This window comes from Lithobates pipiens, unplaced genomic scaffold, assembly GCF_037356315.1.
Source record: "Lithobates pipiens isolate NorthernLeopardFrog02 unplaced genomic scaffold, aLitPip1_a1.2 Scaffold_8, whole genome shotgun sequence".
Lineage (NCBI taxonomy): Eukaryota > Metazoa > Chordata > Amphibia > Anura > Ranidae > Lithobates > Lithobates pipiens.
In genome coordinates this window covers 85078257-85222435 of record NW_027507903.1, presented here as the reverse complement: position 1 = coordinate 85222435, position 144179 = coordinate 85078257, and the positions used below count along the sequence as shown (strand labels likewise).

Genomic DNA, 144179 nt, shown 5'->3' with positions numbered 1-144179 from the left:
GCCGATATGTATTCTTCTACATATTCTTGGTAACAAAAAATCGCAATAAGCGTATATTGACTGGTTTGCCCAAAAGTTATAGCGTCTACAAAATAGGGGATAGTTTTATGGCATTTTTATTAATAATTATTTTTTTTTACTAGAAATGGCGGCGATCAGCAATTTTTATCATGACTGCGACATTATGGGGGACACGTCGGACAATTTTGACACATTTTGTGGACCATTGGCATTAATACAGCGATCAGTGCAATTAAAAATGCATTGATTACTGTAAAAATGTCACTGATAGTGAAGAGGTTAACACTAGGGGGCAGTGAAGGGGTCAATGTGGGTCCTAGTATGTGTTCTAACTGAAGGGGGATGGGAACTGTGCAGGAAAATGCTGTTCATACTCTGCATGAACAGACGATCTGTCAGTTTTCCCCTCAGAGAACCGGAAACTGTGTTTACACACACAGTTCCGGGTTCTCCATGTGCCCCGAACGATCGCGGGAACCCGGCGGTGATCGAGACCACCAGACACTCGCATCAGCTGGGGGAGCACGCACGCACCCCCTAGTGGCCACAGGGTGAAGCAAGTGGCCACAGGGCGAAGTGACATTACATAATGTTATTTCGCCCAGGCGTGCCATTCTGTCGCAGTACAACTGCGGTGACTGGTCGGTATGTGGTTAAAATAAACTGGTGCTAAAAAGAAATCCATAAGGACTGTAATATAGGAACAGCCATTGCTTTCTCATTCTCCATCTTTATTTCTTTCGCTACTTGGTGAGTCTTTGATCTCAAATGATCATGTGCATATCAGGTGCCCAAACACTTGATATCTACATGCTTCAGCCAAAAATAAATGTTCACTAGGGATGAGCCAACTGGCTTTGGTGGGTTGTGGAACAAGACAAAACAAATGGCCAGGATTTCCTTTATCTAGTCCTGACTCTTGTCCAAGATAAGGTTCTGATATAGATGTTAATGGGGAATCTCCAGACAAAGACACAAGCATTGTTTTTTTGTTTTTTTTTCATTAAAGGCCTTGTCAAAAACTAAATATAGGGGGCCTATTTATTGTTAAATGAGAATTGCAGATTCAAAAAGCCTTTCACCTGCAGAGTACTTCCACCATTGATCAAGGGTTCTGGGGAAGAGGCCCTGGCCCTCATCAACATAGGGACAAGGTGCTTTTCCAGGGGTATCCCCCCTGGCAAGGTACTCCCCTACTTGATGGCATGTGGCTTGGTATGGTTCAGGAAGGGCCTGCACACTCATCTTTCCTTGCCTGGCCTGCCAGGCTTCATGCCTTGCAATTCTTCCCTTTTTTCTGTGTGGAATTTGGAGGAGGAACCTAACACATTTTTTTTTGCACAGTCCCCACCCTTTTATTCACCCTCTGCTGCCAGCCGGGAATCCCCGGCTTACTGCTCAATGAGGCGGACAGGAAGCTCTCACATTTGGTAACACTCTGCTTTCCATGAGGTTGAACACAAATATAGTTTGCTGAGCTTTTGATTTAGCAAAATTTGGTCTGATTCTTGCTTTGAGCAATCATGCCATCTCATTCCTATTCATCATGCAGGTGGGATATCTACTGATCAGGGTAATCTTTAGAAAATGTTTGTTGAGTGACGGATGGTCATTATGGAATTTGGCTCATCTATCTCCACCTATGCAGATCTCCATGTTGTCATGGAGAGCTTTCTTTAATCTAAAACGTGAAGAGAAGCAAAAAATACCTTACCAGATCCCTGTGACTATACTTGAAAAGAAAATACCTCTGTTATCAGTTAAATCTCTCATTAGATACGGTATAAAGTCCCTGTCTGATATGTATGTAGGACACCAACTTAAAAATGTAGAGCAAATATCTACACAATATAATCTACCGCATTCAGAATTGTTCACCTGCTTACGCATTATTAGTTTCCTTAAATTGCTTCCTTACCCAGAAATTTATGTTCCCAGATTATTGTGGCGTTTCTACTCCAGTCAGGATGAACGCCCCAAGGGTATTTCGTTCTGCTATACGCAATTACAAGATAAACTTATTTTCAAGCGGACGAAAGCTATGACCAGCTGGGAGGGGGACTTGCAGGTTGTCTTCTCTGATACTCAGTGGAGGACGGCCTTCAGGTCCATCCATTCAGCAACACATTGCATTAAACACTGGGAGATGACTTTAAAAATTGTGAATAGGTGGCAATATACCGTATATACTCGAGTATAGGCCGACCCGAATATAAGCCGAGGCCCCCAATTTACCCCCAAAAAACTGGAAAACTTATTGACTCGTGTATAAGCCGAGGGTGAGACATGGCTGTCCATCCCTGTGTGTCCGTCCATCCCTGTGTGTGTGTCCGTCCATCCATCCCTGTGTGTGTGTCCATCCATCCATCCATCCATCCATCCCTGTGTGTGTGTCCGTCCATCCATCCCTGTGTGTGTATCCATCCATCCATCCATCCCTCTGTGTGTGTGTGTGTGTGTGTGTGTGTGTGTGTATTCATCCATCCATCCATCCATCCCTGTGTGTGTGTGTGTGTGTGTGTGTGTGTATCCATCCATCCATCCATCCATCCCTGTGTGTGTGTGTGTGTGTGTGTGTATCCATCCATCCATCCCTGTGTGTGTGTGTGTGTGTGTGTGTGTGTGTGTGTGTGTGTGTCCGTGCAGCCTTGTGTGTGTGTCCAGCCTACCTGTGTCCCAAGCCTCCGTCCCGAGCCGCCGTCGTCCCGAGCCTCCTCTGTCCCGTGCCTCCTCTGTCCCGTGCCTCCTCTGTCCCGTGCCTCCTCTGTCCCGTGCCTCCTCCGTTCCGTGCCTCCTCCGTCCCGTGTCGTGCCGATGGATCGCCGCTCTTCTCGGCGGCCATTCTACAATTCAAAAGCCGCGCCTCCGTCCTCCGCCTGTGATAGGCAGAACACTCAATTTCCCAGCAGCCTGTGTTCCGCCTATCACGGACATCCTCTCATACTCGTCCGTAGTATGAGAATGAACGGATGTCCGTGATAGGCGGAACACTGACTGCTGGGAAATTCAGTGTTCCGCCTATCACAGGCGGAGGCGGAGAAGGAGGCGCGGCTTTTGAATATTAATGTCCGCCGTCTGTCTGCTCGATACGCTGATCGAGCAGTCAGACAGCGGTGACTCGAGTATAAGCCGAGGGGGCACTTTCAGCCTCAAAAAAGAGGCTGAAAATCTCGGCTTATACTCGAGTATATACGGTACTCCCTACAGACTGTCTAAATTCTCCTTAGGAGCGTCTTCACAATGCTGGAGACACTGCGGAGGAGTAGGTAATTTGTTACACATGTTCTGGAATTGTCCCAACGTCAGAAGTCTCTGGAACCAGGTATTCCAGCTAATTTCCTCTCTCACAGTGAATTGCTGTACCCCTTCACCGCAACTGGCGTTACTACACATTGGAATAGAAAACTTTCCTACCAAATACAGACAAATGGTTAGCCACATTTTATTGGAAACCAGAGCACTACTATTACGCCATTGGAAATCTGATACAGTAATAAATCTTTCCGATGTTATCAGGATGGTGCATAGAAACTACACATTTGAGCGTCTCATTGCGCTCAATGCTATGCAAGGCCAAAAATTTGATAAACACTGGGAAAATTGGGTTAGATATAATTCTCACTGATATCGGTATTTGAAGATATTTTAAGTTACGTCTACTTGTTCTTTCTAATCAACAACTCACTTTGGACCTTATCTCAAGCATTCATATTGTGTATATCGAAAATTAGTAGATTTTTTATTACTGTTTTTTCTTTTTTTCTTATAATTTTTTTTTTAATTTTTAATTTCTGCTTCCTCATATTTTGCTTTGTTCAATGTCACTAACTACGTGTACTCATGATATTGACTATATATTGAACTTTACTTATTGTAAAATTGTTCTTTTCAATAAAAACATATTGAAACAAAAAGAAAATGTTTGATACAGCTCCTTGTGACCTCTCTGCTGTCATAGAATTTAATATACTGTATGTTTATGAGCTGTTGACAGATAGATGGAGATTTACTTAAACTGGTGCACTCAGAATCTGGTGCATTAGTGCATGGTAGCCAGGGCCGCTGATAGGCCAGTACAACTGGCCCTGTTGTACCGGGCCTGGCCAGCAGGGGGGCCTGGGAAACCTGTCCACAGAACTAATTAATGTGAAAAAAAAAAACCTCCAGTCACCATGACCAAACATTGTCTTTCGGAGTCATCCTCCCCTTCCCCCCAGTTACTTTTTGAGGTTTTTTTTTTAGCTCAATATCTGCAGGTGGCGACAGGGGGAGGGACTATTTTTTCTATTTCGGGCGCGGAAGAATGTCTCTTCCGCGCCCGCTCCTCATGCTGGCTCAAGTCCCAGCCAGCATGTCGTTTCCTGGCGCCACGGAGTGATTCCTCTCCCTCTGCTCTGAAGCAGTGAAGTGAGCGGGGCCGCCAGTGGCAGAAGTAAAAAAAGAAGCAGCTGGCATCTGACTGGAGTAGTTTATGGACACTGGCACTCTAGGCAGCAGCAGGATCAGGGAAGAAGTGACTCCTGGGGCCAGGCTAACACAGGTGTGTGCTTGCTTGGGGGGGGGGGGTGAATTTGAGATGTTTATTTTTTTTTTTTCAAAATAGTTTTTATTTTATTTTTATTTTTTAAAAGTAAAAAAACGCAGAGGTGACCAAATACCACCACAAGAAAATAAATATCACTTGTAGACAAGCCTGCACTTTTTTTCAAGGCGAGGTCTGGGGAGGGGCCAGGGGTGGGGCTAAAGGAGGGACCAGGGGCAGGGCCAAGGGTGGAACTGAAGGGGGCCCCGTCAGGTAGGCTGTACGGGGCCCCATGATTTCTATCAGCGGCCCTGATGGTAGCCAATCAGCTTAGAACTTCAACATGTTCAATTAAGCTTTGGCAACAAAACCTGGAAGCCGATTGGTTTCTGCGCAGAGTTGCACCAGAGTGTGCACCCTCCAGTTTTGGTAAATAACCCCCTTAGTGTCAGGAAAAGGGGGGGGGGGGCATCAGTTTATGGAATTGCCCTTTACCTTAGCTTTCCAGCAAGCTTCTCTGTCCTCAGTAGCTCAACAGTCATTTTCAGCATCTGAAATCTCAGGACCCTAAAATAAATGTAAAATTTTGTGTGAATTCAGCACTTCCACTGCCACAGCAAGCAGGTGCTGAAAAAAACAAGTATAGTAACAATAATAATGACCCTCACAATATTTTAAATTATGACATAAATGTTAGTACTGTAGAGAATCAGAGTCTGTACACATCTGTGTGTTGAAAAATGTGATATGCTTTTTTTTTTTAAATACATATTGCGCTTTCAGTGCAACTTGAATGCATTTGTTAAAATTTAAAGCAATGCATAATTCATTTTTCATGCATTTTGCTTGCGTTTTGCATGTGTTTCCTCCCTGGGCACCTGGAAAAATGAACATGTGACTAAAAAGATGCAGTTAAAAAAAAGTGTCTTGCGTTTTTGGTGCTTTACTATTAACTATAATAGAAGGTGCATCTTTGGTGTGTTTTTCACAAAATGCAATGCAGCAAGCAGGACTTTTCAAAATCACAGCACACTGCAGCACTTAAATATAAACAGTTACATAGCATTTAAAGGGAACGCTTTTAGATTCACTTTTGACACACTGGGAAGATACGTTTTAGAGCATCAAAAGTGCACAGATGTGAACATGCCCTTACAATTCTAATACAAGCGTCTGTGGCTGTGGCTTTTATTTTTGGCAGCTATCTTGTTAGTTTTTTTGAAAGACAAGAGTTTTTTCAACCTCAGGAAAACTGAGTTACACATACAGGTTTGAAATCAGAGCTGACCGGGATGGTCAGAAGCTCTAAGGGCAGAAATTCTACACTGAAAATTAGTAATAAACTGTTCTGCGCAAAAAATAAATAAATAGATACACACCATCAGAAACATTCAATTCCTATATGCGCAAAATGAAAAATGGATATGAAACACAACTACCATTTCTTATTAAATCCTCTAACATAATTATTATTTGCAATGCAAAAATATGATTAATTCCATATGTGCTCCTATATTTTCAGACATGCCAAGTCTACCCCCAGTCGCGTGAGTCTCCCGCATTTGGATGCGAGCTCCCGGACACCTGCGAGCGCCGGGTGATCTACGGGCTCTGTCCTGCCCCCTCCCCTGGCCACAGACCGAAGACAGAGCAGCCCGAGCAGGTCGAATGGGGTACATCCACTATGGCTGCTCAGGCTGCTCTGTCTTCTGTCTGTGGCTCGGTGGTGGACACTGATGAGGGGGCACTGAAGGACACTGATGAGCTGCACTGAGCTGCACTGGTGGGCACTGATGGGCTGTACTGATGGGCTGCACTGGTGGTCACTGATGAGGTGGCACTGATGGACACTGATGGGCTGCACTGATGGGCACTGATGAGGTCGCACTGATGGACACTGATGGGCTGCATTGGTGGGCACTGATGAGGTGGCACTGATGGGCTGCACTGGTGGGCATTGGTGAGGTGGCACTAATGGACACTGATAGGCTATACTTATGAGCACTGATAAGGTGGCACTGAAGGACATTGATTTACACTGATGGACACTGATGGGCTGCACTGATGAGCACTGATGAGGTGGCACTGATGGACACTGATGGGCTGCACTGGTGGACACTGATGAGGTGGTACTGAAGGACACTGATGGGCTGCACTGGTGGGCACTAATGAGGTGGCACGAATGGGCACCGATGGTCACTGATAGGCTGCACTGATGGACATTGATGGGCTGTGCTTGTAGGCACTGATGAGGTGGCATGGATGGACACTGATAGGCTGCATTTAATTAGCACTTGTAAGGCTGCATTTCATTGGGGGTGGAGGGGTCAGGGTCGTCACGGCACAAAGTGTCACCTCCCTGAAATTAGTTTTTGCAGGTTGGGATGTCTGTATTTTATGTGCAAATATCATATAATCAATTAAGTGCAATATGTGCAAATCAATAAACAATATATGTACAAAATAAAAAAATATATAAAACATTTTGAATCTTTTGTTACATGTTCTAAGATTGGGGTGCTCAGACTCAGGCGGTAGGTGCGTTTTCAAAGAGTGCTCAGCCCAAAACTGTATTTTTAAGGGACTGGTAGACCACTTTTATTTAAAATAATGGAATGTAATGGAAGTTCACAAAAGACATCAGTAGCCCACGCAGGGGGTTCCACCATTACTGTATCTTGCACAATCAGAATATTTCAGACTCCTGGCTTACTCTCTTACCACACGGCCGCTTCAGGCCTCAAGTTTAGACCTTAGATCTGCTCCCTACACCAAAAGAGTTCCTTATGCCATGTACACACGGCCGGACTTTTTTACAGCAAAGGTCCAACGGAACAAATCCATCAGGAAAGTCGACCGTGTGTGGGCTTCATCGGACCTTTTTTGTTGAAAAATCAGACGGACTTTAGATTTAGAACATGTTTTTAAATCTTTCCAACGGACTCAAGTCCGGTCAAAAAATCAGTTTGTCTGTATGCTAGTCCGACGGACGAAAACCGACGCTAGGGCAGCTATTGGCTACTGGCTATGAACTTCCTCATTCTAGTCCGGCCATACGTCATTACATTCAAATCCATCGGAATTTGGTGTGATTGTGTGTGGCCAAGTCCGTTTGTTCGGAAAGTCAGTCGGAAGTCCACTGAAAGTCCATCGGGAAGACTGACAGACCTAGTATGCCGGAAAGTCCGGTTGTGTGTACACGGCATTAGAGTCAAGCTCTCGTATAGCTTACTCACAATCAGCTCCTTGCTGCTCTGTCACAGACTACATCTGCCTCCTGCATAAATGCACACACTGGCTTCCCCCATGCAGCCTCTGAATCCTGCAGAGGAATGGGAGTCCACCTGAATCCTATGCACAGACCTCCTGTCTGTTGGGTGGGGCTCTGAGCCATAGTCGGGTCACAACTGAATACCCCATCACACAGCTGTGCAATCAGCATGCCTGTCTCTCCAAAATCTGGAATAAACCAGCAATCTTCCAGGTAGCAGAGGGTCCCACTGCCAAAATGTCCATTCAATATACACATGTACTAGTTAGATCCTATTTTCATTTGGAAAATAGTCCTTTTCACCAGTGAGAATTACATTTCCTATGTATTATGGAATTATTTGTGCATGTAGTTCTTCTAACCCACCACCAGTAATCATACCGCTCTCACCTCTTAGTACGGTCCCAATATACTGTATATGGGGTCAATCACACTTTTTTCCTTTTTTGTTATAGGGTTTCAATATTCCTCTGTATGTCTCCTTCATTAACAGTCTGGGTGTTAGGCAGTTAATCCATTGACATCATGGGTCATCTTCATATATCTTTGCAAATTAACCCAGAAAAGAATAATACTAATAGTGCTCACTGCATATAATGCTATATTTTTAGTAAAATGTAAGAAATCCACTCACATAAGGCATAAATAAAAAATGCCTGTATGTGCCCTTAAGGATACAGCCTTTGTGTACCTCCAACAAAATGGCGTATCGCGTAATCTTCCTACTTTCCCTACAAGTTACGTCATCGCATCACATGACTTCGTCAGTTGCAAAAAATTCTACAGCTAAACAGATTCTCCTTACTGTACAGCCTGCAAAAGAGAATTTGTGAATAGCAACAACAATTCTGAAGTCTTCCTCTGTGCATCTGACAACAATTCTGCAATCTCCTCCTGTACACCTGACACAGCTGTTTTTGGTTGGAAATGTCTTACAAGGGTTTCAGTGTCAGTGTCAAGAGCAAATTGTGCAATCCTTAATGATACAGTACTGGATTTGTGTTATCTCTACATGCATACATATTTTCTTTACCTAATTTGCCTCAAGAACACCCTGAATGGGGTCCCCTTTCACCCCCTGGCCCCATAGCAACTATATGGTCTACTATGGATATTGTTGCACTACTACTGGTATCACCAATTAATGAAACCGTGGTAAGAATGTTGCCCTAGAACCTCTTTAAAAGACCTGTTTTAAAAGATTCGGTTCAGAAAATATTACCTGCTGGAAGCTGCAATTTTATTTTAGAACAGAATATTTCAATATTTATGTTTTATACACAATCTCAGCCTCTGCAACTCAACAGCGAGCAGTGGACATGAAGGTAATGTCCAGGATAATTCTTTTTTTCTTTTGGACCCCTGTGTGTATGTACTTTTAGGCTTAAAATTAAACGGACAATTTTATATCCCTAGCTACAGAGGTATAACAGAGCTCTTGTTACCTACCAATCACCTCATTTACAAAACAATAGTGTACATGTTTTTAAAGTGAATTTGTATGGGTAGAAATATGGGAGATGCAATTGCTATCCTCTTCTTTTGAGAATATTAGTTCTCTTGCTGTCAAGCTAATAATACACTGACTTCAATGCATTCTAAGGCTGCATTCACACTTCAGGGTTTTAAATTGCGGGTAGATTTGTGGCAAATCGAAATTGCTAATGGAAAGAATGGTAAATCGCGGGACTCACATTTGAGATGCCATTCATTTGAATGACACCTCAAACATCGACGTGGGTCTGCTCCGATTGTCACACGATAAATCGTACTGCAATTGCGGCAGCACACATTTTGGGAAGCATGTCGCCCAAAAGTAGTTCCTGAACTTTTTTTGGGTAACATGCTTCCCGCATTGCGTGTTGCCGTGATTGCAGCACGATTTATCGTGTGACAATGGCGGCAGACCCGCACTGCAATTTGAGGTGCCATTCAAACGAATGGCATCTCAAATGCGAGTCCCGCGATTCGCCATTCCTACCTCAGTGCTTTCAAATCGTGGGCAGAATCGTGGGAAATGTGCCCGCGATTCAAAACGATAAAGTGTGAATGCAGCCTAAGTCTCTGATTTAAAAAAAATTAGCAATCAGGAATTATAACACTTTGCTTGGTCTGTAAAGTTTAAACCTAACTCAACCAAAACTGAGGTTTAAATTATGTGTAGGCGTTGATGGGTTAAGTAAAACACAAATCCATCAGGAAGAGCGCTACTTCCTGGTAATAGCTACGGTAGGTATGCAGACGACAGATTATGGAGGTTTTTTTTTACCAGAACATATATAAGAGATTGTGGGTTGAATAATTTCATCTATATTGACCCAAATTTGAAATATTATATTTGGATGGACATGCACTGTAATAAATCACAGACATTTTTAATCTACAAAGAAATATAACGTCTATTGTACTGTACCCTTTTGGCTGTTCAGTTATTCTATTGCGGCCTATATCAGTGACTAGTGACCAATAGTGCATGCGCTGTCTAATCTTGAAGCTTTTCCAAATGTAAGCAACACATTTTAGACTTAAGCCTAGTACACACTATTAGTTTTTTTTAATTCAACCCAGGAGGGCTGAACGAAAAAAAAAAAAATCTGACTGTTTAGAAGGGACCACTGTACTAACTTTCCAATGTTAGTACAGCGATCTCCCCTGCTGATCTATTGTGTTTTAACCAGGATACGGGCCCCATGCCAGAACACTCCAGTCAGCGCTCTCTACCATTGGCTGAGAGCACTGATTGGGAGCTGATTGGCAGACCTTTTTCGGTCATGGCCCTTTAACAATGTCGGACTGACTGCAGTACACATGGGCCAAATGTTGGACGGTTTCTCTTGAAGCAGTCGATGCTGGCCAACATTCAGCCCATGTGTACTAGGCTTTAGCAGCTTCATGTTTTAATGCACTAAGTATTTCTTCCTGAAAACAACAAGCCTAGAACAAATATAGTACAATAGCTACTAGCTAGTGTCAGTACCAGGACTCAGGCTGTCACTTTAAGGCTGAGCAAATCTCATCTAAAATAGCTCTTACCTGAAAATGACAGTGATTGGCCAGCTCCTTGCTGTCCATGCTTAAAGCACCTGTTATGCAGACCACCAGTGCTCGTAAAGCGAATGCTACCTTATGTGCTCTTGCTTGACCCAGCTTGTATCTGCTCTGTGTATTACCATGTGTGACCCAGCTTGCTCTGACCCTGCTTGCTCTTCACTGTGATTGTCTACCATTTGGACTCTACACGTGTGTGACCGGGCTTCTTTAGACTACGCTTCTGCCTAACCATCCTCTGCTATCAGACTGTCTGCTGTTACACTATTACTTGGCCTGCTCTGACCCGCTTCTCGTATGCACCAGTGTTTGCTGTCCTCAGTGGCATCGCTAGGGGGTGGCTACTGGGGCTGTAAATCTGAATGTGGGGCCCATAGCCCTGAGTCTCTTACCTAGGGTTGTCTCTGGGCTCCATCTGCTCAGCTGGTGGCCGGGGGAGGAACATGACTAGTTAATGTTATCAGGCACAATTTAATATCTATATTCAGCAGTTCTGACAATTTAATCATTGTCCCGATGTCCACTTCTATATCAATCTGCTGGGCAATGTAATTGTCGGGAATCGTAGCACAAGGATTACTCTGCCAGGACTATTTGTTGATTTTTGGGCTCAGCCAGAGTAATCCCTGTGCCTCGGTTCTTGGCAATGGACGATGGACATGTACCATCAAATCTTGGGTGAGAACCTTCTTTCCCTCAGCCAGGGCATTGAAAATGAGACATGGATGGGTATTCCAGCATGACAATGACCCAAAACACATGCCCAAGGCAACAAAGGAGCGGCTCTAGAAGAAGCGCATTAAGGTCCTGGAGTGGCCTAGCCAGTCTCCAAACTTTAATCCCATAGAAAATATGTGGAGGGAGCTGAAGGTTTGAGTTACCAAACACCAGCCTCGAAACCTTAATGACTTAGAGAGGATCTGCAACAAGGAGTGGGACAAAATCCCTCCTGAGATGTGTGCAAACCTGGTGGCCAACTACAAGAAACGTCTGACCTCTGTGAGTGCCAACCAGGATTTTGCCACCAATTACTAAGACATGTTTTGCGAAGGGGCCAAATATTTTTTCACTCATTAAAATGCAAATCAATTTATAACTTTCTTGAAATGACTTTTTCTGGATTTTCACTCTAATGCCCTGTACACGTGGTCAGACTTTCCTGCAGAAAAGGTCAGACGGAATCATTTCATCAGATATTCCGATCGTGTGTGGACTTCAGCTGACTTTTTTTTTTTCGAAAATTCTGACGGACCTAAAAATAGAACATGTTTTAAATGTTTCTGACTGAGTCAATTCCTATTGGACCAAAAATGATGCAAGGACAGCTATTGGCTAATGGCTATTGAACTTCCTTTTTCTAGTCCCGTCGTACATGTTGTACATCACTTCATTCTAAACTATCGGACTTTGCTGTGATCATATGTAGGCAAGTCAGCGGAACTTCAGTGGAACTCCGTCGGAAAAAACGTCAGAGTTTATTCTGATGGAAAAACCTGTTGTGTGTATGCGGCATTCAAATAAACCTGCCATTAAAATTATAGGCTGATCATTTCTTTGTCAGTGGGAAAACATACAAAAGCAGCAGAGGATCAAATACTTTTTTCCCTCACTGTACTCCTGTCCTGACAGCCAGCTAGCTAAATCAAAAAAGTTAACATGTCCTTTACATCAGCAAACTATATATACAGTATGTGCTATTTTCTATCAGGTTCAATCAACAGCTGTCAACCCAGGTGGTGCCAAAAGGGCCAACTGCAGCTAAAGTAGAATCCAGTTTAGCAAAGGCTTCTCTTCTGGGAGAGCATGTGATGGGGTAAATTACAGGCAGGAGATTGTGGGAGACATGGGCAAAGCATTGTCACCCCATGACACAAAGTGCCCAAACAATGACTTTTATATCAGCATTTGCTTATATGATATTTTAGTGGTTAGGTTTACACTTACGTTAACAAACTATGCTTAAGTTCCTTGAATTGCAGTGCAGGGGTACATATGGCATTACACAGAGAAGCCCCAATCCTCCTCTTCTGGAGTCCCCCACCAGTGCTCTTGGCTCCTCCTCTTCTCCATGTACCAGCATAGGAAGCCGCTTCCTATGGGGGTGAAAGCACAGGTTTACTCCCAAGCTGGGCCATGTGCATCTAGTGAAACACACAGCGTGGCTCAGCACTGCCCCTGCGCTCTTTTTGCCTTTACAACCACTTTAAATTTTGTGGTAAAACCCATACCTGTGCTTTTTATCTGAAGTAAGTTTGGGCCTCAAAATTGCTATGTAAATTTGTGCCATCCTTCTGGCTCTAACTACTGTATTATCTGCTGTCTCTTAATTCCTATAGTAAAACACTTGCTTGTAATTTGTCTTTAGTATATTGCAGACAATTCTATTTATTTTTTAGATTATAACTTTTCTCTTTGTGTGATTAGAGTGCATAGGCAGTTGTTGTTGACAGTCTGTTTAAGAGCTGCCTTTTTTTCCCAGCACCTCACTGCGTAAAAAGAAAATGTAAGAATACTGCGGTTCAGTGGCTTACCTAGCATATCTGGCACCCAGACACACATATCAGTACAGACTCTCCAGCACAGAATCGCCTAATACAAGCCCAGCCCAGTCCAGACCCCTCCTTACCCTAACCACTCAGTATAGACCCCCCCCCCCCCCCCCCCACAGCATGACCCCTCAATATAACCCCCTTCAGTACAGACCCCTTCATCCAGTCTAATACCTTAATACAGACCCCTCCTCTTATCCTAAAACCTCAATACAGACCCCCCAGTACAGTCCCTCCTTCCATCCGAATGCCGCAGTGCAGACTCCCCAACCAGCCTAACCCCTTAGTATAGACCCCCAGTACAGACCCCTCCTTTCCAACCCAATCCCTCAGTAAAGACCCTCTCCCATCCTAACCCCTCATTACAGGCCCCCAGTACAGAATCCCCCAGTATAAACCTTCCTCCCAGTATAGCCCCTCAAATATAGACCCCCAGTACAGACACCCCACCCCCCCCACACACACACACACAGTACAGACCTCCTCAACACCCAGCATAGCCGCTCATTACAATCTTCCCAGTGTCGACACCCCCAGTACAGATCCCCCTTCCAGCTTAACTTCTCAGTACAGACCATCCTCTGTACAGGCCACCCCCTAGTACAGATACCCCTCAGTACAGACTATCTTAGGGCAGATCTCCCTACCCATTAGTGGTGGTTCAGAATGAAGGAAATCCTCCCCTCAGCTGTGTCAAGTGGCCAGAGCTGAGGAGGAGCCTTCCCTTGCCACTGTTAGACAAGCAGAAGTGGTACTGCAATATACCATCGCTTCTACCAGTCTGACAGAAATACAAAAAAAAAAAATATGCCTGGTGGCCAGCCAGCACCCCCAAAGTTCTGGTCTGCAGACCGTACAACTCTAAATACACTGCTGCCTTGGCCATATCAGTTTAGCAGCAGGAGCTGGGGATAGAGAGGGGACTAGTTACTAATTTTCAGAATCAGGCAGAGTAATTTTCCATTCTGCAGCTCCTGAAAATTAAATGAAAATTCTGGGCTGCAACAGCAGATTGATATAGAAGAAGCCAGAACATAAAATTATTTTATTGCCGGAGGCACAGCATGGATGATTACTCTGCCTTCTCCTGAAAATGAGTAAATAGTTCTCTCTCTGTCCCTGCCCCCTGCTGCTTAACTGAAGGGGCTAGGGAACTTATTTAATCACTGGGAATGATGGCCCCTGGAATTACTGTGCATGCACCCAAAGATATTTGATGAGTCCCCTTTCTGCTCCCCAGGGTCCATACAGGAGGTCTATCTCTACCCCCTAGGTAAGGTCCTGTCCAAAAGATAAACCAAAATACTAAATTAGAATTGTTATTTTTTGTACAGCTAATATGATGTTAATTCCTCTTTACAAAACTAAATTTACTACCTTTCAGACAGAAGAAAAATACTTAAGCACTGGACAGCAGTATTAGCAAATATCAAAAATCAGCAACCTTTTCCCCAATATTAAGTACACTAAGTATTCTTTTTATCCGTGGCAATAGTTTAAAGTTGATCTAAATCCAAACACTAACATTTAATTTAAGATTTAATATATTAATCTAATTTCAAAAGTTATTTCCAATCTTTTAAATATTCATCTTTCGTTAAAATAATCCTTGGTGGTCCTGCCATGAAGATCCTTGTTCTGCTTCTTTCTGTTATGGGACGACAACTGTCTTCCAATTCTGCTCCTGAATTGTCATCTTGTCACGTGTGCCCCTGATACAGACTACAACAAACACAAATTACACTTACTACATGTTTTACCTTTGTGCAGGTAACATTTGAGTGAATTAAAAATAAAATAAAGGTGTGTTGTGCTACAGTGATTGATCTTAAAAATCCTATTATTTATAAATAAATAAACAGTCCAGAAAAATCAGTCTTTCAAATGGACCATAATGGTCAAATAGCAAAGTTCATTATTCAACTGTGGGTAAGGTTATCCAATCCCTTTGCCAAGTATCTCTCAAAAGGGAGTACACCCCTCACATATTTGTAAATATTTTATTATATCTTTTCATGTGGCCAAGACCATTCAGCGGTTTAACAGGACAGGTTCCATTCAGAACAGGCCTCGCCATGGTCGACCAAAGAAGTTGAGTGCACGTGCTCATCATCCAGGGGCGTAACTAGAAATCACAGGGCCCCATAGCAAAATGTTGTACGGGCCCCCCCCCCACAAAAAAATAATTAACTAATGCCATTGAACAACAGACTATCACATCCATGTGGCACAGTACCCAGGCAATGGCTTATATAAATTTTTAACAACAAAGTATGCAGTATACTGTATGCAGCCCCTTGCCACATCCCGGGTTGTCACTTGCCACGTCACCTGCCACACATTACGGATTGTCACTTGCCACGTCACCTGCCACACATTACGGATTGTCACTTGCCACGTTACGGAGTTTCACTTGCCACGTCACCTGCCACACGTTACGGATTGTCACTTGCCACGTCATGGATTTTCACTTGCCACGTTACCTGCCACACATTACAGATTGTCACTTGCCATGTCCCGGGTTGTCACTTACCACGTCGCCTGCCACACATTATGGATTGTCACTTGCTCTGTCACTTTCCTGCTGTGTCACAGAGTCAGGCAGCAGATAGTCAGGCAGCAGAGAGATAATGTCATCTCTCTGCTTCCTGGCTGCCTGCACAGTGAGGGGGAAACTGCACTGCAGGAATGCAGGGCGGGCGCCGGGTAGTGAAAGATGATGTCATCTCTATGGTCCCCCGCCCGTCAGCTCCCTGATTGGCCAGCCCGCTCATGCTCACTCTCTCACCCACGGAGCCGCCCGCTCCTGCCCGCGGACCACCCACTCTCACCCGCGGAGCCGTCCGCTCTCGCCCGCGGACCATCTGCGGAGCCGCGGATGGTGCAGGACGCCCGCTATCACCCACGGAGCCACACCGCCTGTCCTCACCGGGCCCCACTTGACTGCAGGCCCCATAGCGCCCGCATGTGTTGCTATGGCGGTAGTTCCGCCACTGTCAGCATCATATCCAGAGGTTGTCTTGGGAAAATAGATGTACGATTACTGCCAGCATTGCTGCAGAGGTTGAAGTGGGTTGCATCAAATTGGTCTACATGGCTATTGTCCCAGGAGGAAGCCTCTTTTAAAGATGATGCACAAGAAAGCCCACAAACAGTTTGCTGAAGACAAGCAGACTAAGATTACAGGAACCATATCCTGTGGTCTGATGAGACCAAGATAAACTTATTTGGTTCAGATGATGTCAAGCGTGTGTGGCAGCAACCAGGTGAGGAGTACAAAGACAAGTGTGTCTTGCCTACAGACGAGCAGGTTGGTGGGAGTGTCATGGTCTGGGGCTGCATGAATGCTGCCGGCACTGGGGAGCTACAGTTCATTGAGGGAACCATGAACGCCAACATGTCTGTGACATACTGAAGCAGTGCATGATCCCCTCCCTTTGGAGACTGGGCCACAGGGCAGTATTCCAACATTATAACGACCACAAACACACTTCCAAAATGACCACTGCCTTGCTAAAGAAGATGAGGTTAAAGGTGATGGACTGGCTAAGCATGTCTCCAGACCTAAACCCTATTGAGCATCTGTGGGGTATCCTCAAACAGAAGGTGGAGGAGAGCAAGGTCTCTAACATCCACTAGCTCCATGATGTCATCATGGAGGAGTGGAAGAGGACTCAAGTGGCAACGTGTGAAGCTCTGGTGAACTTCATGCCCAAAGGTGACACTTTGCGCACAATTTGGATAATTTCACTTAGGGGTGTACTCACTTTTGTTCCAGAGGTATAGACATTAATGGCTGTGTGTTGAGTTATTTTTAAGGGACAGCAAATTTACACTATTATTCAAGCTGTACACTCACTACTTTACAGTGTAGCCAAGCGTCTTCAGTGTTGTCACTAGGGATGAGCTTCGTGTTCGAGTCGAACATACGTTCGACTTGAACATCGGCTGTTCACCCGTTCGGCGAAGTCCGAACGTTTTGGTCCGTTTGCGCCAAATTCGTGTGGGGCTCATGGCCCACAATGCACTGCGATGGCGCAGTGCATTGCTGGCTCATGATTGGCCAATCGCAGCGCCAGCAGCGAGGGGAGCCATGATTGGCCACAGGCAGGATGCCTGTGGCCAATCATAGCTCAGGCTGTGTAGTGCATGCCCCACACTATATAAGGCCGCCAGCGCGGCGGCCTTGTGTAGTGTGTTGGCGTCTGAAGCAGTGGGTGTTCTGTGTACCTTCAACACAGTACACACCGATCGTTTTCGGCCGATTTTCGATCTTGCTGTTGTGTAGTGGTTGTTGTCTGCGTGCCCTGACCGCAGTATACACCGCTATATTCACCTCACCTATATAGCTAGTGATCTATCTTTTATAATAGAGCTTGCAGTCAGTAGTGTTAGGAGCTTGTGCGTGCTGTCTGCGTGCTCTGTACCCAGTACATACCGCTATATCCACCTACATAGCTCTTCTCTATTTGAGCCCACATGCCATCTGCAGGAGTTATTGGAAGTTGTGTGTGCCTCCAGCACAGCACAGTATACATCTGTATATACCCCTTTATCTCTGGTGTTCTATAATAAAGGCATCTGCAGGAGTTAGTGGGTGTTGTGTGCCTCTAGCACAATATACACTACCCAACTGCTTTTTACCCAACTCCTTTCAGGCCATTACCATGTCTGGAAGGCCAGCAAGGAGAGGCAGACAGGCGCGAGCCGATAAAAGAGGGCAAGCAGGCTCTGTGTCTAGAGACAACAGTGCTGGTCGTGGACGCTGTGCATTGTCATCAGCACGTGGCCATGGGACACACTTGTCCTTCTTTTCGGCAGCTGGACATGTTGAGCCGCAACATGCCAACGACTTGGTAGAGTGGATGACCAAGCCCTCTTCATCCTCCTCATCCTCTCTCACCCAGTCTCAGGGTACTAGCAAAGCAGCTGCCAACGCATCATCTTCCCTCCTCTCAATGTCATCATCAGTGACTCCTTCCCTAGACCCACCACGTCCTCCTGAGGAGTCTCCTGCACTCTTTGAGCACAGTGTTGGGTACATGCTCCAGGAGGATGCCCAGTGTTTTGTAGCCTCTGATGATGACACTCAGCTAGAGGAAGGCAGTAGCGTGAGCGCAGAGAGAGGGAATGCTCAAGAAGGACAGCAATCTGGCAGTCATGTTCCACAAGCTGCAGCATACTGCCAGGTTTGCTACAGCGATGAAGAGGGAGGGGATGATGAGGGCACTGACTCCACGTGGGTGCCTGGTAGGAGAGAGGAGGAGGAGGAGGCACATGTCCAACGAGGCAGGATGCCCTCCAGGGACCAACTTAGGGGCAGCACACCGACTGAATCACACCGCAGAGCTCCGCCTGTGCAGGGCGCTGCCTCTGTGCGTTATTCTAAAAGTTCTTTGGTGTGGGCCTTTTTTGAGACGAGTGCATCAGATCGCACCGCTGCTATTTGCAACATATGTCTCAAGCGGATCTCGCGTGGCCAAAACATCAGCCGCTTGGGCACCACATGCTTGACCAGACATATGTTGACCTGCCATGCAGCTCGTTGGCAAGCGTACCTCAAAGACCCACACCAAAGAACAAAGCGGCCCTCTGCTTGCTCCTCATCAGCTGGCATCTCCAACCCCACTAGACCTTCAGTCCTCTCTGAAACCTGCTCTGAGAGGAATGAAGGTGTAGAATTAGGTGTGTCACAGCCAAGTGCTTCCGGGCACTCTGCTAGCAGTACACCCACGTTCGATTATAGCAGGCAAATGTCCCTGCCCCAGCTGGACCGGCGAAAGAAGTTCAATCCCAGCCATCCACATGCCCAGCGGTTGAATGCTAGCTTGGCTAAATTGCTAGCACTTCAACTGCTGCCTTTTCAGTTGGTAGACTCGGCCCCCTTCCGTGAGTTTGTACAATGTGCGGTTCCTCAGTGGCAGGTCCCCAAACGCCACTTTTTCTCACGGAAGGCGATTCCGGCTCTCTACCGGCATGTGGAAGGCAATGTCCTTGCCTCGCTGGACAGGGCGGTCAGCGATAAGGTGCATATTACCGCTGACTCATGGTCCAGCAGGCATGGACAGGGACGTTACCTGTCTTTCACGGCCCATTGGGTCACTCTTCTGGCAGCTGGGAAGGATGCAGGACAAGGTGCAGTAGTGTTGGAGGTTGTTCCGCCACCACGCCTCCAAAATGCTACTATTGGTTGTGACACACCTCTCTCCTCCACCCCCTCCTCTTCTTCTTCCTCCATGGCCTCTTCCAGTGCTCTGTCCTCAGAACCAGCGGTGCTCCGTAGGCGTTCCAGGGGCTACGCAAGTACGCAGGCAAAACGATGCTATGCCGTGCTTGCGCTGGTTTGTTTGGGGGACAGGAGCCACACTGGGGCGGATGTTTTGTCAGCTCTGCAGGGGCAGGCCGAGAGGTGGTTGACGCCACACCAGCTTAAGCCAGGAATGGTGGTTTGCGACAATGGCACCAACCTCCTCTCCGCCCTCCGACAGGGACAACTGACCCATGTGCCCTGTGTAGCTCACGTCCTTAACCTGGTGGTGCAGCGGTTCTTGGGCAGGTACCCCGGCATACAGGATGTCCTGAAGCAGGCCAGGAAAGTCTGTGTGCATTTCCGCCGATCATTTAATGCCTGTGCTCGGCTGGCTGAGCTCCAAAAGGAGTTGAACCTGCCCAAGAACCGCCTTATATGTGACATGCCCACCAGGTGGAACTCAACGTGCAGCGGCTGCACACGCAGAAGAGGGCCATCAATGAGTACCTGTGCGACTACGGCACCAGGACAGGGTCAGGGGAGCTCGGTTTATTTTCACCACGCCAGTGGGGCATGATCAGGGATGCATGCACTGTCCTGTTACCGTTTGAGGAGGCCACAAGGATGGTGAGCAGTGACAGTGCATGCATCAGTGACACTGTACCTCTTGTCCACCTCTTGGAGCATACGCTGCATGGAATAATGGACAGGGCACTTGAGGCAGAACAGAGGCAGGAAGAGGAGGACTTCCTTGCCTCTCAAGGCCCCCTTTATCCAGACAGTGTTCCTGCTGTGCCACCCATCACACAGGAAGAGGATGAGGAGGAGGAAGAGGAGGAGGAGGATGATTGTGTCAGCATGGAGGTGGAGGCTGGCACTCAGCATCAGCAGCAGCAGTCTTGTAGGGATGATTTACAGTCCCAAGAAACACGTGGACTTGTACGTGGCTGGGAGGAGGTAGCTGCGGATCATGTTGTCCTTAGTGACCCAGAGGACTCCGGACCGAATCCCTTAGCTAACCTACGCTGCATGGCCTCCCTGATCCTGCAAAGCCTGCGGAAGGATCCTCGTATTCTTCGGATCAAGGAGAGGGACCATTACTGGCTGACCACTCTCCTTGATCCACGGTACAAGGGTAAGGTTGCCGACCTTATCTTGCCATCGCAGAGGGAGCAGAGGATGAGACATCTCCGGGAGGCCTTGCAGAAAGGTCTGTGCAACGCGTTCCCAGAGACTGGGAGGTTACAAACTCCTGGTCCTGGACAACGTGTTGCTGAGGCATCGGTCAGAAGGAGCGGTGGAGAAGGTGGCCGTCTGACTGATGCTTTCAGACAATTTTTTAGTCCGCAGCCCCAAGGTATGATCGGTTCCAGCAACCATCGCCAGCGTCTGATTTACATGGTGCAGGAATACCTAGGGGCAAGGTCAGACTTGGACACCTTTCCCACCGAAAATCCTCTGGCTTACTGGGTCTTGAGGATGGATCACTGGCCAGAGCTTGCACAGTATGCAATTGAGCTACTGGCCTGTCCTGCATCCAGCGTTCTTTCGGAATGCACCTTCAGTGCTGCTGGTGGCTTTTTTACCGATCACAGGGTGCGGCTGTCTACCGAATCAGTTGATCGACTGACCTTCATCAAGATGAATCAGTCTTGGATCACCCACAGCTACCAAGCACCTGTAGCTGATGTAACCTAATCATTTTTTTTGAAATATCACATCCCTTCAAGACTGCCTATGCTGATGCTGAGTGACTGTCCTGTTATGTTGATTGTCTATCCTCTTCCTCCTCCGATGATATGTTGGAAGAACATTTCTGTTTCTGGGTGATGCCATCAGCCCAATTTTTCTGCCCCTGTTTAACAGGGGCGTTTAAGTACAATTTTTGATGCAATGCTTTGCAGCAGGGCTAATTCCTGCAATAAAACAAGAGTATATGGGAGAGGTTGCAGTGTCGTGGCACCAGTGCCTAAGGCCCAATTTTTCTGTCCCTGTTTAACAGGGGCGTTTAAGTACAATTTTTGATGCAATGCTTTGCAGCAGGGCTAATTCCTGCAATAAAACAAGAGTATATGGGAGAGGTTGCAGTGTCGTGGCACTAGCACCAGTGCCTAAGGCACAATTTTTCTGCCCCTGTTTAACAGGGGCGTTTAATTAAAATTTTGATGCAATGCTTTGCAGCAAGGCTAATTCCTGCAATAAAACTAGAGTATTTGGGAGAGGTTGCAGTGTCGTGGCACCAGCACCAGTGCCTAAAGCCCAATTTTTCTGCCCCTGTTTAACAGGGGCGCTTAATTACAATTTTTGATGCAATGCTTTGCAGCAGGGCTAATTCCTGCAATAAAACTAGAGTATATGGGAGAGGTTGCAGTGTCGTGGCACCGGCACCAGTGCCTAAGGCCCAATTTTTCTGCCCCTGTTTAACAGGGGCATTTAAGTACAATTTTTGATGCAATGCTTTGCAGCAGGGCTAATTCCTGCAATAAAAGAAAAGTATATGGGAGAGGTTGCAGTGTGGTGGCACCAGCACCAGTGCCTAAGGCCCAATTTTTCTGCCCCTGTTTAACAGGGGCGTTTAATTACAATATTTGATGCAATGCTTTGCAGCAGGGCTAATTCCTGCAATAAAACAAGAGTATATGGGAGAGGTTGCAGTGTCGTGGCACCGGCACCAGTGCCTAAGGCCCAATTTTTCTGCCCCTGTTTAACAGGGGCATTTAATTACAATATTTGCTGCAATGCTTTGCAGCAGGGCTAATTCCTGCATTAAAACTAGAGTATATGGGAGAGGTTGCAGTGTCGTGGCACCAGTGCCTAAGGCCCAATTTTTCTGTCCCTGTTTAACAGGGGCGTTTAAGTACAATTTTTGATGCAATGCTTGCAGCAGGGCTAATTCCTGCAATAAAACAAGAGTATATGGGAGAGGTTGCAGTGTCGTGGCACCAGCACCAGTGCCTAAGGCCCAATTTTTCTGCCCCTGTTTAACAGGGGCGTTTAAGTACAATTTTTGATGCAATGCTTTGCAGCAGGGCTAATTCCTGCAATAAAACAAGAGTATATGGGAGAGGTTGCAGTGTCGTGGCACCAGCACCAGTGCCTAAGGCAACAATTTTTCTGCCCCTGTTTAACAGGGGCGTTTAATTAAAATTTTTGATGCAATGCTTTGCAGCAAGGCTAATTTCTACAATAAAACTAGAGTATATGGGAGAGGTTGCAGTGTTGTGGCACCAGCACCAGTGCCTAAAGCCCAATTTTTCTGCCCCTGTTTAACAGGGGCGTTTAATTACAATTTTTGATGCAATGCTTTGCAGCAGGGCTAATTCCTGCAATAAAACTAGAGTATATGGGAGAGGTTGCAGTGTCGTGGCACCGGCACCAGTGCCTAAGGCCCAATTTTTCTGCCCCTGTTTAACAGGGGCGTTTAAGTACAATTTTTGATGCAATGCTTTGCAGCAGGGCTAATTCCTGCAATAAAACAAGAGTATATGGGAGAGGTTGCAGTGTCGTGGCACCAGTGCCTAAGGCCCAATTTTTCTGTCCCTGTTTAACAGGGGCGTTTAAGTACAATTTTTGATGCAATGCTTTGCAGCAGGGCTAATTCCTGCAATAAAACAAGAGTATATGGGAGAGGTTGCAGTGTCGTGGCACCAGCACCAGTGCCTAAGGCCCAATTTTTCTGCCCCTGTTTTACAGGGGCGTTTAAGTACAATTTTTGATGCAATGCTTTGCAGCAGGGCTAATTCCTGCAATAAAACAAGAGTATATGGGAGAGGTTGCAGTGTCGTGGCACCAGCACCAGTGCCTAAGGCACAATTTTTCTGCCCCTGTTTAACAGGGGCGTTTAATAAAAATTTTTGATGCAATGCTTTGCAGCAAGGCTGATTCCTGCAATAAAACTAGAGTATATGGGAGAGGTTGCAGTGTCGTGGCACCAGCACCAGTGCCTAAAGCCCAATTTTTCTGCCCCTGTTTAACAGGGGCGTTTAATTACAATTTTTGATGCAATGCTTTGCAGCAGGGCTAATTCCTGCAATAAAACTAGAGTATATGGGAGAGGTTGCAGTGTCGTGGCACCGGCACCAGTGCCTAAGGCCCAATTTTTCTGCCCCTGTTTAACAGGGGCATTTAATTACAATATTTGCTGCAATGCTTTGCAGCAGGGCTAATTCCTGCATTAAAACTAGAGTATATGGGAGAGGTTGCAGTGTCGGGGCACCAGCACCAGTGCCTAAGGCCCAATTTTTCTGCCCCTGTTTAACAGGGGCGCTTAATTACAATTTTTGATGCAATGCTTTGCAGCAGGGCTAATTCCTGCAATAAAACTAGAGTATATAGGAGAGGTTGCAGTGTCGTGGCACCAGCACCAGTGCCTAAGGCCCAATTTTTCTGCCCCTGTTTAACAGGGACATGTAATTACAATTCTTGATATAATATTTCACAGGAGGGTCCGTTCCTGTGCCCACCCAGAGTAACTGTGAGGACTTATAGTGTTGTGGCACCAGCACCACAACCACCAAAGGTCAATTTTTCTACCACTGTTCAACAATGGCATGTAATTACAATTCTTGATATAATCGTTCACAGCAGGGCGCTCCAGCGCCCACCAAGAGTCACTTTGAGGGCTTACAATGTTGTGGCAAAACCAACACCTTGTTCCGCCATTTCTGCAGAGCATATAGGGCAGGCCCCTACTTTCAAACATCCAACTTACAAACATCTCCTACTTGCAAACGGAAGGAGACAACAGCAAGTGAGATGAAAAAAGATGGACGACAAAACAAATTATACAGGGGTGATAACCCTTCCCTATGTTTTCCAAAAAGCTTAAAAAAATTTTTTTTGACTGGAGCTACACTTTAAAAATGTACCAGTTGAAAATTACAAACAGATTCAACTTAACACAACAAACCTACACAGTCCCTGTCTTGTTTGCACCACCTGTATACTGCTGTTCTGAGTATATAGGGCCTGGGGGCCACACGCATTTCCTTTTTTTAATATGGGTACGGGGTTCCCCTTAATATGCGTACAAGACCCAAAGGGGCTGGTAATGGGCAGGGAGGGCTACCCATGCCATTTTTCTCAATGATTTTTAACCATATTGCAGGAACCAGATATAACATTAAAACCGCAAGCAGCTTTAAATGACGTTATTTCCGTTAAATGTCATTTTGTGCAGGGACTGTTCTAAACACGGGAAACTCGTGGCACTTCACAGGCATATTACAGACACCCCCCAGGCACCATATTTAAAGGAATATTTCACTTTTTTTTCCACTTTAATCGTCATTAAAATCAGTGCTCCCGCCAAAACTGACGTTTTTAAAACTTTTTTTTGCATTGACCCATGTCCCCTGGGGCAGGAGCCAGGTCCCCAAACCCTTTTTAGGACAGTATCTTGCATATTAGCCATTAAAATTAGCACTTTTAATTTCGAACGTTCGAGTCCCATAGACTTCAATGGGGTTCTAACGTTCGTACGAATTTGGGGTCTGTTCGAAAGTTCTGGTGCAAACCGAACCGGGTGGTGTTCGGCTCATCCCTAGTTGTCACATAAAAAGATATAATAAAATATTTACAAAAATGTGAGGGGTGTACTCATTTTTGTGAGATACTGTATCCATAGTAAAAACAGCATCGCATGGCAAAAAGGAAGGTGGCCACCACAGAACATCCAAACATGTAAAATGCACGATAACAGGAACATACAGCTCAGCCCAACAGGTTTCATCGTCAAAAGGACTTCTTCTGGGGCATCAAAATTTGAGTGAATGCCTGTAGACAGAAACCTGCTGAGAGAGGCTGGAACAGCCTGCAGCATTGGGATAAAAGAAATTGCATAAAAAAATAAAATGTCTTAAAAATACACAGTTCTTTCATTAATTCAGTTAAAGTTTGGATCTATCAAACAGAAGAAAAGGTGCACCAACCCAGTGCATTAGTATGTAGATAAATGTGGCCTCGGTCAGCGCCGCTCCAGCCACGCCCCCTGACATTTTTCGCTCTGCTCACCAAGGCTTGGTCACAGAGGTGGCAACCACCTCCTTGACCAAGCTCCAGAGAGTGGGGGAAACATGTGAGGGGACGTGGCTGGAGCGGCACTGACTGAGGCCACATTTATCTACATACTAATGCACTGGGTTGGTGAGCCACACCTTTTCTTCTCTTCGATAATGCCCTTACACCTCTGAATAATGCACTGATGCCAGCTCCTTTCACTGTAACCGGTGGGGAGATATCTGTCTGAGCTTAGAGCAGCACTGCACGTTTCATTTGGATCTACTTGAAAAGTCCACCTTTCAGAACATATTTAATGCTACAACAATATTTAGGATGCAACATGAAATATGGTCACATTATGTAACACCCTATCCCCAAACCTTCCCGCTACCCTCCTCAATAATTGGGTTATTCTCCCTGCCAGCTCCTGTCAAAATTTGACTTCAGAATGGCTGCGCGTGGCTTCAACAGCTTTGTCATTTCATTTACAGAGACCTGTGAACAAAAAAAACTACAAGTCCCATCTACCATAGTTCTCAATGGATTACAGGTGTGATGATGTCACTGTATACTTCCTCCAACCTCATCACTGAAGGTCCATACTGCAGGTTTATAGTCTGCAGGAGCCAGAGCATTGCACTCACAATCCACAGATTGTGGTTGCAATGTTTGTGGGCTCCAATGCAAAAACATACATGCATTTTTTTATTAATCAATATTGGTGCATTTATTGTTTTTCTGCAAAAGGTTGATTTAGTGTTTAAATGTGGGGAAATAAGTGAATAAAGGGACTGATTTCCACAACAACAAATCAGTATATGTCATATTTTCTAAATAGTACTAGAAAATAATATAATATCAAAATTGACTGATTACAATGAGAAACACCAGCTATTTTTTTTTCTGCAGTTTTTATATATTAACCCCAGTAGCAAGCTGTATAGGTTTGCAATTAAAGATTTGCATTATTTCAAAGGAAAGAATGGGTGTTGTTTCAAAATGCTTTGTAGCAGAGAGAATCCTTAGCTGGCGCTTCAGTAATTTATTCAAGACTTGGCCTGCATGATAATGTTAATTGACCGGCTATCGCCCATTTGGTCACTCTGTAAACAAGCCATGTGGTGGCAGAGCTGTACAAGAGCTTAATTCTATTGTCTATGGACAAATATATATATATATACATTTAGGACCATAAAATATAAACATACACAAACCTGGTAGAAAACTTTTATTAAAAAGATGTGATTCTTTCTTTCTCCCTTGCTATAATTTAGAGTTGGGATTTATGAAAGCACTGGGATTATGAAGACAATTCCCATGGATCTCTCAGTCTTTGAAGATTTTTTGTATGTGAATGCTATTTTTATTTGTAGTGTGTTATGCCAAAGAAAGGATATAAGGTTATAAAATTGTCTCCATTTTTTTTAGAAACAGTTAAGATAGTATATATTGCTGAGCCAACAAATAATTGCCAATACTTCAGAAATGCTAAGCCCATTTTGGCTGATTTACTAAAGTGCGAGTGAATGAAATCCCCCTCCCCTCTCAGTGCTGGTCATTGCAGTACCCCCTTTCCAGTGTAAAAGAGATCCCTTACATTGGATGCAAGTGTAAAATTGCCTTCCTAAATTGGTGGTCATTGCAGAACGGAGATGAATCTACCAATACTCAAGGAACCCCAAGCAACCTCTGCAGGAACCTTAAGGTTTTAGTGATCCCTGCTGATAAGGTCTGCTTCACACAATAAATTGCTGTAGATGAAATATGTAAATAGGAATTTTCTTTTCACATTATTGGATGTTTGAACTGAATAATTAAACAATGCACTGTGTTAAAAAATCTCAACTCTTTAGTAAATGTAATTATTTATCATTTTATATTTATTTCATATTCTATCATTTTAACAAGTTATGATGCAGTGCTTTACGCGTCTTGCACATTAATATCATTAAAAAAGTTCCTACTTTACATACATACATACACATACAAGGGCCAATTGACCTACCAGTATTTCTTTGGAGTGTGGGAGGAAACAGGAATACTGTACCCAGAGGAAAACCTGGCAAGCACAGGGAGAACATGCAAGCTCTATGCAGGTTGTAAATCAGCCTCACTATGTTAGCGCAGGCTGTCTAATAATCTATAAAATTATATATAGAACCTTGTTTTATAGTGTCATCCAAGTATGTCAGTATATTCATAAATATATACAGTATAATATATACTGTATACCGTTCATTTTTCTAAAACCAAAAACCATCCATAAAAATTTGTAAAAGAGAAGAAGTATAATGGAGGATATTTCAAAAGAACATCCACATTTACATATGGTCATATGGTTTGTGAAAGGGCTCTTGGTGTGTTAAAATTCTCAGCTTCTTTAGTAAATTAATAATGAAGCAGATTTCAAAGGGACATTCACATATACAAATTATCAAGTGTGTTGCTGTACAGAATTTACTGACTGCTCAGCAGACAGCCTACAACCTGCAAGCCCATACTGGATCTGAATGGAAGCTCAATGTTATGTCAATGTCTATGGGCAGTCAGTTGTAAAAGGATGAGTGTCCATTTACATCTGACTACTTCTAATGCCCTGTACACACAGTCAGAAATTCCTATGGAAAGGTTTTATTGTTGGAAAATCCGATCATGTGTGGGCTCTATCGGGCTTTTTCCATCAGAAATTCAGACAAAAAAATTTGAGAGCAGGATCTAAAATTTTCCGCCAAAAAAATCCAATCTGACTTTTTCCGATCGTTTGTAGAGAATTCCGATCGGACAAAGTGACACGCATGCTCAGATTAAATTACGAGACCAAAGCTATTAGCTACTAGCCTCTACGTAGTCCCGTTGTACACAACAAACATCAATGCGTTCCAAATAATCGGATTTTGCGACAACTTTGTCTGACCGTGTGTATGCAACAACAGTTTCGAACAAAATTTGTCAGAAAAAATCAGATGGATTTTGTAGTCGGAATGTCCGACCATGTGTACAAGGCATAATTCTGTCTAGGTCTGAAAAAAAAAAAAAAAAAGTTTAAAAGTTCTACAACCTTTTCTATTTTTTCAAACCTAAACATGACAGATCTAAGGTAACAGGATGTAGACAGACGCACATTAATTTACATCTGCCTGCCCACAGACCTAATGTGGGTCCATTCCAAGATGCAGGGGAAAATAATCAATGGATACAGATGTCACAAAGTGACATCCTTTTCGTTCTGCTTCAAATCAGCAGGGGATCACTGATGCCATGCTGATCGGAACAGACGCCGCCCATGTGCAAGGGCTCTTATTGTGTGAAGATTCCTAAAGCTTAGGAAAGCTTAGGTGATGCATTTTTTTTTCTTGCAACCCAAAGAAAATTGCATGATTCCCCCTTCAACACAGTCAGTGTTTATGGGGGGATCCCTTCCATGGAACTATGATGTTCTCCCAGTGGGGAGGGAGGGGGGATGCGGGGAGCTATCCCTGCCGGGAAACCACAGTGATTATTGCTAGTGGTTATAGCCTCTGCCAATAATAGCATGTAAAAATCAGACATGCTGGTTGTACCCAAGTTGATTGATGGATTGATTTGGGTGCAATCAGCCTGCCCATAGATATGGTTTGAATCTCGACCGGTTTAGTAGAAAATTCAAACCATCTATGGCTAACTTAACTCCTGGAAATTATGACAATACTCCCTTGCAGTGGGGCTGCACCCACACTGCAAGAGTTAACTGCTCATTTATTCTAAGGGAGAGCAAAAGCACTTGTACTTCCCTGATCCTCCATCCCCCCAGCAGACAGTACTCCCCTATGCTTCAACAGTACACTGCCCAGAGCATCATCACTTCCATTGCATGACTATGGAGCCTAAATTAGTCTTGATAACAGCAGGACCTTAGACCACTGGAGCATGGGGGAGAAGATGCTGTGGGGACTGGTCTAGCAGTTTTAAGGAGCAGAGGGTCAGGTAAGTAAATATTCTTTTAAATGCCCCCTGAGACTTAAACAAGCAGTTAAAGTGTTTGTAAGGCTGAAGGTTTTTTACTTTTATGCATTTTGCTCCCCCCCCCCTCCACAGCACCCCTAATACTCACCTAAGCTCTCTCCTGATCCAACAATGTGCACAAGAGCCTCAGCTGCCTGACTCCCTCTCCTCATTGGCTGAGAAAGCAGGGAGTTAGCATGCAGCTGTTCCCCCCATACCAAGTGACTTGCTACTGGGGGCACTGGTCAAGGAGGAGGAGCCAGGAGTGCCTGCAGGAGACCCAAGAAGAAGAGGATTGGGACTGTTCTGTGCAAAACCACTCCACAGAGCAGGTAAGTATGACCTGTTTGTTATTTATTTTTATTTTTTTAAGCTGAACCTTTAATACTACTTTTAACTCTTGATGTGCGGGTCCCGGGAACATTTTCAAGTTTCTTAGAGTTGGGCTTTAACTCCTATAGTACACCAGACTCATTACATTGATGCACATGGTCTAATAATAATCTAAAGACTATTTATTTAGCATCTTTTTTTTTCTTATTCATAAATATATAATATATATACTGTACCTGTTATAAAACAAAAAAAAGAAGAGGAGCAGAAGCACAGTGACACAGTGGTTGGCATTGCAGCACTAATGTCATTGGTTTGAATCTCAAATGTGACATTACCTGCATGGAGTTTACATTTTCTCCCAGTTATGGTACTCTGGTTTCCTCTTACACTCCAAGGACACGTTGAACAGGAAATTGGTCCTTAAATGTGAGGTAGGGACAGGGGCTTATCTGCCACAAGGCAAACAAGGCAGCTACATCATGGTCTACCAGTTCTTCGGAGGGCGTCAATTGATGCCTGTTAGTGCTGCCAATCAGTGCCCATCAGGGCTGCTGATCAGTGCTGCCAATCAGTGTCTCCTTATCAGTGTGCATCAGTGACACGTAGTGCCCTTCAGAGCCGCCCATCAGTTCTGCCTATCAGTGCAGCTTCATCAGTGCCTCCTTATCAGTGCCCATCAGTGCTGCCACATGCTCTGCCCTTCTGACCCTGTCCTATGCCCCACTGACCCCACCCTCTGCTCCACTGACCACATATGTGGCACTTGTACAAATCATGTCTCAGGGTCTGATGAGGAAGCCACAGTTGTTCAATGTGTGCCCGGTTTTAGCCTTGCCTAGGGCAGCACAAAACCAAAATACACCACTGGGTAGGGATATTAGATTGTAAGCTTATTGAGGGCAGGGGCGTATGTAAATGAACAATAAATGTAAAGCTATATTTAAATTATCGATGTAATATAAATAACTATAATAGGTAATAAAGCAGATTTTAAAAGGACCATCCACCCATACAGTCACACTTCCTACTGTATAGACTTTACTGACTACCTGCAAATCCATCCCACAAACTGTACAGCTGTAAAAAGCAAGCAAGTCTGGAAAAGTTTGCTAAGCAGAGCACAGAGTAATCAGCAAGGATTAGGAACACAAATGGAATCACTTGTTCACAGTCATGCATTGCAGAGCATCCAGAGGTCCTGTTTTACAGATTGTATCTAATTAGGTTCTGAGCTGCTAGTATGTAATGGGCAGTGAGTGTGTGACACTCTCTGATTGTCTAAACCCTTTTGGTTGTTTTCCGATGAGCTGAACACAACACAGAGGTGCTAATTCGTTTTTAATTAGTGCCAAGTAATCCCCTGCCAGGTCTCTCCAAACGTGGATGGAGCTGTGTGCAAGCCAAGGAGGGCTTCATCACACTACTGAGTGGAGGTGTTAGGAGAGCCCCAATCACATTCTTCAGCACTGAACGTGTTAAAAGGAAGGGAAGTCCCATTGACTGGCGATGGGACTGAATAGGCTTGTGCTGAGTGGTTTATGTAAATAGACGTTTGTAATTATATCATCATAGGATGAACCAGCCCCCCCTGCTTCTCCCATGATGTCCAATAAGAAGAGACCCAGCTTGACACCTGCCTATATACAGAGGAAGAGAGCTAATATCCAGAACACTCATCTCTTCCCCTACTACAAACAAATATTAGGTCAGCTGAAAAGATCCAGAGAGGGAGAAGGCTATAGTCTATCCACATCCCAGCTATGACTTCTAGTAAAATAGAGATGCCTGGAGAAGTGAAGACAGACCCTGCTGCCCTGATGGCCTCTTTGCATCTGCTGCCCTCACCCACCCCAAACCTGGAGGTCAAGCATACCAAGGTAAGAGGAGTCACCAGGCTGGATGTGCTGCCTGCACCCAGCACAGGGTAGATCAGTCCTAATGGAAGTTATCAGGCTGCGCTGGAAGTCAGTAATCTGATCCACATTCCCTATAGCCCAGCGCAGGAATTCACAGATTCCTCCAGCTCTGCTGTCCTGCAATTGTCGGACTTTGTGCCCATTCAGGGACCTTGGCAAGGACAGGGACTTGGAATCCTATGCTAGAGGTAGAACAGATTCTAGGCAGCAAAGTAACTTCGTTCAATATATTACTAAACACATCTTATGTTTATCGGATGTTTATATATTTATGCTTTAACATTAGCTACTTTGTATTGTGCAGAATAACATTGTATTATATTATGTATCACCTACTATTATCTCATAGACATAGAGGATACAATAGGGAACACTAAAAAGTCTCTCAACATTGTCAATTAATTCAGTTATAACTTAATTATAACTCATTACTATCCAATGAAGGGCACAATAGGGGACGCTAAAAAGTCTCTCATTATTATAAATTAATTCACGAATAACTCAATAATAATTCATTACTATCCAATGAAGGATACAATAGGGGATACTAAAAGGGCTCTCGTTATTATTAATTCACTCGATTATAACGCAATCATTATTTCATAAAGGGTACAATAGGGGGCATTAAACATACTTTCACCATTATTATATTATTAATTAACTCGATAATAAAAACTCAAAGATAAGTCATTATTATCTCAGGAAGCATACAAGGGGGACACTAAAACACGTCCACTATTATTAATTAACGAAATAATAACAAAAATAACGTATTAGGATAGGAGACACTAAAATGGATAACTCGACAATAACTCAGTAATAACTTAATTCATGAAAGTTATAATAGGGGACACTAAAAACATGTGTATAGTCTAGTATCTGAAGGCATTAATCGATTATTTTCCTTTCCTAGTAAGGATCAATAGTTTTAGTAAGTTGCTGTAACTATTGATTTGAGTTATATGTTAATACGTAACAGTCTGCCTTTACAAGGACTGATTTCGTTTTTCGACCAGACTAGCTACATAACTATAAAACTTTTCACTAAGTGCATAAGGTGAAATTGTGTTCACTGTTAACACACAATCATGTGCAAGAAAAAATTATCTTTTTTTTTTTTCTGTGCACATGATTGTTAAAAATACTTAAAATGCTTCTGTTGACGTGTAACAGTATGCTTTTTAGGGGTTGATTTATTAAAGAATATAGACTTTTCACTAAGTACATAAGGTGAAGCTGCTTCCACTGTTAACACCCAATCATGTGCAAGAAAATCTTTTTTTTTTTTCTCTCTCTGCACATGAATGGATATTTCAAGTGAACAGACTTTAATAAACCTGCACAATATCAGCAGATAGACATAGTATTAGTGGGGGTGGTAGCCAAAGACGAATGTAGAAAGTGTGGGGTAAGGTATACCCTTTATTGACTAATGTATAAAGCCCGACAAAGGGATCTGAGTTCTCCCGAAAGCTGGCATCTTTTATAACTCAACTCCAATAAAGAACATCACTAAACTCCAAACTTTCAGCAGATAGAAATGTATGCAAACTTGAGAGCTGAAGCTATTTAAGTGGTGACACTTAATATTTCCTCCACTGAGAATTGATCCAACCTCTGCCTTCTTTACAACCCTATAATTTAAACGTTATGTATAAAGGAAATAGATCTACTTACATCAATATATATATATATATATATATATATATATATATATATATATATATATATATATATATATATGTAGATAGATAGATAGATATATCTCTATGTTTATTATATATAAATAAACCTATGTTTTTTGAATGCTGCATGCAATAGTGTATATGTGCGATCTATATCTAGTGAGCGATCCTACTATATCTTCTGCATGCAATCAACCTGCATTAGGTTTTCAAACCTGTCAAAAATGTTTGCTTTTTTTTTATTTATTTTTTTAGATGATTTCATTTTTTTTAGGCATGAGTAAATCACATATGTGTTAGACCCAGTTCTTTCTTTTTTTTTTTTTTTTTTATAAAATCACCATCACTTATATAAATAGTGCAATCTTTGCTATGTACTAATACACCATTGTATTTTCCTCTCTTCCCTTCATTCCTCCTATGTTTTCAACCACATATAAGTAAAATTGAGGAAGGTCTAACTCAGCATTCTGTACTGTTTTGATACCATATTTGACCTGTGCATCAATAAAAAGGTGGTATCTATTAAAGCTAAAGATTACACATCTAACCTGTTGCCAGATTTTTATTAGGCAGCCTAGAAGGTCCTGAGAAAGTGACCTGATTTAATCCATATCTGTATGTAGACAGCAGTGGATGTTTAAACAAAAATACCAAGTTTCAATGACCATGTAACTATAGCTCTGCCAAAGCAGGACATCATGGACTGCAAGTTCATTCATTTATTTATTAAACCTATCTTGGAAATTAGCTTTTAAGATATAATTATGCAGGTAAAGTAATACTTGCTATGTCTCTGTTGCAAAAGATGTACAGTTTAAGGTTTGTATGGACTGTATTGCATAATAGGAGAATCTTCATATTATTTACTAAGAAGTGACATGTAATTATTATTTATATATATATATATATATATATATATATATATATATATATATATATATATATATATATATATATATATATATATATATATATATATATATAAAATATAATATAATATAATATATAAATATTATCAATTAATGAGTTGCAATGCACAATCATCTTATAATAAATGCAATAACTAGGAGCAGCTAGATGACACACTTTCATCAGTTTAACATATATTAATTAAAATAAATAGATTTGTTTCCAGGGGTTATTGAAAAGGTTCACACACTCGCTATTAAAAATGTTTTCTAAACCCTCTCTCTTAATAAATTATTCTGATGTAAAATTAGCTTTCAGTCATACATTCTAATATTAAAACCCATGTTATTTAGAAATATATTCCCAAAACCTCCAAAAGCATATTGCAAATGACTGTAGGTAAACCTCTAAAGAGGAAAGAAAGGTATAATATAATAAATATATGGCAAATATTACATGTGGCAATTGTGGTCCTACCATAAAGTGATAGCGCTAAATCTATTGCGTAGGGCCACTCTCTATAACAGATTTTGAAGCATATCATTAAAAAAAAAAAAAAACTAGCATAGTGTGGAGTTCCTACAAAAAATATATTTTTACAGACCTACATTTTATCTGTTACTGTATTAGGGAGGCTATTTTTTTTTTAACTCTGTTATATATTACATTAATGAGAAAAACTTAATTATATTCTCAGTGTCTACAATTTATGAGTTTACTACAGGCATACCCCACTTTTAAGTACACAATGGGGTTTATTTACTAAAGCTGGAAAGTACAAAATCAGGCTCACTTCTACATAGAAACCAATGAGCTTCCAGGTTTTATTACCAAAGCTTAATTGAACAAGCGGGGATTAGAAGCTCATTGGTTTCTATGCAGAAGTGAGCCTGATTTTGCACTTTCCAGCTTTAGTAAATAAACCCCATTGTGTACTTAAAAGTGGGGTATGCCTGTATACAGGATTTATATAGTGCCAACAGTTTCCACAGAACTTTAGTGTCTACATATACTTTTACACTTTGTGCAGTAATTTACAAAGGAAAGGGAGACAGTACTGTTACAACACTATTCAATACAGGAAGACTCAGAGGGCCTTGTCCGTGAGAGCTTACACTCTAAAATGTAAAATATTTATTCTCATTTAAATAGTGTGGCAGTTGACAAACTGATATATAAAAAGGTATCTGCAATAGTGTCACTGTCGATGATGGTGTACAAAGAATTACACTAAAATAATGCTATTACATTCTAATCACAAAAATTTGTACAAACCACTATGGGAATTGATCGTAAAGCTCAACATACAAAAATAGGGTAATACAAATATGACCTACAATAACCATTAATTTGTTACTTGGGTCATCCATACCTGCAGGTTGACTGTCAATATCAACAATTTAAATGCCTTTTCTTTATGGTGGGAAGTGTGTGATGTGTGGATGAGCAGATCACCTTTGGCTCAAGACCAGGTGTAAATTTTCAAATAGTTTTCTATTATCCTCTACTGTGTCTGTAAATATACATTGGTACTGTGACTTGTAACATATAGAAAATGTGTAGCACATACTCTGTGTATACATACAAGTATATGTATACACAGAGGCATGGGTTACCATTGTGACCACGGCCCACCCTCACCAAAACATGGGGGTTATTTACTAAAGGAAACTCCACTTTGCACTGTAAGTGCACTTGAAAGTAAAGTCGCTGTAGATCCGAGGTGAAAATGCAAGGAAAATAAAAAACAGTATTTTAGCTTGCACATGATTGGATGATAAAATCAGCAGAGCTTCCACTCATTTCAGATCTACCCCTTAGATTTAGAGCGACTGCACTTTCAAGTACACTTGCAGTGCAAAGTGGATTTACCTTTCGTAAATAACCCCCATGGTGTTGGTTTACTAAAGGAGTAGAATATAAAACAAAGCTTTGAACTATGAACTATGAATACCCAATCAAATGGAAGATAATTAAAAAAAATGATTGTACATGATTGAACAAGCTTGCATTGTGAACAAAGCTTACCCTTTTATTTTCAGTAAGCTAATCGAATATTCTCTTTGTAACTTCTCTGCTACTCTTCCAGCAAATCAACCACACTATCTGCATGGAGTCTGTAGGCTATATATGTGTTTTTTGATGTTTTCCCTCATATTCTTCAGTTTTACAAGTTAACTGGCTTCCACCAAAAGCAAAATAATGTTTGAATGTGTGCAAGGACTGCCCTTTGTTAAGGAAGTGGTAAACTTTCTATTATACTCTACAAAGTAATGAGAAATACTACTATCTGATAAAGGCAAAAAAAATGTACATGGCCTGTGAAAACAAGAATAAATTGTGTTCCGCTTCTATGCTTCATACACAGATAAGCAAAGACCCGCATAGCTTTGGGTGCCATTTGAAAAGTATATTGTGAAGGTTAAACCCAATGATATGGGGGATAAAGAATAATAATATTGTTCCCCATTGTGTACAAGACTGAAAAGATGGCACACAGCAAAATTCGGGTTATCCAATCTAAACAAAAGGCCATCATAGAAGAAATGTTCACACTACATGACTGTAGACTGGTACATGAAGAAGAAAATAAAATAGGAATGATTTGTAGATTAGTACACTCCAGTTTACCAGTCTTTAGGGACTGTAAAGGCTGTGAACCTCGAATAGCAGTGTGTGACTTTAGCTGGCCCTCTAGAGAATTTACTACTTGATTAATAGATGAAATTGGCGACATATATAGTACAAGATAACTGCATTAAATTAACCTTCACAAATGGATATTTATTGGTGTACTTTTAAAGAATGTTATGTGGCTGCATGGGGTAGCGTAATTAATACAGCCATTCATGCCTTTACATGCTGATAGCCATTTCTACCATCTGGGTGATTAATGCTACAATGGTGGTTTTACCTCTTCAGTAATTATGTGTCATTGTGTTTGCAACACTGGACATAATTCTGTCACATAAACAGCAGGGAGGCCAGGGTGCATTTAACAAAAGGATTTTTTTTTATCTCTTTTTATCTGCACGCTATCCTTGTGCAATGATATTGTATCTAAAGTGGCATACTTTAGCTATTATGTTTAAATGTGTTACTCTCCACTTTTTTATTGTTCATGGGATAAAACACACTGTGCAGTCCACGGGGTTCCGCAGAAATCCTTTCAGATACAGTAATGGCTGAGTATAGCTGAAATATCCATTAAGTTTAAAGTGTTAAAAAAAACCTTAACTATAACTATTCTTAAAAAAAAAATTCTCTCCCCCTCCCCTCCTCCTACCTATCACACCCAAACTTTATAGAACAGATCTGTGTACTTACCTATTTTCAATCCATTCTGGTCCAGTCATGTGATCCTGCATTTGTTTAAGAGAGAACTTGGCAATGACTGTGAATTTTGGGAGTGTGACATCACCCATGGGGGAGATTTACTAAAACTGGAGCACATTGGATATGGTGAATCTATGCATTAAGCTTAATTGTACAAGCTGTAGTTAGAAACTGATTGGTTACTCTGCACAGCTGCACCAGATGCTTTGTGCTCCAGTTTTAGTAAATCCCCTCTATAGACTCTCATTACCCAGCCATTGTTGGTGCTTCCTCCTCTCCCCTGCAGAGGCTGCTCACTAACACAGGGTTGCTGGAGCTGCCGGATTATGTGACTGGACAGTATACAAATGGGCAAGTACATACATTTTTTTTAAATAACATTTTTAACATTTTGAGGAATAGTTGTAGTCAGGGCTGCTCTTAGAAATCATGGGGCCTCTTCCAGCTTTTCTGATGGGACCCCCCAGACCAGCCCCCCCCCCAACATGCAGCAGAAAGGCAGCACTGACTTTATCCAAACAGCCCAAAAATGAAACAAAGTTGACCCGATGGGGCCCAGGAAAATGTAATTTAAGCCCTGGTAAGCATGTAGAAGCAGGGGTGTGATCTAGTAAAATCTATGTATTTGTTTAGGCAGAAATTAACAATAAAACGGCCCTGGGCCCCTCTATTTAACTGATGAAGCCTGGGCCCAGTGCAACAGGACCAGTTGTACTGCCTTATCAGCAGCCCTGGTTATAGTTAGGCTTTTTTCCACATTGGAATGTAAGGTAGATCTTATGGTATGCATTTTTCTTTCCTTTAACCATGCAATTAAGGAAAGAAAATTGCTTGATCCCTCCATCAACACTGACTGTGTTGATGGGAGAATCCCTGCTTCTGCGCCATTGTATTCTGACAGCCAGAGGTTTCCCAGCCAGCAGGGATCGAACAAAAAAAAAACAGCCAGACTGGTTGTACTGAAGTCAATTGATAGATCAACTTCAGTACAACCACCCTGCCCATAGGTGAATTGAAATGCATCCAGTTCCTGTTCAACTGGCCGAATTTCGATCCATCTATGGCCAGCTGAAGTAACCTCAAAATCTACTTTTCAGTATGTTTAGTATCATGGCTAATTGTACACTGTTTTCTTTAGCAAATAATTTTTTGTGAATCTGTTGCAAATTTTCATACCTGAAGATTCTGCCAGTAACAGCACTTCTGTTGCATGCTGACAACACTAACCAACTGCCTCACAATTGGCAGAAGCATTGTCAACTGGCTGTAAGAGCTTCTTCAGTTGACCGGTTAGGCTGCCCACCAGATAAGCAGCCCGACAGGCTAACAGATGGAGCTCCCACTGCAGGGTGCAAGGAAGTGGCTTAGCATTGTCAGCCTGCTGCAAAGAAGTGCTGTTACTGTCAGAATCTTCAGATAAGAAACTTTGCAGCAAATTCCTAAAAATGATCTGCGTAACAAAGCTGTATATGGTGAGGCATGGTGCCAAAGATGCTGCAAAATAGATTTGGGGTTTATTGCATAATTTGTGATTAGGTTTTCTTTACACAATTTTGCTAATGCATAGTCAAATAATATAGGTGTCTTAAAGTGTTACTAAACCCACACCAGTAAAACCAGTCTTTATATGCAGTAAAGCATGCTTGTTATACTAACTGTAGAACCTAAGAGGTTAATCCTCTGCATTGTGTAAAAAGGCTGTTTGATTCTGTCTTCACTGATCCTCCCCTCCTTCCATTGACTCCTAATAATTTCCTGATTACACAGAGTCTATGGAGTCAGGCTGCACATGCTCAGTTTTGTGTGTTTTGCTAGAGAGGTATTTTTTTTTATCTTGGGAGGGTGCATGTGATCAGCACAGGGCCAATCAGTACTGTCCAAGCAAAGAGAGTCAGGGGTCTTGCAGTCTCACAGGTCAGTCATAAAACTCAACCTACAAGCTTTAACCAGTGATTGGCTGGACACAAGACTGCTCTAACTGATGAGAAAAGGTAATTAGCAGCTTATATTTTCTAAAAAAAAATGCATTTCCATGTTCTGTGTCCTGTGGGAGACCAGATATAGTGAATGCAGGATCCTGGGTTTAGTAACACTTTAAGGGTGAATGATGGGAAAACCTGCCTCATGCAGTGCTGCCAGCACTCATTAAGCATTACCAAAACTTTTTCTACAGCCCTTTACAGGGAAAATTGAACCCCTGACCAGGGCTTGCCCCCAAAGAAGCTTACTAGCTAGTGTGCCTATGTAATATTACAGCATGCTACAGTGATATGCACACAGCAATGACATTGTTTCATGGAAGCCAGCTAACTGGTATATTTTGCCAAGCAACCATGGAAAGGATGTGAAAACCACATGCAGATGGTGTCCTTAATGACAAACCCAGGAGGCAAGAGTATCAAGGCAACTGCTAGCCATATAGCTACCTTGCTACTTATTTTAGAAAGTTGATAATGAAAAATGATTAACAAATCCAAGACACCATAGAATATGATAGCACTGTATATTAGCATGGTTCTGTGATAGTAAATAAGAAGTTTAAATTGATTCATGTATCTGATGAGAACTGTGATAAAGATGATGTGTGAGTTTTAAAAACTCTCAATGAAAGTATATCCACACTATCAAATAAGCAAAGGCTGTTCTTTTTTTGCTCAAATAATCCTGGTAGCAAGCCAGAATTTAGGAATGTTTTCAATTAAATTGCTTGTTTGTGCAGCTTAGCCTAATGTAAATTAATCTGTCCTTAATTTAGATACTTTCACCAGAAACAACAAACTTAAAAAACTGTATAGCAAATACAAAATGTGCTGATGGTATATTGTACCCTTTGGTCTTTTTGCTATGCGATCTAATGACCTTTAGCAGTGACATCCTGCAAGATGTGTATGTTGCGGAAAGACTTCTAATGATGAGGCTTTCTGCATAATACTACTCTTCTTTAGGCAAAAGCATTTTGATATACAAATATGCAATATGTTAGGTTATATAGCAATGTGGTATATAGATAAAAATATAAACAGTAAAATACTCTTAAATCAGATATAAACCCAATCATAAACTTCTCATATAATCTTGTTGCATGTTTATGTAATCTTTTAATGTACAGCGTTCATTAAATATTTGGTATTCCTGCTTTAAAAGCCTTTAATAAACTCTGCCTATTACAGGGTGACAACCTTCTTTCACTTTCTCCCATTTATTTTTATTTTATTTATTTCAGTTACTTATATAGCACCATCAATTTATGCAGCGCTTTACATATACATTGAACATTCACATCAGTCCCTACCCCTCAAGGAGCTTACAATCTAAGATCCCTAACCTGCATTCATACATACTAGGGACAATTTAGACAGGATCCAATTATCCTACTGGCATGTCTTTGGAGTGTGGGAGGAAACTGGAGTGCCCGGAGGAAACCCACACAGGCACAGGGAGAACATGCAAACTCCAGGCAGGTAGTGTCGTGGTTGGGATTCGAACCAGCAACACTCCTTACTGCTAGGTGTAAGTGCTACCCACTACACCACTGTGCTGCCCTTATTTATGCTCCTGTGTTGTCATCCTGTCACACTATAGGGAAAATACCACTGAAAACTTTGGGCTTGATGTAAACAAATAGGTTATTCAATTTGGAAGGGAATTTTCACTTTGCTATTTTTTTCCCTTTCCCTTGTGAAAGAGATGAAGCTCTGCTGATTTCCATCTTCCAATTATGTGCAAGCAAAAATAATTTTCTACCATAATTACTGAACAACGTGAAAATTCACATAATGAATTCACATATAAAGTGAACAGCCTATTTACTTTTAGTAAACCAACACCTAAAATTGGCTATGCCAATGCTGCTTTCTCTCCCTATCTTAATGCATGTTTATCAACGAGTGAATAAAGCCACCCATATATACGAGATGACAGTTATCTGATCAGTTATACAATGGGAGGGTTCTAGGAAGATCCACTGGACAGGCTAGAAACTCAATTTAAATTGTACCCACTTTGACATTAGCATTGTGTACAGTGTGTGGCCTCACTCCTCCAGCCCCTCTTCTTAAGATCGTTGTGTATGCTTGGCAAAATATTTAGGGCTGTGTAGCACTCTGCAAAGTGTTTGTCTTTTGGACAGTTGGATTATTACATTTTCTGGTCTTATTTATTGTTATCGGTATTGGTGTCGCTATTTATTGTTAATGGTAACAAAAGACTGGCCTGTTTCAGTCTAAGAAACTGTGATGGTCATTCAATCCCTCCTGCTGCATTTTTCACAACAGAAAAGAAATCTAAAGGGGATGGGAGGAATCCCTTAGCCATAGCAGGTCTGCAATTCTTGGAACTCATTAGCAGAGGTCTCACAAAATGAGTCACTATAAGATATAAAAAAATGTCAGGTGCTTACACTCTCCATTATCTACCAAAACTATCAGTATCATTTTTGGGTGGATCGACCCTGTAAACCCCCTACTGTTTATAGGGTAAAAAAAATGCATCACTCCAACTTTCCAAGCACTCGCTCTCGTAGTCTGGAATCAAGTGGTTGCTTAGAGTCTATCACTTCTCCACACCTAGCTCAGTACAATCTAACGGTAAAGCAACACACTGGAGATGTCTTCACAGGCAAAATTTGTCGAAATCAGCAAAAAAGTTTCAGCACATGGTCCCACCTCCATGTCCACACCTCTTATATGTTCACCCAATGGACTTCATCATAGAGGATTAAGCCCATTGAGTAAAGCTGTTAAATAAGTTTTGGTTGTGAAGATATCATCAGTTTGCCTCTCGTCCTTTGGATTATACTGACCTCTGAACCACCTAGCATTTTTATTCCAATTGAGAAGCTTTGGTATCATAATCTGAGACTCCACTGAGTTATTGGCCTTTATAACAAGTAAGGAATATGGTCAGCATGGATGATGTCTCTTCCTGGTTCTAGAAGCTGGCCCCTGTGCGCATGCACAGTGTGGCAAAAGTGGCCCCAAAGCTCCTTGGGATGCATGATCTGTATAGCCCAAGGCAATAATTATGGAAGCCCTAGCCAGCAATACAAAAAAAGAGTTAAAAAAATAAAAATCAGCCTGTGATTGTGTGAAAGAGGTTCTTGGGTGAACAACAATTTGTAAAGTAGAAAAACTGAGCGAAGATCTGCTTTAAGCTCCATTATTATTTAGACTAAAAAATAAAAAATAAATGTCCATCAAGTTCAGCCTCTCCTATGCTCTAGAGGTTTTGGTCCAGAGCAACTCCTGAGCAGTTTGATTAAACAATCCATCTGATTTTAACTTATACTAAAACATTTGTGTACTATGCTGTTTTTCAACGGTTGCCCCCTGTGGCTTGGAAAACAAACAGTACTGACCTCCTGGCATGTACAAACTGCACCAAATGTCTTCCCAACTTCACTTGGACAACCAAGTTTGTCCTTTGTTACAATGTTACAATAAGCAGGAGGTTTTTTTCTTGGAGAAAGTCATCAAAATGTCTGTGTACATTGATCATTTGTAAAACTTAAAGATAAAGGCAGCCCTTTTTTTTATCTGTAAAACATCTATAAAGAAACATTTCCTGTTCAGATTTATACACAGGTGCCCATTATCTTAGCTATGGACATACTTTTATATGCCCAATAAAGCTGTTTATAAAACAAAATTTTGCTTAGGGGGGAACAGATGTGATTCTGTATTTGCATAGAACAATGTATGGTTCTACTTGTTTTATTTCAAACCTATTAAAAAATATGAAAAAAAGATAATCATCTTGATAGTTAAAGGTCCCTGTTACCATTCCTGGTTTGAAATCCTCCCTACTTTAGCTATTAGAATGAAGCCAGATTTTCTGTCATAGAAAATAAATGGAGATTCCATTGAGAAGAGTTTGATAGCATTATAATGGCATTAGTCATAGGGTCTTTGGATGGGAGATATTCTAGCTATATAAAACATGTAGGTAATCTAAAGCCTAAACTTTTTTATTTTTTATTGTTTAGTTCTTCATTTTGAGTGGGGGAGGATTTTTATTTCTGTCTATGTCCTTCCTAGGAAATTCTCCTTTTTTTTTTCTTGGTGACCATTGTCACTGGGCAGAAAATAAGGGAAAATACATAATTTCAAGTTGTCACCAGAACTGGATTCAGAACAGGAAAGAAAGAGAAATCTCAAAAATTGAAAGCAGTTTGCAAATATATTTGGCAGGGGTATTAACACATCCATACTCTTTTTATATGTAAATAAAAATGTTGGTTTTAAAGTATAAGTCAGGGCAAATTTAGAAAAAAAAAAGGTTCTTTGTTAGGGTCTACATATACTTTTATGCTTTATGCAGCACTTTACAAAGTAAAGGTAGACAATACAGTTACAATACAATTGCATACAAGTGAATTACATTAACGATAGGTGAAGCTTCCAGGTGTATGTGTTTTAAATTAGAGTGATTGTTCACCGCCAGTGAATGTTTAATAAATGTCCCTTTATAGTGGAAGAAAATCCTAACATTAACTATTCTTAAAAAATCTCTCCCCCTCTTCCTACCTATCCTGCATACCCTGCCCATAAAAGATCTGTGTACTTTTTTTTAGTCCAGACCAGTCATGTGATTCAGCAGCACTGGCTTCCCAGTGTATTTACAACAGCTGGGAATTCCAGGGGCCACAACATCACCCATAGGCACCCATGGCCCAGCCATTGTCAACTCTCCCTTCTCTTCCCCATAGCAGCAACTTTGTGAAACAGGGAGCCAGAGCTGAAGCTGGAGGATTACATGACCGGACCAGAGCAGATTAAAAAAACAAAAGCTTTCAGATCTTTTTTACACAGGGTATGCAGGTTACCTAGGAGGAGGAAGGAATTTTTTAAGAATAGTGTAAGGCTTCATGTACATGGGATGTTGGTCAACCTCTCCTGAATAATTTAACTTGACAGCTAGAAACCGGCATCTAAAAATGTCTGCTTAGCCGTGTTTATATGCCGCATTTAGTTGCATTTAGCCACGTTTGCGTCTAGAAGCATTTGAAACATTATTTCTTTTTTTTTATAAATAGTAAAAAATTAAAAACGCCTGTAAACAAAACACGACTAAACCAGAGTTACCGGGTTTATCTGCATTTGGCGTTTGAAATGCCTCTAAACTCAGCTTCTGAATGCATTTTTTTGGGTTCCAAAAAAAGCCTCTAAACACAACTGCCTAGAAACTACTATAAACGACCCTTTGTACATGTACTGATAAGATAACATAGAAGAGAGTTCAGGAGTAGTTGAAAAAAATGCCCAACTGCTCCTAAACATCCGTTTACCAGCAGCAGTGTACATGACGCCTAAGACTTTTCATTTACTTTAAGTCTCAGTGTTGTTACACTTGCAGTTGACTTCATTGCAATGTATCTTATATTGCACTGCTTCTAAATACTCAGTGGTTGTTCTGTTTAGGGCAACACGCATCCTGGGACAAATGCCCATAATGCAGACTGCTTGCATTTCAGGCATTCTGCTCTAAACTTACATACTTCTAGGTGCATCGCCCAGCCCCGTCCAGCATCAGCAGCTGTCAGACTCTCATAGAATTTTACAGGCCACCAGCAGCGGGGCTGGATGGTGTTTCTGTGACCTCTAGTCCTGGCTAAACACCGGAGCCTAAATGCCCAATGCCCAAAATGCCCAATGTGCATGGGGTCTAACGGAAGTCTAAGACAATGCTTTGAAGGTGCATTGCAGAGCATGTGAATGTGTTTGTGAAGAATGTGACAAAATCAGTGTGGGTAGTCAAAACACATGGTGGCCTTCTTATATGAAGACGTGACAAAACTCAAGAAAACAAAACAATAGCAAATCCTTTGAAAATGTCTCCATGTGTAAGTACTTACATACTGTACTCTCCAAAAATGCACAAAAAATTATACATACCCTTAGAAGAAACTAGTCTTGTTAGAAACATGGAAACCACCATCATTGACTCTTCCTCCTACTTGCCTGGTTTTCTTGCTAAACTTCTTGATTTAGTACTTTGAGACAAAGGCACACAAATATTCACAAAAGGGCTTCTGGCTTTTCCTGATTGTAATGAATTCATTAGGTACAGGAAATATCAGACTATGTTTGTTTAATGTCAGCTTTTAAACCAATATTTAGTATTATAAGGTGGATCCAAATATGTACACGGTTCTCAAATAGTTTACTGTAATTTTAGTCATTAAATTTGATGAAATTAACATTTTAATTAACAGTACCATGAGTCCATGGGGCCTAAATTTAGAAAAAAGGAAGAATACAGTATCTTGTTCTACTTGCATAGGTCACTTGATCTCTTTCTACCAGGGTATCCCTCTACACACGCATTCTATATGTTCATAATTCTTTTATTCATTCTTAATGGCCCAGGCAACAAAAACGCTATAATTACATTACAGAGCAGCATCCTAATTCGGCACGTAACAAGGGCCAGCTTACACTACTGCTTTTTAATGCACTTTTTGCAGTGTGCTAAAATGTATATATCATGGTTCCACATAGTAAGTCTGAGATGTCTGTTCTCATCTTAGTGCTGCAGTACAGTGCTTTTTGAAAAGTATGACATGTCTGTTTTATTTTCTGCTTTCAATGCATTGGAAAGCCCATAGAAGTTGATGGCAATGCATCAAAATGCATATAATATGCCCTTTTCTGTAGTGGAAACAGGTATTAGCAAGCCTTGGTCAATGGCAGTTAACCCTATACATTCCAAATTCTTACTTTGCAAAATCACATCAAAGCATGTTAAAGCGATTGTCAACGCACAAAAGAAACACACATTGATGCATGGCAATGCACTTGCCTAACGCTGCAAAAAAAAAAAAAACACACATCTGTACACAAACACGTAGATTTAAATCAGGGGTCTCAAACTGGTGGCCATCCAGCTGTTGCAAAACCAAAAGTCCCATCATGCCTCTGCCTGTGGGAGTCATGCTCGTAACTGTCAGCCTTGCAATGCCTCATAGGACTTTCGCAATAGCTGGAGGTCCGCCAGTTTGAGACCCCCAAAAATGGAGCATAATCATTAAGCTGCTTTTTTTTTTTTTTGGTAAGTGGATCTTGCTTTTTCACCACCTGGTGAATAATTCTTATATGTAATATTTGTTGAAATAGTTATGTGATGTTAACAAATTAATATTGCAATCTTAGCCCTTGTACACACATGGTCGGACATTCCGACAACAAAATACACACGGTCGGACAAAGTTGTCGGAAAATCCAATCGTACATAACGTGACAACGTTATTTCGTCACAACGGGACTACGTTCAGACTAGTAGCCAATAGCTTTGGTCTAGGAATTTGATCTGAGCATGCGTGGCACTTGTCCGATCGGAATTCTCTACACACAATCGGACAAAGTCCGATTGGATCATGTTGTCGGAAAGTTTTATAGCCCAGCTCTAAAACTTTGTCCGTCAGATTATCCGACAACACGGTCCGATCGGACATTTTCCATCGGAATGTCCGACCGTGTGTACAAGGGCTAAGAGGGCACAGCATGCAAATCTAAGCAAATTGTAGATAGTAAACATTTTTTGTAAGTTTTGGAAGATGTGATTCTCTTAGGATCTAGTATGCACACATCGTAATTGATCTTGGTTAGGCAAGAGTTAAATATTACATAAGAATATACAATTTTTTGTTTATTCAACATTAACACTCAGGATTGCTTTGCTCCTATAATGGAAATATGATACTCCCTTCTTCTTCTTAAATCAATGGGTCCCAGAATAGGGGAAATGAGGATAATATAAAATCTCATTTACTGACACTATAATTGCAAGTCTCTTGACTGGCCAGAACAAATGCCCTTTTTGCCTCTTTATTAAACTGGCTTTGGGACAAGGACTTGGTTTTAAGAATGTTAGAATGTTATTTTGTCTGTATTCTCTTTTTCTGTTATGATTCCTTAAAGTTGGATAGTCTTTACCTGCGAGATGATTATCCAGAGATATGAAACTAGCAAAAATAACCCCTACACACGCTGTTGTTAATCAATTACTTTTATTTTTCTTTAAATATGTGTACTTAATGCCAAATTAAGCCGTAAAAACCCCAGGGCTGATTTATGGTAAAAAGTCAGCCTTAATTAACGCTGAATCCAGGAGAATGACTCTAGTGGATGGCTTTTGCTATTGAGTTTGAACAATGGGCTCTAAGGCTTCTGCGGGGTGATTTACATGGAAACAAGCCCTGCTTCACTGAGGGTTCCCATTTCTTTGTCAAGCAGCCTTCAGCATTGGCTATATATATTCAGTGGATAGGATGATTTCATGTCATAGTTTATCTGATTTACAGACTACCCTTAGCCTGCACTCTATAAATTAGAACGTGTGCTGGCGGGGAAACTAATTTAAACTTTGCAGGGATTCCTTGTGTTTTCTTGCCATGTGTCATCACTTGTCCACTACATGGCATTTTTATGAAGTGACCATAATGAAAGTCAGATTAAATGTACTGGCTACATATACATTTAATTGACAACCATCAGAATCTGTATAGCTGGACAAGCTCTGTATATGAATTCTAAAGGCCCCGAGTGAATTTACTTTTATTACAAAAGAATGTGGGCTTGGTGGTATGGATGTCTGCAGGCTGGTACTACCTGACACAGAACACTGAAGACTTTCAAAAGAAAGTTATTTAAGTGTAAGGTGCTTGTAAATCCGACAGCTGTTGCTTTTCAAAACTTGAAACTGTTCCAGGATGCTAGATGAGGTACTTTACACACACTGGAGTAAATGTAGGACTTTTACAGCCAATTTAAATGTGATCAACTTCTGTTAATAAGAAAGTAATGGCAATAATGTGTTTTACTTTGAGTCAAAAGGAAAGCTGAACAGCAGCATCTCCTCTTAAAAGATGGTTTTACCTTTGTACAGTAGAGCTTAGCGGAGATTAGTTCATGTAGAGTGTGTCTTATTTATACGTCGTGACAACATTTTATACAACAGCAAATCACGGAGTAGAAGCTGACCATTCACATATGTACCTGCCCCAATGGATTTTACAATCTCCTTTCCATAGTATGGACGCACAAGCAACGGCACACATTTTAACTTTATCATTAAAGTGACACTAAACTCTGGTTTAAAAAAAAATCTATTCAAGTGTCTATTCTTAATTCAATAAAGTCACTTTCATTGTTCTCTGCTTCCTCTAAATTTCCAAATTCCCTTTTTTGTGCTGCTGTGATCCAACTTCCAATCAGAGGGTGGCTACATTCATTGTCCACATTCTCACTGTATGTAGGAATGTAGCCATCCTCTCTTGGTCACTCAGTAAGCAATTTCATGAACAAAAAGATTACAGGGCCATTAAGTAGTGGATGTGTCAGGATTATTTTTGGAGAATAAGGATGTCATTTAGTATCGCTTTAGGGCGGAACATAAGAACAAGCATAATGTACAAAATGCAGAAACCTACAGCAACCAGTCATGTTTACTGTAGTCAGATCAATTACGAATTCATTTCTGATGGAAATATATACTTTACAACTTTTTGCACATCCTGTTACTCAGGCAGTGTGTGTGTCCACATTATTATATTTTTATTAACAAAATATAAGCTTCTACAAATATAATCAGGCTACCGAATTTTGATTTCTTTTGATTTGTTATGTGTATCTTATTAAAGTGAAACTCCAGTTTTTCCACACAGATTTGCAAGCCTATATCTGCCTTTAACCTGTATACATTTTTGTGATAGCCATACCAGTGCACATGTTTAAATGAGTATTTAGTGGAAGTGTCTGCTTGAGTTTGATGCACCCCAGCATCCATATAGAAGGGCAGAAGTCTTTGCAGGATTTTTTTGTAAACCAAAAGGACATTGCCCATGATTTGCCTTTGGGCTCCATGCAGAAATACAGTATCTCACAAAAGTGAGTACACCCCTCAGATTTTTGTAAATATTTTATTATATGTTTTCATGTGACAACACTGAAGAAATGACACTTTGCTACAATGTAAAGCAGTGAGTGTACAGCTTGTATAATAGTGTAAATTTGCAGTCCCCTCAAAATAACTCAACACACAGCTATTAATGTCTAAACCTCTGGTAAAAAACGTGAGTACACCCCTAAGTGAAAATGTCCAAATTGGGCCCAAAGTGTCAATATTGTGTGTGGCCACAATTAATTTCCAGCACTGCCTTAACCCTCTTGGACATGAAGTTCACTAGAGCTTCACAGGTTTCCACGGGAGTCCTCTTCCACTCCTCCATGACGAAATCACAGAGCTGGTGGATGTGAGACCTTGCGCTCATCCACCTTCTGTTTGAGGACGCCCCACAGATGCTCAATAGGGTTTTGTTTTGGAGACATGCTTGGCCAGTCCATCACCTTTACCCTCAGCTTCTTTAGCAAGGCAATGGTCATCTTGGAGGTGTGTTTGGGGTCATTATCATGTTGAAATACTGCCCTGCAGTCCAGTCTCTGAAGGGAGGGGTTCATGCTCTGCTTCAGTATGTCACAGTACATGTTAGCATTCATGGTTCCCTCAATGAACTGTAGTTTTCTAGTGCCGGCAGCACTCATGCAGCCCCAGACCATGATACTCCCACCACCATGCTTAACTGTAGGCAATACGCACTTGTCTTTGTACTCCTCACCTGGTTGCTGCCACACACACTTGAAACCATCTGAACCAAATAAGTTTATCTTGGTCTCATCAGACCACAGGACATGGTTACAGTAATCCATGTCCTTAATCTGCTTGTCTTAAGCAAACTGTTTGTGGGCTTTCTTGTGCATCATCTTTAGAAGAGGCTTCCTTCTGGGACGACAGCCATGCAGACCATTGAGATGCAGCGTGCGGCATATGGTCTGAGCACTGGCAGGCTGACCCCCACCCCTTCAACCTCTGCAGCAATGCTGCCAGCACTTATACATCTATTTCCCAAAGACATCCTCTAGCTATGACGCTGAGCACATGCACACAACTTCTTTGGTCGACCATGGCGAGGCCTGTTCTGAGTGAAACCTGTCCTTTTAAACCATTCTGCAGCACAGTTTGGGGGTCTTGGCAATCTTCTTATAGCCTAGGTCATCTTTTTTTTAATGAGTCACATGACACCGGGGATGGAAAATGGCTAATTGGCCCCAATTTGAACATTTTCACTTAGGGGTGTACTCATGTTTGTTGACAGTGGTTTAGACATTAATGGCTGTGTGTTGAGTTATTTTGAGGGGACAGCTTACACTGTTATACAAACTGAACACTCAATACCTTACACTACTTTACATTGTAGCCAAGTGTCATTTCTTCAGTGTTGTCACATGAAAAGATATAATAAAATATTTACAAAAATGTGAAGGGTGTACTCACTTTTGTGAGATACTGTATGTCAAAATGGTGAGCATTCTGGCCAATCTGACTACAATATATCCCTACCTGAGATGGGAACTAGGGACACCTATTAGCAAACCCTTGTTATGCCTCCATTAAAGAATAATTATACAAAAATAAATTATTGGTTAAACCCACAAGTGCTTTTTTTACTACTACTATTCCTTTATATTGCAATTTAGAAATAGCACTGTAAAACACTTTTGGATAGATAAATCCTTTTAAACACAACTATATAGATCATTTCAAAATAGGGACAAATTAGGAAGAAGGAGGGACAGGGGGACTTTATTCCAAATAAGGGACAGTCCCTCAAAATCAGGGACAGTTGAGAAATTTGTTGCCGTGGTTGCAAGTAAGAGAAACTACAGTTTTGTTTAGTTTTAAAATAATGGTTGTTTGCAGACTTCAATAGCATTAAATTACAAAATTGGCTAGCTATCTATTTATTGTACCTCTTTTAAATAAATCTATGATTCTATATTTACATTTATCTGGCAGTAGATTTATAAACTTTCTGCTAAGCTGAAATAAATCTGCCGTGTATGTATGGTCAATGGAAACGTGAAGCAAACCCATACATTTTAAATGTGGTTAAACATGTATGCCTTGACATATGGATGTTGTGTTAACATTTTTATATACAGGGCAAAGCGACAGGTTCCCTTACTCCCCCCCCAGCCCCCAGCTTTGCATATTTTCCTTTTCTTTCATTTCTACACTGCTCCATTTGGCTGCTGGGAGGGAAAAGAAATGCCTGGTGCTGCCAGGTTTAGGGATGCGTGGGATGGGGGAAAAATCCCGGGAGCTAAATGTCTAAACTCCAGACAGCTGAACGGAGTGTTAAGCATTATGAAATTACTCAAATCCCCCATCCCTGCTAAACGGCACGCATGGAAAAATCTGTAGTGCCGACTATAGTATACTGTATACAGTATACACCAGCGGCTGTCAAAATACCAAACAATACCTGCATCTAATTGGATGCTAACACTGTTCCACTAACAATTTTCTGGTTGGTTTCCTTGACAAGGTCAATTAAAAATAGATTTTTTTTGAGCCGGGTGGTACCAAGAGGCCCACCTATGGAATGAATTCCAAATGATTTAATTAAAATCTGTAAAAATTTGATTTGTCTAGGGCAGGGATTACTATTTGGTCGGACCGCGGCATGGCCGTGGATCGCGTAACAGTCCTGTCCGGACCACGGCTGCCACTTATCAGCTGTGTGAGCGCTCCTGAGTCTCCCATCCAACCACAGCTGTCATCCTCACAGCAGGCGAAGGTAGGAGGTGCTACAGATCGAGATGAAGAGGGAGAGTCTTTTCAAATTAAAAGTAATATATAAATATATAATATATAAAACACGCTTGCTATTATAGTAAGTTGGGCAGCTCCCACCCTCCAACCTGCTTTGCAGTTCCTGGCAGTTCCGGGCCGGAGACTCTGAAGAGCTCACACAGCTAAGTTCCTTTACTTTGCCAAAAGTAGGACAGTGCGGGGTTGGGGGTTACATTAAAAGGGACATTCCGATGTGGAGGGGCAGTGTGATGTAATGGTCACTGTGAAGAAAAGAGGCATTGTGACATAAAGGGGCACTGTAATGCAAGAGGCACTGTGGGGTAAGATGCATTGTGATGTAAGAGGCACTGTGATTAAATGGGCACTGTGACTTAAAGGGGCACTGTGACATAAAGGGGGAATTTTTTTTATAAAGGGACACTACGATATAAATGGCACTGCATTTTAAAGGGGCATTATGATGTGAAGGGTAACTGAAGACACTGTGGGACTGCTTTAAGGGGGGGGGGGGGGGGCTGTGATCTAAAAGGTGTTATAGACACCGATAAACTATGATGTTAAGGGGGGTTCTGATATGAAAGGGAGGGGTGAGGATACTGATTTAAAGAGAGGGCTGTGATGTAAAGGGGGACTGTGATGTGTTATAGTGCAAAAATTAGATTCTGGCCTCTGCCCAAATAACTATTTACTCACTGGACCTTTGTGAATTTTAATTCAAGACCCCTGGTCTAGGGCCAGCTTAAGAAGAGCAAAGGGTAGGCGTGTGTTGCTGGGGGTAGCCCTGCATGGACAGAGAATATTTTCCCTTTAAACACCTACTCCAAGATCTATGTTATCATAAGGGCACAAAATGAAACGGAAAAGTATGCCACTATAAGCTATCCTGTTAGTTGAATGTCCAGTTGACAAGAATATTTAATATATGCCATAACAATGTTATTGTTAATAGTAGAAACTTGAGAAATACAGAAACATGCATTTTATTCTTACTAAAATTAGGTAATCTACCCAACAGATCATCTGTATTTTTCTTGCTATAAACATAAATATGGAAAATAAGTGAGGGAACATTTGTGACATGGATATATTATGTGACAGATGTGAATGTATGAACTGATTATTTGTTTCTCCCACTCTCTCAGATTTTTATAAATAATGAGTGGCAGAGCTCTGAGAGCGGCAAAGTGTTCCCGGTTTATAATCCATCCACGGGAGACCAGATCTGTGAGGTCCAAGAAGCTGAGAAGGTAATTGCATCAAACCATACATTCTATTTGCTCAGTCAGTTAAAAACCACCCCTGTATTTCAGATCGTAATGCACTGCATTGGGGTATGCATGCATTTTAAAATGCTAGAATAGTCCTAAAGGGGTCCCAACTCTTTGAGGGAAACCTGTCATGATGAGAATATAGGAGCCCGTCATCGGCTTGTTTAACGTGCTGTGGACCATGGACTATCATCCTTGTCCTTATCCTTGCTTCACTGACCTGGAACAAGCATGTAATATGAAAAGTATTAGGAAACCTGATCATCATGCTTGTTCCAGGTCAGTCACTCTCTAAGTAGTAAAACAAGATTCTGAATGTCAGCACTGGAGCATGAAAAAAAAATACAGGAATGGCAGCTACCATATTCTTTTCTGACTTTCTTTAAGGACTAGATTGCAGGAAGAGTTTTGTTTTTAGGTCACTGGATAATTTAATTTTATTGGCAATCATCTCATCTCTAATGTGCCAAAATAAACATGCTGCACATAAGGAGGTAGCAATAAGTTGCTAAATCAGTAAATAGCATAGGATTAACTTGATCTCTGTAGTTTATTAGATTTGTATTTATAAATTTTACTTTCATAATGCGGTCCATCTTTGTAAGACAACAATAATTATTTTTCTCAACTTTTAAAAGGCCGATGTGGACAAAGCAGTAAGGGCGGCACGTTTAGCATTTTCTCTGGGCTCAGTGTGGCGAAGGATGGATGCATCTGAGAGGGGGCGACTTTTGGATAAACTAGCTGATCTGGTAGAAAGAGAGAGAGCAATCCTTGCTGTAAGTAAATAACCATTTCTTATAATCCTATTGATAATACTATTTTGAGACAATCTTTGTAAAGTTTTTGGAGTTTTTGAATGCAGTAATTTGTGGTTCCCATGACATTCAGGAGAATGAGAAATGTGATATAGATTAAAAATAACTGGATGAGGTCTGTTTCATGTTACAGTGGCAAGTAGGATTGTAGTAAATCAGTGCAGGCACTAAGGTGTCTGTTAATGAAGCAGTGAAAAATATTCACTGCTCCATTCTCCGGCATTCACAGAAGAGATCATAATCCTAAATATATTATATATTTATATACACACACATCATATATATATATATATATATATATATATATATATATATATATATATATATATATATAATCTACAATAGACATGGCAGGGGCATGGTTACTTCTTGGGGGTCAATAAACTTCCTCCTCAGTTCCCCTGGAATTCTCTCTTCACTCCTCGATTCTCCAGCTCCGAGCTGGTGAATCGGGGAGTGTGAATTCTGACACAGATCGCCAGTGAAGTGCTGAGATCGCAGCTTCATAAACTGGCCGTTTCTGTGTTAGTCAATGACAGCTTTTCTGTGTGCGAAGATCATCAGTGGAGCAAATGTTCTCCCCGTTCATCTCTGTTTCATAAATCGTTAATGGACTGAGATCAGCAGCGATTCTAGGGATCACCACTATTCACAGTTTCATAAATGGACACCTAAGTCAAGTACTAAGCTAATTAATCAATTGACACTTTAGTTTGGAGCTTAACTAGGTTTAGGATTGTTTCCCACTTTTACTTTGCTGTGGTCTGTTGCAATACCATTTGAATGGAAACGCCAAAACACATTGCTTGTGTGGTTGCAGCAAACCACAATGCACAGACGAAAGCTGCTTTTTATCCAGAGACTTCCCCAAATCTGGTTGACTCCAAACCCCAAACCCAGGAATGGTTGGTTTAGAAGTGGACCTGATTACCTCAGAAGACTGGCAAATCTGTCTGAGGGCCCAAAGAGAGCTCAAAGAGCCCCCTATTCCCCTGTACTGATCTGCTCAGTAGAACTTTAGAACACGTTACCCCCTCACAAATATTCAAAGATGGAACAGATTTTTGATTATGCTGGCCAACTCTACTTGAAGGCAACACAGATACATAGACAAACTCACATTAAAATATAGAGGTACTGATTTCTGAAAAGGAAAAATTTGCTGAGCTACATAAAAGGAAATCCTGCCTTATACAAACCAGTTGTGTTTCTCTTTTTGTTTTCCCTGAAAATGAAAGATTTAACATAACTGGCTAAAAGGGACAACACCTCCAGTAGTGTTACAGATTTTACTCATGTTTCATAAATCAGCCTCACTGAGTAGTGTTGACATACACCATTCTTTTGTATTCATGTTTTATTATATGTGTACTATATCACATAACATATAAGACACTGCTTCAAGGCTTTTTAAAACGGCTAATGCCGGTTATGCTGTAGGCAACATAAGCTATAGCATACATGTAACAGTTACTGCTTGCCATTGCCGGCTCTTCCTTCACTTTTTAAATCTTTCATGTTCTACAAAAGTACTTGGTGCCCATAATAACTAGCAGATGTTGCTCTCTGCTGTAAATGTTCACTAAAGCATGTCAAGCATGACTGGCAAAGATACCATGTCTGGATAACTTTTGCTGCACAGAACTTGGTGAGATTATTAAACAATAATCTAATAATAATGCAATATCACTTTTACAAACTGAACACACATAGTTCATAGACCTCCAGGAGGAATACACCTTCCATATTTGAGCTTGTACTCTTGCAGCAATGTGTACATTTAATATACAGTAACTGTCAAGTGTAATGCTTCTCATCCCAAAGCACAGCACAGCACTAGCACAGTGGAAAGAATTGCCAAATGCAGAAACCAAAGGAAACCAAGTTTGATTTTTGTAAGGTCATTTCAGTGAAATTATTTCTAGTAACTATGAGTTATAGCACTTTGCACATTATCATTGCTTTTTTTTTTCGATTGGCTGAATTAGTAAGCTTGATGGAGTGTTGTTGATTTAGTAAAGGTAAATGGTCTTTTCACTATGCACAGAAAGTTTCACTTTTCAAGGACATTTTTCCTAAGTTTAATGAATGAGGTGAAGCTCTGTGTTAACTTTCATCATCCAATTATGTGCACACAAAACGGCAGTTTTTTCTGTTTTCCTTGAACAGGATTGAGTATTCTTTGCAAAGGGAAATTTCACCACATTCACTAAGCTCTGGTGCAAATTCTCTTGCGAAGTGCAACTTAGTTTGCAAATTGAACAGCCTATTTTCTTTTATTAATTCAACCTAATTTCGGTCCACTTTTAAGAAGCAAGTTAACTTCCTTTTTATGGCAGCCAATATTCGATCACTAAACTGCTTGCTACTGTAACTTTTTACAGACCAGTTAAATTTAAAGCAGAAAATATAACTACTGGAATAAAATCTCTTTAAACAAGGTGTACGTTTATACACTTTGATATAAGCCATTAGTGTAATAATGTAAAGATTTTATGCAATATTCTTCACACATTTCTGGTAAGTAGGCTGATTTGTTTTTAATTTGATTTTATCAGTTTAAGAAATCCAGAGTGCTAAATTTGGGTTTATTTTGCACTGATCTGAAGTTTATTATAAACTGAAGGCCCTGACCTCTTAATTTACCTTTCAGACACTCGAATCCCTGAATAGCGGCAAGCCTTTTCTGCAGTCATTTTATGTAGATCTACAAGGTGTGATTAAAACTCTCCGCTATTATGCTGGCTGGGCTGACAAGATACATGGCATGACTATTCCAGCAGGTAGGTAACACCATACTGCACCTCTCTACACAAAACTATGTCTACCTTGGAATGCTTGACTTATGTGAGTGATACACATTTGTCTGCCACTTAGCAGTCATAGCAAGTTACAGTTAGAATGACTAAAGACATATGTCCATTAAGTTCAGCCAATAGCAAGATACACTAGTTTTTGCCCAGGGAAAGACAAAACAAAATCTCCTGAACATCTGAAGCCAATTTTACCTTTCTAATCAGGCGAACTGTCAAGTTCAAAATGTTACCATACTGTCCTTTTTATAACTATGTAATGATCAGCAGGGCAACGCCAAGTTGAAACAACTTCTTTAGTTCAACTAAACAGGAGTTTCACGTAAAGTTATTTAAACAAGAAAACCATCAGTTTGAACTGCAAAAAGGCCAACTAAGCCTCCAGTAACACATTTAGGGGTTTATTTACTAAAATTGGAGGGTGCAAAAGCTGGTGCAGCTTTGCATGGTAGCCAATTAGCTTCTAACTACAGTTTGTTTAATCAAACTTTGACAAAAAAGCTGGAAGTTGCTTGTTTTCTATGCTGAGCTGCTCCAGATTTTGCACTCACCAGTTTTAGTAATCTAACCCCTTAGTGTCAGTGTAGCCAAATGATTTAGAGGTATTTTTTTGCACCGGTTTTCATGCATTTTTATGGGCAATGTGTAGCACAGGAACAGAATCATGTGTTTTTGGCCCCATAGACTTTTAAATGGAAGTGCTTAATAAAATGCATTTTTCAAGTATTTTTAAAGCACTCCCAGTAAAATCAATGGGGCCAAAAATGTGCAAATCTGCCACAAAGGAGCTCATATACTTTTTCGAGCTTCATGCGACAATTAACAAGTGACACAATGTTCAGGTGTGAACAGGCGCATTGAGAATAATGGGATCCTTCATGTTGAGAATTTTCACTCTCCAGGGATTGTGCATCAGAAATGCTCAGGTGTGAATGGGGACAAACTCTTAAGCTTCATACACATGATCGGATTCCCCCAACGGGAAATGTGTGATGATAGGCCATTGGCAGAAAATCCAAACGTGTGTATGCTCCATCCCATTATTGTTGGGCAACTTTCCGTGGACAGATGTTGGATGACAGGTTTATACATTTTCCATGGACAAATGTCTGTTGTCAGATTTTCGGAGCGTGTGTACACAAGTCCGTCGGACAAAAGTCCAAAGTACAAACACGCATGTTTGGAAGCAAGGACGAGCCAGAAGTGGACGGTCTTGTAAACTAGTGCTCGTAATGGAGAATTAACATTCGTGACGTGGCAAATTATGAAATCTAGAAATGCAGCACACATTCTCTTCTTCTTTAATGGGATAATAATGAAGCTGCTTTGCTGGTGATACTGATAGAGTTATTGCAAACAAATTTACCAAAGGCTTTTTTTTTCTAGTGATATTAAGAATAATATTATTATCTTTTTTTTGTATTATTTTTTATTTGGGAAAGTTACCACAACACCATTATCCCATAGTTTTTAAGATCAAAGATACAATTATGTTGGTGTCCTTTAATTTTACATTGTATTTTTTAAAATGTAACTGCCTACTCCCAAAATGTCATTTGAAGTAAAACACATAGCCAAGTATTATTCTACACAATTTTTTTATTGCGCATTAAAAAAAGAAAACAAATACAATTAGACATGCTATCTGCCAATAGAACTTAACCACAAAGCGCATCTATGCTTTCAAAAATATAGAAAATCTACCAAATCAAATCATTATTCAACCAAAAAAATAATGTCAAAGTAATAACTCCAAGGCCGATAATAAATAACGCGTTATCTTCTCCGATTCTGCAACATGTCTGGTTGATGAACGGCCCTTCATAAACTAACTGAAAAGCACGAAAATAAAAACTTAAACTGAAAAGTGCTAAATGAAAAGTAAAAAAAAAAAGCGCGAATCAACACTCACCAAACTTCTACTAACACAAAATTAGTAGAAGGAGCCCAAAGGGTGGCACTTAAAGTAGTTGTAAACCCTCCCCCACAACTTTGTCCCATGTAAATCAGCATAAAAAACCCTAATGAACACTGCTTGTAGATATCTCCTTACTTGCTTAGTATTGTTCTGTAGAATGAAGTCACTGAGCATGCCCAGATCTCCCCTTATTTAAGGCACTATGTCTCTATGTCTTATTTTTCTGTTATCAGGACTTCCTACAGCACAACACTGAACTCTGCCAATCACTCAGAGCTTCCTCCTACACACCATGTGACCATGTGACCTCACATACAGTCTAAACTGCAGCCATTACTGCAGTCTTATCAGCTGAAGCTGATAAGTCTGACAAAGGGAAACATTAGACATCGGCACAAGTAAATACTATGAAATAAACAAGTAAGCTATGAACAGGGAAGCAGGGTTGCCATAGAAATGTTGGATTGAGAAGGAGGCTTGGTTAACAGTACAGGAAGTGCTCAGTGTAAGGGCGGAAATACACTCCACTGTGGACTCAGAAAACAATTCTTAAGATGGTGCTGCCTAACCACTGGAAACTATTTTTTTAAAGTTTCTTTAAACAGTAAGTAATATGCAATTTGGGCTGGATTACAGTGGCTATAGTCTGATAATGACTTATTATAATGGACTAAATGAAAAGAAGCATCAGAGTGGGAGAGTTTACTTCCTCTTTAAGAGCTGAAAAACAACTTAGTACATTGCTACGTTCGTATTTGTTGGCCAACAATTGTGTGGCTGTGTGTATGCAATACACATTTGGGTCAATGGCCTTCAGACAAAATGCCATGGTTTTATTGGCCAACAATCTGATCGTGTGTACGAGTCTTTAGGCCTTTAATGGACTGGTGCCACCAGCAACAAAATCACTATAACTCCACTTACCTCCTCCTGTATCTTTACCACCTTACTGTCCAACCCAGCCCAACCACCATTTTCTTTAACTTGCAGTCTGGTGATTTTGTATTTGGCAAGGTATCACAAGCAGCAATATCACTAGTGCAACACTACCCTTATGAAAGGGATTTCTCTTGAAACAAGCTCTGTCCTCCTCTTTATTACCTAGCAGATGCAAAGCTGATACTTCTTTAAACACACAAAACATTGTCTCTCAAACTGAATTTATTTAATATTTAATGTTAAAGAATAAAACAACTCTGGTTCCAATTTCAATGCACAGAGGAAACATTTTAATTTGCTGTAGCCACTGGCGCCACAAAATTAAGATTTGCTGCTAGGACAGTTCACTTATTTAACCACTGTTCTCCATTCTCTTTTGTGCATGACGAAAATAATGTGCTTCAAAGAGTAAAGTGAAACATTCCCTTAAAAGTCACTGAGACAAATAAAGTGATTTAGACAGTTGTTTCGGTGATAAAATCACAATGCATACATACTTAATTTTCAGTTATGGTAAAAACAGGAAAGGAAGATAAAAAAACAAAGTGAATCTTGAAGTAAGATCCGTGCCGTAGATAAGACAAAAAAAATGCACAAATCACATTTAGTTCTTAAGTTTCTGCTGCCAATCAGCACTGGAAAACAGCAGTTTTTGCACTTTCTATATAAATGCCTTCTATATAGCAAAATGTTTCATGGAGGTGGGAGTTCTGGACAGTACTAAAAAATGCCCACATGCTGAACACTAAAACAATTACAGCGGACAAAAAAACTTGTGACTTTTTAGAATAACACTCAGGAACATAAAACACATCAATATAATCACATTAAACAATAGTTTAAAATAATCACATATGATGCACAACACAATATATTTTTATATTTTTTTACATGTTACAAAGACCACTTACAGTATATATTTTGCATTAAACTGAGTGTTGCATTTTACAGGTAACAGGTTGCAGTCCATGCATTTTGTAGATAGTTTCATTTCATCTATTTAGATTCTGTTGATTGGGAAGGGAGGAGGTCTCCTCCAACACAACAATCTTGTGAAAGGACAACATTATGCCCTGGGCCTCTCTATCCTTTAGTCCAGTGGTCTCCAAACTGTGGCCCCTGTGCCAGATATGGCCCTTTGCTTACCTTTATCTTTGGGGCAATGTTCCTACCACTGTTATGAGGCACTATTACTCCCATTGATACTGGCTTCTAACAGTGAGGAACTATTTCTCCCACTGACACCAACAAGGGGGCATTTTTTCCTACCACTAACACCAAAGATAGGGCACTATTCCTCTAACTAATACCAATGATGTGACGTTATACCCCCTCCTACTGACCACAGGTGCTATGTCATTTTTACAATATCGCTGACCACCATGCCTGAGAAATGTTCTACTTCCACTGATGCTTTTAAGAGAATTGCAACCACTGTACTGAGATCAATGGAATTGCATGGATGTCTTGTAGACCTTTCACTGAGGGTCCTGATGAAGTACGGTAATCTGCAAAATAGTTGACTGCAATCTGTTGCCTGTGAAATGGGACACTCAGTATAATGCAAATATGTAAGTAATCTTTGTAGTGTGTCAAAAAGAAGAATATTGTTGGGCATCATATTTCATTCTTTAAAACATTTATATGTTGTAAATGAATTAATCTGGAAATATTTTTTAGATTCATGTGTTGAATTTATGTCCTTGGGTTCAGTCCTAAAAAGACCCTAGTTCTTTGTCTGCTGTACCAGGAGTGAATTTAGTGTCACATAATGACGTTAATCCAGGCAATGACATCCTCAATAAAAACAACAATTGGTGCTACATATTCAAGTATTCTGCCCTTGGAAACATATTGTCCTTTAAAATAAACATGCCACAAACCTGGGCTGTTGATAGTGAGCATATAAAGAAACAATGCATAATCAGAGGATCCTGTCAGTTGAAACTGATCAGTAGATTGATATAGACAGCAACGTTTTTATTCAAATATTGACATTTTCTGTAAAACATAAAAAAACTCCCTTCTCCCATGTCTTCCTATTGGTCTGTGAAGCCTTTCAATACATTGAAGGAAGGCTATGGAGGTAGAGGAGAAGAGCAAGTTTAAATTTTGCATGGAAAATTTTCGATTTGCTTGTACATCTGCAACCTGTATATCTGGATCCACCGATAATTGTTTAAAAGATTTTTACTGCTCTTTATCAAATGCTGTCTGAATTGTCCAAGTTTGTTGCAGGGTAATTGTAAAGTTCTTTAATACAACATACATATAGTTTTTTTATTCTCGGATATGAAATGTATATATTGATTATACATGAAGAGAAACAGATGCAGAGTTCTGAAAGTGTATTCCCAACCGGGAAGTGCTCCAGTGGCATCATCATTTATGATGACCATGATGTGTAAAATGTGGTGCCAAATAATGTCACTATTGAAGAAGAATAGCAGTCATTGCACAGGATAAATATTTTCTCCTCCACCCACCACCTGCTGTTAGTGTTATATAAAATATGTGAAGAACTCAGAGGAAAAATGATATGGGAGGGTGGAGGCACTACTGGCAACAAATATATATACATTTTTAAGTGTGCTCATAACAGAAGAATTTTTTTCAGATATATTTGTTTATTGTCACTAAAATTTAATTTGAGAATGCTGACTTACCAGCAGCTTAGGTTGGCAACCTTATTAGGCTTATCCAAAAAGAACTTATACTTAATACTTAATAACCCTGCCAATAAGCAATTTATCGTAATGCATAGCAGCCAATAAACATGCATCTTTCATTTGCATTATTTCAGCAATGTGAAATGTAATTTCATTTCATTACTACTAGAGTTTGCAGTTTGTCAATGATGTTTCTGCACTCCTATTTAATAGGCTTGCATGTCTTGGAGGTGCAGACTATTCTGAGTGATCCATTATATATAATTTGATAACATTAAGAAATAAGGGGAACTTACCAGTAGCATCAATGAATGACAGAATCCACTTGCAGTCCCCATTAATTATTATAGATTATTTTGGGGAAAACCATCAATTGGGCTTATAAGAACAATAGGCTTGTACTGGACACAGAAGCTCTGGAATTTAACTATTGCCAATGACTGTGCTTGGCATTATTAGAGTGAGGGGCTTAAGTTGGCTATACACTAGTTGATGTGTGCAAATTTCTATGAAAATTCTCAGTACATTTGTTAACTTGGTAAATGACCTTTGAAAGTACTTAAAAATTTAATTTAACATTCATTTTTGAAGCGAATAGACTTTCCCAAACAAAAACTATATACATTGTTAGAAATGTGTTCATTCGAGAAGGATTTTCCATCTGGCTTCTCTAATTTGCTTGTCAGTGCAGTTGAAAACTAATGTTGATTTGACCCCACTAAAGATTAGAAAATAGAGTGTTCTTAAAACAAAAAATTCCTATTGGAATTTTGCATATTTTTGGTTAGCTTTAATTTTAACACGAAAAGATGAAGGCTCTGTGTACAGCCTTGAGCTTGGATCCAGTGGCCTCCATAAGCTCAGAAGTCTGATATTAAGACAAGCACAGGTGCTAATAGCCAATGCATTTTAGATAATGCATTTTAATAAGAGTGTTAATGATACACTTTGATGGTTGAGAAAGGATTACTGGAACCACAATGATCTTTTAGATGGTACTATGTACCTGTCTGCCTAAATATCTGCTCTAATATAAACCTCTTATGAACAGAAAGGGAAGTGGATATGTATATTTCTATTACGTATATCTGAGTTCTGTAGTTTGACAAGCAGAGTGGCTCAATACCCAATGGAATTTAAATTTTTATACAATATTATATATTGTAACTATTGATGCTTCTATAAATCAACTTGTGTTTAGGTTTTTGTGGCCTTTTCTCTATCTTCTTAATGATAACCCTCATTTGACAGCCCTTGTGCCCACTTGTGGCATTTCTATAATATTGCCTCTCAATTTCCAATTTAAATTAGCACTGCCCAATCAAATTTTTCTCAACTCTCTGTATAAAACATAGTCTTTCTTTTTTTTCCTATTTCTTATGTTTGATGTACATTAAATTGCCTACTTATTGTTTTCTGATATACATTTCACTAACTGTAACAACATGTTTTTAGATGGAGATTATTTTACATTTACAAGACATGAACCTATCGGAGTATGTGGACAGATCATCCCAGTGAGTATCACAGTGTTTTATTTTCATTGAGTGACTTTCCTTGCAGTTGCACACAACATGGGGCTTTGCAGCTGTGCATTTCTGTTAAGCAAGAGGAGAGAAAAAAAAATCCTCAGCTTCTATTGGCATATTTTTATCAGCCTCCCTACAGCTGCTTATTTAAACAGGTTAATGGGGATTTAAATCTGCAACTTGGAGAGCTGTTCCCAAGCACTGGGATTCTTATGGCTCAAAGAATAAAATCAAAATAAATACATAATACATTTACTATATTTGGTGATATAAACAGATCTTGGAACTGTGTGTGCACGTGTGCATATGTGTGTATGTGAACCTCTGCACCCCTGTATGCAACTTTATTCATAGACTTATGTTTTTTTATTACATTTTTATCAAATGCAAGAATGAAGCTAGAAATACATGGCTCTATAGCATCATAGCATATTGCAATATATCCCATAGCTGTGCACAACAATGAACAATGCCATATTATACTTACTGAATGTACACATACTGCTCCATTGTTTCTTATTTTATAGAGCCTGTGTAATTTTCTGCTATGTACAGAGCAATGATGGGTAGTGCTCTTAGTGTATTTGGTCAGTACCAAAGTGGGGATCCCTCGTTATTATTAGCAGTACTGGGGCCCCAAGTTTGTATCCTGGTTAGGGACTGTCTGCATGGAGTTTTCATGTTCTCCCTGTGCTGGTGGGTTATGTGGCTCCTGTTTAAAATTGGCCCTAGGATGTGTATGCATATGAGATGAGGACCTTAGATTGTAGACTACCTGAAGGCAGGGACTGGTGTGAATCTGCAATATGAAAAGCACTACATAAATTATAGATGTGGTATAAAATGGCCGTAATAATGAAATACGCTTCACCATGGTAGCTGTTGTTGAGTATTGCTACAGCTTGTGGCCATGTTTTAAGAACATAAGTATATATGGCAAAGAAGCAGAGATGTTACTTTTGTAAAAAGACTTTTCGTTTTGAGGGCCTAAATGTATGTATGATAATTTCCTCCCCTCCCTCTTTATTATAGACATTAGCCCGAGAGATTAGACTGTCCAATTAACTTAAGGTCCATAATCAAAAACACATTCTAGTGTTTATGAATTACTGTGCCATTGTGCCAGTGGAACATTTAAGATCCAATACAATTTTCCCTTTAACACACCCATGGAAAATTCTTGTGGCAAGCATGCTGCATTGCAATATTAAAGCAAGTCTGAACACTGGCTTTTATGGTAAACATTTTCCTTATCCCGTAGTTTCCTGGGCATATTATCTTTCCTTTATGACATTTGTTTTGATACCACAGTAGGTTTTCTAAAGCCCTTACTCATTTACAAAGGTGGACAGAAATAACATTACCAACCTGCACTCATCAGTAAAGACTCCAAGCCTATAATTTTACTCTTCAGATTTCACCCAGCTACGACTAATAAAACAATGATGAAGGTCAGCAGTCAAACAAGAGGATGACTTACACAGCCTAGGCACTTATCCTCTTTCATGCTGTCTTGTCTCACCTATTAAAGTATTTGAGAGACATGACTGATTTTTTTACGAACAATTTCATACGTCTATACAAAAATGTAAACATTTCAATCTAAAAAGGCAATAATATATATATATATATATATATATATATATATATATATATATATATATTTATATATATGTACTTGCTTTCATCTCTCTCAGCATTCAGGACCTTATATATCAGCATGTTCTAACTAAAAAAAATGTTATTTTAGTGACACCCTATAGACTTTCTAAGCAGGTCTGATGTTGATTAGAGATGTTAATCTAAACATGTTGATACATGAGACCTTCAATGTTTTTACCACATAAATAGGTGCCATTAATTAATAATACTGTTGGATTAGCAGTTTCATGTGTAAACCTACACCATTTCTCCTCTGTTCTCTTCTGCTTAATATGCCATTGAAATCTTTTTTTTATATCAGTTTAATACTTGTACAAAATACCTGTTCGCTAGGCCACATCTCTGTGAACCCCCTCCCTGTAATAGCAAAAAGTAATGAAGCCACCACACTTAAGGAATGGTGAGCTGCAATATTTTTGTTCTTGGGTTTAGACACACAATGATATTACTGCTGTGTGGATTCAAAAGCCATAAGTGCCATAACTTGAAGATGTCCACATAGAGGAGTTATTTTCAAACTTTTGAAAACTAATGTCCACTATTCTGTTACCACTTCTACATTTGGCCTAGCATGAGCCCATTGACATACAGTACTGAACTTTATCTTGTATTGCTATTTGCATCCCTATTGCAGATTTTCCCTCACTGCGGTTTTGTTTATTAACCTAAGCATTGTGATTTAAAGATGTGAAGGGAACCTATACCTGCTAATGCATCTATAATTATTAGCAGGGTTTGAGTGTTTCTGTATCTGAACTGGTGTTTACAAAGCTTCCATTCTAAGTACAATACTGTAAATTAAAAGCTTAATTTAAGTCGATAAATACAATACAAGTAGTTTAAAATCTTGATTAACATGTCTTTGAAACAAGGGTGACATTGCCCTGTTTTTTCCACCAATGTTAAAAATACTTATATCAACAACACATTTTCCACATTCTTTAATGTAGTCACACATTTTCCCTAAAGTCAGCAGTAGTATTTGGCAAAGAGCTTGGCCTTTGCCTAAAGCTTACTTGGAGATCTGGCATCTAAAGTCTTTTAAATGGAAGCTGCCCGCATCATGACTTTTAGGCCATTTTTTTTCTTTTTTAATGGATTTTTTTCATACAGAAATTGTTTAATATCTGATTTATAAACATTTGTGTTACAAGTAAATTAGGTGTTTGGTGAAATGAAGCCATTAGTTTGTTTTCTAGTTATTCTTTGAAGAAGCAAACGTTTGCAAAAATCTAGGGGCAGTTAATACCAGTCAAGCAGCGAAGCCTTGTGTTAAGCTTAGCTTATTTTTAGTATTTATGCCACTTTCAATGCTGTAGTCTACTTTGAAGTATTCTGCAGGCCCAGTTCAGTTAAAATGTGTTGTAGTTTTTGACATAGTAGGAGAGGTTTAGAACTTCTGTCACAATTGTGTTGGCTGTGTCCCCTGGTGGAGCAATTCAACCTCCCTATTAGTCCTTAGGGACTATTGGGAAAAACTAAATTGTACTGTTGGCACCCGAACAAGTATAGAGCGGATATCTTGTAATGCCAGTGATAATTGTCTAAGAGGAGTTTCCCTTAACTTTGTATTGATTTCATCTACGTAAAGCTAATTGGGTAAAATTGATCCAGGGAATATCTGATTGCCTCTTGGGGAATCAGGAAAGATTTTTTTCCCCTGCTGGAGCCAATTGGATCATGCTTTGCTGGGTTTATTTTGCTTTCCTCTGGATCAACTGTGGGTATGGGATTGTGTATATGGGATTGCATGATTTTGGTTTTCACTTTTACTGGTTGAACTAGATCAGTGTTTCTCAACTCCTGTCCTCAGGACCCACTAACATTCCAGATTTTAAGTATTACCTTGGGGAGATGCGGACTAGACTACTGCAATCACTGAGCAGCAAATTATATCACATGTGATGTATTTCAATTATCTTGAAAACTGGGTCTGTTACTGAGTACTGAGGACAGGAGTTGAGAACCACTGAACTAGATGGACTTGTGTCTTTTTTCAACTTGACTATGTAACTACATAACTATCTAATGTTCCATTGTGTCCTGTTGTGTGTGAGACAATAAGTGAAGGGAAATCCCCCCCCCCCCCGAGAGCACCAAAAAAACCTGCCAAATGTTTTAATTATGCCCTATCCCAGTGGTGGCAAACCTTGGCACCCCAGGTGTTTTGGAACTACATTTCCCATGATGCTCAACTATACTGTAGAGTGCATGAGCATCATGGGAAATGTAGTTCCAAAACATCTAGAGTGCCAAGGTTCGCCATCACTGCCCTATCCAATATAAAAAAAAATTGAATATCGAGACATAAGTTAGAAAAACGTTTTTTTCCAATTGCAAATGTTTGGGTATTCATAGTAGACATGATTTCACCTTATTCACTATTAATTTTTTTATAGTGAACATTTAATCTGACAGGTTGACAGCCTCTTATAATTTAGCAAATAAAGCACATTGTTTTTAATGTTGTTTTTCAGTGGAACTTTCCCCTACTGATGTTTGCATGGAAGGTGGCACCAGCTCTCTGCTGTGGGAATACTGTTGTGATTAAACCGGCTGAACAAACACCACTCACTGCACTTTACATGGGAGCTCTCATCAAAGAGGTAAAGAAAGAATAAGCAGCAGTTACAATATTATACTTTCATAAGTGCTAAAACTAAGAGCTTTCAATTAAATGCATGCAGATAGTTTTGACACACCATTTTCCCCTTCAATTTTATTTTACTAGGCTGGGTTTCCACCAGGAGTTGTGAATATTTTGCCAGGATATGGGCCAACTGCAGGCGCAGCAATAACTTTTCACCCTGGCATAGATAAAATTGCGTTCACTGGCTCTACAGAGGTATGTACATTTTCTGTACGTGAAGGGCAATGTTTCTTCATGTCTCAACTATTTTCTAAATAGATGGTCTTCCATCCTACACTGAAGTGTGAACTTCATTTATTTTTTTAGAAACTAGAGTAAATGATCACATATGAGAACTCTTATATGGGTTTACGAGCTTAGACTGAAGCATTGTAGATTTTGGCTGCATTAGAATTATATATTTATACTGGTTCATTTTCAGTGCCAATCTTAGACCCTTACTTTCAATCATTGATCCAATAATTTTCCATTTATTCATAGTTATCGGAAAACACTATGACATTCTACAGTAATGTTATGGCTCATTTACAAAGGCATCAGATTCAGATGCAAGCGAAATGCAGTATGCTTTCAGGAGCCTCTGAACTATTTTCATTTGGATTTGAGTTGATTTGATTTGCCTTTTGGTTTGTGAAGGTTTTACCTGAAGCTACTTATAAGTTTTACTGTGCTGCATAGAGCTGATTCAAGTTACTTTTTTATTGACATTTACTTTTATATAGGAGAAAAGCACTTTAGATGCAGACAAAGGCCTATTCACAGGAGGCCTTAACCACTTGCTGGAAGATTTGGCTGCTGAATAACTGGGCCATTTTTTGCGATTCGGCACTGCATCGCTTTAACTGGCAATTGCGCGGTCGTGCAACGCTGCACTCAAACAAAATTGACGTCCTTTTTTTCCACAAATAAAGCTTCCTTTTTTTGATCGCCTCTGCGGTTTTGTTTTTTGCACTATAAACGAAAAAACTGGCAATTTAGAGAAAAACACAATATTTAGTATTTTGTCATTTTTATCGGGACTGCGACATTATGGTGGGCACATCGAACACTTTTAACACATTTTTGGGATCATTGGCATTTATACAGCGAACAGTGCTGTAAAAATGTCACTGGCAGGGAAGGGGTTAACACTAGGGGGCGATCAAGGGGTTAACTGTGTTCCCTCAGTGTGTTTCTAACTGTAGGGGGAGGGGTCTGACATTGAGGAAGTGACGGATCGGGGGTTAGTAGCTATTAGGAACTCACGATCTGTCACTCCTCACAGAACAGAGATTTGTGTTTTTACATCCCTGTTCTGCATCTCGTGCCCACAAACACACATGGCTGGCGGTCATCATGACCGTCGGCCACAAGCATCAGCCCCCCCGCATTGCAGCCTGCTATCCTGCTCCTGTGAGCCGACGTATAGCTATTACAGTCTGTGGGATCGCAACGACCTGCCGCAGTAAAATGATGGCGACTGGTCGGCAAGCGGTTAAAGTGCGATTGCTATGCAGCGAAAGATTGCTATGTTGTAGGGAACATCAAGAAATACATTCAAATTATATACCTTTAGTCTGGAATTCCTTCTTAAAAAAATAGATGTGCACTTCCTGGCATTTGAAGGGGCATAGGCGCTCCTGTGCCTACAGCCGCATAGTTTTTTTCTGCAGTCCGAGGTCAAGCACACTGTGCTTAGTTTGATTCATAGTCTCACAAGATTTGGAGGGATTTGATTATGTAATTTGGATGGATTTGATGGTGTACTGTGCTGTTCACTCTTTCCTTTGCTGGGAGCTTTCAAATGAGAAGGCAAAGCCTTTCCTCTACCAAGATGGCCTCCTCCACACAGAAACTTGGGTGATGAATTACTAATGGCAAATAGACAAAAAAGGAAGTTGTAGTTTTCAAGGAAATTTTGCCCAGAGCTTTGTGAATGTGGTAAAATGTCACTTTGAAAAGAATACCTAATTATATGCAAGGAAAATTAAATAAAAAATTGTTGTTTGAAACCGATTGGATGATGGAAGTCAGCAGAGCTTTAGCTCATAGCTGATAAATAGGCTCAACCATAGCTGATAAATAACTACACTGATGCATGATGGCAGATATAGTAAATTACTGGTAGTTTGCATAATGACCACATCAGCAAAAAACCCTATTTATATGTGGCGGAATAAAACTCAATTCTGTTAATGACAGTTGGGGAAAAAGTAATTATCATCATTTACTATTGGGTGAAAAATTGTGTATGTAAACATAGCAATTAAGCATTTCATGTCATAAAGCCAAGCCAAAATACTTAATTTTTTTGAAGCCACAAAGTACAATGTTTTCAACATTTCATGATTCTTTCTGACCAATGTCCAAAAAAGTATTTCGTTTTGGTAAAGTGTTTAATTGTTAGGCAATTATTGGTGTCAAGACTACAGACCACAGTTCTTCCATAACAGAATATTTGGTTTCAGCTGAAACTAGTTAACAGGGTTTAAAGATCAAAAGCTGTCATAGTTTTTTAAAGGGAAGCTTCTTAGCTAGTAATACAACGGGCTTTGTAATAGGAAGTGGCAAGCAACACTAATATGAGAGAAGGGGTCTCTTAAGATGCTAAGCAAGAACAGATGAAAGTTTTAAATGCAAGGCTAACGTAAACTGTTCCATATTTTAGATTTCCTGTGACAGCGGTCAACATTATCACATCTTAAATACACTCACTGTAATAACAATTTGTAAACGCAGGACTTTACTTTCAATTGATGAAAAAAAAATGACTCGAGGAAAAGAAAACTGTCCCCCTTCTTTCTTATAACAGTTTTATTTTCTGCCCGAGTAACTGTCACATTAAAGCAATAACTTGTAAATTCCATAGCTGGCAAAGTCTTCATGTTCCCCGGTCTTTAGAGCTGCAATTGCTCTAGCTTGACAAACCAACAAAAAAATGTAGACCAAAAGGCACTTGAATTTAGCTTTAGCTACCTGAAGCTTAAGGTACACCTGTGCCCAGACTATGGACATTAATCTACATAATATTAACCACTTAAGGACCAGCCTCGTTTTGAGAGTTTGGTATTTAGAACAGTTTTTTTTACTTGAAAATTACTTAGATCCCCCAAACATTATATATATTTTTGTCTAACACCCTAGAGAATAAAATGGCGGTCATTGCTATAATTTTTTTCACACTGTATTTGCGCAGCGGTCTTACAAGTGCACTTTTTTTGTAAAAAATGCACTTTTTTGAATAAAAAAATAAGACAGCAGTAAAATTAGCCCATTTTTTTATATTGCAAAAGATAATGTTACACTGAGTAAATTGATATCCAACATGTCACGCTTTAAAATTGCGCCCGCTCATGGAATGGCGACAAACTTTTACCCTTAAACTTTTACCGTTCGCTTCTGCGCGAGAGCTTGGTGGGACAGGGCACGTTTAAAACATTTTTTTATTATTATTATTTATTTTAGCTTTTATTTTTCATTTTTACACTGTTTAAAAAAAAAATTGTCACTTTTATTCCTATTACAGGTAATATAAATATCCCTTGTAATAGAAAAAAGCATGACAGGACATCTTAAATATGAGATCTGGCGTCAAAAATTCCCAGATATCATATTTAGACTAAAATTCAATTAAAAAAAATAGTAATTTAAAAAAATCATGTAAAAAAATTTACCCTTTAAGAGCTATGGGCGAAAGTGACGTTTTTGACATCGCTTCCACCCAGCAATTGTATGGAGACAGCTGCTGACAGCTTCGGTAAGCGTCGGAGGGAACCGAATCACGGCAGGAGTCTCTGCGAATCCACCGCAGAGACTACTTGTATCTTGTAGCAGACCACCCACTGAAGAAGGGGATACCGTGGTTATGGCAGCTAGCTGGTGCCATAACAACAATATCCTCCTTCAAACAACCATCGTAAAACTGCGGTGGACAGTCCCTAAGTGGTTAACAAGAAGTAAAAAAAAAAGAAAAGCTTTACAAGCCACCAATTTCTACTCTAGCTACTTTTAATGTAAAGTTATTCTCATGTCACGTACACACGACCGGACTTTGAATGAATGAATGAATGAAATACTTGTATAGCGCACAATGCGAACTGAATCGCCTCTAGGCGGCAGACTAGGTCAGAAGGGATTAGTCCATCGGACAATACGATCGTGTGTGAGCTAGTCCGATAGTTCTTCAAAAAAAAAATCAGATGGAACTAAAAATAGAACATGTTTCAAATCTATCCGACGGACTCAATTCCGACAGACTAAAATTGGGAAAACCATTTTTCTGTGTGCTGGTCCGATGGACCAAATACGATGCAAGGGAAGCTATTGGCTACCGGCTATTGAACTTCCTTGTTTAGTTCCGTTTACGTCATCACGTTCAAAACTAACAGACTTTCGAAACGGACTTAGTCCGTTCGTGTATGGCCAAGTCCATTCATTCGGAAAGTCCATTGGACCTCAGCCGAAAGTCCGTCGGGAAGACCGTCGGACCTAGTCTGCTGCAAAGTCCGGACGTGTGTACGCGGCATTACTCAAAGAACACAACAGAGATTTTAGAATCAGATTTCAGTCATTTTATAAGGGTCCCCTCTAGGGAAGGGCGAATGGTTCTCGGGCCAAACTTTGGTTGTTCGGATGTTCTCCGAACACCGAACAATATGCGATGTTCGGGGAAAATTCGTAAGCCCCCGGAACACTGTTAACCACTTTCAGACCAAACCATTTTGCTGGCTTAAGACCAGACCACTTTTTGCGATTTAGCTTTAACTGACAATTGCACGGTCGTGCGACGTGGCTCCCAAACAAAATTGACGTCCTTTTTTTCCCACAGATAGAGCTTTCTTTTGGCGGTTTTTATTTTTGCGCTATAAACAAAAAAAGAGCGACAATTTTTAAAAAAACGCATTATTTTTTGCTATAATAAATATCCCCCAAAAATATATAAAAAAAATGTTTTTTCCTCAGTTTAGGCCGATACATATTCTTCTACATATTTTTGGTAAAAAAAATCACAATAAACGATTATTGACTGGTTTGCACAAAATTGATAGCGTTTACAAACTAGGGGATAGTTTTATGGCATTTTTCATTCCACCGACGTACATCGTCGTGCGCTGGTCGGGAAGTGCTTAAAGTCTATGGGACACTAACATGAAAAATCAAAAGTGCTAATTTTAAAGGTTTATATGCAAAAAAAAAGTGTTTGGGGACCTGGGTCCTGCCCCAGAGAACATGTATCAATGCAAACATTTTTTTTAAAAATTGCCTTTTTTCCCGGGAGCAGTGATTTTTTTAATGCTTAAAGTGAAACGAAAAAAATGAAACATTTCTTTAAATATTGTGCCTGGGGAGTGTCTATAGTATGCCTGTAAAGTGCTGCATTTTTCCCGTGTTTAAAACAGTACCACAGCAAAATGACATTTCTAAAGGTAAAATTGTCATTTAAAACTGATAGCGGCTGTAATGAATTGTCAGGTCTTGGCAATATAGATAGAGAGCATGGGTCCCCCCCAGTCCATTACCAGGCCCTTTGGGTCTGGTATGAATATTAAGGGGAACCCCAAACCAAAATTAAAAAAATAAATTGTGTGGGGGTCCCCATAAAATCCATACCAGGTCCTTTAGGTCTGATATGGAAATTAAGAGGAACCCTTTGCCACATTTTTTTTTTAAATGATGTAGGGGTCCCCCCAAAATCCATACCAGACCCTTCAGGTTTGGTATGAATTTTAAGTGGAACCCTGCGCCAAAATATAAAGAAAAAATGGCATAAGGGTCCCCCAAAATCCATACCAGACCCTTATCTGAGCACGCAACCTGGCAGGCCGCAGGGAAAGAGGGGAGATGAGAGCACTCACCCCCCTCCTGAACCGTACCAGGCCACATGCCCTCAACATGGGGAGGGTGCTTTTGGGTAGCCCCCCAAAGCATCTTGTCCCCATGTTGATGGGGACAAGGGCCTCATCCCCACAACCCTTGCCCAGTGGTTGTGTGGCGTGGGGCTTAGCAGAATCTGGAAGCCCACATGTGAATTGGTAACGGGGTACATTGTACCCCTACCATTTCACAAAAAGTTTCAAAAATGGTAAAAAAGACAAGAGACAACTTGGGACAAGTCCTTTATTAAAAAATAAAAAAGTTCCACGATGTAAATCCATGCCGCCCGATGGACCAAAAAAGAAAAAAAGCTGCAACCATTGGAGGCTCCTGCCTACTGATGCTTCTTCTGGGTGACAGTTCTTATATAGCTGAGGGCGGGGCTACTCGGTGATGTAAACTGTTGACCCCATCCCCCTCTGACACCACATGGAAAAAAACGGGGACCCCTACGCCATTTTTTTAAAGTTTGGTTCAGGGTTCCCCTTAATTTCCATATCAGACCTGAAGGGCCTGGTATGGATTTTAGGGGGACCCCCACACAGTTTTTTTTTTACATTTTGGTTTGAGGTTCCCCTTAATATTCATACCAGACCCAAAGGGCCTGGTAACGGACTGGTGGGGGGAACCCATGCCCTTTTTTTCAATGAGTTTTAGCTATATTGCCAAGACCCGACAATTCATTACAGCTGCAATCAGTTTGAAATGAGAATTTGTCCTTAAGAAATGTAATTTTGCTGTGGTACTGTTCTAAACGGTTTATTGTTTCTACTTTATCACTGCGCCTGATAAAATGGCCATTTAAAAAAAAAAAAATTGCATTGGTACATGTCCCCTAGGGCAGGACCCAGGTCCCCAAACATTTTTTATGACAATAACTTGCATATAAACCTTTAAAATTAGCACTTTTGATTTTTCATGTTCGTGTCCCATAGACTTTAATAGTGTTTGTGTGTTCTTCTGAATTTTTTGCCTGTTTGGTATGTTTTGTTGCAAACTGAACCGGGGGGGCATCCCTAGTCCCTTCACACCAGCCATGCCCATTCTGATCAGCAGGGAGCTGAATGGTATAGATGTCACATAAATTTTTGCCTTCCAAGAGTTGATTGAACCCATATAAGTTCTATGGGCAGGTGTATGTAAATGGACTTGCATCCATTTACATCTAACTACCTAAGATCCCTCAGCTCCATCACGTTTATATTTAAAAAAAATTGTGGTGGTGGTGGGAGGGGTATGATATGCCCCTCCCCCCAAACAGTATATTGCTTTAAACCTGTAGGTAACAGGAGAGAACCATAATCTAAGTTGAGGAGTGGGTTTGATAATAAAGTTGTCTCCACCCAGGACAGGGCCTCTGTGAACAGTGAGGCTTCCCTTCCTATTATGAAATTAATCAGTGATCTAACCAAAGTAATTAGAAGAAGAGGAACTACTACAACCCATATATAACAATATTCATAAGCATATAGATGCACACCAGTATGGAAATAATACTAGCTTTATATAAGAAAAGATTAATAATAGTACATACAAATAAAGAATGCATGTATCAGGCCCAACTAGAGTTCTGATGGAATTGTGCACATATACCCAGGTATATATAGCTATTAAAACGATACCCCCTAATGAATGTTGCAGCAAATTTCAGTTGTCGGAGCCCCTGAGGACGATCACAATGTGGTGTCTGTCTTGGTGTCAGAAACCTGAAGTCAAGATCAGCAGTGATGAGGAGATCCTCCAACTACTGTCCAACCAGCCTGGAATGCACATTCTTACTAGTAGAAACTGTGGTGTGGTACTGGAACTCAAAGTCACCCTATCTACTCTGTAACAGGAGCTGTATATAAACTTTATTGCAACAATCAAGTTCACCTACTAATATACTGCACATACAGTAGCACCAACCTAGCTGTCTTGTACTGTGCATGTGAGATAATAACAATAGGGCAAATATACACCTCTCACAACAATTAAGATACGCACTCAAGAAGTTGTGGGCAGCTGCAGTTAAACTATTTAAATATAGGAATACATGCTTAATAGTCTCTGTTTCTGGTCTCAGTAAAATACAGCAGCAGCTCCTGTGTGCAAAAAGTCACATGGCTAAGTTCTGTCTCTACTTAGTCCAAAATTCCATTTATAAAACATTACAGTCCTCCAAGTGGGGTTTCTGAAACAACTAGCAGGAACAGGAAGTGTCTGTCTATAACCAGCTAACTCTGTGGTAATTAACAAGCACTGCCACTTACAAATACAGACAGTAGAGGACAGCAAATCCTGACAATGGAAAGTGATGCAGACCTTTCTGTGTTTCTTTCAGACCTGGACAGACTTGGAGGCATCAGATGTAAACGGATGCATGTCCTTTTACATTTGTCTGCCCATAGACTAACATGGAGCTTCCATTCAGATCTGCCTGAAAAACTGACAGCAGTCTAATCGAGCCGCCATGTGAAAGGGACCTAACAGGTTAGAAACACCTACTGGCTGTGGTGCTTGCAGGCTGCCAAGATCTGTTCTTATAGAGAAATATACTACTTCTGTTATGAATTTCAAAAATGAATTCTTTCACAATGCTTACAGATACAGAGATGAATGAGGGCTTGTTTTTTGTGGCTTTTACTGTGGGGCTGTTCAGAATATGTAAAATACATTAATGTACATGTTCTTTGCACAGGTATACTTTAAGCTCATTTGAAGTCCCCATGCTTTATTTTCAAAGGATTGTAATAGATTAGTAACTTATTATCTATGGTTTTAATATAGCTACAACAGGATAAATGGAGTGAATACAGAAATGCATAGAAATGTTTTAGTTCAATGTAAGCATTTCATGCCTTATACTTGTTGTGTGTAGTTTACTTTTTTAAACTGTTTTATTGGGTAGCTGTATGTATCTATGCTTACTGACAGTGGGGTTGATTTACTAAAACTGGAGAGTGAAATCTGGTGCAGCTTTGCATAGAAACTTCAGTTTATTTTTGTCAAAACTTAATTGAATAAGCTGAAGTCAGAAGATGATTAGCTACCATGTACAGCTGCACCAAATTTTGCACTCTCCAGTTTCAGTAAATCAACCCCAGTGCTCCATTTTGGCTAACAATATGGTGGCCTTGGTATATTCACAAATAGTCTTGACCTGTCTACTAATGGTTTAAGTTACCTTGTGAGTAGAAAGAGTAGAAAGATCTGTTCTAGGACACGTCTTGTCTCTTGCTAGTGGAAATTGTAAGGAGTGTAAAAACTGTAATAATTGTAGTCGTATTGATGGAATAACATGTAGAAAGATTAATGTTTTGCATATGGACTGGTCCAAAGATCCATGAAACTAAAAGGATCTAAGGGCAAGTGCTAGCTCGTTATTGGTAAGATTAATTTATAGAATTTTTTTGGGGGGGGGGGGGTCATTACATGTCAGGTTCACTTTAATAGCTTAGATCAGGGGAAGAGATAAGTAGATGGTACCAATTAAAAAATCCAAATCTTAATTCAAACAGAAGTATGGGAATATATTTGTTTAAATCATACTTACCTATGTGGATGCAACATTGGTCTGATGCTGCATCTGTTCCCCCGCCGGCTCTAACACTGAGAACCGAGCAATCAAATACCACCCATCACTCGGTTATCAGGGCTCCCTGAGCAGAGAGCTAGTGACTGTCAGTCACCAGCTCTCTGCTCTGCTTTGCCCCCATGCTCACTGGAACGCTGGGCTGTGGAGGGGGCAGGAGCAGCTGGCTCAGGCTCTCAGCTGTTTCCTGAGAGCCGGGTGCCGGTCCAGGCATGTGGGTGGATCCTGACCATATAGTCACCGACACTTGCTGGAGACTGGACCAGCTCTTTAATATCATCTGACAGCAGGCTTCAGTCCACTGTCAGCTGAAAACGGGTCACAGGTGTACACAGCGAACTGCACTCCTTTGACCCACAGGAGAAGTAGAGCCAAAGAAGCTATAGCTGTACTTCATCTTTAAGTACAGAATAATTAAAGTAGCCTTCAGGCTAGTATCTGTTGGTTCCTGAAGATAGTATGTGCATACCTTTTTTTTTTAAGATTTTTTTTTTCTAGTAGAAGGCTGCATTTTAATCTTATAGTGTAACACGAGGAGACTGCTCTTTGTATTTGGCAAACATCACAACTAATGAGTACAAATTCAGATTTTCTCCTAAAATGGCTATATTGACAGGAGCCATTTTCAATATATAATATTATAATTTGCTTTCGCAGCACAAAACAAAGGAAGTAATTGCTGATTTAGATACAAACGTTTATGCAGACACTGTTAAACCTATTTTTACGTTCTGTTATGATTGGCCATGTGTTTTCTTTATACAAACTATGATCTCATCATTACTCAACTAGATACAAGTGAAGCCATCAAAGTGCACTACAGGAGAATTGCAATAGTTTAATGCCAAACAAATGTTTGTAGCAAACAGCTGTATTACCACTGATTCTAATTTACTCAGCAGGATTTCCCTTTCATTTCTTAAGTGAGATTAATGTCATGTATAGTATATACAGAGCTTCTGACCTCTGGCTAAATAATGAGTTCTTAACTCTGTTGTGCAATGTTTTGGGTAACTAATGAGCCAGAAGCAGGATACATTAAAAAATAGGCTTAACCTCCACTAGAAGCATGCAGTGTACTTACTGGCCCTACAGTTGTAGTATTAAAGTAAAGGTGTTGTTATACCATCTGTTACTAAGTATAGCTCTTGCAAAAATAAAAAATAATTAAAAAAAACTCCCATAGTTGATCAGCACACATGTGTACCATTGTGATAAATGCAGTGCTGCCATTACTACCCTGCTATCTGATGATTGGTACCTGTAAGGCTAAAAAAAAAAACATAGTTAATAGTTTAAATCAGATTTTGTTATACTTTGTCTGCTGTTAGTTTATGAAATTTAGAAATATTACGGCTAAATGTGCCTCTCTAGCATCTTGCTGTATACAAGGTAATTAGCATCCTACATGCTTGAAACTAATTTACAGTTCTAATTTTATAATTGTCATAAACCCACAGTCCTAACCAACAATCAGGTAGCCAACCCCATCCAATCTGTCCAAACCGGGTATCTGTTGGTCATCTAGATTATGAGGGAATTATAGGCATGCTCATGACCATCAGAGCCGACAATGTATGTTGAAAGTATTTTAAGATAGCATTTAGCAATCGCCATTATCCATTCCATTTGGTATCCATTGCACAATGGGGTAGATTTACCAAAGGGAAATAGACTGTGCACTTTGCAAGTGCAGTTACCCTCATTTTACCAAGAGTTTAGTGAATGTGGTGAAGTTCTGCTGATTTCCATCATCCAATCACGTGAGAGCAAAAATGCTGTTTTTTTTTTATTTTCTTGCACCTGTTTGGGTATTCCCTACAAAGTGAAGCTTCGCCACATTCACTAAGCTCTGGGGAAAATTAGTGCAACTGCATTAGCAAAGTGCACAGTATATTTGTCTTTAGTAAATCAACCCCATTATGATTTTCATATTAATATTGCATTTAAAGAAAAAGCTGTACATAAGTGGGGATATTGGCCTACTATGTTCACTTCTCAGTAATAAACACTTTACTGTCTATTGCGTGGGTGATTTTCCTAAGTTGCACTGAGCTCTGTTTTCTCTAAATGTAATACACTTCCATTAGTTGATTTCATGGTCCTAGAAATGACTTCTGTTAATAAAGTTCATATATTTGTACAAGCAGGGAGTATATGAAATAGATTTATGAGAAAGGAAGAAAATAAAATACAGGATAATATAACCCTTTACTAAGCAATTTCATATTACGGTCCTAAAGAAAACCATGGTAAAAGAATCCAATTTCAGGTCAGAAATGGAACCATACCTGGTACAATTATTTACTAATCCTCATAGCTAGGACTGGAAATAAGGCTTTCACATGTCCTGTTTGATTTCTTTCTTTAGTGTGCGTTTACTTCTAAAAAATATAGTTAAATGGAAGACATAAACCAGTAACTTGTAAAATCGACCCTACCACCATATACTGCAGACTGAAAACAGAACAATAACATATTTATGGTTAAATGGATAGAGGCTTTCAGGATATATAAAATTAAAGTAGAAAATTAAAATGATTTTTATAGTGTTATAAAGAAAATAATCACTGAAATAATGTGCCATTACTTTGAAAATCGTTCAGCAAACTTTTGTCCCTTTAAGCCCAGGTTCACACTGAGCTGTGGGAATGAAGCACGATTTCACTCCTGCATGTCAGTCCCGATTTCGGCCACGATTTCAGAGACATCTGTGCAGGTTTCTGCACAGATGTCAATGTAAATCGCAGCCTGAAATTGTAAAAAGTAGTACAGAAACTACTCTTTCAAATCGGCGCAGCGCCGCAGATGCGTTGTCGCACCGATTAGGATGGTGCCATTGGCGGCAATCGCCACGGATTTGACATGCGATTTGAGATGTTAAATCACATGAAAAAAAGGCTCCATTGTGAACCAGGGCTTGTTTTTGTTTTAGCTCAGTTTTTCTCAACCTTTTAATAATCAGGGCACCCTTAAAAAGTATTTTTTAATTTCGAGGCACCCCAGCCTAAGACTTGGTTCACATGCAGGGGCATCATTAATTCATACTGGTACTCCCACGCATTCCCAAAAGTGGTTTGTTGTTGGTGCGGTGTGATTGTAAAAAAAGGGGCAGAGACTTCTTTCCCTGCATCTCTATGGGTACAACTGCCCATTAAAAATAATGGTTTGCCTAACACGTAGTATGCAGCTCCACAGATGTGTACCAAAAGATCGTTCACATGTGAGGTTTGGGGGGGGGGGGGGGGGGTAAAACCACATGTTGGGCACTGTACTGTAGGGGGAGGTGGAGAGCACAGCACAAACTCTGGAAGACACCACCCCTTTGATTGTTTTCACTTCGCTAAATTAACTTGTTCCTGCTGTGCCAATGTACAGTTTCTGCAGAGGAGTGGGAGCTCTGTGTGATTTACATTCCTTTCTCTACCAGGATGCTGCAGCACTCTATTAAAACCTTATAACCTCAGGCAGCACCCCAGGGTGCTGCGGCACTTCAGTTGAGAAAGGTAGTTTTAGATGACAGTTATAGGGCCCTTAACACAAGAAAGGTCTACAAGAAACATCAAATAGGCATAGGCCAAAGGGCAGAAACTACAATTATGTCCCCTATTCCACAGTATTAAAGTGGGTTATTATGCTAAAAGCCTGTGTTACTTCCCCATCCCCCTTTCTCATACAGCACTTTATATATACTGCTGGTGTAGGTCTTTAACTTATCTGAATATCCTATCTTCTAAGCAATTTAACTCTTTTATTTATTTACTTGAACGCTAATAAGAATAAAGCCGCGTACACACGGGCGGACTGTCTGGCCAACTAAGTCCGTCAGACAATCCGACGGACAGTCCGTCCTACTTTCGAATGAACGGACTTGACCACACACGATGAACAGACAGTCCGTCGAAAGCTTGCGCGATGACGTGTACAGCACGTACGACGGGACTAGAAATAGGACGTCCAATACACAGCAATGCAACCTTTCGCCGTGTAAATCCTTTCTGAGCATGCGCCATACTTAGTCCGTCGAACTAGCCTACTCACGAGCGGACTGTCCGCTGAAACCAAAGTTGGACGGACAAATAAAATTCCGAAATACTTAGTCCGCCAGACTGCACGCTGAAAAAGTCCGCTGAAGCCCACACACGAGCGGACTGTCCGCTGAAATGTGTTTCGGCGGACTAAGTTGGAGAGACAGTCCGCCCGTGTGTACGCGGCTTAAGAATAATTATTATTATACAGGATTTATATAGCGGCAACAGTTTGCACAGTGCTTAACAAAATGAAGACAGACATTACAGTTACATTACAATTTGATACAAGAGGAATCAGAGGGCCCTGCTCACTAGAGCTTACAATCTAGGAGGGAGGGTCAATTGATACAAAAGGTAATAGCTGTGGGGGATGAGCTGATGGAGAAAGTAAAACAGTGTATTAGTTAGAAGCATAAGATTCTTTAAAGAGAAGGTTTTTCAGGGATCGTCTAAAGAAGGATAGATTAGGAGACAGTCAGACATTGGATTGATTGGGGTAGGGAGTTACAAAGGATGGGAAAAGCTCTAGAGAAATCCTGTAGGTGAGCATGAGAAGAACTGGCAAGGGAGCTAGAGAGCAGGAGGTCTTGAGAGGACCGAAGAGAGTGGCTTGGTTGGTATTTTGGGGCTAGGTTAGTGATGTAGCTGGGGGCGGAGTTATGGAAGGCTTTGTAAATTATTGTTAGTACTTTGAATTTTATTCATTGGGTGAGGCAAAGCCAGTGCAGTGGTTGGCGGAGAGGGGTGGAGGACACTGAATGGTTGGTAAGGTGGATGAGTCTTGTAGAAGCATTCCTTATGGACTGAAGGGGGGATAGTGTATGGAAGGTAGTCTAATGAGGAGTGAGTTGCAGTGGTCGAGGTGAGAGATAACCAGGAAGTGAATTAGGAGCTTGGTGATGTCATTGGTTAAAATAGGGCATATTCTAGAGATGCTGCGGAGGCATGATTTGGACATGGATTGGATGTGGGCCTGAAAGGATAGTTCAGAGTCTAGGGTTAACCCTAGCATCCTTGCATGTGGGGATGGACTGATAGTTGTGCCATTGATCTTGACAGAGAAGTCAGGGGAAGGGGCACGTGGGGGAGGAAATATTATGAGCTCAGTTTTAGATGGATTCAGTTTGAGGAAGTGGTGTGACATCCAGGCTGATATGTCTGTTAGTAAATCAGTGATGTGTGAGGCGATTAATGGGGTGAGCAGAGTTGTAGAGAGATAGATTTGGGTGTCATCTGCATATAAATGGTAGTGGAAGCCATGGGAGGCTATCAGCTGACGAAGGGAGGATGTGTAGAACGAGAATAGTAGAGGTTCAAGGACAGAACTTTAGGGGACCCTAACAGTAAGAGGTGTTGGAGAGGAGGAAGTAGAGTTGTAAGTGACACTGAAGGTGCGGTGAAATAGGTAAGATTTGAACCAACGGAGAGCACAGCCATGGATACCAAGCAAATTCAGTTTTTTGAGGGGGTGATCAACTGTATCAAAGGCAGTGGAGAGGTCCAAGAGTAAGAGTACGGAATAATGATCATTGTTTTTAGCTGTTAGCAAGTCCTTTGTGAGTTTTAGTAGAGTAGTTTCTGCACATTCTGTTAAATTCTGCACATTTTACTAGTACTGCTCTGTCAGTATTAACCCACTGTTTTAATACTAGGTTGGAAAACAGATTCAAGAGACAGCAGGAAGAAGCAATCTGAAAAGAGTGACTCTTGAACTAGGAGGAAAAAGCCCTAACATTATTTTTGCAGACGCAGATCGTAAGTATATATTGAAGTCTTTTTGGTTTGGTAGAGACTGGACTAATTTTTGGTGGGTTTAAACGTCTGGGAGAGAAAATATTTAGTAATATAATTGTATTAATTTTCTGGACCTGACACAAGGAGTACTATAAGGTGTATAGCCTTTGTTCCTCCTGCATGCTTATCATTCCTTAAACATATTTCTAAAGTTATATTGCCTATTTTTTACTTTAATAATGCATGGGGATCATTCTGTAAACATATTTAAAGCACGTTTTTTACACTTAGATAAGACTAATGTAGTATCCAGTCATGTCTGGTACTTACGATCAATGGTCAGAGATGCTTAGGTCACACATTGTCTCTATTGTTATGTTGGTAGAATATCAACTTAACCTCTTAAAGCTGAAATCAATGCTTATAGATAAATAATCAGTGAATATGGTTCCAGGTTTTCTTTCAAAATGTTAATTGTATTTTATAACTAGTGTATGAAAATGAATTTGTCTTAATATCAGTCACCTGTAATCCTGTTGCCTGAGACAGGGAGGGCATGCAAAAGGTTTGGCTGCATGCACTTGTGCTGACCAGAGGGATGATCTTATCACTCTGCTTCTGCTCCTTCATATTCTGCTTGTGGGCTGGTGGGTCTCTTTTTATTTCACAATGCATGTCTTAATACATATTTATGATCCCGCTGGTATTTATATATCTCTTGCAGTGGACTATGCTGTGGAACAAGCACACCAAGGTGTCTTCTTCAACCAAGGACAGTGTTGTACTGCAGGCTCTAGAACATTTGTTGAGGACTCAATCTATGATGAATTTGTTCGGAAAAGTGTTGAACGTGCAAAGAGGAGAGTAGTTGGGAGTCCTTTTGATCCAACAACAGAACAAGGCCCACAGGTATTAGGAAAGGAACATCACAGCAGTTTACCACATCTGTTAATATAACACTGATTGTTTCTTCAAATGGCATGCATTGATTATGGACTGACAGCTAAATTAACTTATTGAACCAAAGGATATAATCATGGGGGGTTCCTAAGAAGTGTTCATTGAATAGTTACAGTGGAGTGCTGTATACTTTGATATCAGTCGTTAATAAAGATATGGCTTTATCAACTATCTGTGCCATTTAAAATCCAATATAAACTGAGCTGATTCACACAGTGGATAGTGGTAAATATAACCAGATCCACAAGGCATGTCCGCTCCCTAAAGACACAAACCTAGTAAACCAATTTTTAATGACTTCTTTAGCTTTTTTAATTGTTTCAATATTTGCCAGTTGGTTTGGATAACAGCCTAGTGTGCACAAGCAGGTCTTCTGCTAAGGTGATACCAGCCTATATGCCCTTCAGCACTGGGTGAGCAAATATGCCTTCTTCCCCCAAAACAATAGTTTTCAGTCCCCTTTGTAAAAGGTCTAGAAAAAATATAAGAATTTGGGCTTGTTTATGTGCCACTTTTTTGCATGAATTCCAATACCACATCATCAGAACAGGGAATAGCAATTTACTTACCCCAGCAGGGTTAGAAAAGTTACTGGAAAAATACTACCCTTACATTCACACACAATCTTTTGAGGTGCAGATGAGACCTCTGCCTTTTTAGGTTGGCATTTTTAGGGAGTTTGACCCTCTTGAAATATCAATGCAATGCTGAAGGGCTATTATTATTATAGCAGACTGTAGACTCATGGCCCTCTTGTAATGACAAGTCAGGTATACCTGGCTTCCATCTATCAAGTAAACTTTTTAAAGTGAATTAGTAAAACCGTATGCAACATTTGTAATTTTTTAATCTCTCCAGCCTTATACTTATGAATCATTACATTTATTGCTTTTCTTTCTTTCTGAAGACTGATAAGAAGCAGTACAATAAAATTTTGGAACTGATTCAGAGTGGCATTGCCGAAGGTGCCAAACTGGAATGTGGTGGCAAACCATTGGGAAGGAAAGGACTCTTCATAGAGCCAACTGTCTTTTCCAACGTGACAGATGACATGAGAGTTGCTAAAGAGGAGGTAAAGTGTGCCACAAGGACAAGTCACAAGAATAAAAAAACGAGGCTCACTTGGTTCCCACAAAATCTAGTACATGTTTCCACATGTTTCACAATCCAAAATTTTGCTAGTTCACCTTTATAAGCCTAGTATGTTCATCCATACTTTCTGTAGTAGGAACATAAACTGTAGTACACTAGACTATAAGTGACCACAGACTGAAATGAAATATATCAAAAATACTGTTACAAATTGTATATAGAGTACCAAGTACACTTCCACCCCCCCCCCCCCCCTTCCGTCCACATTCCAATAAACCCTACCATCCAACACAAAACACAAAACCCCAGAAAAATGAAAGATTAAAAAACACCACTTACCCTACCACCAAAGAGTGCCTACCTGGCATAGAAATACCATATTTTCCGGCGTATAAGATGACTTTTTATACTTAAAAACATCCCCTAAAAATTGGGGGTCATCTTATACGCCGGTATAAAACATGCACCTTTAGTCCATTTGGGTCAAGCTGGCCCAAAACAAATGTTTCTAATCTGTTAGCCTGCTGGATGTGCGGTAATACTGTACAGGCATACCCCACTTTTAAGTACACAATAGGGTTTATTTACTAAAGCTGGAAAGTGCCAAATGAGGCCCACTTCTGCATAGAAACCAATGAGCTTCCAGGTTTTATTACCAAAGCTTAATGGAACAAGCTGGGGTTAGAAGCTCATTGGTTTCTATGCAGAAGTGAGCCTCATTTTACACTTTCCGGCTTTAGTAAATAAACCCCATTGTGTACTTAAAAGTGGGGTATGCCTGTATGTAGCTTCGACTACATACAGTATACTGAGCTGAGCCAATCACTGCGAGCAGGCATGAGCTGATGATGTTACAACCTCTGCCAATCCGAGCAGGCTTTGTATTCATTAATAGTATACATCGTTAGCCATGATTGGCTCAGATATATATATATATATAAAAACATACGTTATTACCGCACAGGTAATAAGCCAGATTAGTGGAATTAGTGGGTGTAAAAATTGCTCTTAGACAAGACCCCATCATGGCTCCAGCTCCAGCAAGAAGAAGGAAATATGAAGCCTCGGAAGGGGGGTAGTCTTATACAGCGAGTATAGTCCAAAACGTATATATTCACTGGAAAATTAGGTGGTCGTCTTATACGCCCAGTTGCCTTATACACCAGGAAATACTGTAACAAAATGGGGCAAATATTCTTTGTCCGTTTTTTTTTTGTACTATTTCTATGCCAGGGAAATACTGTTTGGTGGTGGGGTACGTGTATTTATTTATTTTTTTTCATTTTTTTTCTGGGCTTTTGTGTTTTGTATTTTTAATTAGTATTCTGAATATTATGCATCTCTTTGGGCTCTCTTTAACCATATGTTCCCAAAAATGCTAGTTGAGTTAGTAGTTTTGTTCATATGAAACATACATTGTAAAAGAAAAGACACTGATTTTAAACAAAAACATATTCCTTTTAGATATTTGGGCCTGTCCAACAAATACTGAGGTTTAAAACAATGGAGGAAGCTATTGAAAGAGCCAACAGTTCCGACTTTGGGCTGGTTGCAGCTGTATTTACCAATGATATCAACAAGGCCCTTACAGTCTCCTCTGCAATGCAGGCTGGAACAGTGTGGTAAGAAAACCTTTAGATTTTATTTTCCAAAGTTTATAATTTTTTTGTTCTTATACTGTTTTGATATTTTTGTTGTGCATAATCATACCAATTAATTTAGTCAATTGTTCAAACAAATATACAGTATATCTAGCTAGGTATAATCTACAGTTTTAAATGAATGCAAACTACTAAATAATATGCAAAACAAGACCTTTCATTTTATGATCTTAACTTTAAGATTCTGCAATGTTATGTAGTAGGGGAGGTTGAAATACCATCAAGTACAACCTATGAATTGGTCTTTTTCAAAATGCAATAAAGGCTGTTTTGGAATTTTCTGCCTTTGGATTTTTTTATACAGATCAAAATGGCCCTTTCTGAGTCCATGAAAACATTTTATTAGCAATGAGTCCTAATTAAATCACATATGACGTCAGGCTTAGGTATTTGCTACAGTGCCATTTATACTGCGTATAGCCCAAGGAACTATTTAAACAACAACTATAATCTGAATTTTATAGTAAAGTACAAATGAAAGTGTTGCACAGATATTTCAGCAGAATCTCAAACTGAAAATAGGAGCTCCTAGTGTCTTAAAACTATAAAGATTTTTCCCCCATCACTAATAAGAAAGAGCAGAATTAATCCATTAAAGGGTATTTAAATGCTAAGGATGAATTTCTGTTATTTAGTCTATTTTGTTCTGTCAAATATACCGTTGAAATCTCTTTGTTACATCTGTTAAATAAGTACCTGTTAATATTGCTATGCACGCTCTGTCTGTACTGCTTTCCTGTTACATTGTTCATTACAGTTACATTGTTCCCAGTTATCGCTGAAGAATACAACTCCCCTACCGTTTATGTAATGCAGAATGGGAGATGGGATGGTTTTTGAGTCCTGCCTTAAGGTGGCATGACTGCTTCTCCATAGATACAGTTCAGTGAATGAATGTTATCACCCTAGAACAGAATGTGTGTTACTGGCAGGATCACCAGGTTTAAAAAAAATAAAAAATAAAGCCAATGCAGCCACCAATTCTAAGACTGGTTAGCTGTGATATATTAAGTCATTGCCCTTGGGTTATCTATGCTTTAAATATGCTTCTGCTATGCATATATTTTTAATTTGTCATCAATTACTGTAGAAGATGTAAGTGCTTAAATATTTTATTTATATTTATTTATATATAAAAAGTATATAAATATCATACAGTAATATAGTGGTGTATTATTTGTGCATAGGGTGTATAGAAAACAGTCATTTAGTAGCATTCCCATCCTTAATAATTTATGGCTACAAACAGCACAAATAAAAAGGTTGATTCACTAAAGCAAAACAGAATATTGATTCTGAATAATCAATAATTCGCTGGAAAATTAAAAAAAAACAGGATTTTGCCTTGCTCATGTTTGGATTAAGACACATTCAATTTATTCACTAAGCTAACTAAACAGTCTTTTAATCTTGAGAAATAAATTGAAGCTAAAGATCCATTGAGTTTTGATAAGTAGAAATAATGTGAAAAAGAAAATGACAAAATTAATTTGAAGTTTGATTTAATTAGCTAATAGTCATGACCATGTCTTTTGATATTTATTATAGATATTTATCCATTGCTATATACAATAAGCTCCAACATAGAGGCTCTAATAGACTATAGCTGGGACTCCACTTTACAGAGGGGCCTTATGAGGCAGTGTGTGGCTTCCACATATATTTTCAAATGTTGTGCACCTAAAAACTGTTTAACACAAATTGTTAGTGTATTTTTTTCTTTTGCTGGCTACAGTGTACTGGAAAAAAATAGTTTACTCCTATTCAAGTTATCCTCCAGGCATGGCAAACATGCACAGCCCTGTATCTGTAAAATGTAACACTTTGCATAATGTTTATGAATTCTCTCAAACATGCTGGCTAAATGTCACCTTAAATTTGGTTGCAATACACAAAGCTTCTCTGATGTTTATAAAAGAATCTCCATGTGTATTATACCACTGGTCAACTGATGTTTATTGTAGTAACTAAATTTCCTGTCCTGCTAATGTGTATTGAGTTGACTAGACATTGTAGCTGTACAAAGATAAATGTTTAGGGGCAGTGTGAAACAACATATCTAGAGTATTTGGAACTATTAGACTCTGACAATGTGAACATGTTATAATTTTCATGTGAATTAAATGTGTATATTTTCTTAATGCAGGATAAATTGTTACAATGCTCTAAATGCTCAAAGCCCATTTGGAGGATACAAAATGTCTGGAAATGGAAGAGAAATGTAAGTGCACCTTAAAAAGTCATCACGTTCAATATATGAATGATGGTACTTTGCCATTTTACGCAAGGAATTGTTTTCGCATGTATTATGGTTGTCAACCTTTATATGTCAAGCTTGACATTACCACTGTAACATATGTAAGTTATTTAGAAAAATAAATAAAATAAAATTTAGAAAAATAAATGTAAAGAGCATCTCTTGCAAAGGCTTCAGTAAAAAAAAAATCCATTCCCTAAATTTGCCACATTTACTCTGGGACAACCAAGCTAGATTTATTCACTGAGTCACTACCCAAGAACTGCATGTGGTAAATGTGTCTGGGAATGGAACCTTCCATCTCAACTTGATCACACAATTTAGCCCAGCCTAAACACAGTCACCTCAAGGGATCTGCTATTAACTTTATTAGCAAGAAAATCCACTTTTTTGCATGTTCTGATTACGGTTTTTTTTATTTATTTATTTTATTAGAGGCATGTCTTTGACTTCAGGGCTACTCTTCTTCGACTTGTCAGCATCCTGTCTGATAATAATAGTTATGGAGGCCACTTAATTGTTCTCACTAGACAAGGGGATGGCAGTTGGGCAGGGTGCAGCCCAGGAGTTTGGGAAGTTATGATATGTTTATAACGTTTACACCCAAATTTGCAATATGAGGTCTCAATATCATACATTGGGGTTGATTTACTAAAACTGGAGAGTACAAAATCTGGTGCAGCTGTGCATGGTAGTCAATCAGCTTCTAACTTCAGCTTGTTCGGTTAAGCTTTGACAAAAAAAAGCTGGAGGCTGATTGTTTTTTATGCAGAGCTGTACCAGATTTTGCACTGTCAAGTCTTAGTAAATCAACCTCATTACATGCCAACTATCCACTGGCAGTCAATTATTAAAAGGCTATATTTCTACTATGAACCAAAATTATAAATCAGGCATTCTCTAGTAATTTAAGTAATTTTAGACAAATAATAACAGAAGGGAACCTACTATCAAAAATTGGGCACAGTAGACCCACAGTCAGTTTTTGTCTTGATATTTACATTAAGACTCAATACCTATCTTCATAGTAGCACAAGCATGCTTTTTCATCATTTGTTTACCATGGTTGTTTGGGTAGCCAAAGCCTTAGATCAGAAATATGTAAACAGTGGGGTTGATTTACTAAAGGAGTAGAACATGTTCATGTTCAAAGTAAATGTTCACTTTCTTTCACCTTTCTTTCACTTATTATTAGGTTAAAGTGGATGTAAACCTGAAAAAAATGTTTTGTGTTGTTTTTTTATGTCATAATGTAGAGTATAAGATTTAATATCATTTGAGTCCAGTCTTGCCACAGAGAGTTAATCCAGCTCTGAGCAATCCTCTTTTATTGTTCAGTGAGATAAATCTTGACAAACATAGAAAAACTTTGTCAAATCCTCCCCCTTGCTGTGAGTGACAGGTGATTTCTATATCTCGTGCACTAGCCTAAGAGACCTGCATTATTTTTTAATTCCCCCCCACTCCTTTCTTCTGCTGCTCTGCCAGAATTGGATGTTCCCCACCTCAGCATGATTTGGCTTACTGAAGTCACGTGGTTACTTTCCTGTCTTTTCACTGGATAGTCTTTCATAGTCTTTCATAGTTGCTAAGGTTGAATAAAGACACCAGTCCATCCAGTTCAACCTGAGTTAGTGTCTACAATTGCCCCTATCCCTGTACATTGCACACTCACATCAGTCCCTACCCTCAAGGAGCCCACAATCCAAGGTCCCCATTGATATACTAGGGCCGACTTTGGACAGAATCCAATTAACCTACCTGCATGTCTTTGGATTGTGGGAGGAAACTGGAGTACCCGGCGGAAACCCACGCAGGCACAGGGAGAACATGCAAACTCCAGGCAGGTATTGTCGTGGTTGGGATTCAAACCAGCGACCCTTCTTACTGCTAGGTGAGAGTGCTAGCCACTAAACCACTGTGGATGTTAGAGATTATAGCAGAAGTTCAGTGTAAGTTCACAGGAGAAAATGCATATTGACAAGGGGAGTGTAGAGGTGGGCGGGGAGTCTACTGACATCACGACTCCACCCACCAAACTCCAGACAACAGACCCACCCACAGAATCTGCAGTTTTTCAGGTCTCATAGCAGACAGAGGGGAGACATTTGACAAGTAAAGATACATGCAGGAGGCATGTATATCATTCTAGATAACCCCTATGACAGTAATTTAGAAAGGATGACATTGGGTTTACATCCACTTTAAGGCTACCAGATTTTCAAAATAATATCTAGGGACTCTCTACTGACCATACCCACTTTTAACCACACCCACGAAATCACCCAATTTGTAGCCATACTGACAAAATCACTCCCCCATTTTTAACATACCCTGAAACAATTGGCCACATATGTTTGGTACACGAGGAAGATATTAAAAATATAAAGGAGAGAAATCGAAAAGAGACTTGATGCAGCAATGGGCACCAGAGTAAATAGTGGGTGTGGTCAAATTGTAGTAATAGGAGGGCTTGACGGTGCATAATTGACAGTGCATGGCTAAAAATAAAAACCTGAATTTACTCTGCTCTGGGTCACAAATGCATAAAACACAAAATGCAGGGGTCATGAGTCAGTAATACAAAAAGTGCAGGAGTCAGAAGTAAGTAATGCACAGTGCAGAGGTCAAGAGTAAAGCTGGCCACACATGGATAGAATTTTTTTTTAAAAAAATTCTTAGGAGAAGTCTTAGAAAAATGCATATGAAAATACTCAGAACATTCTAAGAACATTTGAATGTTGCAAACATGTTGAAACATTTTGTTTGCCTTTAACATTTGATTTGGGAATTAAGGAACTTTACTTAAAAACAACTGCATACCACACACTGTTAGAAATGTGTTAGTTTGAGAAAAGTTTTCCATCCTGCTTCCTCCAAATTTTCTTGGTCAACATTTGTGTGACCGTGTTTATGCAAGACAAGTTTGAGCCAACAACTTTCGAACAAAAATCCACGGTTTCATTGGCAGAAAGTCCAGTTGTGTGTATGTGGCATAAGTAATGCAGAGACTCGTGGGTCAGGAATAAGTAATGCTATAAAATAGTGCATTACATCTTTACACATTATTAATAATAAATGTCCCCATCATAGTAAAAAAAGGAAAGTCAGGCATACAGTTACTCAATAACCATATACTGGTCTTTACTTTTCTAAAGTAAGAAAACAGTAAATCTGTAAATTGACTGGTTGCTATTGACAAACCTACGTTTTTGTCTATGCAGCAAAAATGTTTCCTCTGTTTTTGTGAGCAGGGTAAATAACCAGATCTGTGCTGTATTAATAATATAATCATTTGCAATGGGCAGACCCCATAGCCACTTCAATATGGTACTACTGGACTTTGTAGCCAATTGTGCAAGCGAGACAATACTCAGGAATCAGGCTGATCCACCAGACTACAATTACTGTACATTGTGTTAGTCGTGGCAACTGTACAGTACAGGTCAGACTGTTGGAACATACTGCTGGGCGTTTTACCAAGGATTTCTATTTGCTGGGGACAGACCCCTCAAAACAGGGACTGTCCCTGGCAAACAAGGGACAGATGGTAACCATAGGATAGATAAAAATTCACTTTGAAAGTTAACAGGCTCTACTCCTTTAGAAAATCAGGAATTAGCGTGGCTAAATCCTAAATGCATTATTCAGTCTGGTTTAGTATCTCATAACTGTTTAATAAGTTATATGTCATTTTCAGAGCTACTATGTTTTAGGGTCCATGGGAACCACTTCCTTTAAAGCCATATTGTTTGGCAGGTGTGTTCTTGCTTGGATTAACATATTTTGTTATAACTGCACCATCATAGTGGAAACATTCTGGCATGTACTGATTTTAAGCCATTGTACAGCAATTCAAATGTCTCTGTCTTTAATAAAACTATTTATATTGAGCTACCTTTTTGTTTTGTTTTTACTTAACTTTACTTAACTTTAACTGAATCTTAAGTCTATCATTTCTTATTTTGTTTTTCTCTGTTACAGGGGTGAATATGGATTGCGGGAATACACAGAATCAAAGACAGTGACCATAAAGATCCCACAGAAGAATTCCTAAAAAGTTTATGAAAGCCAGCATACTATGATAAGGATGACCATTGCTCGCTAAAATGAACTAAAATGTTGGTATTCTATAACACTACACTGATGCTAACTGGACTGAAGGTTAAAATGTAGGGACAAGCTCTTTTATAGAATGTCTGACAGCTTCTGTTAAGTTTATTCAGACCACTTCTCAGAAACAGAATGTAATATACAATGACTTCTTTATGCTGTTTCTGTATCTACCAGTTAAAATCTGGGCAATATGTATTAGCCAGCCTTAGGTCTTCAATATACTTATTCTAATATATAAGGGAGCCAAATTACTGCCATCTACAATAGATGAACTTTGTACTGAGGTTGTTAGATTGGTAATGCAAAGAAAAAAAAACATTATTATTTTTTTTGCTTGACTACCTGTAGATAGGTCTTCTAGCTCTTTGACGTGTCTAATATATTTGATATTTTCACTGCTAGCATGTTGGTCATTGGTCATTTTGCAGTCTTCCAGATTTTGCCACTTTTGGCCAAGTTTACTCTTATGTGTATACAAATATAATAACGGCGAGATTCAAAGCCAGATAACTAACTTACCCTATTTATAAAAACCCTGAATTTTCCTGTGATTTAGTCAATGTTTTTTAAACTGGATTTTAATTGTAAGATTCTTATTACAAATTATGGTCTTAAAATGAAAGAGGAGGTGGGAGGGCAGGGGTTTTCTCTAGTAGTTCCTGTTCTTGATTACTCTGAAGGCTCTATGTTCAGCCTTAGCATTCTAAATGATATATTAAAGCTTCCATTACTGGCTTTATTGCTCAATAAAATGGACACTAGATAAATCAAGCAGATGTTTCATTTTTTGGACATTTTAAATGTTTACTTGAAAAATGGCTAATAAAATCTGGAAGAGTTCTGCTTTTAAGAGGATCCATTATAGAGCACTGTAGGAGACCTTAAAACAAAACAAAAAAAAATCATTCAGATTTTAAGTTACTGTACGCCTACACATGGCTTTTTCTTTTGACTTTGTTTTATAAGTTTATAGGTTGGGTTTTTAGCTTTGTATATATTTTTCTTTAAATTGTAATGAGGGCAGGGTTAAGTGTCTTCCTGTTCCTAATCTCTCTGCTACAACTTTCAATATATACTGCATGTGTGTGTATATAAATATATATGTATTTTATTCTATGTCTTTGCTTTACACAACTATATAGTCAGCCCTTCTCTAGTCTTAGGTGCATGCAATGTAGGTGCCAACAAAAATGTTGTTCTCTCTCTTAAAACAAAATCCAGATAAGAGGATTGGTAAAATACAGCTCCACCTCAGCCAGTAATGCTCATAGTATATTGGATGTGAGTAAGAGGTGTTTATGGTGGTCCACAGTTTTTAAATGTACCTGATGTCTACTGAGGTGTAATAGCCATAAAATATGATAAGTCAATTGCATGTTTCCAACTCTAAAATGCTCTTGGGGATATTGGTCACTTTTAATGACATACTCAATGAATGTCAGCTTAAGCCCTAGCAACAAGAAAATATGAATGCACCATGATAGGTTATTTTAGCTGTATGATGGTGATATGGTACACAAATAATTAGTAGTTAGGAATCATAAAAACAATCATATATGGGCTGTACAGGTGACAGACAATTTGTTTTCTTTGTTTTTAACCAAACCTCTTGTTAACTGGAAACTGGTAACTGTTTTATAAATTCACTTACCTACAATGCCAGAGATATTGATATTTATAAAGGGTAGTTTTGCAGATGTTTTAATGTATAGGGCTGGGGAAAAACTAACTTATATGCAAGCCACAATGAGACTTTGACCATTTTATAATAAATAATGAATGCCACCAAATATTGCAAAATCAACCTGCATGTTTTTGCGTGATCATAATTCATGTATGTACAGTTGTTAAAATGTAAAGGATATTAATATTTTCTATTTTTTTTTCATTAAAAGTTCAGTTAACTGATTGGTCTCTGTGTCTGTGGTTTCTTACAATGCTCACTTATTTACCGAATGTGTGTGCAAGTCCGAAGTCAATGTTACTTGAGAAGTTGCTCCCCCCAGCTTTCCAATGCTCACCATGTGGTGAGAAGGCTGCAGGGAGAAACAATTGAAAGTAAATAGGCTGGCGTAGTCTGCCAAAGCCTAAATATTGCATACATTTGTGTCATCATGAAGCAAAGGCAAACACATACATGTATACTGTACCATTCAGGTCAGTACCCCTCAGATCAAGCAGTGAGGAAATCCCAATAGGAGATGATAATGTGTGAGGAACCCCTTTTAACAAGTAAAAGAGAAAGCCCTAAAGCAGTGTTCTCAATTTCAGTAGGCCACCATATGTGAATGTCTTCCAGATGATATTACGGCTTTTTTTATCAGCAACAGTCTAAAAGAATACAAATTATTATTTCCTGTTATTGCATAGGTTATTTCAACTACAAATCTGTTATGAATCCTGGAAAACATGCATTTGACTCCCAACGACTGGAAATGAGAACCACTCTTCTAACCATTCCTGAGCCTGGTTGCTTAGTGAGAGCCAAGGGTCGTACCGACCTGGTACTAGCTCTGATAGAATTCCTAAAGCCATTGGCATTTAAGAAAAAGGCTGGTACATTCTGAGAAATTTCCTTGTGGTTTTTGGGTGTGGTAGAAACGGTCTAGTGACATGAAATGTTCCATTTGTTAGACTTTCAGAATCCTTTCTAAAAAGTTGAGGAAAATCTCAATGACCAAATTGCAGGAGAACTTAGATACACTGTAAATAAGATCAATGGAAAAAAAACTTTGTAGTTACCATGAAAACTTTCCTGTGTTTTGCAGACACTAAATATTTTAGATTGCTGCAAACACATATCTAAAAAAAAAAATAGGCTTTTCATTATTAATTCAAGCTAAGTCAAAATTCTAGGTGGATCTGTAATCTTAAGTATTGTATTTATCAGCGTATAGCACACGCCGGCGAATAACACCCCAATTTAAGAGGGAAGTTTCAGGATTTTTTTTTTTAAATAAACCACTTTGAAGCAAAAAATGGTCAGTGAGCATCAATGCAGCCTGATTAGTGCCCATCTGCAGCTTCAGTGCAGCCTGATCTGTGCCCATCTGCAGCCTGATCTGCGCCCATCTCTCATAGGAAATCACCAAGCCGTCATCTGTTAACTCGGCTCTCAGTTGGCAGTCACATGCACAGTCCCGCCTCTGCCATCAGCATTGGACCAGCTCCTGTGATAGAACACTGGTCAAATGCCGGTGGCGGAGGCGGGACTATGTGTGTGACGTGCGAGCCAAGTTAGAGCCGAGTGAGAGACGATCGGAGAGCTGAGATGACAGCTCGGTGAATTCCGGCGGCACTCATCCCCCTCATTCCCCTCTGAGGTATGCTGTCGGCATATAACACGCACCCGCAATTTGAGGGGAAAAAAGTGCATGTTATACGCCGATAAATACGGTATGTTTCTTTAATCAGTTCCCAACCAGCGCACGCCGATGTACGTCGGCAGAATGGCACGGGCAGGTATATTGGCGTACAGGTACGTCCAATCTTTAATGCCGCCCTGCCATCGCAAGCGTGCCGGCGGCGGCGCGCTCGCGTGCTGGTCGGGACCCCCGTGAGTCTGGTCGTGGGATCCACGGACTCGATCGCCATGGGCATACCCGCGATTGTCTCACGGGGCGGCTGAATGGAGAGATGCTGTTGTAAACAGCATCTCCCCGTTCTGCCTAGCAACGAGTGATGCTGATCTCTGCTCCATGTGATTGGAGCAAAGATCAGTGTTCACTAAATGAAAGCCCAGCCCCCAACAGTTAGTAACACACCCCTAGGAACACTTAACCCCTACACTGCCACCCACTGGTTAATCCCTTCACTGCCAGTGTCATTTACACAGCAATCACTGCATTTATATAGCAGTGATTGCTGTATAAATGACAATGGTCCCAAAAATGTGTAAAACATTTCCAATATGTCCGCCATAATGTAGCAGTCACAATAAAAATCACTGATCACCCCCATTACTAGTAAAAAAAAATATTAATAAAAATGCCATAAAACTATCCCCTATTTTGTAAACGCTATAACTTTTGCTCAAACCAATCAATAATCGCTTATTGCGATTTTTTACCAAAAATATGTAGAAGAATACGCATCAGCCTAAACTGAGGTAAAAAAAATGTTTTATATATTTTTGGGGGATATTTATTATAACAAAAAGTAAAAAATAATGCGTTTTTTTCAAAATTGTCGCTCTATTTTTGTTTATAGCGCAAAAAAATAAAAACTGCAGGGGTGATCAAATACCACCAAAAGAAAGCTCTATTTGTGGGAAAAGAAGGACGTCAATTTTGTTTGGGAGCCACGTCGCATGACCGCGTAATTGTCAATTAAAGCGACGCAGTGCCAAATCACAAAAAGTGGTCTGGTCTTTGGCCAGCAAAATGGTCCAGGGCTGAAGTGGTTAAACAAGAATTATGGTGGTTTTAAAACAGGGCAGTGGCTTTCCCATCCTGACTGGACATCATATGACATCCAGTCAGGATGCACCATTTGGGCTGCAGTGGCGCAATATGTCACTGTCCACGGGACACAGCTGATGACCAATCCGAGTTCCAGAATCACAGCAGCTCACATGACAGTTGTACATAATGGATGGCTTCCTTTCAAGCCATCCATTGTGTACAAATGTGATGCTAGCTGTGATTGGTCAATTCGATCACATGATACAGACAGGGTCAATCACAGCCAATATGAACCATGTGATTAGCTTTGACCAATCACAGCTAATCACAACAAAACAAACTGAATGAATCAGTTTCAGTCAGTAAAATGCTTGCTTGTAACAATGTAATCAATTGCTATGAGCAAACATAATGTGTAACAAAAGAGAAATAAAATCCTGATCACTTCCCCAGAGCAGTACAATGTTACTATGGTAACATTATATTGCTTTAGTCACAGTGTTTTAAAAAAGAATGTAAAAAAAATGAAAAACAAATGTAATAATAATTTTTTTTTTTTCCATACTGTCACCAGTCTGTGTCCCTGATAACCCACATCAGCCAAACCCATTATATCCACTTGACCACTGGGCACTTAAACACCCTTAATAACCAGACCAATTTTCAGCTTTCGGTGCTCTCGCATTTTGAATGACAATTACTCAGTCATGCAACACTGGACCTATATGAAATTTTTGTCCTTTTTTTCACACAAATAGAGCTTTCTTTTGGTGGTATTTAATCACCGCTGGGTTTTTTATTTTTTGTGCTATAAAGGAAAAAATACCGAAAATTCTGTAAAAAAATGAATTTTTCTTTGTTTCTGTTAGAAAATTTAGCAGATTAGTAATTTTTTCTTCATAAATTTTGGCCAAAATTTATACTACTACATATCTTTGGTAAAAATAAGTACAAATTGGTGGATATTATTTGGTCTTTGTGAAAGTTATAGAGTCCACAAGCTATGGTGCCAATATCTGAAAATTGATCACACCTGAAGTACTGACGGCCTATTTCAATTCTTGAGACCCTAACATGCCAGAAAAGTACAAATACCCCCCAAATTACCCCTTTTTGGAAAGAAGACATTCCAAGGTATTTAGTAAGAGGCATGATGAGTTTTTTGAAGTTGTCATTTTTTCCCACAATTCTTTGCAAAATCAAGATTTTTTTTACTTTTTTTTTTTTTTTCACAAAATTGTCATATTATCAGGTTATTTCTCACACACAGCATATGCATACCACAAATTACAACCCAAAACACATTCTGCTATTACTCCCGAGTATGGCGATACCACATGTGTGAGACTTTTACACAGTGTGGCCACATACAGAGGCCCAACATGCAGGGAGCGCCATCAGGTGTTCTGGAGCACCCAGGACAATTCTGACATTTCTCTCCTACATGTAAAAATCATCATTTATTTGCTAGAAAATTACATAGAACGCCAAAACATTATATATGTTTTTTTTAGCAAACACCCTGGAGAATACAATGGTGGTCTTTGCAACTTTTTATCTCGCACGGTATTTGCGCAGTAATTTTTCGAATGCTTTTTTTTGGAAAAAAAAACAGTTTTGGGCTTAAAAAAAAAAAAAAAACAGTAAAGTTAGCCCAATTTTTCCATAATGTGAAAGATGAAGTTACGCTGAGTAAATAGATACCTAATATGTCACTCTTCAAAATTGCACACGCTCGTGGAATGGCGCCAAACATCGCTACTTAAAAATCCCCATAGGCGACAATTTAATTTTTTTTTTACTGGTTATATGTTTTGAGTTACAGAGGAGGTCTAGGGCTAGAATTATTGCTCTCGCTGTAACGTTCGCAGCGATACCTCACATGTGTGGTTTGAACACCGTTTTCATATGTGGGCGGGACTTACGTATGCGTTCGCTTCTGCATGCGAGCACATGGGGACAGGGGCGCTTTAAAAAAAAAACATTTTTTTTATTGTTCATTTTACTTTATTTATTTTAGTTTGACATTTTTTTCCCCAAAAATAATTTTTTTGATCACTTTTATTCCTATTACAAGGAATGTAAACATCCCTTGTAATAGGAATATGGCATGACAGGTCCTCTTTACAGTGAGATGTGGGGTCAATAAGACCCCACATCTCACCTCTAAGCTGGGAAGCCTGAAAAAAAAAAAGATTCTGTCTTTGATCGTATTAGCGATTCGATAGAAGCACCGGAGGGCGGCGGGAGGGGGGGGGGATGTCTATGGCTGGGTATTGCAGGGTATCACCGACTATGGCTGGGTATCTCAGAGTATGGCGTTGCAGAATATTGCATTGCAGGGTATTGGCGGGTGTTGCAGAGCATTGCAGAGTGTTGCAGGGTATTGGCGGGTGTTGCAGAGCATTGCAGAGTGTTGCAGGGTATTGGCGGGTGTTGCAGAGCATTGCAGAGTGTTGCAGGGTATTGGCGGGTGTTGCAGGGTATTGCAGAGTGTTGCAGGGTATTGCAGAGTGTTGCAGGGTATTGCAAAGCGTTGCAGAGTGTTGCAGAGTATTGCAGGGTGTTGCAGAGTGTTGCAGGGCATTGCAGAGTGTTGCAGGGCATTGCGGAGTGCTGCAGGGCGTTGCGGAGTGTTGCAGGGCGTTGCGGAGTGTTGCAGGGCGTTGCGGAGTGTTGCAGGGCGTTGCAGGGTATTGCAGAGTGTTGCAGGGTATTGCAAGGTGTTGCAGGGTATTGCAAGGTGTTGCAGGGTGTTGCAAGGTGTTGCAGAGTGTTGCAGGGTATTGCAGAGTGTTGCAGGGTATTGCGGAGTGTTGCAAGGTGTTGCGGAGTGTTGCAAGGTGTTGCGGAGTGTTGCAGGGTATTGCGGAGGGTTGCAAGGTGTTGCGGAGTGTTGCAGGGTATTGCGGAGTGTTGCAAGGTGTTGCGGAGTGTTGCAGGGTATTGCAGAGTGTTGCAGGGTATTGCGGAGTGTTGCGGAGTGTTGCAAGGTGTTGCGGAGTGTTGCAAGGTGTTGCGGAGCGTTGCAGGGTATTGCGGAGCGTTGCAGGGCATTGCGGAGTGTTGCAGGAAAATGCAGAGTGTTGCAGGGCAATGCAGAGTGTTGCAGGGCAATGCAGAGTGTTGCAGGGTAATGCAGAGTGCTGCAGGGTAATGCAGAGTGCCACAGAGTGTTGCAGAGTAATGCAGAGTAATGGGGGTATTGCAGAGTAATGGGGGTATTGCAGAGTAATGGGGGTATTGCAGAGTAATGCAGAGTAATGGGGGTATTGCAGAGTAATGCAGAGTAATGGCAGGGTATTGCAGAGTGTTGGCAGGGAATTGAGGGGTTAATTTTCGGTGCGCAGCGATGTGGGCACTGCAGATGCAGCCCACATCGCTGCTGACACCGATCTCTTCCCCCTCCGCTGTACCGATCGGTACAGAGAGGGGGAGGGAGGAACCGGCGTCATAACATGACGCCGGTTTGTTTACAAGTGATCACTCCGTCATTTGACGGAGCGATCACGTGGTAAACGGCCGCGCTGAGCGGCCGTTTACCGTGATTCGTGATGCGCCGGGTCCTGTGGACCCGGCGGTCACGGATGCTCTCGAGTGCGCGCCCCAGGGGGCGCGCGAGAGCAGAATTCTGGGAGGCCGTTAATTAACGGCCTCTCAGAGTTAAACAACCGCCCTGAAGCCGTTAATCGGCAATGGGCGGTTGTTAAGTGGATATAATGATGCTGCACTGGTGACAGTATGTAAAAAAAAAAGAATATTGTGATTTTTTTTTTTTTTATTTCTTCATTTTTAATCTCCCTGACGGTATGATTATGTCAGATTTTTGATTCTCAAAGTGGTACAATGTTTTGCATGGAAATCTGGTGATATCTGGATGTAATCTGTAATTCTTAGTAATAACTCACTTAAATTTGTCCAAACAAAAGTCTAGTAGACATCCTGGGTATGATAAAGTTTGAAACACGAAATCATAAATTATAAAATAATAAATAACTATAAAAAATAATAATAATATAAAAATAATAAAATGTATTCAATAATGTAATCAACTCAATTGTTGATGTCGTCACTTTCAGTGTTTGATGACGAATTGCCTCTTACTAAATACCTTGGACTGTCTACTTTCCAAAAAGTGGTAATTTGGGGGGTATTTCTACTGTCCTGGCATTTTAGGGCCTCAAGAAATGAGATAGGCTGTGAGTACATTAGTTTTGATTGAGTACATTAGGATTGACTGATTTTCAGATATATAGCATAGTTTGTGCACTCTATAACTTTCCTATATACTAAATAATATACACTAATTTTGGTTATTTTCACCAAATAAATGTAGCACAATACATTTAGGCTAAATTTATGAAGAAAGATTCTTTATTTGCAAAATTTAATAACAGAAACCCATTTTTTTTCAAAATTTTCAGTCTTTTTTCATTTAAAATAAAAATAAAAAAACAGTGGGGATTAAATACCACCAAAAGAAAGCTCTATTTATGTGAACAAAATTATAAAAATGTAGTTTGTGTACAGTGTTACATGACCGAGCAATTGTCATTCAAAGTGCGACAGTGCTGAAAACTGACAATTGGCCTAGGTGGGGGGGGTTAAAGTGCCCGGTATGGAAGTGGTTAAAGGGTCGGTTTAGGTTTAGATGAAAGTCCTCAGCCCCACTTTTTATCCTACTGTAAGCCAAACCCCTCCACTCAGATGCCTAGTAACCGGATTTCTCCAGCTAAAGCCTTCTATGGTGTTTACGCCCATATTCAGAAATCTTCTTGGTGCCACTTTTTATCACAATAACCTCCCGTAGATATGAATAGAGGCTTACACCAAGAGTGTGGGTACAGCCCATGGTCTATGGGAAGTTTCTGGCAAACAGAGCTGAGAACATTTCCAAATGGAGGTTGGGAGACCACTTCGATTAGAGAAAGGTACCAGAGTCGGCGGAGGATTTTCTTTAGGGTGGGTTGAGGGTAGAGAATAGGGTTTGGGGGCTTTTTAGCCAAATCTAAACTTGCTCTTTAAGGTGCCCTTAATATACAGTGCTATATGCCCACCAGTCTTTGCAGAACACAAATAAAACGGTGCAATGGTAGCATAACGCTAGCCTTTTTAGTATGTCCAAGTAGGAATGTGGCTGCTGACCAAACTGGCCCTAGTCAAAATGTTTTGGTGTATGTGTGTGGGTTTCTGAAAGATTTTGGTCGGTGCATTAGATTATTATATCTTCACATTCTGCTATAAATGAAATTGGATGCATGCTTTGTGTCAGGCATGGAATAATATGGTAGAATTATATTAAATTCATAAAAAATAATTTGTTTAAACCTGTATATATATATATATATATATATATATATATATATATATATATATAAGTATACTGTACTGTGCAAACATTTTAAGAAGGTATGAAGAAATGCTGTAAAGTAAGAATTTTTTCAACACTATATACCGTATTTTCGGCGTATAACACGCGCAAGCGTATAACGCGCACCCCAAGTTTAGGAGGGAATTTTAAGGAAAAAAACTTTTAGGAGGGAAATTTAAGTAAAAATTACTTACATTTAAATACCCATAATGCAGCCTTATCAGTGTCCATCTGAAGCCTTGTCAGTGTAATGTGCAGCCTTGTCCTGCAGCCTGTCCATCATTGCAGCCTTGTCATGCAGCCTGTCCATCATTGCAGCCTTGTCATGCAGCCTGTCCATCATTGCAGCCTTGTCATGCAGCCTGTCCGTCATTGCAGCCTTGTCCTGCAGCCTGTCCCTCATTGCAGCCTGTCTATCATTGTAGCCTTGCGCATCGTTGTCCCCTTGTGTTAATTGCAGGTTTTATTTTTAAAAATGGTGCCGTCGAGAAGTCTTGTGTATCTCGGCGGCGCCCGGTAGTTCTTCGGCTCTTCTCGCGGCTTGCGGCCACCTTCGGGTCTTCTCGCGGCTTTCTGCCGCGTACGGCCGTTCTCAGCGGGTTTCGGCTGCTCTCAGACATTCTCTGCGTTTTTTCGGGAATGGCCGAAGGCGGCTGCAAGCCACCAAGAATGGCCGAACGGGGCAGAAAGCCGCGAGAAGAGCTGAAGGCGGCCGAAAAGCCGCGAGAAGAGCCAAAGGCGGCTGAAAGCTGCCCAGAGGCTCAAAATCGATCAGAAATCACGGAGGATCGGCGTATAACACACACCCGCGATTTTCCCCTGATTTTAAGGGGAGAAAAGTGTGTGTTATACGCCAATAAATACGGTAATTGAATTGTTTATTTTTTATCAATTTACAAAATGCAAAGCAAACAGAAGACTACCCTTTGGCTTCAAGCTAGCATCAATTCTTACACTTGCACACTTTGTACACTTGATCAAAGTCATAGATTTTGTAGGTGTATGATTAACCAATTATACCAAGCAGGTGCTAATGAACATGAATTTCATATATAGGTTGAAACACAGTCATTAACTGAAACTGAAACAGCTGTGTCGAAGGCTCAAACGTGGTCGAGGAAGAGCCAAACTCTACTACTAAGGTGAGGTTGTGGAAGACAGTTTCACATCACAGTTCATACACCATGGTAAGACTGAGCACAGCAACAAGGTAGTTACACTGCATCTGCTAGGTCTCTCCGTGGCAAAAATTTCAAAGCAAACTGGGGTTTTGTGATGTGCTGTTCAAGCTCTTTTGAAGAAGCAAAGAAATGGGCAACATTGAGGGCCATAGATGCAGAAGTCGGCAAGGAAACTTCAGCAAATGAAAGACACATCATGCTTACTTCTCCTCAACACTGGAAGATGTCCAGCAGTGCCATCTACACACAACTGGCAGAAACCAGTGGGACCCAGGTACATTCATCTACTGTCCATAGATATCTACCTAAGCAACTGAACAATGTGGGAAAACAGAAACTGGGGTGCAGAAAAATGGCAGCAGGTGTTCGGGACTGATGACTCAAAATTTGGCTGTAGCAGGAGGCCATTTGTTCACCGAAGGGCTGGAGAGCGGTACAATAATGAATGTCTGCAGGCAACAGTGAAGTATAGTGAATGTTACTTGCAAGTCTGGAGCTGCATTTCTGCAAATGGAGTTGGAGATTTGGTCAGAATCAATTGTGTCTTCAAAGCTGAGAAATATAGGCAGATAATTATCCATCATGCCATACCATCAGGAAAGCATGTGATTGGAACCAAATTTATTCTTCAGCAGGATCACAACCTCAAATACACAGCCAATGTCATTACGAATTATCTTCAGCATTAAGAAGAAGAGTCTTGGAAGTGATAGTTTGGCCCCCACAGAACCCTGTACTTAACATTGAGTCTGCCTGGGATTACATGAACAGGCAGAATGATTTGAGGCAGCCTACATCCACAGAACATCTTAGTTAGTTCTCCAAGATGTTTGGAACAACCTACCTGCTGAGTTCCTCAAAAACTGTTTACAAGTGTACCAGAAGAATTGATGCTGTCATGAAAGCAAAGGGTGGTCACACCAAATATTGATTTAATTTGGATTTCTCTTCTGTTCATTTACTTACCATTGTGTTAATTGATTTGACTATTAACACTTAATTTACAGCATTTTGCACACCTGCCTAAAACTTTTGCTGTATATGCATATAGGTATATATATATATATATATATATATATATATATATATATATATATATATATATATATATATATTATCTCACACAAGTGAGTACACCCCTCACATTTTTGTAAATGACAACACTGACAACACTGAAAAAATTACACTTTGCTACAATGTAAAGTAGTAAGTGTACAGCTTGTATAACAGTGGAAATTTGCTGTCCCCTCAAAATAACTCAACACACAGCTATTAATGTCTAATCCGATAGCAACAAAAGGGAGTACACCCCTAAGTGAAAATGTCCAAATGGAGCCATTTTGCCTCCCCGGTGTCATGTGATTCATTAGTGTGCTCTCACTCTCTCAAACTGGTCACTGAAAGTTCAACATGGCACCTCATGGAAAATAACTCTCTGAGGATCTAAAAAAAAAAATTGTTTCTCTACATAAAGATGGTCTAGGCTATAAGAAGGCTGCCAAGACCCTGAAACTGAGCTGCAGCACGGTGGCCAAGACCATACCGGTTTACCAGGACAGGTTCCATTTAGAACAGGCCTCGCCATGGTTGACCAAAGGAGTTGAGTGCACATGCTCAGCATCATATCCAAAGGTTGTCTTTGGGAAATAAACATATGAGTGCTGCCAGCATTGCTGCAGAGGTTAAAGGGGTGGGGGGGTCAGCATGTCAGTGCTCAGACCATACACTGCATACTGCATCAAATTGGTCTGCATGGCTGTCATCCCAGAAGGAAGCCTCTTCTAAGATGATGCACAAGAAAGTCCGCAAACAGTTTGCTGAAGACAAGCAGACTAAGGACATGGATTACTGGAACCATGTCCTGTGGACCGATGAGGCCAATATAAACTTATTTGGTTCAGATGGTGTCAAGCATGTGTGGTGGGAACCAGGTGAGGAGTACAAAGACAAGTTTGCCTTGCCTACAGTGAAGCATGGTGGTGGGAATGTCATTGTCTGGGCTGCATGAGTGCTGCCAACCCTGGGGAGCTAGAGTTCATTGAGGGAACCATGAATGCCAACATGTGCTGTGACATAATGAAGCAGAGCATGATCCCCTCCCTTTGGAGACTGGGCCGCAGGGCAGTATTCCAACATCATAACGACCACAAACACACTTCCAAGGCGACCACTGCCTTGCTAAAGAAGCTGAGGGCAAAGGTGATGGACTGGTCAAGCATCTCTCCAGACCTAAACCCTATTGAGCATCTGTGGGGCATCCTCAAACAGAAGGTAGAGGAGCGCAAGGTCTCTAACATCCACCAGCTCAGTGATGTCGTCATGGAAGAGTGGAAGAGGAGAGGACACCAGTGGCAACGTGTGAAGCTCTGGTGAACTCCATGTCCAAGAGGGTTAAAGCAGTGCTAAAAAATAATGTTGGTCACACAAAATATTGACACTTTGGACCCAATTTGGACATTTTCACTTAGGGGTGTACTCACTTTTGTTGCCAGCGGTTTAAACATTAATGAATGGGTGTTGAGTTATTTTGAGGGGACAGCAAATGTACACAGTTATACAAGCTATACACTCACTACTTTACATTGTAGCAAAGTGTAATTTCTTCGGTGCTGTCATATGAAAAGATATAGTAAAATATTTACAAAAATGTGAGGGGTGTACTCATTTTTGTGAGATACTGTATATATACATATATATATATATATATATATATATATATATATATCTGTAGTGCTCGCTCCTGATGAGCAGGCGCTATGTTTTTTTCTAAAGTTAATTTGTCTGAAACCACAGTTGGGTTTCAGGACTATTCTCAAAATTTCTGGCTTCAGTACCAGTCCAACTGGGTTGTACTGGGTTCTCCTCGTTGCCACCACCAGCAAGAGTAGAAACGCAGTTTAGCTGGGTGTATTGAATGCCACTGTTCTCTCGGAACCAGCCCAGTGGGAATGTTCTTCTGCTGTGCATTCTAGAGGGTGGTATTTAAGGCACCGATGCCACGTGGTTCGGGGTTCCATCTTTGATTTTCTGTCTGTTCGGTTCTAGTGGTCCTCCTGACCCAGCCCCATTTTCCCTCCTGGCCTGGGGTGCAGAAACATGCATTCAGAGTCCTGGGGCCGGCTGGCCTGAGGCAACGCAACTGCAGGGACAGGCCCGAGTGGATTTCGGGGGCCTATTGATCCAAGGGTGGACCGGTGCCATCTCATCTGAAGGGAGAGGCCCAGCAACTGAAGAACCCCAGGGGAAGACACTTCAGAAGAAGGACGTGCGCAAGGCTGGCTTCTCTGAAGGAGCCTGGAGGCTTAGTTGAAGGACGCAACATGGATCCACACTCATACGGTATCGCCGGATCGGCTGAGAGAACCTGGTACCTTATGATAGCTCTTTAAATGTATCCACATTCCTCAGTAACACTCAAGTGTACATCACAAGTCTGTGGCAGAGACTTTGTCAAACGCCCTACCTAGTGGGGCCTAGTGAGAGGAGGTCTATCCGGGGGTTGTAAAATCCAGTTGTGAAACGGTCTTTATTCTCTGGATTTACTATAAGGACTTCCATTATTTTTTGCAACCTAAGTACCTGAACTTACTTCTAACCCTCTACCCTTTATTGAAAGACTCTGTTTCTGTTACAAATAAACAACCCAAAAGAAGATTCAGTGTCAATTTCCACATTCTTTGGGCCATCTACCACAGGCATCCCTAGACGGAGAAGCAAACAAGGAGGTAACGGTAAGCCCAATAAAACCAGCAGCTCATTCGGGGTTCAGTGCTACATATCTATCTATCTATCTATCTATCTATCTATCTATCTATCTATATAAAATCTGTGCGTATATATAGTTTAATTTAATTTAATTTGTTGCTGAATACAGTTCAACTGCACTTCAAAGATAAAAAAAAAAAAAAGATGCATGACTCATTGTGAACTAAAAGCATTTTTCCACCTTTAGATATTGAGAATTTCATAATAAATATCTTAGTTATGAATGGTTGCCAGGAAATTAGTGGTGGTATAAAGTATATTCAGCACATTGTTAAATTGTTTTTTTAACCTTAAAGGAAAACTACTTGAATGGCATATTTTCTTTCCATGTTATGTCCATACGGTATATCTTTTCCTATTTTAAAGTCCATTGAAGTTATGTCCTTGCCCTCTTTTTTTTTTGAGCATAAAGCATTTGAGGAAGCACAGTTTTATTTGCATAGGGACTAATTAAAGCAAAAACATAGGTCTCATCGTATTTTCCATTGATGTCTACCACAGCAACTGCGACCTTTGTGGTCACAGTGGGGTTGATTTACTAAAATTGGAGAGCGCAAAATCTGGCCCAGCTCTGTAGAGAAACTAATCAGCTTCCAAGTTTTTTGTCAAAATGTAATTGAACAAGCTGAAGTTAGAAGCTGATTGGCTATAATGCACAGATGCACCCAATTTTGCCCTTTCCAGTTTTAGTAAATCAGCCCCTGTATCTTTGTATACAGCTAAGGTAGTGTTCTTGCATTGCTTTATATGGTATGTGTTATTATGTTACATTGAATACATGTTCGATGATCACTACTGCTAGAAAAAATAAAAGAATTTCAAAAGTAGCTGTCAGGAAGAATGAGTGTATAGCCATTCCTAAAGATTTGCATGTCCACATGTTACAAACCATGGTCCAAACCACAGGGATGCATTATACTAAGCCCTTGTACACACGGTCGGAGAATCCATCAGAATGTGTCCTATCGGACCGCTTTGTCGGATAATCCGACTGTGTGTGGTATGCATCGGACTGTTTCCATTGGAATATCCGTCGGACCAAATTTTCCAACTTGCTGGAAATATTTTCCGACAAACTGGTCCGATCGGACATACTCCGATCATGTGTAGAGAATTCCGATCAGACAAAGTGCCACGCATGCTCAGATCAAATTCCTACATCAAAGCTATTGGCTACTAGCCTGAACGTAGTCCCATCGTAACGAAATTACGTCATCACGTTCTGACAGATCGGATTTTCTGACAACTTTGTCCGACCGTGTGTATGCAACAGTTTCGGACACAATCCGTCAGACAAAATCCGACGGATTTGGTTGTTGAAATGTCTGACCGTGTGTACAAGGGCTTATACATGTTAGAGTGAATGAGCGTGCACATCTGACACTGATGTTGGCACCAATCCCTCTATTTAAAGCACAGCACGCTGTGAAAGTTGTCATCTTCTGTGACCTATAACCTAACCTGCATTCTGCTACTCTGTCTTTGACCCAGCTTACCTCTTGACTCTCCTTTATTATTATTATTATAATACAGGATTAATATAGCGCCAACAGTTTGCACAGCGCTTTACAGCATGAGGGCAGACAGTACAGTTACAATACAATTCAATACAGGAGGAATCAGAGGGCCCTGTTTATTAGAGCTTACTTTATCCTGACTCTGGCTTGTGTCCTAATTTTGCTTCTACCTGCGGATCCAATACCTATACCTCCCATCTGATATCGACCCTCAGGCTGGCTTCACACCCTGCTTCTGCCTTTCCAGTTTGGTACCTCTGCTACCCCACTATTGCTGGCTCCAGCTTGTCTTGATTTCAGCTTTGTATTCTTCATCTGTGGGTTCCTATGGTTAACTTGAGCACCAGCATCCTGCATCAGACTTGGTCTGAGCATTCGCAGCATCCCAGCAGCATCTAGCCTGCCTTCAAATCATCTGCTGTGTCTGGACCAAACCCCGGTATTCATGCCGCTCTTCATCCTGCAAAGCTCTGTTACCAACTCTAGTTGTATTGGACAAGAGGTGCAAGGGAGGCCATTCTTGTCAACTCAGCCTGTACAGGGAATGTGACACTAGTTCTCATCTACACTTATTTAAAGCTGTACAGATGTATCTAAGCAGAGAATATCAGATAACACAAGAAGAAAGTAAAAACAAAACTGAAAAGACTATCTTATCTTTCATATACTTTTGTCTAGACTTTCTATCGCTCAAATGTCTGCAATAGACCTCAGCTGTCAGCCGTATGGAGATTCCCCACCACCACCATATCCTTACCACTAGCTGTGCTTAGCACTCTAGTAAGACCCATAAAAACACACAGCAGTTAACAAAATTGTAACATACAAATGGAAAGTGACCACTGGGAAATGGAAAACAAGTACCCAATCAGATCTACAATTGAAGAAACTTTTATTGTTGTAGTTTTATGTCTATTGTTCCATAAAAAGAACCAGATCTGCAGGCAACTTCAAAACACAGTAACTTCCAGCCTATAACATTATTGTACAGAAAATCATCACTTAACAGTAATTACAGTCAACAACAATTGCTAAAATACTCAGCTGAGAAACTTGAAGCTAATAAATACAGCCATAGAATTCCAGCAGGGTTGTTTCTGGACAAATATTCTTTTCAGCACTTGGATCATTTTTTACAAGTTGTTTAGTGTTTCTTGGTGGAGTTTCAGTATTTCAGCGAGAATTGTTGAGGTTAAGTCAGAAACAACTAAGAAGATGGCAAATCATTGTATGGGTTTTATCCCGGTAGAGAAAACAACACATAACCATGTCAATGCCAAAGAGTATTACATTGCATCACTTTAATCTTTCTCCTGTTACTCCCTCTGTTTTCCCTTGTTTCCACAAACTTGTTCTGTTAGCAGCTGATACATTACATTTTGAAGTCAAGCAGTCCTTTATATTTTTATCGAACTGCCATGACAACTTCTGTAGCTGGTCCAAATGGAACATATTTTTGTTTTGTCTTTTCCATCCCGTGTCCACACAATTTAGAAATAAAGTTTTCAAAATGTCAGCTATTTTTTTTTCCACTTTTTTAACATTCTTGCATTTAGCTTTTGCCACTCCCTGTAGCTTGCTATATAAACAGAATAAATACAAATATAGTAACAAAGCACTGTTTTACTACATGGCAGATAGACTAAATAAACAGAATAATTATGATTTATGGTCAAGGATTTGCAGGGTATGAAATGATTAGGTCATTTTTCACATCTGTTTCAGAACAATTTAAAGTGCAAGTTCACCTTCAAAGCTGAACTCCACCTTTATTTTCACTAGAACTGAATAGAATTATCAATTCCAGCATAGATACCATACATACACTATATTACTAAAAATATTGGGACACCTGCGTTTTAACGCACAAGAACTTTAACGTCCCTGGTGGTACAATTCTTTTGCATGGAAATTTGGTGTTATGTATTATAGGCCTGCAATTCTTAGTAATTACTTATTAAAACCTGACCAAACAAGACTCTAGTAGACATCCCAGATGTGATAAAGTTTGAAACACAAAATCATGAATTATGATCTAATAAATAATATAATTTTATTCAATAATGTAATGCGAAATAATGAAATTTGTCAAACAAAGAAAATTCAATAAACATCCTGAATGTGATAAATTTTGAAACAAGGTACAGCACACAGTCCAACATCACAATCCGGACAATAGAACCGGCTTTCTTTTCTGACTTTTTGTTCCACTGCTATCTCTCTTTGAACAGCAAACCACACACATCCTGGTAGGTGCTACCTTTTTTGCGGTTGGTGGTATGCAGTCCATAAAGTGACGACCTGTTAGGCATTCTAGGTTGACAACGTCAACAGCATGTTGTCCAGGTCTGTTCGCAGCTACTGATGGTGTCTGGTGTTTGACGAAAATCTGCTTAGCCACCTTCCAGGTAAAATGGCATGAATAAGAGGCTTGTCACTCTGTGCTCTGTATAGAACATATGCATTCCAAAGGCATTGTTCCAGAAGATGCCGGAAAATCTTTTTATTATATGTTTTTTGCTGTTTGCGCATAGCCGGATAAAATGTCATTGTCTGATCGGCTCTGTCTACACCTCCCATAGTGCAATTATAGTCTATCATAACTTGCAGCTTCAGCACATCTTTCCCACATTTGTTGTGGACCATGGCAGTGGAGGTATTGTGCACAGTGCTCATGAGACACACGTCCTTGTCTCGCCATCGCATTGCCATCATCTTACCCTTCTGCCAGGCAACCACTTCTCCGGTTTTTAGCTTTTTCCTGGAGAACATAGATGGCATGTCACGTCGGTTAGTCCAAACAGTACCATACGCATCGGTCTTGTTTTGTAACAAAACCTCAAAAAGTTACAGAGACGTATAGAAATTGTCCATGGTCACACAATATCCCTGGTTCAGCAATGGCTCCAGCAGTGTAAGGACTGATGATGTGGCCATCCCATAGCTGCTGTACCTGGGGTTGAACGTGCCTTTACCGGTGTAAATGACCAAATTCCATATGTACCCGGTGGATGACTCGCAGAGCATGTAGGATTTTATGCCAAATCTCGCTCTTTTGGATGCAATAAATTGTATCCAGCTCAGGCGTCCCTTGTATGCCATCAAGCTTTCATCCACGCAGACGTCCCTTTCTGGCAGGTAGGTCCGCTGGAAATTGGTCACTATAATTTGGCATACCTCCCAGATTTTTTTTAGTTTGGGTGCAGGATGCATGGCCTCATCAAACTCTTCATTGTTCGTGAAGTGGAAATACTTCATGATGAGGGAAAAACGGTATTCGGACTTCAAGGCACCAAAAAAACGGAGTGGCAAGTAATTTATTGGTGGTCCAGTACCATTTCTGGAGCGGTTTCCCCACCACCCCCTGAAGAATAATGAGTCCCAGGAACTGCCAGATGTCCTCTTTGGTCACTGGTTCCCACTTTCTGTTTCAGGAAAATCTGGCATGCAGCGTAGCGGATTGCTGTTCTTGGTAGCGATTTGTCTTGGTGACAATTTTTTCAATTACATCCTCAGTGAGGAATAATTGCAGGTATGCCAGAGGGTTGTCACACTCAACATCTACCTTCATCCCAGGTGATCCAATGAAGGGGAATCTTGCCGGCGCTACCTGGTCTGTATCGCAGTCGATAGGGCACCAATTGCGCACATCTCTGAGGTCAGGTGATCATCACTGCTGTCACTTGTCAGATCCGTGCAGTGTCAGACGACAACTCTCCCCACGACTCACTATCGCTAATTTCTGTGAGCAACTCCGTGTCGCTGCCGCTATCACTCAGCTGGTCCAAAGGCGATTTTGTAGCGAAGTGGTGCCTTTTTGATGCCATGTTAGATTTTATTGGCTATTTTATTGGAGGCAAGGGGCACTGTACAGTTATCAGTCAGATAAAGAGATGATACAGTGTAATCCTCTAAGATTACAGTGTATCACCTCTTTTTATGTGTTTGTGTTTCACTTTTTGAAATTTCCGCCCAGTTCTGCTCCTGTGCGCCGCTGCTGCTCGCAGGGAACGGAACCAGGAAGTGAGGAAATCTCGCCAGCGATCACATCGGCGATCACAGGGGAGGACAGCGGAGAACATCGCTGGAGCGCCAGGAGAAGTTAAGATCTCCGCTGGCCGCTCTGCAATGTTACCCCGAGCGTGACTCTGGATTACCGCTCCTACAAGAAAAAGACAAACCCGAGTCACGCTCGGGGATACCACTAGGGAGGTTAATGGCATCCCAGTCTTAGTCCATAGGATTTAATATTGAGTTGGCCCATCCTTTGCAGTTATAACAGCTTCAACTCCTCTGGGAAGGCTGTCCACAAGATTTAGGAGTGTGTCTATGGGAATGTTTGACCATTCTTCCAAAAGCGAATTTGTGAGGTCAGGCACTGATATTGGATGAGAAGGCCTGGATTGCAGTCTCTGCTCTAATTCATCTGAAAGTTGTTCTATCAGGTTAAGGTCAGGCTCTGTGCAGGCCAGTGAAGCTCTTCCACCCTAAACTCGCTCATCCATGTCTTTATGGACGATGCTTTGTGCACTGGTGTGCAGTCATGTTGGAACAGGAAGGGGCCATCCCCAAACTGTTCCCACAAAGTTGGGAGCTTGAAATTGTCCAATTATATGCTGATGTCTTAAGAGTTCCCTTCACTGGAACTAAGGTGCCAAGCCAAACCCCCAAAAAACAACCCCACATCATAACCCCCCCCACCAAATAATTTTGACCAGTGCACAAAGCAACGTCCATAAAAACATGGATGAGCTGGATTGGGTTGGCGGAACTTAACTGGTCTGCACGGAGCCCTGACCTCGACCTAACAGAACATTTTTGGGATGAATTAGAGTGGAGACTGCGGCCAGGCCTGTTCATCCACATCAGTGCCTGAACTCACAAATGCGCTTCTGGGGGAAAGGTTAAACATTTCCATAGACACACTCCTAAACCTTGTGGACAGTAGGGATGAGCTTGGCGTTCGAGTCAAACGCATGTTCGACTCGAACACCGGCTGTTCGCCCGTTCGGCGAAGCCAGAACTCTGTTGGCCGTTCGCGCCAAATTCGCGTGATGCTCACGGCCCACAATGCACTGCGCCATCGCAGTGCATTGCTGGCTCATGATTGGCCAAGCTTGCACTGTGACCCCGCATGCTTGGCCAATCACAGCCCCGGCAGCGAGGAGAGCCATGATTGGCCACAGGCAGGATGCCTGTGGCCAATTATAGCTCAGGCTGTGTAGTACACCCCCCACACTATATAAGGCTGCTAGCGTGGCGGCCTTGTGTAGTGTTCCGTTGGCTACAGGAGTTAGTGGATGCTGTCTGTGTGCCTTCACCGCACAATACATCTGTATTTACCCTTCATTGCTGTTCTGAGTGTTCTTTAATTGAGCCATCTGCCATCTGTATTTACCTATTGTTGCTGTTCTCTAATTGAGCCATCTGCCATCTGCAGGAGTTAGTGGGCGACTGGGTGTTGTCTGTGTGCCTGCACCGCAGAATAAACCTGTATCTACCCATTGTTGCTGTTCTCTAATTGAGCCATCTGCCATCTGCAGGAGTTTGTGTTGTGTGCCTCCAGCGCAGTATACACCTGTAGCTACCTATATTGCTCTTCTCTAATTGAGCCATCTGCAGGAGTTAGTTGGTGTTGTGTGCCTCCAGCACAGCACAGTATACACCTATATCTACCCTTTATTGCTGGTGTTCTATAATAAAGGCATCTGCAGGAGTTAGTGGGTGTTGTGTGCCTCCAGCACAGCACAGTATACACCTATATCTACCCTTTATTGCTGGTGTTCTATAATAAAGGCATCTGCAGGAGTTAGTGGGTGTTGTGTGCCTCCAGAACAGCACATTATACACCTATATCTACCATTTATTGCTGGTGTTCTATAATAAAGGCATCTGCAGGAGTTAGTGGGTGTTGTGTGCCTCCAGTACAGCACAGTATACACCTATATCTACCCTCTATTGCTGGTGTTCTATAATGAAGGCATCTGCAGGAGTTAGTGGGTGTTGTGTGCTTCCAGCACAGCACAGTATACACCTATATCTACCCTTTATTGTTGGTGTTCTAAATTAAAGGCATCTGCAGGAGTTAGTGGGTGTTGTGTGCCTCCAGCACAGCACAATATACACCTGTATCTGCCCTTTATTGCTGGTGTTCTATAATAAAGGCATCTGCAGGAGTTAGTGGGTGTTTTGTGCCTCCAGCACAATATACACTACCAAATTGCTGGTTTTCCTATCTCCCTGCAGGCCATTACCATGTCTGGAAGGCCAACAAGGAGAGGCAGACAGGCAGGAGCCAATAAAAGAGGGCAAGCAGGCTCTGTGTCTAGAGACAACAGTGCTGGTAGTGGACGCGGTGCATCGTCATCAGCACGTGGCCATGGGACATGCTTGTCATTATTTTCGGCAGCTGGACGTGTTGAGCAGCATCATGCCGAAGACTTGGTAGAGTGGATGACTAAGCCCTCTTCATCCTCCTCATCCTCTCTCACTCAGGCTCAGGGTACTAGCAAAGCAGCTGCCAATGCATCCTCTTCCCTTGTCTCAATTTAATCATCAGTGACTCCTTCCCTAGACCCACCACGTCCTCCTGAGGAGTCTCCTGAACTGTTTGAGCACAGGGTTGGGTACATGCTTCAGGAGGATGCCCAGTGTTTTGAAGGCTCTGATGATGATACCCAGCTAGAGGAAGGCAGTAGCGTGAGCGCAGAGAGAGGGGATGCTCAAGAAGGACAGCAATCTAGCAGTCATGTTCCACAAGCTGCAGCATACTGCCAGGTTTGCTCCAGTGATGAAGAGGTAGGGGATGATAAGGAGGGCACTGACTCCACGTGGGTGCCTGGTAGGAGAGAGGAGGAGGAAGAGGCACATCTCCAATGAGGCAGGATGCCCTCCAGGGGCCAGCTTAGGGGCAGCACACCGACTGAATCACACCACAGAGCCCCGCCTGTGCAGGGCGCTGCCTCTGCACGTTATTCTAAAAGTTCTTTGGTGTGGGCCTTTTTTGAGACGAGTGCATCAGATCGCACCTCTGCTTTTTGCAACATATGTCTCAAGCGTATCTCGCGTGGCCAAAACATCAGCCGCTTGGGCACCACATGCTTGTCCAGACATATGTTTACCTGCCATGCAGCTCGTTGGCAAGCTTACCTCAAAGACCCACACCAAAGAACAAAGCGGACCTCTCCTTGCTCCTCATCAGCTGGAATCTCCAACCCCACTAGACCTTCAGTCCTCTCTGAAACCTGTGCTGAGAGGAATGAAGGTGTAGAATTAGGTGTGTCACAGCCAAGTGCTTGCAGGCACTCTGCTAGCAGTACACCCACATCCGATTGTAGCAGGCAAATTTCCCTGCCCCAGCTGCTGGACCGTAGAAAGAAGTTCACTCCCAGCCATCCACATGCCCAACGGTTGAATGCTAGCTTGGCTAAATTGCTAGCACTTCAACTGCTACCTTTTCAATTGGTAGACTTGGCCCCCTTCCGTGAGTTTGTGCAATGTGCAGTTCCTCAGTGGCAGGTCCCCAAACGCCACTTTTTCTCACGGAAGGTGATTCTGGCTCTACCGGAATGTGGAAGGCAATGTCCTTGCCTCGCTGGACAGGGCGGTCAGCGGTAAGGTGCATATTACCGCTGACTCATGGTCCAGCAGGCATGGACAGGGACGTTACCTGTCTTTCACGTCCCATTGGGTCACTCTTCTGGCAGCTGGGAAGGATGCAGGACAAGGTGCAGTAGTGTTGGAGGTTGTTCCGCCACTACGCCTCCAAAATGCTGCTACTGGTTGTGACACACCTCTCTCCTCCACCCCCTCCTCTTCTTCTTCCTCCATGGCCTCTTCCAGTGCTCTGTCCTTGGAACCAGCGGTGTTCCGTAGGCGTTCAAGGGGCTAAGCAAGTACGCAGGCAAAACTATGCCATTCCGTGCTTGTGTTGGTTTGTTTGGGGGACAGGAGCCACACTGGGGCAGATATTTTGTCAGCTCTGCAGGAGCAGGCCGAGAGGTGGTTGATGCCACACCAGCTTAAGCCAGGATTGGTGGTTTGCAACAATGGCACCAACCTCCTCTCCGCCCTCCGACAGGGACAACTGACCCATGTGCCCTGTGTGGCTCACGGCCTTAACCTGGTGGTGCAGCGGTTCTTGGCAGGTGCCCGAGCTTACAGGATGTCCTAAAGCAGGCCAGGAAAGCCTGTGTGCATTTCTGCAGATCATTTAATGCCTGTGCTCAACTGGCTGAGCTCCAAAAGGAGTTGAACCTACCCAAGAACCACCTTATATGTGACATGCCCACCAGGTGGAACTCAACGTTGGCCATGCTGCAGCAGCTGCACACACAGCAGAGGGCCATCAATGAGTACCTCTGTGACTACGGCACCAGGACAGGGTCAGGGGAGCTTGGTTTTTCTCACCAAGCCAGTGGGACATGATCAGGGATGCATGCACTCTCCTGTCACCATTTGAGGAAGCCACAAGGATGGTGAGCAGGGACATTGTATGCATCAGTGACACTGTACCTCTTGTCCACCTCTTGGAGCATACGCTGCATGGAATAATGGACAGGGCACTTGAGGCAGAACAGAGGCAGGAAGAGGAGGCCTCTCAAGGCCCCCTTTATCCAGACAGTGTTCCTGCTGTCCCACCCATCACACAGGAAGAGGACGATGAGGAGGAGGAGGATGATTGTGTCAGCATGGAGGTGGAGCCTGGCACTCAGCTTCAGCAGCAGCAGTCTTGTAGGGATGATTTATAGTCCCAAGAAACCCATGGACTTGTACGTGGCTGGGAGGAGGTAGCTGCGGATCATGTTGTCCTTAGTGACCCAGAGGACTCTGGACCGAATGCCTCAGCTAACCTACACTGCATGGCCTCCCTGATCCTGCAAAGTCTGCGGAAGGATCCTCGTATTCTTCGGATCAAGAAGAGAGACCATTACCGGCTGGCCACTCTCCTTGATCCACGGTACAAGGGTAAGGTTGCGGACCTTATCTCTCCCTCGCAGAGGGAGCAGAGGATGAGACATCTCTGGGAGGCCTTGCAGAAATGTCTGTACAACTCGTTCCCAGAGACTGGGAGGTTACAAACTCCTGGTCCTGGACAACGTGTTGCTAAGGCATCGGTCAGAAGGAGTGGTGGAGAAGGTGGCCGTCTTACCGATGTGTTCAGACAATTTTTTAGTCCGCAGCCCCAAGGTATGATCGGTTCCAGCAACCATCGCCAGCGTCTGATTTACATGGTGCAGGAATACCTAGGGGCAAGGTCAGACTTGGACACCTTTCCCACCGAAAATCCTCTGGCTTACTGGGTCTTGAGGATGGATAACTGGCCAGAGCTTGCACAGTATGCAATTGAGCTACTGGCCTGTCCTGCATCCAGCGTTCTTTCGGAACGCACCTTCAGTGCTGCTGGTGGCTTTGTAAATGATCACAGGGTGCGCCTGTCCACCGACTCGGTTGATCGACTGACCTTTATAAAGATGAATCAGTCTTGGATCACCACCAGCTACCAAGCACCTGAAGCTGATTTAACCGAATAATTTTTTTTGAAATATCACATCCCTTCAAGACTGCCTATGCTGAGTAACTGTCATGTTATGTTGACTATCTTCCCTCTTCCTCCTCCGCTGATATCTTGTAAGAACATTTTTGGTTCTGGGTGATGCCACCAGCCCAATTTTTCAGCCCCTGTTTAACAGGGGCGTGTAATTACAATTTTTGATGCAATGCTTTGCAGCAGGGCTCATTTCTGAACTCCAACTAGAGTATATGGTAGAGGTTGCAGTGTCGTGGCACCAGCACCAGTGCCTAAGGCCCAATTTTTTCAGCCCCTGTTTAACAGGGGCATGTAATTACAATTCTTCATATGATATTTCACAGCAGGCTCCGTTCCTGCACCCACCAAGAGTAACTGTGAGGACTTACAGTGTTATGGCACCAGCACAACTACCACCACCACAATGACCAAAGGCCCTATTTTTCTACCACTGTTCAACAATGGCATGTAATTACAATTCTTGATATAATTGTTCACAGCAGGGCTCTTCAGCGCCAACCAAGAGTCACTTTGAGGGCTTACAGTGTTGTGGCAACACCAACATCTTAGTCGCAAATTTCTGCAGAGCATATAGGGCAGGCCCCTACTTTCAAACATCCAACTTACAAACGTCTCCTACTTGCAAACGGAAGGAGACAACAGGAAGTGAGATGAAAAAAGACAGACGGCAAAACTAATTATACAGGGGTGATAACCCTTCCCTATGTTTTCCAAAAAGCTTAAAAATAGATTTTTTGACTGGAGCTACACTTTAAAAATGTACCAGTTCAAAATTACAAATAGATTCTACTTAACACAACAAACCTACACAGTCCCTGTCTTGTTTGCACTGCCTGTATACTGCTGTTCTGAGTATATAGGGTCTGGGGGCCCCACGCCTTTCCTTTTTATAATATTGGTACGGGGTTCCCCTTAACATCCGCACAAGACCCAAAGGGGCTGGTAAAGGGCAGGGGGGGGGCTACCTATGCCATTTTTCTCAATGATTTTCATCCATATTGCCGGAACCAGATATCATATTAAAACTGCAAGCAGTTTTAAATGACTTTGTTTCTGTTAAATGTCATTTTGTGCAGGGACTGTTCTAAACACGGGAAACATGTGCCACTTCACAGGCATACTATAGACACCCCCCAGGCATGATATTTAAAGGAATATTTCACTTATTTTTTCACTTTAATCGTCATTAAAATCAGTGTTCCCTAAAAAATGGCCATTTTAAAAAACATTTTAGGCATTGACCCATGTCCCCTGGGTCAGGAGCCAGGTCCCCAAACCCTTTTTAAGACAATATCTTTCATATTAGCCATTAAAATTAGCACTTTTTATTTCGAACGTTCGAGTCCCATAGACTTCTTCAATGGGGTTCTAAAGTTTACACAAATTTTCGGTCTGTTCGAAAGCTCTGGTGCGAACCGAACCGGGGGGTGTTCGGCTCATCCCTAGTGGACAGCCTTCCCAGAAGAGTTTAAGCTGTTATAGTTGCAAAGGGTGCGCCAACTCAATATTGAACCCTATGGACTAAGACTGGAATGCCATTAAAATTCATGTGCATTTAAAGGTAAGCATCCCAATACTTTTGGTAATATAGTGTACTTCTGAACCATGTTTCTCTGTTGTCTGCAGATCACGTGACACTCTGTATATCCTGAAATAAAATAAAAGTTGATACAGCACTGCTGTGGTGGCTACATTTCCGTGCATGTGCTTTTGGTATGTGTCGGCTGAACCACATCTTCCACCTTTAACCACTTCCCACCCGGACTATAACAGAATGATGGCTGGGAAGTGGTTCTGTTATCCTGACTGGCATAGTAGAATAGATGGGCACAAACAGGCATCACAGAAGAGCACTGACAGGCGGCACTGATGGGCACTGACAGGTGGCAGTGATGGGCACTGATGGGCACTGACAGGTGGCACTGATGGGCTCTGACCGGTGGCACTGATTGGCACTATGGTGAGCACTGATTCGTACTGTGGTGGGCACTGATTAGCACTTTATTGGGCACTGGCAGAGGGCTATTATGGGGCACTGACTGGGCACCGATTGGAAGCTTATTGGTACATTTGATGGGGGCTGTCTTGATAATGAATGTGCTGATTATCATTACAGACCCCCCTCTGACAGGGAGAGCTGTTGATCGGCTCTCCCTGTCAGTGCGAACCGCCATGGAATGCCATTTACCGGTACTTCCTGGTTCACGCGATGATCAGCTGTGATTGGTCACAGCTGATTACGTGGTAAGAAGCCTCTGTCAGTAGAATGTATGAATGTATGTATGAATGTATAAATGGTGACATACAGTATGTCACCATTTATACATTCATACATACATTCATACATTCTACTGACAGAGGCTTCTTACCACGTAATCAGCTGTGACCAATCACAGCTGATCATCGCGTGAACCAGGAAGTACCGGTAAATGGCATTCCATGGCGGTTCGCACTGACAGGGAGAGCCGATCAACAGCTCTCCCTGTCAGAGGGGGGTCTGTAATGATAATCAGCACATTCATTATCAAGACAGCCCCCATCAAATGTACCAATAAGCTTCCAATCGGTGCCCAGTCAGTGCCCCATAATAACCCTCTGCCAGTGCCCAATAAAGTGCTAATCAGTGCCCACCACAGTACAAATCAGTGCTCACCATAGTGCCAATCAGTGCCACCGGTCAGAGCCCATCAGTGCCACCTGTCAGTGCCCATCAGTGCCCATCACTGCCACCTGTCAGTGCCCATCAGTGCCGCCTGTCAGTGCTCTTCTGTGATGCCTGTTTGTGCCCATCAGTGCTGTATATCAGTGCCACCTATCGGTGGCCATCAGTGCTGCATATCAGTGCCGCCTATCAGTGCCCATCAATTCTACATATCAGTGCCTCCTCATCAGTGCCCATCAGTGCCACCTTATCAGTGCCAACTCATCAGTGCCCATTGGTGCCGCCTCATCAGTGCCAACTCATCAGTGCCCGTCAGTGAAGGAGAAATTTTTTATAACAGAAATTAAGAAAAAAAAAATTCTCAAAAATGTCAGCCTTTTTTAGTTTGTTAAAAACCGCAGAGGTGAGCAAACACCGCCAATATAGCTCTATTTGTGGGAAGAAAATGATAAAAATGTAGTTTGGGTACAGTGTTACATGACCGCGCAATTGTCATTCAAAGTGTGACAGCACTGAAAGCTCAAAATTGTCCTGGGCAGGAAGGGGCGAAAGTGCCTGGTATTGAAGTGGTTAAATGAAACTGGAATCTGTTTGTTATTTCTGTGTAGATGCTTTTGGTATGTTGCCTTCTCTATCTGTTGTCCTGTGTGCATTACTATGATGTTAGTTTTTGTTGCTCTGGACAGTCTTACCTAAGTTTTATGTGCTGATCTTATCTTTACCTCTGGCCTCTTGCTAGTCTGACTTTATAAGTGAAAGGTCCACTTTTATTGTTAGGAATCCTCATATTCACTCATCATTAATTAACAAACTTCCATCCCCACCTTTATAACACTATAAATTTAGAACACCCTTAAGGGATCAGAACGTTGCTGGGGGAGCATACTGGTGGGCTTCTATCCTTTATGCCCTGCACAAAAGGTCGGACATTCTAATGGAAAATGTGTGACCAGATCTTGTTGTCGGAAAATCCAATCGTGTGTGGGCTCCATCTGAATTTCCGACACACAAAGTTTGAGAGCTGGATCTAAAATTTTCCGACAACAAAATCTGATCTTTTAAATTACGATCGTGAGTAGACAATTCAGACGGACAAAGTGCCACGCATGCTCAGAATAAATTACGAGACAAAAGCTATTGGCTACTGCCCTCTTTATAGTCCCGTCGTACGTGTTGTATGTCACCACGTTCTGAACGATCGGATTTTCCAACATCTTTGTACGACTGTGTGTATGTAAAACAAGTTTGGGCCAAAATCTGTCGGAAAAAATCGGACGGATTTTGTCGTTGGAATGTCCGACAGTGTGTACAGGACACAAGGCGGCTTATTTCTCTAAGTGATTCCTTATACAAGTGATATGCACTTCAAGCTCTGCACTTCAGGGATTAAACAAAGCGGACATACATTGAAAACTCTTCTGGAAAGTACCTAACAGGTCGCAGGTGACCCTGTCTCTCTATTCAGCTCTCCTTCTACTCTGTAACATACCAATCCTTCTGGCAGTTGCGTCCTCCCTCCTCAAACTCTCTTACCTTCACCCCTCCTCTCCACCCCACAGCTTATATATATCACCCTGCCTTCTGTCCTCTTCCTATTACTGCTCCTACCAACTCTTGCTTATTCTACATTCATATACTAATAAAACCTCCAGGACTGGCCCTTCATATAAATCACACTCCCACATTACCTCCGCCACCCTCCTGCTTCTCCTAACTTCTGGTGACATATCCTCAAACCCTGGGCTCCCCTCTGGCAGCAGCCGCAACCTGCAGAACTTAGTCTCTATTCTTCGCCTTCCCAAAACCAGCCTCCCCTTGTGCTCTATGGAATGCCCGCTCTGTCTGTAACAAACTCACTACCCTCCATTACCTCATTATCACACATTTCTTTAACCTACTTGCCATCACTGAAACCTGGCTTCAGGAATTCAACACTACTTCTCCTGATACCCTCTCTCATGGTGGCCTTCACTGGACTCACTCCCCCAGACCAAGTGGATGGAAGGGAGGTGGAGTGGGAATCCTCCTAGCCCCATGCAGCACTTATCAGATACTTCACCCACCTTCCTCTCTGAAACTCTCCTCTTTTGAGGCACATTGTATTTGTCTATTTTCTCCTGTTTCTCTAAGAATTGCTGCCATCTACCGGCCCCCTGAACTGGTATCAACCTTCATGGACGACTTCTCTGCCTGGCTACCCTATTTTCTCTCTTCTGAAATCCCTACTATTATTCTTGACGACTTCAACATCCCTGTTAATGCTAATAATAATACTACTTTTAAACTTCTCAGTCTAACCTCACATCTTGGCCTGAAGCAATGGATACAGGTTCCTACTCACTCCAACAGCAACACCCTCGACCTTGTCTTCTCCTATCTGTGCACTCTGTGCAACCTCCCCAACAATTCTCTCCCACTCTCTGATCACCACCTTATTAGTTTCACTCTCTCCAAGACTCCCACTTTCTCTCCCTCCAACTGCCTAACAGTTAACTGTTACCAGAAACATTCTCCACCTCAACCCTTCTCTTCTCTACTCTGCTACTGATCACCTCTATCACAAAATCTCACCCCTGTCCTGCCCCAACCTAGCCACTTTCATCTACAACAGCTCACTGTCATCCTCCCTAGCCACTTGCTTACTGGGCACTTAAACACCCTTCCTGACCAGACCAATTTTCAGCTTTTGGTGCTCTCACACTTTGAATGACAATTACTCAGTCATGCAACACTGTACCCAAATTAATTTTGTGTCCTTTTTTTCCCACAAATAGAGCTTTCTTTTGGTGGTATTTGATCACCTCTGGGGTTTTTGTTTTTTGCGCTATAAATGAAAAAAGACCGAAAATTTTGAAAAAAAACCGCATATTTCTTTGTTTCTGTGATAAAATTTTGCAAATTATAATTTTTTTTTCATAAATTTTGGCCACAATTTATACTGCTACATATCTTTGGTAAAAATAACCCAAATTATTGGATATTATTTGGTCTTTGTGAAAGTTAGAGAGTCTACAAGCTGTGGTGCGGATCGCACAAAATTGATCACACCTGATGTACTGGTGGCCTATCTCATTTCTTGCAACCCGAACAAGTCAGGAAAGTACAAATACCCCCCAAATGACCCCTTTTTTGAAAGTAGACATTCCAAGGTATTTACTAAGATGCATGGTGAGGTTTTTGATGTTGTCATCTTTTTCCCACAATTCTTTGCAAAATTAAGATTTTTTTTAATTTATTTTTTATCACAAAATTTTTAATGTAATAGGTTATTTCTCTCACATGGCATGTGTATACCACAAATGACACGCCAAAATACGTTCTGCTACTCCTTCTGAGTATTACGATACCAAATGTGTGAGACTTTTACACAGCCTGGCCACATACAGAGGCCCAATATTGAAATAGCACCATCAGGCGTTCTAGGAGCATAAATTACACATTTCATTTCTCAACCACCTATTACAGTTTTGAAGACCCTGGAGCACCAGGACAATGGAAATGCCCACAAAGTGACCCCATTTTGGAAAGCTAACACCCCAACGTATAATCTATGAGGCATATTGAGTCGTTTGAATGGTTCATTTTTTTTCCAGAAGTTTTGGGAAAATGTGGAAAAAAAATGAAAACGCATTTTTTTTACGCAAAGTTGTCCATTTATAAGATATTTCCAACACATAGCATGTACATAGCAAAAATGACACCCCAAAATATGTTCTACTACTCCTCCTGAGTATAATGATACCAAATGTGTGAGACTTTTACACAGCCTGGCCACATACAGAGGCCCAATATTGAAATAGCACCATCAGGCGTTCTAGGAGCATAAATTACACATTTCATTTCTCAACCACCTATTACAGTTTTGAAGGCCCTGGAGCACCAGGACAATGGAAATGCCCACAAAGTGACCCCATTTTGGAAAGCTAACACCCCAACGTATAATCTATGAGGCATATTGAGTCGTTTGAATGGTTCATTTTTTTTCCAGAAGTTTTGGGAAAATGTGGAAAAAAAATGAAAACGCATTTTTTTACGCAAAGTTGTCCATTTATAAGATATTTCCAACACATAGCATGTACATAGCAAAAATGACACCCCAAAATACGTTCTACTACTCCTCCTGAGTATACCGATACCAAATGTGTGAGACTTTTACACAGCCTGGCAACATACAGAGGCCCAATATTGAAATAGCACCATCAGGCGTTCTAGGAGCATAAATTACACATCTTATTTCTCAACTACCTATTACAGTTTTGAAGGCCCTGGAGCACCAGGACAATGGAAATGCCCACAAAGTGACCCCCATTTTGGAAAGCTAACACCCCAACGTATAATCTATGAGGCATATTGAGACGTTTGAATGGTTCATTTTTTTTCCAGAAGTTTTGGGAAAATGTGGAAAAAAAATGAAAACGCATTTTTTTTACGCAAAGTTGTCCATTTATAAGATATTTCCAACACATAGCATGTACATAGCAAAAATGACACCCCAAAATACATTTTACTACTCCTCCTGAGTATAATGATACCAAATGTGTGAGACTTTTACACAGCCTGGCCACATACAGAGGCCCAATATTGAAATAGCACCATTAGGCGTTCTAGGGGCATAAATTACACATCTCATTTCTCAACCACCTATTACATTTTTGAAGGCCCTGGAGCACCAGGACAATGGAAATGCCCACAAAGTGACCCCATTTTGGAAAGCTAACACCCCAACGTATAATCTATGAGGCATAATGAGTCGTTTGAATGGTTCATTTTTTTTCCAGAAGTTTTGGGAAAATGTGGGAAAAAAATGAAAACGCATTTTTTTACGCAAAGTTGTCCATTTATAAGATATTTCCAACACATAGCATGTACATAGCAAAAATGACACCCCAAAATACGTTCTACTACTCCTCCTGAGTATAACGATACCAAATGTGTGAGACTTTTACACAGCCTGGCCACATACAGAGGCCCAATATTGAAATAGCACCATTAGGCGTTCTAGGGGCATAAATTACACATCTCATTTCTCAACCACCTATTACATTTTTGAAGGCCCTGGAGCACCAGGACAATGGAAATGCCCACAAAGTGACCCCATTTTGGAAAGCTAACACCCCAACGTATAATCTATGAGGCATATTGAGTCGTTTGAATGGTTCATTTTTTTTCCAGAAGTTTTGGGAAAATGTGGAAAAAAAATGAAAATGCATTTTTTTACGCAAAGTTGTCCATTTATAAGATATTTCCAACACATAGCATGTACATAGCAAAAATGACACCCCAAAATACGTTCTACTACTCCTCCTGAGTATAACGATACCAAATATGTGAGACTTTTACACAGCTTGGCCACATACAGAGGCCCAACATGCAAGGAACACCATCAGGTGTTCCAGGGACACATAGCATGCACATACCAAGAATTACACCCCAAAATACATACTGCTGAGAAAAGAGTAAACAAAAGATTACCTGTGGTTTTAGCAGCGCAGTTGTCCACAGGATGATAGCACTGGTCCAGGCAGCAGGCAGGGACTTGGTCAGCAAAAGTGAACACAATTTTCCAGGCAACAGGCAGGTATACTGTCCATAGTCAATATTGGCAGCAGGCAGGGATACTGTCCATATACAGTCCAAGGTCAGTGCAGGCAGAGATCGTCAGCATTGCCAAAATATTGGTCCTGGTAGTAGGCAGGAACATGGTCCATCCATGTGCTGTGGTCAGTTTATGCGACAGGCAGAGGCATGATGGTATAGGTCCTACAGGCAGCAGGCAGAAGTAGGGCCTTGTTCAGGACAGAATGGGGATAGGGGTAGAGGCTTCTCCCACCCAAATCTCTTTGAAGCCTCCGAGTCTCCAGACCCTAATCTAGGAATAAGAAAACAAAGGAAATTGTCTTCTTCATCCAAAAAAATTATTCTGGAGCCCCTCACATATGTGAGACCCCTGTTATGAATCCCACTAGTCCACAGAGGGTACAAGATCAGTCCAAGAGGCAGGCAAAAGGCATGGTCAAACAGTCCAGGGTCAGTTCCAGATCAGGCAGAGGTATGTACAGAATCAGTAGGCAGAAGTGTGGTCGAATAACAGTCCAGGGTCAGTTCCAGATCAGGCAGAGGCATAAACAGAATAAGTAGGCAGAAGCGTGGTCGAATAACAAGCCAGGGTCAGTTCCAGATCAGGCAGAGGTATGTACAAAATCAGAAGGCAGAAGCGTGGTCGAATAACAAGCCAGGGTCAGTTACAGAGCAAGCAGAGGCATAAGGGGTTTGAAGGTAAATGGCAGGAAGTGAGGGTTATGGTTACCATACTTCACTAATAATTCACTGAAGTATGGTAACGGCGGAAACAGTCACCTATGCAGAGGCCTGGTTGGGAAGGGCATTGGGCACAGTGATAAGTGGTGTCTCTTCTCACTCCTCGTTTGCTGCACACCCGACATTTTTTCTGATGTCTTCGGCCTATTGGTCTGGGAGGGATTTTGTCAGGAAAGTGGCGTTCAGAGAGTCTGCTAATTACATCGGATCGGATGTTTTGTGGTGGGCCGTTGGGGTATATAAGGGCAGTGGTGATTTCCTCCTGGTAGCCAAGGGCCTTTCTGTGGACTTACGATAAATGACATATGTGTTGTATATGGCCAAATTAAAGAAATAAATTGCAATTTTTTTATACCACTTGTATGTTCTTCTCGTGGCAAGATAGGGTTCGAGCATCTGGTCGTTCAAGTCGACACCCCCCATGAACATGTTGTACTCATGTATACAAGTGGGTTTTAGTATTGGGCCATCCCTCCTGGTGATCTCAACAAAAGTGTTGTTGTGGATCGAAGAAAGCATGTAGAAATCCCTTCTGTCCCTCCACTTCACAGCCAAAATTTCCTCGTTCCGTAAACTCGCCGATTCACCTTTTCTTAGCCTTTTGTTGACGAGGCTTTGAGGAAAGCCCTTCCGGTTCGTTCTTACGGTGCCACATGCTGGAGTTTGCATTCTATGGAGGTTACGGAACAGGGGTAAACTGGTATAAAAATTGTCCACATACAGATGGTAGCCTTTCTCCAGGAGTGGGTTTATGAGTTCCCAAACAACTTTTCCACTCGATCCGATGTATTCGGGGCAATTAGGGGGATGTAGCTGGGTGTCCTTCCCTTCGTATACCATGAAGGAATATGTATACGCTGTGGCTCAATCACACAACTTATACATTTTCACCCCATAGCGGGCCCTTTTGGAGGGAATAAATTGCTTTAGGCCCAGCCTGCCAGAAAATTTTATCAGGGACTCATCCACACATATGTGTTGGTCTGGGGTAAACAACTGGGGGAAAATCTGAGAAAAATAATTTATTAGCGGCCGAATTTTGTAAAGTTTATCAAAATTTGGGTCATTCCGGGGAAGGCACTGGGTATTGTCATTAAAGTGTAGGAATCTCATTATCGTTAGATATCTGGTCCGGGACATTATTGAGGAAAAGATGGGCATGTGATAGATGGGGCGGGATGACCAATATGCACATATTTCATTTTTATTGTTTAGTCCCATACAAAATGTGAGGCCCAAAAAAATGTTAAACTCCTCCACTGTTTTAGGGCTCTCCACTTGTAGGGACGGGTATAAGAGGACGTTGGGTTGCTTTCAATAAATTGTTGGGCATATAGGTTGGACTGGGCCACAATGGATTCAAGCATGTCCTCTGTAAAAATTAGGTGGAAAAAGTCCATCAGGGAAAAATTGTGTGTGTCCACCTGGACTCCTGGGTTGGCAGTGAAAGGGGGAACGTTGGCTTCTCCTGAGTTAGGAGGAAGCCACAAGGGGTTCTGGAGGGAATAGGGAAGGCTGGCATGGGACCTAACCCTTTGGGGCCGAGTTGACACCCCACTTGTACGTGGCCTTTGCCGAGGTACTGTGGTGCCGGTGGATGGCACTGGGTTGCCGGTGGATGGCTCTGCGGTGCTGGTGGATGGTACCGCCTCCTCACCAGTGCGCCTTCGTCTGACGGGCGGACTATCATCTTCCTCCTCTGAGGCTGTCATGGTACCGCTGCTGAGGACAGGCTCGTAGTCCACGTCAGAGTCACAATCTAAATATGAGGAGGAATCCGAAGCGGAAACCTCCCCGTTGCTCTCGTCGGCTGCAAGGATATCATATGCCTCCCCAGCTGAATATAATCTTTGTGACATTTTTATTGATCACAAATGGCACTGGCAGATGGTGCTGGCTATTTGCTCTGGCAAATGGGGCTGGCAGGTGACGCTGAATTGGCAGATGACACTGACAGGTGACGCTGATGTGGCAGGTGACACTGACAGGTGACGCTGATTTGGCAGATGACACTGACAGGTGACGCTGATGTGGCAGGTGACACTGACAGGTGACGCTGATCACAGGTGACACTGACGTGGCAGGTGGCACTGACAACACGTGGCACTGACAAATGGCACTGGAGGCAGATGGCACTGGAGGCAGATGGCACTGGAGACAGATGGGGCTGACAGATGTCGCTGGCAGATGTCGCTGACAGATGTCGCTGACAGATGGCACTGGGGCTGGCACTGGTAGATGGCACTGGCAGATGGTGCTGGCTATTTGCTCTGGCAAATGGGGCTGGCAGATGGCACTGCGGCTGGCAGATGGCGCTGGCAGGTGGCACTGGCAGGTGGCACTGGCACTGTCAGGTGGCACTGGTGGCACTGGCAGGTGGCACTGGCACTGGTGGCACTGGCACTGGCGGCACTGGCACTGACGGCACTGGGGCTGACGGCACTGGGGCTGACGGCACTTCGGCTGAAGGATGGCACTGGCGTTGGCAGGTGGCACTGGCAGGTGGCACTGGCAGGTGGCACTGGCACTGGCAGGTGGCGCTGGCACTGGCGCTGATAGGTGGCACTGGCACTGGCGGCACTGGCACTGGCGGCACTGGCGGCACTGGCGCTGACGGCACTGGGGCTGACGGCACTGGGGCTGACGGATGGCACTGGCAGGTGGCACTGGCAGGTGGTACTGGCGCTGGCAGGTGGCGCTGGCACTGGCGCTGGTAGGTGGCACTGGCACTGGCACTGGCGGCACTGGCGCTGACGGCACTGGCGCTGACGGCACTGGGGCTGACGGCACTGGGGCTGACGGATGGCACTGTCGCTGGCAGGTGGCACTGTCGCTGGCAGGTGGCGCTGGCAGGTGGCACTGGCGGCACTGGCACTGGGCTGACAGATGGCACTGGGCTGACAGATGGCACTGGCACTGGGGCTGACAGATGGCACTGGGGCTGACAGATGGCACTGGGGCTGACAATTGGCACTGGGGCTGACAATTGGCACTGGGACTGACAGACAATTGGCACTGGGACTGACAGATACAATGTATCACTCACAGATCCGCTCTCCCTCCTCACACGCTGTCTCTGTGTGAGGAGGGAGAGACACGGCAATGGGAGATGATCTCATATGTTTACATTTGAGATCATCTCCTATTGGCAGCTTCGATCGCTCTGTGAACAGCCGCTTTGATTGGCCATTCACGGCGATCTGTATTTGCCTGTCTCCGGGAGACACGGCGAATACAAAACTTCCGCGATGCGCCCCCGGCGGCGCGCATTGCGGAAGTAAACACCAGGCCGTCCAGGGACGGCCAGGCGAAGGAAGCCACCCGCTCTAAGGCCGGCATTCGGCCATAGGGCGGGTGGGAAGCGGCTAGACAAGCTCGCCTCCCTCACTACACACAGAATCAGGCCCCGTTTGCTACAACCCTGGAAAACAGACAGCACCAGAAGCTTCATAAAACTAAGCAGCCCTCTTGAGGGTCTGTGGAGGAAGAATAAGTCCCAGGAAGACTTCAATCAATATAAATCTACCCTCTTAAAATACTATTCCTGCCTCCACACTGTCAAACAGACCTATTTTATCACACTCATTAACACATCATCATCCAGTCCCCGTCAACGCTTCTCTACCTTTAACACTCTACTCTGTCCTCCACTGCCTCCACCCTCTAACTCACGCACTCACTGCCCAGAAGATTGCCAATCACTTCAAAAATAGGATTGATACAATTCATGGGCAGAAACCTCCCCCACTCAACAACCCAAATCCACAGCTATAATCATTGCTTCCCTCATTCAACTCATTTCTAGGGATGAGCTTCGAGTTCGAGTCGAACTCATGTTCTACTCGAACATTGCCTGTTCGCCTGTTCAGCGAACAGTGAACAATTTGGGCTGTTCGCAGCAAATTCGAAAAGCCGGAACACCCTATACAAGTCTATGGGAGAAATCTAAAGTGCTAATTTTAAAGGGTAATATGCAGGTTACTGTCCTAAAAAGTGTTTGGGGACCCGGGTCCTGCCCCAGGGGACATGGATCAATGCAAAAAAAAGTTTTAAAAACGACCGTTTTTTCAGGAGCAGTGATTTTAATAATGATTAAAGTGAAACAATAAAAGTGTAATATTCCTTTAAATTTCGTAGCTGGGGGGTATCTATAGTATGCCTGTGAAGGGGCGCATGTTTCTGGTGCTTAGAACTGTCCCTGCACAAAGTGTCATTTGTGCAGGAAAAAAAGTCTTTTAAAATCACTTGCGGCTATTGTCGGGTCCCCGTAATACAGAGAACACTCAATGAGTGTTCTCTGCATTAGCCGACAATTCATTCATTCATTGATAAAAAAAAAAAAAAAAAGAGTAGGGTTCCCCTAAATTCAATTACCAGGCCCTTCAGGTCTGACATGGATATTAATGGGAACCCCGTGTCAAATTTAAAAAAAAAATTTACGTGGGGGTCCCCCTAAATATCCATAACCAGACCCTTCAGAACCCTTGAGAACTGGTGCCCAAAACTGAACTGCATATTCCAGATGAGGTCTTACTAATGATTTGAACAGGGGCAAAATGATATCTCTGTCTCTGGAGTTCATGCCTCTCTTAACACAAGAAAGGACTTTGCTCCCTTTGGAAACCGCAGCTTGGCATTGCATGCTATTATTGAGCTTATGATCTACCAAAACCCCCAGATCCTTCTCCACTATGGATCCTCCCAGTAGTACTCCCCCTAGAATGTATGATGCATGCATATTCTTAGCCCCCAAATGCATAACTTTACATTTCTCAACATTAAACCACATCTACCACATAGTCGCCCAATTAGACAGAGCATTGAGGTTGGCTTGTAAATTGGAGACATCCTGTAAGGACGTTATTCCACTACATAGCTTGGTGTCATCTGCAAAGACAGAAATGTTACTTTTGATCCCAGACCCAATATCATTTATAAAGATATTAAAAAGTAAGGGTCCCAGCACTGACCCTTACTTTTTAATATCTTTACAAACTAGTGTCTCTACCTTCTACAAGACCCCACAGGTAGAACTCAAACATTGTGAAGTGACTTAAAGAGGAGGGCTGGTTTAAAAAAAAAAATATTTAAGTCAGCAGCTGCAAACACTGTAGCTGCTGACTTAATAAGCACACTTACCACGATGTCGGCCGCCCGAGGCTGACCCTTCCCTCGGCTCTCGGGTCCCGGTGCCGCCATTTTGGCTAAGGGAAACAGGCAGTGGAGCCTTGCGGCTTCACTGCCCGTTTCCTACTGCGCATGCACGAGTCGTGCATCGCTTTGTAAATGGGGCGTGCTGTGTTCTGGGATAGGCAATAGGCACATAAGTGGTTCAGCCAAGATATTGATATCCAGTAGCCCATTTAAGGTATCAATCACCTCCGCCCAGTATCTCTGGAGTTTAAGACACCGCCAATATGTATCAACGTACCTGTGTTACCACACCTAACACAGGCTGGCTCGGATCTCAAGCCAATAGTATGCAAAAATTGAGGAGCTCTACAAGCCCTATGCAGGATAAAGATCTGGGTCAGTCTGTGTGATGGAGAGAGGGATACCTGAGGCAGAGACCAGAGAACATTTTCCAAGACCTCTTCTGGAATGGGAACAAGATCCTGTTCCCATCTAGCCCTAGAGCAAATGGGAAAGTTCAACAGAAACCTATCTAACAGCACCCTATGTGTAAAAGGTAAGACCTTTTTTTAACCTTGCTTGTACGATCTTGTCAAAAACAGGGGTAAGGGGAAAGAGTATTTCAGTAGACGAAAACTGAGCATGCAGATGAAGGAATCTCCAATTGTAGGAATTGATGATACCAATTCAAATGTAAAGGAAACTCTCCCCTTAACTCTTCAAAGGACATAAGTGAACCATTCTCAGATAGCTGAACTAAAGTTGTTATGCCTGATTTTTCCCACCTCTGAAAGCCTCTAAGAACTGAAAGTTGGAGGAGTCTATCATTTTCCCATATCGGAGTATATCAAATGGGGTACGAAATGCCTATAATTTTTTGGACTGTATCCCATATTTTACACATTAACTTACAGGTGGGCATATATTTGTACACAAAACACTCCCTCTTACCTCATCTAGAACATATAGTGGTGACCGACCCTTAAATACATAGGGAAATGATCATTGAGCAGGAAAGGGTAGCAGTTCGAGCTCCCATCCAGCAAAATGCTGTAGTTGTGATGCAAAGAAATATATCCTTGGGTTAGAAACTGAAGCCGCGTACACACGGGCGGACTGTCTGGCCAACTAAGTCCGTCAGACAATCCGACGGACAGTCCGTCCTACTTTTGAATGAACGGACTTGACCACACACGATGAACAGACAGTCCGTTGAAAGCTTGTGCGATGACGTGTACAGCACGTACGACGGGACTAGAAATACGACGTCCAATACACTGCAATGCAACCTTCGGCCGTGTAAATCCTTTCTGAGCATGCGCCATACTTAGGCCGTCCAACTTGCCTACTCACGAGCGGACTGTCCGCTGAAACCAAAGTTGGACGGACAATATTACGGAAATTCCGAAAGACTTAGTCCGCCAGACTGTCCGCTGAAAAAGTCCGCTGAAGCCCACACACGAGCGGACTGTCCGCTGAAATGTGTTTCAGCGGACTAAGTTGGACAGACAGTCTGCCCGTGTGTACGCGGCTTGACAGTCCACCCACATTTTTGGGATGTTGAAGAGTCTCCAATTTTATATGAGGGTTTTTTTTTCCGCCATATTGAATGCCTAAATTTAATGTCTGTTTGGTTTATGTGATTTTCTTTGGATAATTTGTTTGTATTATTTTAATGTTGTTTGCATATAAAAATAAAAAGAATCTGATTAAAAAAAAGAAGCATAAATGTCACTTTTAAATATATTTTATAGAATTAAAATTGGGGTCAATGTTTATTCAAAGTCTACTTTTTCTACTAAAACATGCATCTACAAATAGCATTAAGAATCAATTTACAAAGCATGTGTTCAGTATTTTCTACCGTGAAAGTAAAAAAAAAAAAAAAAAAAAAAAAAAAAAAAAGATGAAAAGTGGAAATTTTCGACATAGAAAACTTTACAAACAATTATATGTTGAATTATATTTCCGTCAGAGGAAAAATAAGATCTGTAAAAGGAAACATATTGATGTCTCAACAGTCAATATAGAAATAACAATAGGAGTCTTCTTATAGTCAGCTGTATGCTTACACCATTTTTGTCCATTTCTCCTATGGACAAAATCTACTTACTGTCATTGCCAAGTACCAGAAAACTATGTTTATCCTTGTAAATGCTTGCGGGTGGATACAGGGATTTGAAGCAATATTACAGTTATGTCAGGTCATGGAAAGCAATCTCGTACTTAACATTACTGCCTGTTATACTCTAAATTACAGATAATTCACTAAGTAAAACAATATAAATTTTAGGTTATGCTTCCAGGATTGAAGGGAAGAAATTATTACTTATGTTATAGAAAATGACTTTTTTTACCGCTAGAAGAGAAAAACACTGACAAAAATAATTTGAGTTTAATTAAAATGGAATAATTCATGGCTATTTTGTGTCTTTATAGGCAAAGTTGCAACTTCATAAAAACAAATCACCTTATTGGATTTGAATACATTTTTTACCCACGTCTACAGCAGTGTCAGAATAAAACGGTGAGCTATGCAGACTGCATAGGCCATATAAAAACACATGGCCAGGTCATAATTGACATCAGAGGCTTGAATGAGGGAAATGCCATCTGGGCCACCAGTCTCATTTTGGAGTTACCCAACAATCCTGGCGTGTAAGAATTATCAGCCCACATTTATGTATGCCGCTAAAGTTGGCTTAGGTCAGTGGAGTCGTTATGCATTGTTACATAATTATTCATAGTTATTTGGGTTGAAAAAATACAGTCCATCTAGTTCAAACAATAAAAGAAAAATAATCCAGCAAAGCATGTTGCAATTTGCTACAGCAGGGGAAAAAATTCCTTCCTGATCCCCCAACAGGTAATTAGATATCCCCTAATCAATTTTACCTATAAATGTTAGTACCCAGTTATATTAATATATGCACATGTGCAGGAGTGACATCATCGCGGCCCAACCATTCGGGACCAACAGGATGGGTGACAGCACTGAGTTGAAGGACTCTGTTTGCAGGTAAGTCTGTCATAATGTGCCAGTATGTGGTGCATACTAGTACATTTTGATTTAAACCTAGTTGGGGAGGGGGGGTGGTGCACATTTTTTTCATTTTTTAAACTGAGTTTACTGCAACTTTAATTTTGGAGGGAAAAAGATGGCATGTCTGACCCTCCCATTGCATACTGAATACTCCATATGCCGGGTCCCAGATTAAACGTGTAAGATAATGTGCAATACTGTGGAGTGGTTGCTACTGACATGATGACCACAAAGTGGTGAAAAATAAAACAAATATAGATGGCCTTGTGGTTCGCCCAGCGGTCGGTTCACGGCAAACCGGCGGCTTCTGGCGCTGTTCGCGGTGGACATATTCATTTACATTGTGAAGAACTTTGACCCATGACACATCCATCATGGGGTACAGGACAGCTAATTGAGACATTTCAGCACATGGACATACCCCCTACCTTTTAAATATACCTGATCTGGCGGCCATTTTACATTCTGTCTTTTGTCAGTGTAGGGAAAGGACGCTGTGTGGAGCAGGGACAGTCAGTCTGTAATCATTAGCTATTACTATTAGGTCCACAAAAGTCCTTTTAAGGACTGGTATAGGTGTACAGTAAATAGGGTTGTAATACACTTATAATATACTTTCTTTCAAATATAGAAAGCATATTATAGTGCATTGCAGTGCTGACCAATTCTGCAGCTGTCTTTTCTCAGTGTAGGGACAGTTTGGTGTTTGGAGCAGGGACAGTCTATCTGTAATCACTAGCTAATTAGCTATTACTATTCGATTCACAAAGGTCCTTTTAAGGACTGGTATAAGTGTACAGTATATAGGATTGTAATACACTTATAATATACTTTCTTTCAAATATAGAAAGCATATTATAGTACACTGCAGTGCTGACCGATTCTGCAGCTGTTTTTTTCTCAGTGTAGGGACAGTTTGGTGTTTGGAGCAGGGACAGTCTGTAATTCACTAGCTACTAGCTAGCTACTATTAGGTCCACAAAGGTCCTTTTAAGGACTGGTATAGGTGTACAGTATATAGGGTTGTAATACACTTATAATATACTTTCTTTCAAATATAGAAAGCATATTATAGTGCACTGCAGTGCTGACCGATTCTGCAGCTGTCGTTTCTCAGTGTAGGGACAGTTTGGTTTTTGGAGCAGGGACAGTCTGTCTGTAATTACTAGCTAATTAGCTATTGCTATTAGGTCCACAAAGGTCCTTTTAAGGACTGGTATAGGTGTACAGTATATAGGGTTGTAATACACTTATAATATACTTTCTTTCAAATATAGAAAGCATATTATAGTGCACTGCAGTGCTGACCGATTCTGCAGCTGTTGTTTCTCAGTGTAGGGACAGTTTAGTGTTTGGAGTAGGGACAGTCTGTCTGTAATCACTAGCTAATTAGCTATAACTATTAGGTCCACAAAGGTCCTTTTAAGGACTGGCATAGGTGTACAGTATATAGGGTTGTAATACACTTATAATATACTTTCTTTCAAATATAGAAAGCATATTATTATAGTGCACTGCAGTGCTGACCGATTCTGTAGCTGCCGTTTCTCAGTGTAGGGACAGTTTGGTGTTTGGAGCAGGGACAGTCTGTAATTCACTAACTACTAGCTAGCTACTATTAGGTCCACAAAGGTCCTTTTAAGGACTGGCATAGGTGTACAGTATATAGGGTTGTAATACACTTATAATATACTTTCTTTCAAATATAGAAAGCATATTATAGTGCACTGCAGTGCTGACCGATTCTGTAGCTGCCGTTTCTCAGTGTAGGGACAGTTTGGTGTTTGGAGCAGGGACAGTCTGTAATTCACTAGCTACTAGCTAGCTACTATTAGGTCCACAAAGGTCCCTTTAAGGACTGGTATAGGTGTACAGTATATAGGGTTGTAATACACTTATAATATACTTTCTTATAATATACTTTCTTTCAAATATAGAAAGCATATTATAGTACACTGCAGTGCTGACTGATTCTGCAGCTGTCTGTTCTCAGTGTAGGGATAGAGTTTGCTGTTTGGAGCAGGGACAGTCTATTATTCACTAGCTAGCTACTATTAGGTCCACAAACATCCTTTTAAGGACTGGTATAGGTGTACTATTTGGTGTGTAGTATATAGGGGTGTAATACACGTATAAAATACTTTCAAATATAGAAAGCATAGTATAGTGGATTTCCACTGTGCAGCATTGTGACTGCTGAACGGTTCTGCAGCAATACTACAAAGAGTGACAAACGCAATTAGAAAAAAGTATTATAATTGGTGTGATAGACCAGTGGCCCCCCCAAAACGACAGATTGAAGTGGGGTGTTATATACCTTCTTCCACATATACTGCACTTCTCTAGAGACTTTTGTCACAGGGTCATTTAAAAAATGAAAGGCAGAGGAAGAGGCAGGCCCTTCCGCAGGGGTGGTAGGGGTAGGGCAGGAGCAACAGGCTTAAGCCAAAGTGGAAAATTGCAGAAGGTGCGTTCAATTATGTCAAAGGACGCACCAGACTTGGTTGAGTGGCTTACTCAGCCTTACTCTTCTGCAGAAATAAAAACGAAAAAATGCTGCGCTTACCTAAAAACCCAACCACCAAATATTGTTCTAAATATTGTAAAGCTGCAATTATTACGATGTGACACACATCAAAAGTAAACATAAAACACAAATATAACTGCGCTACCCCACAAATTTGACCTAAAAAATGATTTGCATATATACTACCATGGACCTGGAATCCCCAGTTACAGTTCTCATACACATCAAAAAGAAATATCAGAAAAAATATTCAATATGGACACCATGTGACTAGTGTTGAATAAATAAAAAATGACAAAAAGTATATATAATGATAAAAAACCTGCAATCCTAATAAAAAATATCAAATAGATAAATAAATAAATGAATTCATTATAAAATATCAAATGAGTAAATAAAGTGCTTCAAAAGAGAAAAGTGCAGCAATTCATAGAACTACACAAATAAATTAAAGTGCTCAAAAGGAAAGAGAAGTGCAAGCAGTCCATAAAGTTGAAAAATAATTCTTCCAACGAGATTCCATATGGAGACAGGCTTCCTTCACCACCAATGTGCTGATAAATAGACCAAATGCACACTTAACAGACCAAAAAAGAGTCCAGGCTTATAACACATATCATGTAAAGACCATTGGAATGGAACAGCAACAGCCCCCTCCAAAAACGACCTCCACTGACGGGATCACTCACAGGGTACAGATAAGAAAAACTCCCATAGTGTAAATCCGCATAGATACCAGTTTATTAAAAAATGAATAACATACTCACAAACGAATAATAAAAACAGCGTTAAATGCCGGCCAGCAAATCGAGCGCCCAATAGTTCCAACGAAACCCACAAAGCCACACTCCAGGCTCTCACCATCCAGCCTCTTCTACTTCTCCTTCTCCTCTCTCCTCAGAATTGTCCTTCACTCCACCTTCCATCATGCCGTCCTCAAATTTTTCTGAGAAAAGGCAGGCTTCCATGGGCCAAATGTTTGAGTGTAAAAAAATGATGATGCCGGATAACCCTCTTGCCCAATGGTTGACGGCTGGCTTGTCAGAACTGATAGCCCGCCAACTACTGCCATATAAACTGGTGGACTCGGAGGCCTTTTGAAAATTTGTGGCCATTGGAACACCACAATGGAAGGTCACAGGAAGGAAGTATTTCTCACTGAAGGGCATCCCAGAGCTATATGGCCATGTTCAGTGGCAAGTGAATGTATCTTTGGCACACAGTGTCGGTGCCAAGATACATCTGACCACAGACACTTGGTCTAGCAAACACGGGCAGGGAAGATATATAACTTTTACTGCCCACTGGGTGAACCTTCTGACGGCCGTCAAGCATGTAACCCGTGGCACCCATGCAGATTTGGTTTTGCTGCCACAGATTGCATGCAGGCCTGCCTCTTCTTCTCCTCCTCCTACTCCATCCTCCTCCCTCTCCTGCTCGGCTGACTCCTCCTTTTTTGCACTTAGAAACATCCTCTTGTTTCTCCTTAAAGTGGAGTTGCAGGCTTTTTCAGTTTAATAAAAGTCAGCAGCTACGAAATGTATACCTGATGCCTTTTAATAAACAGACACTCACCTGTCCCATGACAGCACTTGAAAAACCCACATCAAAGAAAAAGGTGGACTTCTCCTTGCTCCTCATCTGGGATCTCCAACCCCACTATACCTCCAGTCCTCTTAAAAACCTGCACTGAGAGGAATGAAGGTATAACAATAGATGTCCCAAGTACTTGCAGCCAATCTGCTATCAGTACACCTCCATCTGATTTTAGCAGGCAAATTTCCCTAATCCAGTTGCTAAACGATAAAAAGAAATTTGGTCCCAGCCATCCAAATGCTTAGCGTCTGAATGCTAGCTTGGCCAAATTGCTAGCACTGCATCTGCTACCTTTTCAGTTGGTAGACTCTGCCTTCTTTTGTGAATTTACAGAATGTGCTGTACCTCAGTGGCACATTCCAAAACACCATTTCTTTTCATGGAAGACCATTCCGGCTCTCTACTGGCATGTGAAAGGCAATGTTTTGGCCTCTTTGGACAGGGTGGTCAGCAGTAAAGTGCATATTACCACTGACTCATGGTCTAGCATGCATGGGCTTAGGGGACAGGAGCCACACTGGGGCAGAGATTCTGTCAGCTCTGCAGGGGCAGGCTCAGAGGTGGTTGACACCACACCAGCTTCAGCCAGGAATGATTGTATGCAACAATGGCACCGACCTTTATTCCGCCCTCCGACAGGGACACTCGACCCATGTCCCATGTTTGGCACACGTCCTTAATTTGGTGGTGCAGCGATTCTTGAACATGTAGACAGGCTTACAGGATCTCCAGAGGCAGGCCAGGAAAGTCTGTGGTAATTTCTGTCGGGCATACAATGCTGGCTGACATTCATAGGGAATGCAACCAGCCCACCAACTGCCTAATTTGTGACATGCCCACCAGGTGGAACTCAAGGTTAGCAATGCTGCACACACAGCGGAGTGCCATAAATGAGTACCTGTGTGAGTATGGCACCAGGCCAGGGTCAGGGAAGCTTGGCTTCTTTTTGCCAAGCCAGTGGCTACTCATCAAGGATGCATGCACTGTCATGTCACCATTTGAGGAGGCCACAAGGATGGTGAGCAGTGACAATGCATGCATCAGTGATGCTGTCCCTCTTGTCTTCCTATTGGAGCACATGCTTTGTGGAATAATGGTCAGGGCACTTGAGGCAGAATAGCAGGAGGAAGAGGAGGGCTTCCTTACCTCTCAAGGCCCCCTTTATCCAGATAGTATTCCTGCGGGCCCGCCAAACACACAGTAAGAAGAGGAGGAGGGGGAGGATTACAGTGCCTTGCGAAAGTATTTGTCCCCCTTGAACTTTTCAACCTTTTGCCACATTTCAGGCTTCAAACATAAAGATATAAAATTTTTATTTTTTGTGAAGAATCACCAACAAGTGGGACACAATTGTGAAGTGGAACAAAATCTATTGGATTTTTGAAACTTTTTTAACTAATAAAAAAATGAAAAGTGGGGCATGCAAAATTATTCGGCCCCCTTGCGTTAATACTTTGTAGAGCCACCTTTTGCTGCAATTACAGCTGCAAGTCGCTTGGGGTATGTCTCTATCAGTTTTGCACATCGAGAGACTGAAATTCTTGCCCGTTCTTCCTTGCAAAACAGCTCGAGCTCAGTGAGGTTGAATGGAGAGCGTTTGTGAACAGCAGTTTTCAGCTCTTTCCACAGATTCTCGATTGGATTCAGGTCTGGACTTTGACTTGGCCATTCTTTTTTTTTTTTTTTTTTTTTACAATAAAGTTTTATTGATCAAATTCAGAAAACACAAATATAACATCAGAGTGCAAATCAATAAGCAGCCAATACAGGGCACAGAATGACCAGTAACAGTATGCAGAAACTAGACAAATTAAGTATAACATGACACAAAGTACCACCAATCTTGTATAGGCTGTCTGATCATAGTCGTTTCACTGTTATTTCGTTGTAGATCATTTTATGTTGTTTTAGTGTCTTCCAATCAAAAAGAAATGATTGAGGAACAATTGAGGGGTTAGATGGGGGAAGGGAAAGTTGGGGTAAGGGAGGCACAGTGAGAGACAAAGGGAGATAAAGAAGAGAAACATCAAGGGTAAAAGAGCGGAAAGAGGTGTAGTAAAGCAAACAGGGTTTACAGACTGGGCCACCCCACGGCCCTGCGAGTCATCTCTCAGTCAAACCAACCAAGGGTGAAAATCCATGCCTTGGGGCACGTCTCAATCTCGACCGCCGAGCACTCACCCTGTACTCAAATCCCGAAAGGCATCAGAATACTTAAACTGGACCCATGGGGACCAAGTCTTGTGAAATTTATCCGCCGTGTCTTTAGCTGTAGCGAGCATCTCCTCCAGAGAGAAAATATGGTTAACTGAGTGTACCCACTCCCTGACTGAGGGTACCGTAGTTAATTTCCAATATTTAGGAATCAGGGATTTGGCCGCTATCAGCAGGTACTTAGATAAAGATCTGTTGTATCTGCCCAGCGACATGTCTGATATATGCAAGAGACAACACTCCGGTGAAAGAGTTAGTGTGGTGTTAGTAATATTGAGAATTAAATTGCAGATCACGCTCCAGAAACTAGCTATCCGGGGGCAACTCCACCAAATATGCAGCATGTCTCCCGCTGCCTCCCCACAGCGCCAGCAGAGGTCAGAGGATGCTGGATACCAACTCTTAACTTTGGTCGGGGTGGCGTACCATTGTGAAAGTAATTTGTATGCATTTTCCTGTAGCCTGGTGCTTATAGTGCCTTTGTGGGCAAGGATACATGCATTGCGCCACTGTGCGTCCGTGAAATGAGTCATGAGGGCCCTCTCCCACGCACCCCTAAATCTGTCCGACTCCGTGTGGACCAGCTGCTGGAGACATGCGTACATAAAGGAGGTCGATTTCTCCAAGGGGGTGCCCTGGAGGCAGATCCCCTCAAAGGGTGTAGGGTCCCTAAGCACAGCTGCCTTCCGCGTAGGTGCTAGGAGATAATGGCACACCTGTCTGTATTTCCAAAATGACAATGTTGCAGGAGGGAGGCTACCTGTAAGGTCTTCAAAGGGAAGAATCTTTCCCCGCTGTACCATGTGTGAAGCTAACAACGGGGAGTCAGCAGTATGAGAGAAGTCATTTGTGGACAAGCCCGGGGGAAAATCCGGA

The 144179-nt window shown here is 41.4% G+C and overlaps 1 protein-coding gene across 1 annotated transcript; it reads left to right on the top strand.

The window, feature by feature from the left end:
* The first annotated feature begins 31565 nt into the window (after positions 1-31565).
* On the top strand, positions 31566-95931 carry ALDH1A2 (aldehyde dehydrogenase 1 family member A2). Its single transcript, XM_077472258.1, has 13 exons — positions 31566-31855; positions 53622-53726; positions 54386-54526; positions 57219-57348; positions 64360-64421; positions 68573-68701; positions 68827-68940; positions 83856-83958; positions 84662-84846; positions 85805-85969; positions 87454-87611; positions 89797-89871; positions 93892-95931. Exons 1-13 carry the CDS (start codon positions 31739-31741, stop codon positions 93962-93964), a joined length of 1557 nt encoding a protein of 518 aa, XP_077328384.1. The 5' UTR covers positions 31566-31738; the 3' UTR covers positions 93965-95931.
* Positions 95932-144179: the final 48248 nt, after the last annotated feature.

Bases quoted from the DNA above. Each gene is read 5' to 3' on its own strand.
- ALDH1A2 (XM_077472258.1), top strand. From the start codon at position 31,739: ATGACTTCTAGTAAAATAGAGATGCCTGGAGAAGTGAAGACAGACCCT. The intron at 31,856-53,621 runs GTAAGAGGAGTC...CCACTCTCTCAG, and splicing joins TGGAGGTCAAGCATACCAAG to ATTTTTATAAATAATGAGTG. The intron at 68,941-83,855 runs GTATGTACATTT...TTTTAATACTAG, and splicing joins CGTTCACTGGCTCTACAGAG to GTTGGAAAACAGATTCAAGA.